General features: G+C 42.1%; 2 protein-coding genes across 4 annotated transcripts; both read left to right on the forward strand.

Moving 5' to 3' along the window:
* Positions 1-16,063: 16,063 nt before the first annotated feature.
* Positions 16,064-78,616, forward strand: Il13ra1 (interleukin 13 receptor subunit alpha 1). Its single transcript, XM_036174575.1, has 11 exons — positions 16,064-16,387; positions 29,555-29,694; positions 33,192-33,330; positions 36,155-36,275; positions 44,529-44,713; positions 47,354-47,505; positions 54,010-54,057; positions 54,327-54,459; positions 59,002-59,098; positions 62,370-62,454; positions 76,190-78,616. The coding sequence occupies exons 1-11, from the start codon at positions 16,309-16,311 to the stop codon at positions 76,280-76,282; spliced, it is 1,272 nt and encodes a 423-aa protein (XP_036030468.1). The 5' UTR covers positions 16,064-16,308; the 3' UTR covers positions 76,283-78,616.
* Positions 78,617-99,807: 21,191 nt separating this feature from the next.
* Zcchc12 (zinc finger CCHC-type containing 12) lies at positions 99,808-103,003 on the forward strand. 3 transcript variants are annotated; one of them, XM_036174489.1, is made up of 5 exons: positions 99,808-99,891; positions 99,975-100,046; positions 100,394-100,451; positions 100,659-100,793; positions 101,176-103,003. In XM_036174489.1, exon 5 carries the CDS (start codon positions 101,284-101,286, stop codon positions 102,490-102,492), a length of 1,209 nt encoding a protein of 402 aa, XP_036030382.1. In that variant the 5' UTR covers positions 99,808-99,891; positions 99,975-100,046; positions 100,394-100,451; positions 100,659-100,793; positions 101,176-101,283; the 3' UTR covers positions 102,493-103,003. The 3 variants fall into 3 exon arrangements, with proteins under 3 accessions (XP_036030382.1, XP_036030383.1, XP_036030381.1); XM_036174490.1 differs by having other exon boundaries at positions 99,824-100,046; positions 100,391-100,451; XM_036174488.1 differs by having other exon boundaries at positions 99,824-100,046.
* The last annotated feature ends 41,176 nt before the right edge of the window (positions 103,004-144,179 follow it).

Genomic DNA, 144,179 nt, shown 5'->3' on the forward strand with positions numbered 1-144,179 from the left:
AGACTACAAGGAATTAAGGTGTCAGAAATGAAGAGTTAACTTCAAACCTTGGAGTAATTTGTAAGTGGCTTAGGGTTCAGTGATGGGCGATTCAAGTTCAATACAAAAGTTGGTTATCTTCCAGTGGCTATTCTCGTATCTGCCACAGTAGTGGATTACCTCATTGTTGGCTAGACACAAGACTGCCCAGAGTAACAAGTACCATGACTAATTTCCTACAAAAGGGCTATAAAAGCAAATGCCAAGTGAAAGCTACCTGGGCTCTTCCTTAGGAGACAGCTGCCAGGTGGGCATGGTGGTTCGTTCTTGCAATCCCCACACTCAGGTGGCCGAATCAGGAGCATTACCATGAGTTGGAGACCAGTAGCTGGACCTGGAAGATGAAACCTAGAGCTCCAGCAGATGTCTTAGATCATGAGGTTGCCTGACAAATAGAGGCTCCAAGCAACAGAAAAATAAAATGGAAGAAGAAACTTAGGTGACTGAGATCACTGGAGGCTCAAAGACTTTATACCAGCCCCAGGCTGCTTTTGTCTGGACTGTTGTGGAAAGATGGGTTTTCTTCTTGGTGAAGCCACTATTATTTTGGAGTGTTGTTGCTCCTCAGATGAACTTATGCTAACCAATACAACACACACTGAGAGAAGAGCTATGGCTTTGGAACCAAGAATGCTATAGAATGGCCTGCATTAAAAAAAAAAGAAAAAGAAAAAGAAAGAAAACATACATTTTATTATTGTTTGTTTATTTATATATATATATATATATATATATATATATATATATATATATATATATATATATTTTGTGTGTGTGTGTGTGTGTGTATGAGTGTGCACTCTGGAGTGTGTACATGTGGAGCTCACAGGACAACTTGTAGGACTCATTTTTTTCTTTCCAACATGGGGATCCTAAGGCTCAAACTTAGATTACCAAGCTTGGCAGCAAGCCCCTCTACCCACTGAGCAAAATGTCCCTGCTCAATTCCTTCATATATGGCCCTTTACATTGTACAATTACTTTTTTAAAAGAAAATTCCATTTAGCCTGGCATGGTGGTGCATCCCTGTAATCCTAGGGGAGGTGGAGGCAGGAGGAAGGTCATCTTCAACTAGAATAGTGAGTATGATGTCAACTTGGACTATATGAGACCCTGTCTCAAAAAATAAAGTAGAGGAAGGAGGAAGAGGAGTAGAAAAACAAAGAAAATGTCCATACTTTTTTCTTTTTCATTTTTTGACACAGGGTTTCTCTATGTAGCCTTGGCTGTCCTGAAACTCTATATAAACCAGGCTGGCCTCAGAATCAGAGATCCTCCTGTCTACTTCCCAAGTGCTGTGATTAAAGGGAAGCATCACCACGCCCATCTGAAAAATGTCATTTTCAATACTTTAAGAAATATTCCATAAACCAATAATACTGCAAAGCTCCTGAATGACACCTTAGCATATGTGCTACAGTCAAAAGACTCACTTTGTTATCTTTAAAATGTATGATTAAGGTTTTACAATGGACTGGAAATCAATATTTGTCAAAGACATTGCCCACCATTTTCTGAAAAGAACAGTAGCTAATACTTTTATTGGTTGTTTGCTAGGTGTTGGGCCCTGTTCTGAAAACTTCCCATGTTTGAACACATTTGATCCAATAACATCTGAAGTAAGGGCCATAGTCATCATAAACCATCCCCATTTCCTTGTACTTCTCCTCCTCCTTCTCCTCCTCTTCCTTCTCCTGCTCCCCCTCTTCCTTCTCCTCCTTCCCCTCCTCTTTCTTTTCCTCCTCCTTCTCTTCTTCCTCCTCCTTCTCTTCCTTCTCCTTCTCCTCCTCCCTCTCCTCTTCCTCCTCCTCCTCATTTTTCATCTTTCTGAGACAAATTTCCTCTGTGTAACAGTCAGTCCTGGCTGTCTTGGAACTTGCTCCGTAGAGCAGACTCACAGAGATCCCCCTGCCTCTGCCACCCAAGTGCTGGATTAAAGGCGTGTGCCACCACCGCTAGGCTACCATCCCCATTTTCAGAAGGAGGAAGCAAAAGCACTGAGAATTCAAGGAACTTGAACGTAGCCACACTAATAGCAAGTGTTGGAGCAGGGATTCCCACCAGACATTCTGGCTACAGAGTCCTTGCTCTTAACTATGATGAAATCTTGTTTTCAGTATCAGTAATTTCACCAAAACAGTACAAAGGTTGTTGCTATGCAGTAAGTGGGATTGTAAGCATGAGTTCATACCTGAAAGCAGATAGGCACTATTTGTAGTAGGTCATTAATATAATTTTAGTAGAGCTATCTGTCTATAGCTTTTCAGTACTACTAATCTTCCACACAGAAGCATGAAAAGGTTACTTTCTGAGACCAATCAGGAAAGACAGTCCTCAAGGGAGTCTTGTCTATTGCTTTCATTTTCATTAACCTTTTTGTCAATAGCAGCTTTGAGGAGGGTGGGATAGGGGTGAAGGTTGAAGCTGGATTTTATGTAGCCCAGGTTGACTTCAAGTTGACTAGATAGCAGAGACTGGCTTTGAACTCCTGCTCTTCCTGCCTCCATCTCCTGGGTGCTGGTATTATAGGAATTAGGCCATCATGCCCAGTGAGAGCAAATTTATTTTAATATAATTTACTCATTCATAGTGAATTCAGAGCTGTAGATATAGCTTAGTGGTAGAGCACTTGATAAGCATGCCTGATGCACGGGATTCTATCCTCAGAACCGACCCTATGAAATATGGCTGCAACAAATTCAAGCAATTTTAGTATGCTCTTGAGCTCACTGGTAGTCACTTCCCACCACCCTCACACAGCTTGAAGTCACTATTAAATTACTTTCTGTTTATTAGCTTTTCTAAATATCTGTGTAATAGAATAATATAGCATTCAGTCTTTTTAGAATAACTTTTTTCACTTAACATGATGTTTTCATGGTAGGACACTAGAAACAAGTGATTACTTAACCCTTTTTATGGTATTGGGAGATGGAACTTGTAGCCTTGGGCATGTCAGGTAAGTAAGTAACTTGTAAGCTAAAACCAAGCAATCATTAATATTTTTAACGCAACTAATTTACTAATGTATCACAAGAATTCAGACATATTGGGCTATAGAGATGGCTCAGCAGTTAAAAGCTCTGGCTGCTCTTCCAGAGCAGCTGTGTTCAATTCCCAGCACCCACATGGCAGCTCACAACCATCTAAAACTCTACTTTCAGGGAATGTGATACACTCTTCTGCCCTTCATGGGCATCAGACAAGCAAGTGGTACTCAAACATACATGTAAGGCAAACACCTATACATATAAAACATTTTTTAAAATTAATTCTAACATATTTATCTTTTAAAGATATGTTTAATTTAAAAAATTTTTTTGATTGTTTGAGATTGAGTCTCACTATATAGTTCTGGCTAGCCTGGAACTCACTAGTAGACCAGGCTAGCCTAAAACCACAGAGATTCACCTGTCTCTACCTCTTCCATAGTACTGAGATTGTAAACCTGTGCCACTAAGCCCAGATTTTTTTTTTTACATGTATTAGGGACAGAACTCAGCATTGTATTGACAGAACTATCACCCCTGTTCCTAAATACATTTTGTTATACTTTTTCTTTGAGACAGGGTCTCATGTAGCCCAGGCTGGCCTCCCACTGTATACAGCTGAGGACTGTGTTGAACTTCCACTTCTACCTCCACCTTCCAAGTGCTGAGATTAGAACGTACCACAGCCAGTGCTGAGGGAATCGGCACCAGGGCCTCCTCATACTTGCTAGGCAAGGCACAGCCTGAGCTCTTTCTACCAACTGAACTACATCTCCAACCCCTGTATCTGTATGGGAATGAAAATGAATAACATAAAATTTACCAGACTGACATTGTTTTATTATATTGAGAAAAGGCTTCAGAATCCCTCCATGTTGTAGCATGGGCTGTGATGCTGTCCCACTGTATGTATAAACCATGTTTTTTTTTCATCCATTTATCCACTGCTGAGCATTTGGATTGTTCCTACAATTGAGCTATTGTGAACAGTGTTGCTGAGAACATGGGTGCAAATACCTTTTTGATTGCCTGCTTTTCCTTCCTTCAGGTAATACTGGGAGTATACTTGCTAGATAACTGGATAGTAGCACATCTAGTTTATTTCCAGTGGCAGGGATTGAACTCAACACTTTATACATGTTAAACAGGTGTGCTACAATTAAATTACATCTCTAGCGTTGCAGTTCATATTTTGAGTAAACTCCATACTGTTTCCCGTAGCATTTAGACCATTTATACCCCTGCCAGTAGTGAGTGATAGAATCTCATACTTCCTTATTTTTGCCAATATTTGTTTATTTTTTGGGGGGTCATTTGGGGGAGACCTCGAAAGGCAATGTCTCACTATGTAGTGCTCAGTGTCCTAGAACTTGCTAAGTAGAAAAGGCTGGCTAACTTATTGAGATCATCCCGGCTCTGCCTTCTAAGTCCTGGAATTACATGTGTGTACTATCAAGTCCAGTTAACAATTATGTCTAGTTTGTTGTTGAGACAGAGCCTCAGGCAGCCCAGGTTTGCCTTCAATTCACTGTTTAAATAATAGGCATGCTAACAGTTGAGAAGTAGTATCTTATTATAGTTTTTATTTTCACTGCCCTAAGGTTTATTCCTTATGGTCTGTTTGCTTTTTGTTTGTTTGTTTTTTTCAGACAGGGTTTCTTTATATAACAACTCTGGCTATCCTGGAACTTGTTTTGTTGATCAGGCTGGCCTCGAACTCACAGAACTCACTGCCTGCCTCTGCCTCCCGAGTGCTGTGATTAAAGGCATGCGCCACCACCACCTGGCTTGTCTGCCTTTTATTTTAAATAATCTATCAATACCTTACAAGAATGAAAGACTCTTTATGAAACAAATAATCCCCACATATCTACAAGTTTCTAAAGTCGAGTGCACTTGTCACAGGCTAGGTTAAACAGAAGTCAACTCCCTGGTAAGTTGTTAAGGAGTGACCAGAGGATGAAGTCCTATGAGAGGGAAGAACAGAACACACATGTGTATGTTCGTGAGCGTACGTGTGCATGTGTGTACGTGTTGTGGCATGCATGAGAGTCTGTGAGTACACAGCCCTGGGTGCTGCAAATATGCAAGAGTCCAGAGGAGGACATTCAGCGTCTTCCTCTATCATTTGTCTCCCTATTTCCTTGAGACAGGGTCGCTCATCTGCCTATTTCCATCTGCCAGCACTGGAGTTACAGGGACAAGCAGACATGTCCAGCTTTATTGTGTTCATGCTAGAGATTTGAACTCAGGTCCTCGTGCTTACACAGCAAGTGCTCTTACCCACGGAGCCATCTCCCCAGCCCTCAGCATTTTTTTAGGCATGTAAAGAGTCCTAGGACTGGAACACTGGAGAACCACTCGTAGACCATACTAGAAGAGGTAAAACTCGGAGTCGCTTCAATCAAATACTTATCTAGATATTGAGACCAAAAGACCCACTCTCTCAAGTCTCATCTCCTCTCTTCACATTCTTCCTTTCTGCTTCTCCCTTTTCTCCATTTATTTCTCCAGGATCTGTATGTCTCATGGTCTATCTTTGTATATTTTCTATGGATTGTTCCTGGAATTGCCATAATTGTGCAGGTAATATGATGAAGATAGATAGGAGAGTTTAGATTCAGTTTGGTTTCTAGAACTTCGAAACCTAGAAAGGAATTGTGTTATCCACTGTGCTGACAATCACCCACATAGTTCATTTGTCTATACTATTAGGTGAAATTGCACTTTATAATCAGAAAGTTTCAAAAATATCAACAGCAGCTATTTAAAATTTATCCTGAAGAATAAAATAATTGCCATCAAAAGGTTGGATTGTCCAATCTGAGTGAGACCCACTGGAAATATGGAAGTTCGGCACCTCTGTTTATTTCAGTCTGATTGTGGAAACCACCAGAGGCCAGAAAAGCACCCAAAACTCCACCTCCGCGCCACTGTTCCTGCTGTGGCACAGTAGGCCTTAGAAGACTGTCATGCTACAAGGGACACAGAAAAAGCTGAAGTGACCAGAGTAAGGAATCTCCACAACAACCAAATGTCAAATGAGATGGGACCCTTTTTCAGTTTGGAAACTTTTTGCTTTTCATCAAAGAAAATAAGATGTTTTCTCTAATCGACATGAATACACATACATATGCGCGTGCGTGCACACACACACACACACACACACACACAAGCATGCACGCACACATACACACACATTCATATTTATGCAGCTTGCTAAGTTTAGTTGTAGCATTGTTACACAGTGATGATGAAATTTTCCTCTGACCACAATGTGTTTGAGTACAAATGGTTCCTCTTTCCAGGCCCAGGTCTGAGCATAAATAAATTGGTAGTGCGGTGACACCCACCCACTCTCCCACAGCAGGACTCCTTAGGAATGGAGAGTAAGGATGGAGCTGTCCTCCAGTAAGTAGGGAACATACTAGGGAATTAAACTCATCCTTGTGGGGAAGCTCTATTGCCTTTATAGTTCTTCACAGAGACCGATGATCCCTGCTAAGCTAGCTTTACCATGGCCAACTGAGAGCAGCCTCTACAGTTGGATGTGTGCTGGCCAGTATCTTTGCCACTGTGTGGCATGAAAATCAGTGGACCAGGGCCTGCCTACTCCTGTGCAGGACCACAGGGACCCTCTTCCCCAGATGGCTTCACCACTGCAGCCTGAACACATAGCTGGCCTGGGGATAGAGGATAAGGAGAAACAGGAAACTGGGCAGTAGCAAAGGAGAAATGAGAGAAAAATGGCCAAGAACAAATAAGAAAGGAGAACAGCAGATGAGGAACCACAGCGATGAGGGAACTGTAAAGTAACATATGAAAGAGTGCTACCAATTCTAACAGGAGTTTCCATTTTGAGTATGTTTCATGGACGAGGTACTGGCTAAACATTCATTTGAGGGTTTTTTTCCCCCAAACCTAGACTGTAATAGTACTGAAAAGAGATATATTCCGCACACGCTAGCCAAAAGAAAGCTATGAAGGCCTACTCAGAACCGACTTTAAGGCAAAATGCAGTACTTAACTAAATGATGAAGTATGGTTCACTAAAAGGCAATAGCAATTTTAAAGATTTGCATGTATCTGATGAAATAGCCTCAAAGTACACATTTAAGAGAAAAAACAGTAACTACAATATCACAGTAGGATATTTTAATACTTGCCACCTCATAATTAGTAAGTCCAGCAGATAAAAAAATAAAAAAATAAAAATCACAAGTAACCAGATGTAGTGGCAAACATCTATAATACTAGCACTCAGGGGATGCCAAGGCAGGAGGACTTTTGAGCTACATGATAAATTTGAAGTAACCTTGAGCTACAGACATTAAGACTCTGACATAACAAAACAAAAACAGAGGCAGACGGGTCACTGTGAGTTCGAAGCCAGCTTGGTCTATATGTCCTGAGTTCCAGGACAGCCAGGGCTATGTAGAGAGTCCCTGTCTCAGAAAACAAACAAACAAACAAATAAACAAACAAAAAACCACAAACAAACAAAATCAGCAAGTACGCTGTTTTGTCCTGTACAATCTAGGAATTTGATTTAATGGCTACGTAGAGAACAATGGATTCAAAGAGCGGAGAATAGACATTTTCCTCCAACACTCACGGATCATTTATAGTAATAAGTTACACATTGTGCCCTGAAGCAAATTTCATCTACTTCAGAAGGACTGGTACCATCCTGGATGCTACAGCTGCAGAGGAGTGGAATAACCGAGCCTTGCTTCTGAGCGAGAACCGGCAAGTCCTTTTAGCTAAGCGGGTGCCGCCACAGCACTGCACAAAGGGTGCTATTGTGGAAGTCACTTTATTCTATTACCCAGGATCCAAACAGGCACTGCACTGAAGGGGTGTGAGAGAGATGGGGGTAAGGACGGGGCTGCACTGGAAGATGTTGTTTTCCAGATGAAAGGTGAAGCCTCAGCTCCACGTTTGCATAGGGATCTATCCAAAAAGCAGACATGCAAAGTGACCCCTAGGGATACAGTTAAGATGATATACAAATCCGAGCCCTGTCTCCTCGGGAAGAGTTACCAGTGTACAAAGAGCCTCCAACTCAGAGAATCTTTGTGGACTGAGGTCCGAAAGTGGACTTCCATTTGGTTAAACGTAAATATTATTATCCTTCCCTTTCAAAGCAAACAATGGGCAGCTTTCAAGGTGCAGGGGCTGACTCAAATGTGCAAATGGGGTATTTGACTATTTAAACACAGAACCCTGAGGCTGGAATAATAATGTGGTAATAACGCAATGCTAAAGGGACCAATGAGGATACACTCACTACACTAACTTGGCTGTTAAAATTTGCTCTTCAACTAGGTATGGTAGTTCAGGACTGGAACTTCCCACCACTTGGGAAGCTGAGGCAGGAGGATTGTCTGGAGTTCAAGTCTAACCCTGGGCCCTAAACAAAAAGCTTCACTGACAAAAGAAAATAAAAAGCTTTATCTACAGTGGTAGGATTGGGCCAGGAAAGGGGGAAGGGCCTGGAGAGGGTTGTAGATAAAGAGTGAAGAGAGGACACTGAACAGACTACTGGGGGTCCTGGCGGGGGTGCTGGACTCATGCCAGTGATGCTCCTACCACCAGCCAAATGAGGTTCTCTATATGCTGGCACTTCGAGCTCCTTCTTCTTTCAGTGACTGGAGGGTTGGAAAGCAGAATACAGCCAGCTGTAGGGAAGAAGGATTCACAGCCCCAGGGAGCCGACAATGTTCTGTTTTCTTGTAGGCTGAGGAATTCCTTGCCCAGGGGCATACTCTTGTACAAAATAGCACTGCTTGGTTCACTGGAGGTCATTGTGTTGACTTCGACTTTAGTCCTGCATCCCCTGGGCTGTGGCCGGAGGGAAGGGCACAACTTGCTGGGAACCCACCCTTGTGCCTGGTTACCAATACCTCAATTATCCCCAGACTTTCAGACCTCTAGACAAGAATTAACAATCTTAGTAACTCATCTTAGAAAGCTAGCTTTTCCAAACACCACTTTATTACATCACCACTTTGTTTGGAAAGCCTTGCTTATCAGATCAAGCCACACAAGCTGACTTCCTCTTCTCCTCTCCTCTCCTCCCCTCCCCTCCCCTCCCCTCCCTTTCCCTCCTCTCCTCTCCTCTCCTCTCCTCTCCCCCCCTACATCTCTTTTCCATTCTTGAAGGTCTAGTTCAGTTCTGAATGAAAAAAGAAATAAAAAAAGAAGGACATGGGCAATGGTGCGCATGCCTTTAATCCCAGCACTCTCGGCCAGCTTGGTCTACAGAATGAGTCCCAGGACAGCAGGATAGCTGAGGCTACACAGAGAAACCCTGTCTAGGAAACCAAACAAAGGAAAAAAAGAAAGGACACGATTGCTCCTAGGTGGTGGAGAAGGTTCATTGGAGATAAAAGAGACAGCATAGCCAGAGGCACAGACATCTGGTAGAGTCCATAGTGAACATGACCCTGAGCCTGGCCACGTGAGGAGAGGAGAAAGAGGAGAGAAGCTGCTTACCAAGAGGGGTGGCCTGGGCCAAGAGACTGGCATAGCCAAAATGGCTGAGTTCTATAGGGGCCAGAGGAGCTGAGGAGAGGGAAGCCCAGCCCAATAACTTGGCTGGAGAGTTCAGGGTAGGGCATGGGGTATGTCAGCCAGAAGGCCCCTGTGACAGGTAGGGACTGAGGGATGCTGGGAGAACCTGGCAGCCTGCACTGAATCTGCTTTGATATGTTAATGGCACCTCAGCCATTTGTCCCAGGCTTGGGACCTAACAAACTCCTGATTTATGAGGTCTTCAAAGCAAACCTGACAACATTTGTCTGCCCCAACTTTTTCTGAACTTTACCTACAGACAAACGACTTTCGCCACTTGATTATTATTAATTATCTTTAATAATATTTCATCTTATTATTCTGAATTCCCTCCAATTGTCTTGTGTAACTTTCCAAAGCTTAGACTAGGAGTACAGAAACTGTTACCTTTCATTAGTCGGTTAGGATCCTGCCCAGCACCTAAAAGTGTGTGATTTATTCATAAATTAAAATATGATCTCAGTTTAGAGGCTTAGGAGCCTCCGGGCTTCAGGACACTGACCCAGCAGCACCTGCTATGGCAAGCCTCCAATAGCTGAAAGGTTCCTGTTGGGCCTCATTCACAAACAGCAACCCCTTCGGTGAACTCCACCACACCTGTAGAAGAAAAACACTTGCTAAGGAGCGAGGCCTTTCAATTCAATTCAACATGAGTAATGAGGGCATGGCATGTGCTACTAACCACATTACAGTCATCTGCGTATTTTCGGTGGTGCCAGGGGATGTCTTCTGTAAGCAACCTCAGATAAACTCAGAGGCTAAGTAAGAGCAGGCCACTTGCTCTATATGCATGGCTTGAGGACAAGTCCTCTGATGGTTGTCCCTTGTCAGTCACCCTTCTCCTAGGCTATCTGCAGTCACTTGGATAGGCTGGAATCTTGTGGCAGAACTCATTCTCCCTTCCTCTCCCCTCCACAGCCCTCTATTTACTATGGCAGCAGACCTTACTGAGTGCTATGAGTACACTCCCAAAAGAGGCAGGAAAGAACTTTGCTTTGCGGAGCAAAGTAGTTACCAAAAATGTGACATCTGACAGAAGGGGGAAAGGTTCTGAGCAACGAGAACATATTTGTGTGGAGAACATGCTGGAGACAACACATGGGAGTCCGGCAAGTGATGGAAGCTGGCCTGGCCAGGTAGCAACAGTGAGTGAACCTCTGTACAGACAGACTGCAGCACATGCAAGACGCAACCTCTGCTCGCCGTCCTGAGTCCTGCTACACAGGCTGTAGGTCGAATAAAATGACAGCGCTTTTGGTTTCTTTAAAGAAGCTGTAGTGCTGGGGGCTGCAATCCACTTGGGAGAGTGCTTGCCTAACATGAAAGAAACTCTTCCTTCACTAGGTGTGGTGGTGCACACCTTCAATCCCAGCGCTCGGGAGGCAGAGGCAGGCAGATCTCTGTGAGTTCGAGGCCAGCCTGGTCTACAAAGCGAGTTCCAGGATAGCCAGGGCTGTTACACAAAGAAACCTCATCTTAAAATGAGACGGAGGAGGAGGCAGAATAAATAAATGGGATATGATTACCAGCTATCCCAGTACTCAGGAAGTGGCAGCAGAAGGATTAGGAGTTCAAGGCTATCCTTGTCTCCATAGCCTTTTTTCCCTGGCTTGAGATTTTTTTGGGGGGGGGGAATTTTTTTTTTTTTTTTTTTTTTTACTTTTTTGGTTTTTCTAGACAGGATTTCTCTGTGTAGTCCTAAGTGCCAGGATTACAAGTGTGTGCTGCCATGGCCAGTTTACATAGCCATTTTGAAGACAACCTGGGATACATGAGCCAGTTTATTTTTTTAAAGGGGAAGTGGGAGGCTGTGGATCTAGAGTCTTTTTTATGTGCATGTGTATATTAGAGAGTATGTTTATGTGGAGGGACATGTGTGTGCATGTGTGTATTAGAGGGTGTGTTTATGTGGAGGGACATTTGTGTGCATGTGGAGGCCAAAGGTCAGGAAGAGCAGGGCTGGTGATGAAAGTCTGGGGAATCCACTTATCCCAATGAGGCAAATCTGTAGGCCAAGAGCTTGGAGGCTGGTATGACACTATGAGAAAAGCTTATATGGAAGAGTAAACTGGGCGGATTTGTGCACTGAAACACACTGTTGGTTTTCAGGGCCAGCTGATAAGGACAGGAACTAGGACCCCGTGTATCTGGGCAGGGTCAGATCTGAGAAATATTTTTCTAATGTAGTAAATGCCTGCATGGCTAGACAGTATGATGGAGGTGCTGGCTGGGTGTGATGTACAAAAGGAGCCTGTCAAGACCAGGTGATTTTAGCATTCACCTCTGATACAGGCAAGCACAGGATAATGGGCCAGTGAAAGCCAAGTATAAAAGCCAAGGGAGAGTATCCTAGTTTGGAATTTATCAATTTTGGCTCAAGTGTGTCATTCTGAACAGCTAAATCTTAGTTGTGGGCCTGTCCTGTGCATTGGACAATGATCAGCAATAGCCCTGGCCTTATCTACTATATGTCACTTATGTTCTCTCCCTAAGCATCCCTGACAGGCATGACAACCAGAAATATCCTGAAAAAATGTCGCCTGGGAGGCTGAATGGCCCTGGTTAGAAGCCATTGCTCTAGAGTCATTAGAGAAAAATTCCTTGAGACTTCCCCTCTTTCCTTGCCCTTCATACTGGATCTGTTTGGCTCTTCCTTAATAAAAGCTGGAGGACACATTGTGGAACGTTTTTCTAAGAGATCAGCAGTTTTCACTAAGCCCATAATATACTCTGCTGTGTGTGTCCTTTTTTTGAATTTGTGAGGTTCCTTCTCACAGGCTAGAGAGGGAAGCCTGATTTAGGGAAAGGAGGCACATCATGCTTTCCTCTGAAGCATCTTGTCTCTGCTCCTTTCCAGCTCCTGGAAGGAGGAAAGCCTCGGTGAGAAAGTGAAAATGAAAATAGCTAGCTGAAGCTAGGCATGGAGGCTATGCCTGTCTGTCATTCCAGAACCCTGGAGGTTGAGGCAGAAGAAACGCTGATGGTTTGAGGCCAGCCTACATAGTAACTAGTGACTTCCAGAACAGTCTGGAAGTCTGGGCTACAATGAGAGACTCTTTCTAGAAAAATCATCCTCTCTTTTACAGAAAAATAAGACAGCAGAAGCTAACTGAACTGGAGGTGGGCCACACTGATAATCCCAGTATTAGGGATAGGGAGGCTGAGCTGGGAGAAGAGCATCGTGGAGGCTAGTTTGGGCACCATAGTAAGACCATGTCCAAAAGCAGGAGCACGGAGGAGGAAGAATAGAAAGAAAGGAACAACGAGCCTCAACCCCCATCCAGAGTGGATGAGGTTCATAGGTCAGCTCAGAACTCCAGCTACGGTCTGGTTCAAAGTGCAAAAGAGGTAGATGGTAGTCTCAGGCCCAAGTCACATGGGCTGGAAGGGTCAAAACGAAACTTGGTGTTGCCTCATCATGATTTGGATTATTCTAAGCCAAACTGAGACTTTCTTGTATACTGCAGTTCCTGGAAAGCTTTCCATTCGTCTCTCTTCTTCTTGTACGCCAGAGAAGTGGCCTCATTCAAACTAATGTGCCTTTTGAATAAAGGCACAGAACCTATAAATAATAAGAGTTTGATTTTGAAGAAATAGCATCCCTAAACCCTCTCTTGATCCACCCCTCGTATTGAAAAGGAAATGTTGATGGATGTTCAGAGTCAGAAGGAAAGGAACTGGCTTCATAGACTCACTCATGGACAGTAAGCCAGGGTCAGCTGGCTGAGAGGAACCCTGTCCCCTCCCCTCGCCTTTTCTCTCACAGTGTTCAAACTCTCGAAGCCATTTCTGGACGTTAATGATAAGTCGTTGCTTTAACTTTTTGTAATCATTTCTTGCCATTACTGTGCAAGTTTAAAGCACTCATTCAATCTAGGCCAGGCAGCGCCCATGATGGCATGCAGCCAGTCCCTAGAGCCTCTTTTTCCAACTGGAGACTCCTTAAAAGGCAGATGGCATAATCATTTTGGAAATGTTATTATAAACTTATTGTATAATGTTTATAGCACATGTCAACATGTGTGTATGTTTGAGGTGATGAGGGAATGGGAGCCTTGAGCTGCAGAGTGCCAACTTACTTACAGAGGGATTTTAAAAGGGCAGTACTAGCTACCAGTTCCATGGGCTTTGATGGTATTGTTTTCATAACCATTATTTTGTTTCATAATCCATGTATACTTATGGCTTTATAGTGAACCTTCACCAGTAAGAATCAGTGTCTCAAGACTCACTACAAGCAATCTCCCCTCTTAGAAAGCTTTCTTGCCCCTTCCCTATCATAAGGCATGCTCCTTTGCATCCCATAGTTCCATGTTCATGTTTCTGGTGATTGCACCCAGAAACTGTTTGCAGCTCTTTGTTGGCAAGTTCTACCTTTTCTTTTAAATTTCTTTGCTTGGTGCTTAGGGCAGAACTCAGTCTTGTGCGTGCTAAGCACAGAAGTACCCACAGGGCCAGACACCTTCAGCCAAGGTCTGCCTTTAATGATTCTCTTCCACAGTTCTTGGACTTCACAAATATTTACCCAACTCAAGAGCCGTCATTCCAGAGTGGAGTCGGTTTAGCTAGACCAAACATACTGATGGCCTCTGGGTGAGGTTGAGGCTAGGTATACTATAACTGGGTATAGGTTATTGACAACTTTTTAGAGCTACTTTTGGGTGTCTATATTGACTGAATCTAACCAAAATATCTTTATCACGAAAAGAGGGACAAAAATAGGGGGATTTTCCCCAGCCATATTCTAATGCTTAACACTTGTGAGTATATTGCCTTCCATAGTAAAAATGACTTCGGATATGATTAAATCAAGGCTTAAACAATAGATGGGTACGTGTGCATATGGATTGAGGTCAGAGATCAATTATAGTTATCTTTTCCAATTGCTCGCCACCTTATTTTTTGAGACAGTGTATCTCACTGGACCTGGAGTTTGCCAATTTAGCTAAACTGGCAGATTAGCAAATCAGAAAATCCAAGGAATATTCCTGTCTCTACTTCCCCAGGGCTGGGATTATATGTTCACTCTTCCATACTTGGCTTTTTCTGTGGCTGCTGGGGCTCTGAACTCAGGTCCTCGAGCTTGTGTGGCAAGCACTTTATCAACTGAGCCATCTCCCTCATCCCCAAATAAAGCCCTTTGAAATGTGTGGATTATTACTGTGGACTATTGCTCTAATCACAAGGGTCTTTATAAGAAGAAAATGGAGCTAGGTTGGCCAGAGTGAGAGAAAGGGATGTATTTTGACAATGTAAACAGAGGGTTGAGTGTTATAGAGACAAACCAAGCAACGTCACAGTGTCTCACAGCTGCAAAAGCCAAGGAACCAGTGTATGTTCTAGAATCTCCAAAAGGAAAGTAGCTCTGCCCACACTTAGGTTTAGCTCAGTGAGACTTCTGAGTTCTAGAAACGTACTAGAACCAAACCTTTAAGTTACCAAATTTGTGGTGATTTTCACAACAACACTACAAAACTTTAAAAGCTCATTCATTTCTCTCCTTTACCAATCTCAGGAACCCTCATTAGTACCCAGTATTACTATCCAATGTATAGCCTTTTAACAGTTCTAGATCTTCTCAATGAATATTCTTTACGTTTTCCATTGTGTTTATTTGTGTAGATGTCTGTGCACATGCCATGGTGCTCATGTGGAGGTCAGAGGTCAACTTGCAGGAATCACTTTTCCTTTTCCTCCATGTGGGTTTCGGGTATTGAACTCAGGTTGTCAGGCTTGGGAGCAATCACCTTTAGTCACTGAGCTTTTCAATGATTCTCTCTTTCCCTCTTCTCTTTCCACTTCCTCTCTCTTTCATGCTCACTGTGTCCATCATTTAAGACATGGGCTTACACTGCAGCCAGGCCTGGTGTGGAATTGGTGGCAGTACTTCTACTTCAGTGCCAGAATTGTTAAGTACTTGTTCAGTCTAGGCCACTGTGCTCAGGCGTGAAACACCATATCTGTCTACAATATCTATCTTGAAAACTAAATCTATAGTAGTTGATTGTTTTAACAATACGGGTACATAGGATGGTGGCACTGTCCATTGTTTGGGGGAATGCCACTTTAAAAATCCCATTCAATGTATTACCAGCTTTTAAATACGTCATCATTGTCCTCTTCCACAAAACAGAGTGCCACTAAAGTCCTCTATTTGGACTAGCAAGTCCACCCAGAGAAATAAATAAGGTATTACTAATGTAGGAGTCAGAGCTTAGGAAACAAGGGCTCAGAGACCTACGGCTGGAAGCCAGGTTTCCAGACTCCCAGGCCAAGGTTCTTTCCTACGTGACCCTGCCCTAGTGCCTAGCAGGGCGCAGCCTTTGGCACCTGGGACAACCATGCATCCTAATCGAAGTGGGAGTGGAGAAAGGCCAGTGGCTGGAGCCTTGCCACAAGGCTCCAGAGGAAGTCGCCTTGGGTCCTAGTCAGGAGTCCCTTCGGGGCTGTGACAGGTGGTGGCGCGGATCGAGGCCAGGTGTCACTCGGTGGGAGCCCGGGAGCCGCGTGCCCCGCCCCGTCCACCGCCCGCGCCCTGGCGCCCCCGCGCGCTCGAATTACCTGCGGCCGTGGGCGGGGCCGCCCTTCCCGTCTGCGCCGGCTCTGGCCTCCAGCGCGCCTCGGCCGGGAAGTGGGAGCGAGAAGCGAGGAGGCGGAGACTGCGGCGGCTCCAGCCCGGCCGCGCTCCGAGCGGAGGGGCTGCATGGCGCGGCCGGCGCGGCTGTGTGGGCTGTGGGCGCTGCTGCTGTGTGCCGCCGCGAGCCCAGGAGCCGCGGCTACAGGTGAGTGTGGCCCCAGGTTGGTGGCAGCCACCCGGGGGACGTGGCTGGCAGGGACGTGGACCGGAGGGCAGGGTGCCTTGGGGTTGCGGGGGGGGGGGGGGGAGATTGTCGTGGCCAGGGTGTGTGCCAAGGTAGTTGCCACTTCGACGCCCTGTGATCGGCCGTCAGTCTTCGCCTCCGGTGCTGGGTCTCCCGGTTCCTTCTGGATTTGGGGGACTTGGGAGCTGGGTGGGGGTTTCCCAGGCGCGGTGGCTGGGGCGTCCGACTAGCCATCTCACTTCCCTTGCGTACTAGGGAAGAGCCAAGGAGGCTGGCATCTGGAGGAAGGGGACTGAAGGGAACCTAATTTTACCGAAATGACCCAAACAAGCTTTGCCTGTGAAGGGATGAGGGACCCAGGGGTGGCGACCAAGTCCTGGTGAGCTGGGAACTTCCCAGGGCTCCTTGCCCAGAGCCTCACAGATGCTTAGTTTGAAAGTGTGGCTTTGGCGATGGAAGTTCAAGGGAGCCTCTAAAGATAGATCTTAGTCCTAGTAGCAAAAGGACAAAAGGGTCAAGACCTCCTCTGGCGTTAAGAAATCCATTGAGAAGACCTGACCAGCATCTGATGCCTTCCACCTTTAATAAACCGTATATTGTGTCAGGGGGGAAATCTTAAATTTATGGAAAAGTTGTATACATTGTTTGGGAAGTTGCTCCATTGCCTTTGTGCTTATGAGCAACTTTTAACTAATGAAATTTGCAGAGCTGCTGTGAAAATCAAAGGTGAATGATTTCCTCATGGACTGGGCCTGGCAAGCATGGAGATCTGGGACTTTTAAAATAGGTTTTATTATTGCATCCACACACACAAAAACCAATTTGCTTAACGAATGTTTACCAAGTGTACTGTGCTTTGAAGCGAAAGCTGAAATGTTGTTAATTAGGAAACTCTCATGCTCTGTCAACAAAATATATGTAGTGTCTGTGACAGGCAGTGTTTCTAGGGGCTGAGGATGTCACAGCGCCATGAAGCTAGTTACATCATTGATAGAGGGTGTGTGTTTCGATGTGTTAAGTAAAATATGGTATGTCAGATACCACTAAAGTACTCCGGAGAGAAACAAGACAGGGTAGGGAGTTGTAAATGGCACAGAGTAGAAAGACTTTCCTCAAAGATTGGCATTTGAGTGAGCCCTGAGGTCCACTTACGTTTGTCTGTCAGTAATTGCCCTTTTTTCCTGGGATCCTGGAGAGGGTAGCTGAGGCTTCATGCAAGCTAGGTAAGTGCTCTAGGGCTGAGTCTCACCTCCAGCCTTTGATAATTATTCAAGTGTTTGCCTGCTTTGTTTCATGTTGAGCCATGCTCTGAAGGTTGACTTAGAATCTTAAGAGTGTACAGAATAATCTTTGTCTGTGAAGTATCTCTATTTCAGCCAAGGACAGCAGGTTTCTGTAGATATATAGGAAAACTGAAGTCCACAGACTTACCTAAGGTCACCTATCTCATTAGTGTCCTGATTTTCACGGTGTCATCCCAACACACTCCCTCCTACAGGTCCCTTCCCACACACACCTGAAACAACAGCTGGCCCTCTAGACAAGACTGTCAACCCTCGATGTATGGACTTATTTTTGTCATAATAGTTTGTTGGTACCTTAGACTACAGAAACTTTTCTCCTTTTAGAAATATCGAGAGAATTGCATTTGTGGTGTAGAAAGCATTTGCTATCTCTAGTTACTCGGAGGTTGAAGTTTTTAATGACTGACATTGGCTGTGAGACTCAAGGTTAGTCATTATCCCCTCCATCCATGACAGTGTTCGAATGGATGAAATGAAGAGATTGCGCTGTATATGTTTTAAACCACTGTTCTAATTGTAATTTCTGTGTGTGGGTGTTGAGAACTCCATACATCTTAAGTGCCTCTCTCATTTTGATCCTGCTGAATATTTAAAAACCGATTAGGTAACTAGTTTAGTTCAGTCTGTTTAGGGCAGCAGCTGAATCGTGGCTTTGCTTCATAACAGCTAGCATTTCCATGTCTACTGTCTGCCCAGCAGTTTTCTAAGTGCTTTACTTCTTTTTATTTAAAGTTGTATTTTGACAAGTCTCTGTCCCATGAAGCTAGTTTATACTGTTGGCAGAGCTGTGTGTTTCTTTGTGTTAAGTAAAATATAGTATGTCCAGTGCTACTAAAATACTATGGAGGGAAACATGGCAGGGTAGGAGGTTACAAATTTCGTTACTAGTTTAGTTCAGTCTGTTTAGCTCCACAGCCCACATTATGGCATGGTTTTAGTAACAGCTAGTCTTGAACTCCTGGCATGCAGAAGAGCTAGATAGGTACCTCCCAGGGTACCAGTATAGGACTAGTTGGGATCCATGAAAGTATATACACACTAGTCATTACAGAGAGAATAGTATACTAGAGACTGACTTGTAGTTTGACACATAATTGAAGTTTTGCTCTGTAGCCCAGGCTAGCCTTGAATGGACTCCCTGAAATTCTCCTCTTTCAGCCTCCTCCATGCTCAGACTATAGGTGTGTGCTACCATCCCCAATTTTAAGTGTTTCATTTCTGTTTCATTTAACCTGTACAAGCAGCCTAAACTTCAAGTGTTATCATGGGGGGGGGAGCACTTTTGTGTACAAGGAAGCTGAGGCACACTAAGGCTGAGATTCTTACCTAAACAAAGTCGAGGAGCTAGGCAACCTAGCAACCTGATTCCACAGGCTATGTCCTTAACCACTCACTACTCAGTACCTCTTTCAAAAGAAGTAAGAGGGAGTCTTGGCATGCAGAAGAGCTGCTTAGGTACCTCCCAGGGTACCAGAATAGGGACTAGTTGGGATCCATGGAAGTATATGTAGACTAATCAATCATATATTGAAGACTGGCTTCATAATGGCTGGAATGTGTAGTCCAAACAATAGGCATTCAGAAGAGAGGAAACGAAGTCTGGCAGTTTCACAGAGTAGGAAAAACTTGAGGTAGAGCTTCAGAAAGGGTAGACTTTGAATGGAGAAACTGTGTAGTGGAGATTAAGCAGGAGCAGCGATGAGGAAGCGGCCAGTCAAGGGCCTAGCTTGGTCAGAAGAGATACTGGTAAAGTCAATCTGCAAAACATCTATATTTGCTCTTAAACATCTCGATCAGGGCACAGTCTGAAGAAAAGCAAGCAAGGAGACTTGTCTGGGTAGAGGGAGCCATTGGAGTGTGAAGCTTAGTGGAATAGAAGGTGGCAGATGCCAGTCTCTATTAGAAACATGCACAGTATATATACACCTCCTATGTAGGATCACGACTTACTGGTGTCTTCCCACCTTGTAGTGTTTATGAGAGCATATTAGTGTGATTGGGGATGATTACGAAAGATGTAGCAAAAATTAAAAAAAAAAAGGCAGGAGTTGATGTGAAGAAAAAAGACAGATGACTCACGTATGACTCTTAGGATTTCCTTCACTTTTCCCGAAATCTGCATGCCTCTGCCAACTCTTGAGATTGAACAAGAGAAAGCAAATGCAATCAGTTAAACGAAGCACCTTACTGTAAAATGATTACTGATGACATTACCTCCTAATTCACACAGAATGTGGGGATAGGCGATAAACAGATGCACTTGGGGGTTAGCTAAAAGACCTACTTGGCTCTTGACCTCTCTACACTGCCCCTGTCTAAAGGTAGTGATCGTCTCCCAGTAAATGGTTGAAAGTCGATGTCAAAGGAAGGCAGAAGCAGTATGTGTTACGCCTCAGAGCCTATAGAAAACTAATGCAATTGTTTATTTTGTCTCTTAAGGAAGCAGCTAGTTCTGTAATACTTGTTCTGGGCAGAAACTGTTGTAGCACTTTACCTATTTTTTTTTTTTTTGAGACAAAGTCTGATTACATAGCCCCTATTGCCCTGGTATTTGTTACTTAGCCCAGCTTGGCTCCAAGCTCTTGGCAGCCTTCCTTCCCCCAAGCCTCTTGAGTGCTGGGATTGCAGGTGTGACACATTACCTATCTTAACTTGTTTAATCCTTACAGTCACCCTTTGCAATAGGTTACAATTAGGTTATGATTTTCAACCTTATGTTATGGGTGAGCAAGCTGAGGAGGAAGAGGGAGGTTAAGTAACTTGCCACACAGTAGTTGCAGAGCTGGGATGAGCTAGGCTCTTGAGCTGATGTCCTTAATCACTCCACTGCAGTGAAATCACCCAGAGCCCTAGAAGCTGTTCAAGTATAGTCACCGCTTTTGTGTGTATATGCCTTAGAATATTTATTACAAAATTCACATGGGTCATTATGTGCTTGCTATCTGGAGATTACATTTTAGCTTTTAGAGAGCTATGCACTGAACCCGAGGCCTCAGGAACTGTAGGAATCCTGAAAACAGCCTTCGTGTTAGATTGTGTGCTAATGTAGGTTCTCTGAGCATGCTTCAGCATGGTGTTTAGTCTGTTAGGTAATGAAATGCATTTTTCCCTTTTATAAGAATCATGCTTTCAGAGCAATGTCTTCTTTCAAAGCTAGGGCTTGTACCCAGGGCCTTGCATATATAAAGTAAATCTTCTATTACCGTATTGCCAACCTATTTAAAAAAATTTTGAGACAGCATTTTGCTAAGTTTCCCAGGCTAGCCTGAAATTTGCCATGTAACCCAGCCTGCTGTCTCAGTTTCCCAAGGAGATAAGATTGTGCTACCATGCCCAAATTGAAGTTATTATTATTATTATTATTATTATGATGATGATGATGATGAAGAAAAGGCGTTTATTTGGGTAGCAAAACGCCTGGTACGTGCTGCACCCCTAGCTCCAGTTTCTGAGTTTCTCAGATGTTTTTTTTCTGCATTAATTGGGATAATGTCATATTTCTTTCCCCTTTCATTGTGTTAATGTGGTCTATTACATTGATTAATTTTCCTATGTTGAGTCATCCTTCCAGGAATAAATCCCACTGGTCATGGTGTACAATCCTTTTGGTATGTTACTGAAGTCACTGTGTCAGCATTTTATTGAGGATTACTTGTCTGTTAGGATTTAGAAACAGGTACTGCAGGCCTCGTAGAAAATGGAAATGTATAGTATTGGCTTTTTAGATACTTGGTACAATTTGCCCATAAAGCCATCAAGTTTCGATTTTTTTTTCGTCAGGAGATAAATTTGATTACTGATTTAATATCCTTATTGCTTACAGATCTATTCAAATTATATGTGTGTTTGTGATTTCTTTTCAGTAAGTTTTGTGTTTCCAGGAATTTGTGCGTTTCATCTAAAGCATCAGATTTCTTAGTGTTGAGTTGTTCATACTTCTTTCTTATAATCCTGTTTTGTGTCTTAGAATCAGTAGTAATATACTCGTTTTCATTTCTGATGTTAGTAACTGTGTCTTTTCTTTACCTACATAAAGATTTGGGGAATTTTCACTTATTCTTTGCTTGAGTTGGTTTTCGGACAGAGTCTTAATGTAGCTCAGGCTGGTTTTCAAATGTGTTATGTAACGTAGCTGAGGAACTTGAACTGAGGAACCCTGAACTCCTGATCTAACCGCTTCTACTTCCCAGGTGCTGGGATTACATGTGTGCACCAGGCCTGGTGTCCTCCTTCTCTTTTCCCTTCCCACTCCTTTACTTGGTCCTTACTCAGAGGGAGTTGGTCCTCGGGTACTGTCCATTTCTTTTTGTGGGTCTCTTACTTGCCTGTAGCTTGCCAAGTAGGCTAGGTTGGCTGACCAGTGGGCCCCGGGGATCTGCTTGTCTCCACTTACTCAGGGCCAGGATTGCAATCATGTTTGCCTTGCCGTCTGAGCCACTGCCCCAGCCCCTTGTTATTTCTTAAATTTCTCTTTTTTCCCTTTTCTGTCCTCCTTTATCCCATCCCCCAATGTAGCTACTAGTCCAGTGATGGTGTCCCCCAGGTTCCTGAGGGTCTGTTTATTCTTCTTTAGTCTTAACAACAACAACAACAACAACTAAGCCCTGTTAGTGTTGCCTACAGCAACATGAGCAACCTACCAGGAGCCATACTGCTAAAGAAAAATGGCTCTCCCTCCGCTAGCAGCCACCAATGGCCAAGGGGTGGAGCCCCTCTACTACCCTTGTTGGAAATATTGACTGGCTTGATATTGTGCAGGTAACTTCTGTGTGCAGCCCCAGGGACAGACCTGACTGGGGCTTTGAGGGAGTGAAGAAAAGACAGACAGACACACGGACAGACAGCTAGGAATCAGTGGTCTGGGCTCTCTAATGGAGAAGCCACAGTACTCCAGAAGCTGTTTATTATATTGAATTGAATTGAATAGGAATTGAATTGAAGGTGGAGTTGCTGCACACATCTGAAGAAGTAGGCAGAGTTATTACATGCAGATGAAACGAGGAGGTGGGGTTATTATATATAGATAACCAAGGAAGCAGGGTTTATAGTATGCAACTGGATCAAGGAGACTGGTTTAGCTGATCTCAGTAGGAGCAGTCTTCAGGCTGTAAATATCTGGCAGGAGAAAGCTATGGTGAACATTTTCTGTATACACTGTCAACATCTACACATGGACCACAAGGGAAGGCTTTGCCATCTCTCTCTGGGTCTGAGGCTAGGGTCCTTGATGTGACTGTGCCCATGTCAACAACATACATTCACTCAGGCTGTCACATACGCAGGGCTTTCTCTGCTCCCTACAGACAACTGTAGGTGCAGTGAGTCCCTGAGTTTAATGCCTGTGCTGTGTAGAAGTGTTTCACAGCTTTTCTCTCCATCCTCCATCTTTTACATTCTTTCCATCCCTTGCCCCTTGGTCTCTGAAACTTGAGAGCCTTGATATAGATGTCTTATTTAGGGCTGAACACTTATCACTCATTCTCAGCACTTTGACAAATGATGAGTCTTCTGTGTTGACTGTGGACTGCTGCAAAAGGAAGCATCTATGAAAAAATATTGAGAGTAGGACTACTCTACAGGTATAAATATAAATATTTAGAAAGCAGTTCTACAATATGTCTAGCAAAACAACAGGAGTAGGTTATTCTGAGGGTATATGACTTCCTAGCTATGGGCTTTTGACCAATTTCACAGTATTAAGTGTGAATTCCCTCCTGTGGAGCAGGCCTCAAATCCCATGAGAGAAGAGTTGGTTACTCCAATAATGGTCACACTATTATTATTACACCAGTGGGAACATCTTACCTGACAGGTTGGTACTACAGCGTGCAGAGTCTAGTGCTATCGTCACAGAGGAAGTATCCAGATCAGTTCCATCTCCTTTTCTCTGTGTGCTGCAACCAAAATACATTGTGTCTTACCATCTGTCTCCAGTGGGAAATGAAAAGCAATGGTGGTATCCTGGGTTATTTGGTGGTTGGGGGTTCCGAGGCTTCCTTGATCAATAACTCATAGGGAGGTATCACACAAATGGCACTGAGCTTTCATTTAATAATCCATGTCTTCTGAGAGGAGCCTTGTCCAGAGTACCTCTGTTCAGACTGCTTTTATAATGTTATTCTTGTATTTATTGATTGTGAGAGGGGACAAGCATGCTGTCCAGCAGATGTGGGAGGTCAAAGGACAACTTGCAAGAGTTGGTTCTCTCCATCTACCATGTGGGTTCTGGGGTTGAACTTAGGTTGTCAGGCTTGACAGCAAGTAGCTTAACTTGCTGAGCCCTTATGCCAGCCCTCCTCCTTTAAAAAGTTCATATATATATATATATATATATATATATATATATATATATGTATGTATGTATGTATGTATAATATAGTATACATATGCTTATGAAATAGTGAGTTTCAGGAGTGTTTTTTCATACATCCCAAGTTCTTTTAGTTCTCCCGTCTCCCCTCCATCTCTGCTTAAGCCTTTAATGCCCGCTGTTCCCTGCCCAACTTGCTTTCCCACCACATACGTATGTTCTACTCTGCCCTCCCACCTCAGGGACTCTTCCCTATACTGTATCATAGGTCCTTTATGGATTCCTGGTCTCTGCAGATGCTCCAAATCAAACACACAAACCTACAAGTTCTATGCTGAAAAATCCCCATTTCTTTAGCCTTATCTTTCTGTTATTCAGACTCAGTAATTTTCATTGTGTTATATTCGAGTTGGCTGATTATTTCATTTGCTGATCCAATCTATTTTTAAATACCTCATTTCAGTTGTTTACTTGTGTTTTATCTTTTGGTGTTTGGCCATGAGCTCTGGCTGTCCTAGTCTCCACTCTGTGACCCAGGCTTCCTCAAATTCCTGGAGATTTCCTGCCTCTGCCCTTTGCACCCCAGGATTTCAGGTGAGAACCACCGTGCCTGGCTCAGTTATTTTATTTGGCATCTCCAGAATTTGGTTTTAGTTTCTTCTTAGGGTGTTGCTGTTTCTGTTTTGTTTATCTCTCTTTAGTTCTTTAAGCATCTTTAAGACATTTGTCTAGCACACTTCCCCTTTTCAGGGACAGTTTATCCTGATTGTTTTTCCTTTGACTGGCTCAGACTTGAGAGCGCACTTGCCTAGCATACACAAGGCTCTGGGTTTCATCCTCAGCACTGCCAAAACAGAAAAAAAAAAGAATACCCATACTTTACTATTTCTTTCTATGAATTGTGATTGGCTTTTATCAAAACTATATTATTTGAATAAAGTAATGTAGTAATCACAGAAAGCAAATTATTTCCTAGCTCCAGGGTTTTTTCTGTCCCCCACCTTTTTATTAGTGCTTTGAGAATTTCATACAATGAGTTTTGATCATCCCCCCAACTCCTTCAAGATCCACATCCCCTTCCCTAACTATCTAACTTTGTGTCTGTTTTTCACCCATCAAGGCCAATTTCTGCTGCTCATATATTCATGGAGTGTGATCAACATACTAGGGCAACACTCTTAAAGACAACCGACTTGTCCCTGTGCCCAAAACTAGCATCAGTCACCAATAGCTCCTCAGCTAGGGCTGGGACTTTATGTCCACCTGCACTCTCTGTCCTTTGATTTGGTCTAGTTTGAGCTTGCTTGGGCTTGTGCATGTTGTCCCAACCACTGCGACTTCATATGTGCAGCCACCCTCTTATGTCCTGAAGACACTCTTTCCTCATATTCGCACAGGGATTTCTGTTTTGATCATCTCTCTGTGTTTGTTTTTATTATTGAGACTGTCTCTGAGGTTTTCTTAGGTCTTTTTGGAAGCTTTCTCTTTAATCTTCCTCATGTATGCAGCTATTTTTAAATGTCTTGACTTAATGTCTAGCTTCCACAAAGGAAAAAAAAAAGGAAAATGAGGAAGAAAATAAAGTACCAATGTAAATTTCCTGAAAGCCACTCTGCTAGAAGAGGAAGGAGTTCCAACAACTTGGCCATGGCTCTTGTGTCTTTGCCTCTTTCGTTTGAAGTAGCGACTAGTGATCAGAATATAGGTCTCAGATATTTGGAAGGCAGGGTTCTCTTTGCCTACTCTTGACAAGCTTTCTGTCAACTGTCCCAGGAACACATTCACATTTGTCTGCCCAGGGTCAACTTTCAGTAACCATTGCTGTGTGAAAGGTTAACACTGACCAAAACTTGATTGAAACTACCTGCAGTTTTCCTGGTCCATTCCTTTATCTGGAAATTGCAAAACTTTCAGCTACATCTAGGGTTTCTAAATAGTCATACCAAACACATTCTTTTTCTTTTCCTTTCCCTTTTCCTTCCTTCCCTCCCTTCTTTCATCCCTTTTTCCTTCTTCCCTTCTTTCTTTCTGAAAAAGATTCATTCTGTAATCCAGGCTGGCCTTGAATTTGTGATAATTCCCATACCTCAGCCCCCCTAAGTGCTGATATGATGTGCATGAGCCACATGCCTAGTTAGGCTGTCTTCATATTGCCTGGAATCTGCCATTCAGCATGCTGTCAACATGATGGTGTGTGGGGGGTGGCGGCGGGGGGAGCATATGCTTTAGACAGGATCTAGCTGTTAGCCCAGACTGGCCTGGAATTCACAATGTAGCCCAGAGTGGCCTGAAAATCAGGGCAGTTTTCTTTCCTTAGCTGTCTGAGTGCTGGGATTATAGTTTACCAGATTCAGTTCAGTTTTTGTCTAGGTGGGATGTTTCCTGTTCTGTAGCCCCTCCACCACCACCAGCATCCACATATAGTTTTTAAAGTAGAGGGGATAGAAAAATCTCAACAGTTATGAAGCAGCCACAAGGGACAAACCAAAACAAAAAGGGAAGGCATCTGATAGTCCTAAGTAGCTTACAGTGCAAACCAGTTAGATTGGGCTAAATAGCATTTCCAAACAGATGAGAAAAGTGAATCTCATTTGGTGAGGTTAGAACTAGGGAAGACTTTTGATTGACTTCAAGTATAAATAAGAAGCTAAGGTAGAAGGGTTGATGTGAGTTTTAGGTCAGCCTGGGCTACATAGTGAGTTCCAGGCACCTGAGTTTGAGCAAGACACTATCTCAAAGAACAAACAGAAAGAGCAGCAAAAATGGTGGGGGTTAAACATCTTAATTATCTTAAATATTAGAATCCAACAGAAGTAACAATAAATAAATAATGGTTTTCTTGTTTTTATTATCAGGGCTTTAATTTTTATGGGGGAGGTAACTGGATAGTTAGAGTGTCAGGAATTGATAAGCTACGGATTTATGTTCTGCTAAAATTTGTTTCTGGAAACTGCAGAATAAGGGAGATAATCCTAAACTAGATTGTGGCCTCTAAAATCCTAATTGATGGAACTTACCATGCAGCTTGCACTGACCTCAAACTCAACAGTGATCCCCCTGCCTCAGTTTTCTGAGTGCTGGAATTACAGCTATGATCTACCAAAGCCAGCTACTAGCTCAGTTTAAGACATTGGGCTAGGAATTCCCTGCTTCTAAAGGCCTTTGCATGCTCAGGGCTGAACCCTTCCCAAATTGGGCCCTGGGAAAAGCTTATCAGTAGTTGTGTCAGGAGGGGGAGGCAATATTAAGATTCAAGGACTTTTATAGGCTGCTGCCCAGTTAGTGGCTATGTATGTATTAAATGACTGTTAGGAAAACCTCAATTACATAGTGCCCGTGGGGCCGGTGTTTGGGACTGATGGAGTTTTGTAATAGTATGATAAGACACTATAGCTATAGTACTTAAACCATCATTTTAACAACATCAGTTATTATTTACAGCGCTGAATTAGAATCTAGAGCTTGGCAAATTATAGGCAAGTGTACTGAGCTATATACCCTTAGCTCCGAAACAGTTATTTTTTTGCTTTAGTTTGTTATTTTTGTTGTGGTTGGCCTTGGTCTTGTTTTTGACATGGAAGTCTCCATATGCAGTGCAGGCTAATGCCAATTCAAGATCCTTCTGCCTCCACCTCCCCAGTGCTAGGATTGCAGGTAGGTCTACCATGTCTGGCTGGGTTTTTAAAATGGCTTTAATAAACTTGGTTTTGCAATGTTTGCAGAAGCATTGTAAAGAAGAGCTGAGAATTCCTCTACACTCCCACCCAGCTTCCCATGTGGGACTTTGGTAATCCTGGGCTTAGAAATTCTTGGGCAAGTTTGAGACACTGTTTCAGTTTCTGTATGTTCCCTTGCCTCTCCAGCTCCAGCTGCTTAGTGTCAGTTCCCAGGGGGGATCAGGGTGCTAAATCTCTCTCAGTACTTCTTTGGAAAAGCTATAACAACAACAAACAAACAAAAACCCACCAAGGACTAAAACATGTTGCTGAGCACAACTGAAGAACACAGTTGAAACTGAAGTTTGCAAGTACACAAAAGAGCTGAGTAAACTGTCTAGATTGAGTGTGGGGAACCCCAATATCCTGGAGGAAGAATCTTGGGAATACTAGTATTTAAGAGTCTATCATGGTGATGCCTGCCTTTAATCTCAGCACTGGGAGCAGAGAGGCGGGTGGATCTCTGTGAGTTAAGTCTGGCCTGGTCCATATAGCCATAGCAAGTTCCACGCCAGTCAAGGGTACAGAGTGAGATTCTATCTCAAAAATAAAATAAAATAAAATAAAGTCCATAGGCTTCTTATTCATGGGCTTCATATTTGCTGGTCAATTGCCTATAGATTAACAAAAAGATGAAGAATAGAAAAATCTAAAAATATTACATCTGTGCTGAACATGTTATAGTTTAGTTTTTCTTGTCATTATTTTTCTGAACAATGCAGTATAACATTGATCTATGTACCATTAAAGTATATGGAAGGATGTACATGGACTATATGCAATCCTACAAGGAGCCTTTGCAAATTTTGTTACTCACACGGAGCTCTGAAATAGACCTCCCATGGATACTAAGGAAAGAATATATTATATTTATTATATTTAATTAAGTATGTGGCCTGGGAACTGGGAATGTAGCTCACTGACAGAGACACTTCCTGTGCTCAAGGCCCTATGTTCTATCCCTAGAAAGAAAGAAAAGATATGGGCCATGGTGGTGCATACCTGTAACTATAGCAATGAGAGGTGGAGGGAGAAGATGGACAGTGCAAAGCCAGCTATATAGTAAGTTTGGGGCCAATCTGAACAGAAACAGTCTCAGAAAAGAACGTGACTTTAATGCCACATTATCCAGGTTATAGTCAGTGACTGACTTCCTTGTGCATCAGATACTTTTGCTGTTATTATTTTTTTAATTTCAAAATGTAGGTGTATGTGTTTGCTTGCACCTCCAAGGGTGTGTTCTCTTCTTCTACCTCGGAGACCCTGGAGATTGAACCTGAGGTTACCAGGCTTGAGTGAGATACCTTGACAGCCTGTTTTTCCCTTTTCCTTTCCATTCCTTTCCTTTCTTCTTTCTTTCCTTCATTTCCTTCTTTCTTTTTCTTTTTCTTTTATTTATTTTTTTTTGAGACAGCCTCAGTCTGTAGCTCATTTTAGCCTTGAACTTACTATGTAGCCCAGGCTAGCCTTAAACTCAAATCTAGGCTAGCCTTAAACTCAGTGCAGTCCTCTTGCCTCAGGCTCCCAATTGATAGGGTTGCAGATGTGAGCTACCACACCCAACTAGTCACTGCATCATTAAAATGAAACCAACAGTAGTCCCTATTTCCGAAGTGTCTGTGAAGATTTTCCGTAATATGTGTAAAGTGTAACCATGTCTGTCTCAGCAAATGTTGGATGTTGTTATTTCAGCCTGCTATTGGCCTTGGCCTCTCGGATGTGGGAGAATGGTTTAAATGAACCGTTAAAGATTCTGGCTGTCATTGATAAATGTTTACCTTATGTTTGATTTGAACAGAATCTCAGCCACCTGTGACAAATTTGAGTGTCTATGTTGAAAACCTCTGCACAATCATATGGACGTGGAGTCCTCCTGAGGGAGCCAACCCCAATTGTAGTCTCAGATATCTTAGTCATTTTGATGACAAACAAGATAAGGTAAGTTTGCTAGAACATGTGCCATTGCTGAGGTAAAGTGAACAAATACTATAAATCAAAGCAAAGCGTAAGTCAAGTTCTCATCTTCAAAGTGGGGATTTTATTTGAAGTTCTTCTTAAATTTCCACTGGGGAGAATTATAGAAACAGCTATTGACAAAATCAAACATTTGAAAATATTTGTTAATTAGTGATGATTGAATATAATTGGTTGTTCTGATAGAAAACACTAGATATCTTTGTGTATTTGGTGCCCAGTAAGTAAGCAGGTCCATTATTGCTGAGTTTGTTCTTATGTTCTTGTACGTAGCTCGATCTTCTTGTATTTATATGACCCTCCATTTCAGAGCATTTTCACATTTAGCATCTCATCACTCATGTATACAGATAGATATGCAAGAACTTTTGGTTTAAAAGTAAATGCCATGGGGAAATAGAAAGATGAAATGTTAGTGGTAGGTAGGTTTACATTTCCTGGTTCCTGAGGAAGATAACAGAGCAGAAATGTAAACCTTGTCTGTGAGAAGTAGTCAGTCAGCTGACAACTTAAATAATTTTTGATGGCAGGATTGGATAATTATGTTCTTTTTTTTTTTTTTTTTGGTTTTTCGAGACAGGGTTTCTCTGTGTAGCTTTGCGCCTTTCCTGGATCTTGCTCTGTAGACCAGGCTGCCTTGAACTCACAGAGATCCACCTGCCTCTGCCTCCTGAGTGCTGGGATTAAAGGCATGCGCCTCCACCGCCTAATAATTAGGTTCTTTATGATACCGCTATTCAATTGTTTTGTGAGTCTGTATCTTCTTTCATTGTGTATGATGAGAGAGGTGTTTGGGGTTGAACTTGTCCAGTATTTTGAGGAGGTGATACTGTCTAGACCTCCTGGAGTTTACCACTGTGAGGCTTCAAATGAATAGCAAGAGCAATGTTCCTCTTCCTGTCCTTTGGATGCAACCACAGTATCATCAATATGGCTGTACATAGCACCTAGCCCCTAGGCCTATTAAAGAGGGGGGAGCTTAGGCAGAAGCCCAGTGCTTCCAACTTCCTACATGACACCAAGTCTGTAGGTTGTTTGCAGCCTTCACAGAGAGGCTTATCAAGATATGAGAGATCTGCAGAGAGGTTTGTTTTTTAAAGCAAACGATTGATATCACTCTACCATTGTTTTATCCATGTCCATTAACTCTCCAGTCTGGCAAGTAGAAGGCAGATCTGGCAATACATTTTAGGTTATCTTTCATCACCAAGAGATAGGGAAGTCCCGCTGGGTGAATAAATCAAAGGCCCTTCAGTCCAGGCATGCACAGAGGCATAAGCTGAGGCTGGCTCCCTTTCCTGCTGGGAAAGAACTCTTTAGTCAGGAAAGGTGTGATGGAGCCAAGTGAGCAGAGCCAAGTGAGTGTTCATTGTCAGGGAGATGGGCTTGGATAAATTTTACACAAAGGCCAGATTCCCAGAGGGTGGGAGGAATTTAGTTTACTTGTCTGATACAGGAAGGCATGTTTCACTTGATGATCATTAGTATTTAGGCTTCCTATTTTATTCATATCAATTTAATATTACATACCTCAAAATTGGAGATTTTCTTTTTGAGGCAGGACCTTTTGTATCTCAGGCTGGTTTCTGTCTCATTATGTAATAGAGGCTAGCCTTGAGCTCCTGGTTCCTCTGCCTGTACGTCCCAAGTGCTGGAATCACAGGCAAGCACCATCATAGAAAGAAACTGTAAAACAATTACCTTTAAATATTTGTTTTATTATTCATATGCCTAGAAGATTCAAGTCCATGTTTGGAATTATTTTTTAAATTTAAAAATGCTAGCATAATAAAACTTTTTAGCCTTCTAGCTGGAACATGATCCTAATTTATGATGTCTAAAAAAAAAAAGTTATTTTAAATAAAAAGCATCATTGAACCCAGGTACCACACTTTTGAGATAAGTACTGTACCACTGAGCTACACTCCTAGCCCTAATTTATGATGTTTGTCAATACATTTTTCCCTTGGTGTCCTCAGAGAATGACTGCATCTCTCAGATGAGAATTAGGAAGAATCCTTGGGTCAGCAAGGCTCATTTAGCAACTTGTATTTGGTAAAGTAATGAAGTTGGTGAGACTTACATTGGAAGCCTTCCTGCCATCATTATCACACTCTCGAGGGCTGGTCTTGAGCTTCACAGGCTTGGTCTGAGAACTCTCTTCCTCAGTGTACAATCATAAAACGATGCAGCATTCCAGGAAGACTTCTGTCAGCACTGTACTTCTCATCCCGGTAGGCAGAGCCTATATGGAGAGCCAAATGATAAGTAGATTTCTTGGCAAGGAATCAAGAATTCCTTGTGAAAATTTCCTTGGCTAGGAATAGCGGGAGGTCCCACTGAGGATAACCATCATTTTGCTGGATTCTCCATGTCCAAGTTGTTAAGTCACCACCTCCTTTCTCTGAGCCAGGATTTTACTTGAAGAGATCTATTTTTTTATGCCCTACTCCCCCACTTTTCCAGAGTCCTGTCTTAATTGTCCTTAAGAACTATTCTGTCTCTATATGCATATCTTTCTTCTGATACATTCATCATTGATTTGTTGGTGACTTCCTGAGAGTATCCTCATGTCTTTGTTTCAGAGGTGACTAGAGTTTCCCCCATGCAAAATGTCACACACACTAGCTGCTTGGGGTGGTAGATTAAGGGACGTGACCATTTCTCCCCTCTTCATGGCCACCAGGAAATTATGAAAGGAAATACTATGGGAAACTTGAGTCAGAAACTGTTACAAAACAGGAAGTGCTGTCTTTGGAATTCTGATTAAAATCAGCTTCATTCTTACTCCTCTCACTTTTGGAAATGTTAATTTCCTAGAGAGCCCTTTAATAACATTGTTCTAAGTCATAATAAGAAGATTTGTGATTTAGTCTTAGATTTCTACAGTATCTGGGGCCTCTGTGGTTCCACAAAGGTTTTTTATCCTGTGTTCAATCTTTATTGCAACACTGGAAACTTGCTCAGACATCACAAAAGAGTGTTTAATGTAAAGTGTCCTTTTGGCCCTCAATCCCCAGAGATCACCACAATGACTGGAAATGTAAACCTTGATCTTGATGGAATTTTGTTCATTACTTCCTTTCAGTTTGCTTGTAGAGAGTTGATGCTGGCTAGCATGGTAGACTTCAAAGTAAAATTTATGATAGCTGTACTTTTAAATGTGGGGATTTCTTTATCTAGAGTTGTTCAGTGGCAGGTGGTACTACCAGTGCCTGATGCAGGCTTAGTATTTATTGTAGGAGAAGGGTGGGCTAACCTGGTCATTATCATTCCTGGCCTCTATCTGTTATGCCTACAGGCATGGCGGAAGAGCAGAATAACTTTCACAGTCACTCACCCACACCATTTAAGAACTTATTATTGTTCTTATACACTTGGATCTGCTAAGACTTTGTTATTTAAGAGTCATTTTGTATGTTTGCTGTAGAAGTTACTTTTTAAAAACTTTCTCATCTCAGAAAATTGCTCCTGAAACTCATCGTTCTAAGGAAGTACCACTAAATGAAAAGATCTGTCTGCAAGTGGCATCCCAATGCAGTGCCAACGAGAGTGAGAAGCCTAGTGCTTTGACAACAAAGTGCATCTCACCCCCTGCAGGTAACAGATAAAAATGTTCTCCCTTTAGATTTCCCAGTGTACCCCATTGATCATTGTGCTCACATTCATTGTTGATGGGTTCCTTTCATTCTCAAAGTTTTGCTTAATCAAGTAAGTGTCAGGCCCTGTATTAGATGCTGATAAATTTGAGGGCGTTGCTGCTTTGAGTAGCTCAGTTTTAATAATAATCATGTCTACATAGTTAGAATGCTTTCTTTTATAATTTGACAAATGAACACACACACACACACACACACACACACACACACACACACTCATACACTCTCTTCCTCCCTAAAATGTGCTTTACAAATTTATCTAAAGTGAGTAAGGCATTCATTGTTATCTTGATGTGTTCCACAATGTAGAAGAGGATAGAGTGACTTCCTGTAGGTCTTCAGGCTCAGCGCTTTAAGGGAGCCTATAGGACTGTCTCTTTCATGGCATATGGAAATGAGTTTGCTATGCAGAATATATGTGGGGGAAGTACTAAAGGGGAATAAGGATGCTGGCTTAGCTTTCTCCATGACTAGTCAAAGGCAAAGCTCTTGGTGGCGAGGATCATTGTCCCCTAGTTGCACTTCACCCACAGTCCTTCTGCCTCTTATATTATGTACAGGGAGGAGCCTACATTAATTAAAAGAAAGGCTACCAGACACCAGCTACCGATGTTTAAATCCTAGCTCTGCCCATTACTATTTGTATGACCTTGGTTAGATTACTGCCCCCATCTATATTCCTCGCCTATAGGATGGGAGCACCTACCTCCTACAGTCATTGAGAGGATTACAATAAATACTTTGCACATTTTGCCTTTTCATATTATCCTGGTCCTTTGTTAGGCAGGACCAGGACTCATCTCTAGCTTCCAAACCTTAGCAGTGCATGGCTGGTTGTTTAAGCCACTCTCTGATTTGCGTTAATCAAAAAGACATATGAGGCACTGCTTTTAAAGGTCTAAAATTTAGGACTTCCAGGTAACTGAGATCATGATTTAAATGGGTTTGGCAATGCTGGGCAGTGGTGGTGTACTCACAGCACTTGAGAGGCAGAGGCAGGTGGATCTCTGAGTTCGAGGGCAGCCTGGGCTACAGAGTGAGTCCCAGGACAGCCAGGGCTACACAGAGAAACCCTGTCTCAAAAAACAAACAAAAAAAATCCAACTTAGCCTACTATATTTGTATTTTTAGGAGTTTAATAATTTGAAAAGCAATTATATTGTGACATAAAATGGTTCATGGTGGCTCAATAAAGTATTCCTTCAAGGAGCATGAGGGTTAAAGGCTGACAGTTTAAGCCTAGGCACTGAATTAATGTAGAGACATGGTAAGTAAAACCTCTTTATCAAGGGAGATGTCACATCAGGATGATTTCAGGCCAGGTGTGGTGGCATGTGCCGATAGTCACATTACTTGGGAGGCTGAGACAGGAAGAATTGTTTAGACCCAGGAGATTGAACCAGTTTCGTAAAACCAGCCAGAATAACAAAGAGTAACACACCAAAGAATACCAAAAGATAAAGACAGCCATCTTGGTGATACACACCTCTAATCCCAGTACTCAGGGGGATGAGGCAGGAAGATTACAAGAGCCAATTTGTGCTCCATGACAAGTTCCAGGTCATTCTAGGCTACTTAGAAAACTGTATGAGAAAAGAGGGGAGTTAGGAAGAGAACACCTAAAACCACAGCATACAGCAAGCAACTATTAAAGCTTAGGTGTAGCTGGAGTTTTCCTTCCTGGTCCACAGTCAGGACAAATCTCTCTCACCCGCCAGGCCCATAGTTGCTCAGACCCAACCAAGAAAGCACACAGAGACTTATATTGCTTACAAACTGTATGGCTGTTGCAGGCTGCTTGTTATCTACTTTTTCTATCTTAAATTAACCCATTTCTGTTAGTCTATACTTTGCCACATGGCTTGTGGCTTACCAGTGTCTTTACATGTTGCTTCTCATGGTGGCGGCTGGCGGTGTCTCCTCTCAGCCTTCCTGTTCCCAGCCTTCTCCTCTTCCTTATCCCACCTACCTTATCCTTCTTGCCTGGCTACTGGCCAATCAGCACTTTATTTATACAGAGTGATATCCACAGCACTTAGGTTATGCTTACGTTGCCCTAGAACTTCCTCTGATGTCAGTACTGATGAGAAGAAAGGTAGATTAATTGTGTCTTTATAAAAGGCTTGCCTCTTCCAGAGGACCCTAGTTAGGTTCTGAGCATCCATGCCAGGTTGCTCACAGCCACCTCTAACTCCAGCTCTAGGGTACTGGATGCTTCTGCCTTCTGCAGGTACCTGCTCTCACATGCACATTACCCATATGCAGACACACAATACCAGCTGTTTGGCCCTGAAATCATACACACAAGCAACCAAAACAGACTCGGCTGATTGCATTTATATATTTATGCATACATATGCCAGCTTAACAATAATAATCAAAGAAAAAGAGGCCATCAATTTGAGGGCAACAAGGGGAAGGTGGGGGTGTTGGAGGAAGGCAATGGAAGGGGCGAGTGATATAATAATATTTTAATTAAAAACAAATGTTAAAAATGATAAAATATAGGGGCTGTTTGTATTTTTATATTCATTTAGTTATTCTATAGTCACGGCATATGGTTGAAATATTATTTGACTTAACCAATTTCTATAGTTAGAAGAAGAATAAGGTTCCTTTAGAGATACAAAAGATATTTTCTTTGTATAAAGTGATGAGAAAAAGCTGCAAACGAATCATATTTGTATTTTTCCTGTCCTGAGTGACTTCTGAATAAAATGGGTGTGAGGCTTTCCCTGACAAAGACTCTTGCCTGGATGTTCTAGGTGATCCTGAGTCTGCCGCTACTGAGCTCCAGTGCATTTGGCACAACCTAAGCTATATGAAGTGTTCCTGGCTCCCTGGAAAGAATGCAAGCCCTGACACAAACTATACTCTTTACTACTGGTGAGTATGTATCACAGGTACAGCAGGTTATCTGGAACACTGATTCTGCTTGTGCTGGGAGCCTTGGAGTTAATCTTATATAAAAAAAGTAGCCTGTTTTTTTACATGTGATGGTAGGGATAAAACTCAGGGCCTGGTGCATGCCTTTAAATCCAGCATTCGGGAGGCAGAGGCAGGCAGATCTCTGTGAGTTTGAGGTCAGCCTGGGCTACAATGCTATTTTAGGACAGCCAGGGCTACACAGAAAAACCCTCTCTCAAAAACAACCAACCAACCAACCAAACAAAATGAAACAAACTAATCAACAAAACAAAAGACTACCAGGGCCTTGCAAATGTCATGGCTTACTGGTCCTATTATTTTCTATAAGGGCAGTAGTGTAACACAAATCTTAAAAGGTCTTATTAATAAAAACAAACCTGAAGCCAGGTATTGGGGTGAATGCTGAAGGATCAGAGAAGCAGAGCAAACCACAGCTACCTCACCTTGACAACTCCTTATCAGATCCTGTTTCCTCAGACTGAAAGTCCTCACCTGAATGGATCTCAGCTGAACCTGCTGCTCAAAAGCCTAAAAGCTTAACCAGGCTCTAGTTCCTGGTTATCATGTGTTATATACCTTTATACCTTTCTCCTTCCTGCCATTACTTCCTGGGATTAAAGGTGTGTGTCACCATGCCTAACTGTTTCCAGTGTGGCCTTGAACTCACAGAGATTGAGATGGTTCTCTGCTCCCAGAATGCTAGGATTAAAGGTTTGTGTGCCACCATTTTCTGGCCTCTATGTCTATCTAGGGGCTGTTCTATTATCTGACCTCAGATAAGTTTATTAGGGTGCAAAGTATATCGGGGGACACAATATCACCACACAGTAGATTGGTAATTCATAATGAAACCCATTACTTGGTATGGTAACTTAAAAACTAATCTGAAAAAAAGGAAAGGGCAATTAATTAAGATAGCCCAGCAGATAAAAGGCTCTTGCTGCCAAGCCTGGGGACCTGAATTTGATCTCTAGAACCCACATGGTGAGTCCTGTAAGTTGTTCTCTGACCTCCTCACATGCTCCCTGACGTGTGTACCTCCCACTAACTAAATAAATACATATAAATAAATGTAATAAGAAATACCTTTAAAAAATATAAAAAGGAAAAAAAATTTCACTCTTAAAAAACAAGAAACAAAAAACAAACCACCAAAAGCAGCACAAGAAGAATAGACAGTTGAGTAGAAAATACATCTACTTAAAACGACGTCCTGTTTTAAAATGCCCATCCACACAGTATTGTAACATGTATTCCCATTCACTCCTTTTCTCTCAGTAGTCAACTCTAAAGCAATATCAAAACCGGAAAATTAGTGTTGGCACAGTCTACAGTCTTGTCACGTGACAGCAGTTTCATATGGACGTGTGTGTTCTATGCAAGTTTATCACACAGTTCCACCACTACAAAGTCTGGTTGCGTTTTCACAGACTCACCCATCTCCTGCATCCTTTTTGTTCCCCTCTCTCCCAAGCCTCTAACCTCTGGCAACCACTTGCTAATCTGTCCTCCATCTATATAATTTTGTTATTTCAAGAATGTCACTAGAATGAAATTCTACAGCAAATATCATATAAAATGGACTTTTAAAAAAGCAGCACAGTTCTCCTGAGAGCCATGTAGTATATATACGCACATACATACATATTACATACATACACATATTACATTCCTTTCTTTGTTTTTGAAACAATTTCTCATGCTGTAGCTTAGGCTGGCTCACTGTGTATCCCAGGCTGGCCTCAAACTGTGGCAATACTTTTGTGTCCTCATGCCTGGCTGAAATTGGGGGATATTTTAAAGCAGGTTTATTTACTCTTTATTTTTTTAAATTTAATTTTACATATCAGCCACAGATTCCCCTGTTCTCCCCCCTCCCACCTCCCAAACTCTCCCCAGCCCACCCCCTATTCCCATCTCCTCCAGGGCAAGGACTCCCCTGGGGATTCAGCTCAACCTGGTAGATTCAGTCCAGGCAGGTCCAGTCCCCTCCTTCCAGGCTGAGCAAAGTGTCCTTGCAGAGGCCTCAGGTTCCAAAAAGCCAGCTCATGTACTAAGGACAGGTCCCGGTCCCACTGCCTGAGTGCCTCCCGAACAGTTCAAGCTAATCAACTGTCTCACTTATCCAGAGGGCCTGATCCAGTTGGGGGCTCCTCAGCTATTGGTTCATAGTTCGTGTGTTTCCACTAGTTTGGCTATTTGTCCCTGTGCTTTTTCCAATCATGGTCTCAACAATTCTCAATCATATAATCCCTCCTCTTTGCAAACTAGTGGAAACACATGAACTATGAACCAAAAGCTGAGGAGCCCCCAACTGGATCAGGCCCTCTGGATAAGTGAGACAGATGATGCCCTGGAATATCAGATCGTGGCCGTGGCTCAGTGGTAGAGCATTTGTCCAACATGCATGACACCTTCAGAAAAGGAAACAAAATCATCTTTGAGTGACCATTTTGCCTGACTGTATCATGGCTAATATTTAATTAATGTACTATATTAAAACACTCATGGTAGTCGTGCTAATTACTATGTCTCTCTCCTCAAATATTTTTTTAAGATTTATTTATTTATTATGTATACAGTATGCCTAAAACAAGAGTGCAAAACCCCCAGATGGTGTTTTCATTTAATTTTATTTTTAAATTATATATGAATATTCATAATGGGCTACCATGTGATATTTCTGTGTGTGTGTGCGTGTGTGTGTGTGCGTGCGTGCGTGCGTGTGTGTGTGTGTGTGTGTGTGTGTGTGTGTGTGCTGCTCTACAAACCAGGTTCAGCATGTCAGCCTCCTCAAATCCCATGAATTGTTGTGTGAAATCCCCATAAATGTCCTGGAGAGTTGCTCTTACTCTCCTCCCCTTTGAGTGGCAGGGTCAGCCCGATAAGATTGAGACACACCACAGGTAAAGGCAGATACTACTAAGCTCATGTGCTCCATTCTGTAGGTTTGTTTTCCCCAAACCCCTATCTCCATGTAAAAGTTCTCATTGGAGGTTTTGCAATTTCACTTGCTCATTCTTGGTACCTATTGAAATCCTCTGTTTGTAAGACGCGTGTGGCTCTCAAAAGTCCATATTCTTCAACATGACAGACAAAGCCCCTTATCACCCTGTCTAGTCTGTCTCATCTCCCTCCTTGGACCACTGCCCCTCTTACAGCCTACATTGAATCTCTTTCCATTCTTTACACCCCCTCTGCAATACACAGAATAGTGGTATTCAAACAGGGATATTTACAGAGAATAATGGGAACATTCTACCTTTTCTCACAGTCTACACCTTCCCCTTTGACCCAATGCCTCCTGTTTGTCCTCCGCTCAGCTAAGAGGCAATTTCCTCTTCAGAAAGTCTTCCTTGACCTCTCAAGTCTGGAGACATATCCCCAATAGTACTTTTGCATGTCATAGTGCTCTGCACAGTGTATCGTCATTTCCTGTTTACTTAGTGGTAGTTCCTTTCTCCAGGCTGCAGTCTCCTTTGAGAGCAGGGGCTGTGTTGTGTTTTTCCCAGTACTTGACACATGGGGTAGGTGTTCCATAAATCACTTGTGAAATTCTTGGTACAGTCCAAAACTAGAGAGCATTCAGGGATAGGGTGAGGACTTAGACGTATAAGCACTGCAGGATCTCTATAGTTCGGGAGTGAAAAAGAAGGACTGAATACATCTGGTTCCCCAAGAGGTGCTAGGAGGAAAACAAACCAAATTAAGCTTCTAGGAGTCTCCTGACTCTGTACTGCAGTGAAAGCCATAGAGAGCTGTAATACAGGCTTTAAAGCTACCTTAGGAATTGGTAGCTCCCTGTGTTTCTTATGCTATTAACCCCAGAGTTATCAGATTGGAACCACAGGGAAATCCTTTAGAAATGTATCTATAGGAGGGGATTAGAAAGAGGGTTGGGAGGGTCTTAAACTTACCTTATTTCATGACAGATTGTAAAGGAAAGCAATCTAGCTTTTACAGTTGGGGTAAACTAGTTCTTGGAGATCTAGTAAGAGAAAATAGGGTGGTGCCCATGCCCTGGAAAGACTCAATGCAAACCATACAGTGTCCCTGTGGTGGTTTGAAAGAAAATGCCCCCTATAGGTAGTGGCACTATGAGGAGGTGTGGATTTGTTGGAATGGGTGTGGCCTTGTTGGAGGAAGTATGTCACTGTGGGAATGGGCTTTGAGGTCTCCTTTTCTCAAGCCACACCCAGTGTGACACAGTTGCTTCTGCTGCCTGTGGATCAAGATGTAGGACTGTCAGCTCCTTCTTCAGCACTGTGTCAGTCATGCCACCGTGTCCTGCCATGATGATAATGGACTAAACCTCCGAACTGTAAGCCAGCCCCAATGAAATGTTTTCCTTTAAGAGTTGCCGTGCTGTCTCTTTACAGCAATAGAAACCCTAAGACAGTCTCCTTGGGATTAATTTGGAAAAGCAGTCTTCTTCTTTTGGATGATGCAGGCTGTTGTCAAGGTTGATAGCAGATAGTGTTTCTGTTGGTATTCAGCCCCCATGTTGATACCTTTTGGCAGGGCACAATCTATAACTGGACATGGCTCAAGAAGTGATCTGGAAAGTGGTAGTTTACTGATACCCTAGTGGTCAGGTATCAAAGATACTACTTCTGGTCAATGTATTTCTGGAGCTGGTAATTTGACCGAGGCTCTTTCCATAGTATATGTAATGTGTACTTAGGCTGCTCAATACAGGAGATGCTAGTTATGTGTGACTGTGTCTTAGTTACTTTTCTTCCGCTGTCCTAAGACTCCATGACCAAGACAATTGATAAAAATAAAGTGTTTAATTTGGGGCTAACAGTTCCAAAGGGTTAGAGTCCATGGCTATCATGGTATCATGGTGGAACAGCAGCCAGACAAGCATGGCACTAGAATAGTAGATGAGAGCTCACATCTTGATCCTCAACTCCAAGAAAGAAAGAAAGCCAACTGGGAATGGCATGGGTTTTCAAAACCTCAAAATCTGCCCCCAGTGACACACCTCCTTCAACAGGGCCACACCTCCTAACCCTTCCCAAACTGTTCCACCAAATGGGGACCAAGCATTCAAATATATGAGCCTATGGGGGACATTCTCATTTAAACCACCACAGGCTGTTTATAATTTAATTAATGAAATTAAAACCTCAGTGACTCAATCTTACTAGCCAACTCCAGTGGTCACAAGTGACTGCTGCATTGGATGATGCATTTCTGTTGTACACTGTTGCCCCATGTCTTCTGCTCTCTCCATCCAACAACTTCTTCATTCTAGTGTCAGACTATGTGTGTGTTCAAATCCTTACTTACAAGGATCCTTTCTTATCTCTGAGCCTTGGTTTTATCATCTGTAAAGTGGGGATAGTGATAATAACTATTTCCAAAGATTGAGGGCTATTATATGAAAAGTGCTTGCAGTAGTGACTGATGGTCAGCATGACAGTTTGTGAGTGCTGTATATGCTAGTGTTTGTTAGTTATTTGCATTCTCTTGCAGGTACAGTCAGATCTCAGTGGTGCTCTTCTTCCACTACATGGAATTGGCATCAAGCCCATGCCTCCCCCCAGATTGATACTTTTCAATCAAAACCGCAAAGTCAAGGGAGTCTAGACATGTTATTGATTAGCAAGCATGAACAATGGCTTACTACCCATGTAGATCACACATTGCACAAATTGCAAGACTGTTTCCCCTAACCCCCTAACTCCTCTAGTGGGGAGTTGTTTTTTGAGTTCAAAATCATTGTTTGCAAACCCAGAGCAGTGACTTGTGTTCCAACAGGGTAGTTTGGTATTGGAAAGAGCCTGACCTGAACAGCTCCAGTCTAGCCAGCTTGATCAATTTTAGGGATTTCCCCCTGCATTAATCACTTTCAGAGTCCACAAGTATCTATGAACTGATGAGGGAACAAAATGAAAGATGAACCTAAAAGACTATACATCACAGGAGTTCCTTTCATTATATTTTAAAAGTCATATTTATCACTAGCTTTTGTAATGCAAGAAAAAAATGTCATTAGTAGCTTTCGTTTCTGTTTTGGTTGGAAAACATTCCAAGACTGTCTAATCCCCAAACTACTCATGACCACACTTATTTTTTAAAAGACTTCTTTTATAATCCATAGAGACTTCTAACAAAGAGGAAGGATTTTGTGCTTCTAGGTGATCATAGTGGCATATGCTTATAATCCCAGAACTTTCGTAGTGGAGGCTGGAGGACCCTAGGAGTGCAAGTTTGTCTTTGACTACAGAGTGAATTTGAGGCCAGCCTGGCCTTCAAGACCTTGTGTCTCAACAAGAACAGCAACATGAAGAGATTAATTGTCTCTTGAAAGACATGTTCTGTATCACAACACTTCTTTGTAGTGTTTGTAGAAGGAAATGTATTACATTTTCATTATAAAAAAAAAACCACGCTGATTTGCAGTAGGATTTGTGTTTCTGTCAGTTCTGATTGCTGAGCTCTGGAAAAGCTACAGATAATTTTGAGGTTACAGGTCAGGGTTTGAGACTCTCTGTTCTTTGTTCATTTTTAAAAAATGATCTTCCTTTTCTACAGAATCTTTGCACAACTCCGACTGTGGCAGATGATGTAAAACTTGACCCTGTCTTGTACCAGTTCCTAAAAAAACAGAGTTCTCTGATAGCTGATGAGAGAGAGAGAGAGAGAGAGAGAGAGAGAGAGAGAAAGAGGAGAGAGAGAGAGAGAGAGAGAGAGAGAGAGAGAGAGAGGAGAGAGAGAGGAGAGAGAGAGAGAGAGAGAGAGAGAGAGAGAGAGAGAGAGAGAGAGAGAGAGAATGTAATAAATACACCCTATCCATTGTCTGGGTGCTCATGGTCACTTGGGAAGATATGTGGAGAGATGAAATGTTATTTAGGATGCCAACACTTATGAAAACCTAATGGTAGAGTGGACACTTAGAAAGCCCTTGTGTGCTCCATTGCTGATCTGGCAGTAATGGGAGGGCATTAATAATGAAGGTCATAGAGGCCAAATATGAAGTCTGAAACAGTGAGATCATAAATTAGGGGGTGGCCAGTGGGAATATCAGAGATGAGACTCCAAGAAAATTGGCAAACAGAATTTGGTGGTAGGATATAGAGAAAAAGGAAAAAAAAACCATCATTTCAAAGTATCTAAGGAACATAGAGAAAATGAGCTCAGAGTGGAAGAAATGGAAAGTTTGGTGGAGGAGAGGGTACAGTGACTCTGAGGCAACAGGGAAGAATAAAACACTCAAATGGAATGGTTAAAGTCTGGCATGATCAGGGTGGTGATGCATGCCTTTAATCCCAGCACTCAGGAGACCGAGGCAGCTGGGTCTCTGTGATTTCCAGGCAAGCATGGTGAATTCCAGGCCACCCAGACCTACACAGCAAGACCCCGTGTGAAACAAACAAACAAACAAACAACATGTAATCTTAGAAGAATTCCGAGGTGAATGGTCAGATTTAGGAATTCCCCAGAATGAGTTGATAAGGAAATTGGAAGTAGAGAAGGGGAAGGGCTGAATTTTGGTATACTGCTTACCTTGTAAGAGTGAGGATCTGCATTTGCATCCTTAGCACCAACATTTAAAAATAAAGCTAGGTGTAGTGGTGTATGCTTTTAATCCTAGTACTGAGGTAGAGAAGATGGAAGGACCTCTGGAGCTTGCTAGTTAGTAAATGTAACCAAAACTCTTGGTTCAGTGAGAGACCCTGTCTCAAAATACAAAGTGGAGAGCAATGGAGGAATCCACCCAACATTGCCCTTTCACCTCCACATGCATTTGTGTGCACACATGGGTACATTTATACACACATAAAACAGAAGTACAGAAGAATGTTATTATGACTCCCCACCCCTGGGAGCAGGGAAGAAGGAGGGGAACCATCTAAGAAAGCAAGGAAGGAAGACGCAGAGTGGAGCAGAGGGGAACCATTGGGGTTCAGTATATATGCATTTTCAGAAGGGGTAAAACTTCTCATTCTGGCTTCAGAACTTCTTCCCTATACAGAAGAGGAAGGTCAGTGAATACCAATGTCTGTCATCAGAGGACAATCTTTTCTTTTAGAATATGAAATGAGCCACATTAGAAAATAGGTGTTTAAAAAACTATCATGCCTTATTGCATATATTGCTTTTCATGGACATTTCTTTTAGCCATTTAAAAAAAATGACTGCCCTTGTCTCTTGACCCTGTGTTCAGTATAACACAGAGCATTTTTTCATTTTATCTTGTAGGTACAAGAGCCTGGGGAAAATTCTTCAGTGTGAAAACATCTATAGAGAAGGTCAATGCATTGGCTGTTCCTTTAAACTGACTAAAGTAGATTCCAATTTTGAACAGCACAGCATTCAAATAATGGTCAAGGATAATGCTGGGAAAATTAGGCCATCCTTCAAAATAGTGTCTTTAACTTCCTATGGTAAGTTTTCAAAGCCCTCTTGGACAACATGGATAAAAGGTTGTCCCATATTTTGAATAGTTAAAACAAATAATTGAAGATGATAATTTTCAGTCTGAAGATCTTCCTGAAACAAGAGACTGCATTTATATAAGCTCTTTGTGATAGATGCTTCCAAGAAGCAAATTGGAAATGGTGAGTACCACATGCTTTCTTCTTGTTGACTTAGAAACAAGCAGAGACTTAGGGCAGTCAATTGTACAGCAAAGATTGGAACCTGGGATGCCTGACTCAAAGATCTTGTTTCACTTTGATCCTCTGGAGGAGATGTTCATCTGATCATAAAGTCCCTGAATAATCTTTTGGCTAGAAAAACTCCTCAGGAATATTACTAGAATACTTCTCGTAATGCTAGGGATTGAGTTCAGGACTTTGTAAATGCTAAGCAATGCTCTACCACTGAAACAATACACTCACCACCATATTCAAAATATTTAACTTCATATTGCATATGTATTGATCAGTCATAATGTCTAGGCCAGCCATATCTGACTGTATTGCCTAACAGGCCAGTAGTAGTTTGCCTCTCTGTTACTTTCATAAAACAGTGGTCAAAACCAACTTGGGAGGGAGTGTCATAGACCACTATTGAAGGAAGCTGAGGCATGAGCTCAAGGCAGGAAACTGGAGGAAGGACTGAAGCAGAGACCATGGATGAAGGCTGATTACTGGCTTGCTCCCTTTGGCTTGCTCATCCTACTCAGAGGTGGGACTGCTCACAGTGAGCTAGGTCCCGCCACATCAATCAGCAGTCAACCAAGTGCCCTACAGATGTGTCTGCAGGGCTATCTCATAGAGACAGTCCCTCTTCTCAGGTGACTCCAGCTTGTTTCAACTTGACAAAATTAACCAGCACAAGGCTTGAACAACACATATTTGCTTGAGGACCTAGTACCTCCTTTTGTCAAGGCAAATAGACCCTTTTTGAGTGTTTCCTTATTTGTAAAATGGAATATATCGTTCCCTTAAGAGCCAAAAGACATGAGGCATCTTAAGGCATTTTGCAAATCTCCAAAGTAAAATAATGCCAATATATTGGTTTGCTTGGTAACTTACAAGGGAGCTCAGATTCTGGCTAAATGAGAAGTGGATGATTAATAGAAAAAAATAGGCATCGTTTGACAAAGGCTTATCTAAATCTTTAAGCAGAACACCAGTTACCACTCCTTCAGATAGTCTTGGAAGTCAACTGTAGCAGGGGACAAAAGGCAGCCTAGTTAGTAGGCCAAGAGAGTGAGGTCAGGCTAGGTTATCACATGGGGGTGGCTGAAGTAAAGCTGTTCTTCCTCTTGTTTGGCAGACTATCTTAGGAAGGGTTTTAAGGTTTTACTGTTCTTTCTGGAATTAATGGTAACATAAAAATTCTTCTTGACAAGAAGTTGGCCTCTATGTTTTCTGTTAATTACCCATTATTTTCTGTTCCTTATTTTTTTTGTTTTTGTTTTTGTTTTTGTTTTTTGAGACAGGGTTTCTCTGTGTAGCTTTGTGCCTTTTCCTGGAACTCACTTGGTTGTCCAGGCTGGCCTCAAACTCACAGAGATCCGCCTGGCTCTGCCTCCCGAGTGCTGCGATTACAGGCGTGTGCCACCACCGCCCCTCTGTTCCTTATTCTTAACTATAGTTCACACCTTCAAAAGTAATCTGACCTGGCTAATGCTTTCAAAATACTTTATTCTTAATTGGGATTGTAATCATACAATGCTCAGTTTACCATCATCATCTTACATTCACAGTAGTGTTAAGTATATTATTATTGCTATACAGGAGATCTCTACAAGAGATCCTTTTTCTTTTTCTTTTTTTTTTTTTCATTTTGATGAGGTTTATTTGTGACACAGCCCTGGCTATCCTGGAACTCACTCTGTAGACCAGGCTGGCCTCGAACAGAGATCCACCTGCCTCTGCCGCCCAAGTGCTGGGATTAAAGGCGTGCGCCACCACCGCCCAGCGTCTGTAAGTTTTCCATCATGCAAAGGTGCCATTGTACTATTAAACATTAATTCTGCCTCCCCACAGCTCTTGGCAGCACTCTTCTGCGTTTTGCCTCTTTCACTATAGCTCCTTGAGCATTTCACATGAACACAGTTGTAGCACTTGGCTTTTCTCGATTGGCTTGTTTTGCTTAACAAAATGTTCTCAAAGTGCAGCCATGGTACAGCCTACAATGGAGAGCAGAGTATTTTTAAGTTGTGGTCGTGGATTGGCATCAGTGAGGGAGAGCTAGAGAAGCCTCTTGTATTAGTATTTTCTTACCCACATCTGCACCCAAGAACTCCTTTTCTTTATTCTCTGTCCTGATTCTACTTTGACTGTTTGCTGACTAGACTCAGATCAGAGTTCATGTCATTTACCAGATAACCCCAAAGGCTCTCCTTAAATCCATTTTACTGGGCAGTTTTAAATACACTTCCTCTGCTAATTGTGGCTAATCAGAAATTCTCAAACTCTATATCAGATCATGTGAAGCCATTAAAAGCTATCAGCCCTATTTTGATTTCACTTTGTGAACCTTCATTATCCAGTTTACATATATAATCATATCTTATATACATATAATTTAATAAACTTGTAGAAACTAATTTTCTCTCTTCTATCTTTCAGTGAAACCTGGTCCTCCACATATTAAACATCTTTTCTTAAAAAATGATGCCTTATTCGTGCAGTGGAAGAATCCACAGAATTTTAGTAGCAGATGCTTGTCTTCTGAAGTAGAAGTCAATAGCAGTCAGACTGAACTCCAGTCTCCTTTTTCCGTAAGTTTTCTTAGATTATATCACTCAAATAATAATGAAATGTAGCTCTTAACATTTGTCTTCTTCACGGAGATTGCTGATTGGAAAATGTATGTGTATTAGTAAACTAATTTCTCAGTGTGAGTATTATGGGGAAAAAAAAGAAAGAAAGAAGAAGTAGAATGACTAGATGGGCCTGAGGAAGGGAAGTCACATAAAATAATGACATTTGATATGAGAGCAGAATGCTTAGCAGGAGCTAGATATATGAGAAATTGGGGTAAGAAAGGACAGCAAATTAAAAAAAAAAACTGAGTCAATAAAGAGCTTGACATGTGGTTGAAAACAGAGTGGGCAGGTGTGGCCAAAACATGATAGGAAAGATGTCTAAGTAATAGGTGGAGATACAAATCATGCAGGTGTGTAGATGCCTTGGAAAAGACATTCTGTGTTCTTGAAGTTTGGGGCATCAATGTAGTTAATTGGAATGGTCAGTGTTTGTTGGATTACACACATGTCTGTTGTCCAAAAACCAATGTAAGACATACAAATTAGAAGTCTCTGTGGGGCCTTCACCAGAATATGGTGTAAGCCTAGGGCATCAGTCCCATTATTTGATTTAAAGTTTTATAGATTCTTGGGAGATTTTGTTTCTTTGCCTATTAAACTGTAATCGGAGGGGGACGCTGGTGTGATAGCTCAATGGTGTGCTGCTAAGCCTAATGAATGACCTGTGTTCAGTCTTTGGGATCCACCTGGGCAGAAAGAGAAAACCAACTCCTGCAAAGTTTTCCTCTGACCTTCACTGTATTCCACAGCAGTCATACACCTACATGCACATGTGTGCACATACAAGGGCACACACTACATATATTATCTAAAAAACCCCTTTTGGGTCCAGATTTAAAATCAGACTACTCTAGGTGTGTATTTCCATAAGGTGGCGCCTCAAGACCACGGAGAGTGTACCATTTACTCTCTTGTTTGCTACCTGCCTTGGTCCTTTGTACATTTGCGTTTTAGAAGTTCTATATTAAACTGTGCTAGTGGCTTTTAAAAAAGCCTGGTATCTTGTACATGGGTACAATTTCTGGGTCCAGTTCTTTTAGCTCATTATGAAGCTCTCCAAATGCTTTCTTTCTTCTTTTCATTTTTTTTCTTTTGTTTTTTTGAGACAGGGTTTCTCTGTATAGCTTTTCGCCTTTTCATGGTACTCACTTGGTAGTCCAGGCTGGCCTCGAACTCACAGAGATCCACCTGGCTCTGCCTCCCGTGTTCTGGGATTAAAGGCATGCACCACCACCACTGCCCGGCTGCTGATGGCTTTTTAAATTAAGTCAGTGTTGGTATTCTCTAATGCCACAGGGAGTGCCCAGCTCCACAGCAGAACAGACCACTTTGGGGTGTTTGCAGATGAAACTGTGTAGTGATATGAAGTGATTGGTAGTGTTAGAAAGCGTGGTGTCCCCATATGAAAAGCAATGGTTTCTGTATGGGGGAGAAGAGGGTGTTTAGGCTGACAACAAAGTGAGTATTTTGATCACTCCAGCCTTTACCTCCCTGGATGCTTCTGTGTGAAATCCTGAGACATGTCCTGCTTCTCTGAACTCAGCCTCTCAGTTATGTCTTGCTGTTTAAAACCTGATCATCCTTATGCCTCTTGTCTCCACTGAAAGTATGCAGCAGGCATCAGGTAGTGTCGACTTTGTTCTGTTCTTGATACTAACAGCAGCTTATACGCACCAAATGGTGACTACTTAGTAGGTATATTAGTGAGTACTTTCTCTTAATTCTCTCATTTAGAAATCACACTAAGCACAGGCACCTATGTCCTATTATTTGAGCCTTTTTTTGGTTTTTTTTGAGACAAGAGTTTCTTTGTGTAGCTTTGGAGTCTGTCCTGGAACTCACTCTATAGACAAGGCTGGTCTCGAACTCACAGAGATCCACCTGGCTCTGCCTCCCAGGTGCTGGAATTAAAGGTGTGTGCCACCACCACCCAGCCTTGAGCCCTATTTTACACTGGGAAAGTTTAGTTACACCTAAGCCATATTTCTAGTAAAGGATAAAGTCACGATTTAAGCAAGAGGGGCTAGAGAGATGGTCCAGTGGTTAAGAGCATTGGCTGCTTTTCTGGAAGGCTTGGGTTTGATTCTCAGCACCCACATAGTGGCTCAAGACTGGCTGTAACTCCAGTTCCAGGAATTTGATGCCATCTTCTGGCTTCTGCAGGCACCATGTAGCATACATGCAATCAAAATGCTCATGTGTAAAATAAAAACTGAAAAAGATGGAACCAAAAGTCTTAACCACAAAGTGTGTGTTTTTAGCCACTGGAGATCACCTTAGTACTTCTTGTAATAGTACCAACTACCATTTATCAGCTGTCTAGAATATGCTACAAAGATACTCATCTAAGGGCTTCTGATGTAGTAGCTCATAATAACCCATGAAATTAGTACTGTCAGAACACACTTTTTTGATAAACTAAGGTTGAAGAAAGATTAAGTAACTTTCACACAGCTTCTAAGTCAATATGACCTCAGAGGTCAGTTTCTGTGTCTTCAACTTGGACTAAGATTACTTGATACAATGCTATGTACAAGTCATCATTAAATAAGGACTAAGTCTATAGCTCAGTGGAAGAACCCTTGCCTAGCATGCTTGGGGCCCTAGGTTCAATCCCTAGTCCTTAAAAAAACCACACTAATCAAAGTCTTGTTGAATATATATACATACACAAAACTTCTGAACTAAGGAAAACATGTACACCATGGACATTATATACATAGACTGGACTATAGTCTATTTGGAATTACTCTGTTTATGTGCTTGAGTTTAATGCTTTTCTTTAAGCAGATGTTCACCAGCTGCTTCCTCCCTAAAAAGTCATCAGCTCCTTGTGTGCTAATTTTGAGCTTTGCTGATTAGCCCCTTCTTTTTCTTGAGGAGTTATTTGTTGGATTTGCAGGCTGGGGGAATGGGTAAACTGGATCATGAACTCCTACCATCATGTGGGGGTGAGTGGGTTATAGTCAGAGGTAGCTTAGAACAGAATCCTGAAATAAGGTAGGAATTGTTTTCCATGCCCACCCCTTCCCTAGAAACAGCCTACTGGGTGCTCTGTGCCCTTGTTGTCCCCCCTCTCAGAGGTAAGAGCAGCTGCTGACCCATACATGAGGATTTACAGTGGAACAAGAGTCCAGACTTAATCTACACAGTGATTTGCTGGCTTTGGCATTTGTATGTTTGGGAAATGGTCCAGGAAAGAAGTGACATCAGTCTACAGCTTGATCTCTCAAGTGGCACTTGACACTTGTGATTTCCCAGAAGGCCAGTGGTTCCAGAAATAGGACACTGAGGCCACCTGCTTTTTCTCTGCCTGTGTATGAACTTCTGAAACGATAGTCTTTCCTCATTCTGGTGGCCTTCTAGCTCTTCAGAAATGCTGCTATGGACTATTTAGTGAATGGTATTGAGTACCAAATTAATAGTGGTATGTTGTGATCTTTGCTCCATGTTTAAAAGTTTCTTTGACAGGGGCTGGAGAGATGGCTCAGCGGTCAAGAGTACTGGCTGCTCTTCCAGAGGGCCAGGGTTCAATTCCCACCACTCACATGACGGCTCACAGCTGTCTGTAACTCCTGTTCCAGGAGATCCAATATCCTCACATAGGCACACATGTAGGCAAAACACCAGTGCACACAAAATAGTTTTTAAAATGTTTCTTTGAATTTTAACTATTAAGACTAAGCAACAGATTTTTATGCTTGATTTTTTGACTATTTTTGAAAACATTCAAATTTATTTCTTAGGCTCTCAACAAGGGAGACTAGTTTCTCTTAAAAATTTGTAAAGGAGGGTAAAGAAAATGGCTCAGTGATTAAGCCCATCTATTGCTCTTGTAGAGGACCTGTGTTCAATTCCCAACCCCTACATGGTAGAGATCAGAACTGTCAAAAACTTCTAAAGAATCCAACACTCTCTTCTGACTTCTGCTTGCTCTGCCCATGGATGGTGCACATACATACACTCAGACAAATATATTAAATAAACAGCTTAAAAATTTGTAATGGAATATAATTCACTACAGAAAAAAGTACGTAAGTCATGATGGACATGCCAACTTTTTTCATCAGTTACTTTTATTTATTTGTTTTGTTTTTGTGTTTAGCAAACAGAGCCTCATATAGCTGGTCTCAAGCTTACTGTGTAGCTGAAGCTGGCCTTGAACTTCCAAGTGCATGTACTTCTCCAAACAGTTGCAGAAATGAATTTGACCTGGGTAGCCAACAACGTAGAGGCCCCCTCATTATCTCTTCTAGGTGCTATACTCCTAAGAGAAAACTATTATCAAGACTTCTAATCTTCCAGATTTGTTTTGTTTAAGCATTCTCAGGCATGCCAGCCACATCTCTAGTCCCAGCTCCTCAGAGGCCTGAGAGGGGAATACCTTGCCCAGGGGGTTGAGATCAACCTAGGCAATGGAGCAAGGTCTCTTTCTCTCTGTATGTCTCTTTTTCTCTCTCAACCAATAAGTTCTTTCTATAAATAGAATTATGGAGAACTTATTTGGACAGCATCTATGCTCACCATTATAACACCAATGCCGGAACATATTTTTGTAGGTTTGTCTTCTTTCTTTCAACATAAAGTTTACAAGATTTTCCCAATAGTTGTAGATGGTTAATTCTCATTATATTCATCCCTTTGTGTGACTGTATCACTTTCTACTAATGGATTTTCTCACTGACTTGACAATTTTCCAGTTTAAGCTATTACGAATAGAGTTTACAAACATTTGTATACCTGTCTCCTGGTGCACCAGAGCATAACTCTCTGTGGTCATGCCTCTGTTTATGTGGGGGTGGGGGCTGTCAAAAGGTTATGTATGATTGCCTCTAGTAGAAAAATGGCAGTTTTTCCAAACGTTTGTGCCAATCTACACATTTAACAGAAATTGAGAGTTGCAGGCACCTCATGACCCATCAACACTTGATACTGTCTGGGAGGTGTGTATGTCATTGTTTCTATTTCATTTGCAGTTCCCTGATGATCAATGAAGTTAAGAACTTTTTCATATTTATTGCTCGTGTGTATACCTTCTTGTGAATTGCCTCTTCGGGTCATTTTCCAATTCTCCTATTGAGCTGTCTTTCATTAATATGTAGAGGACAAATGTATTCACAGCCTTTGTTAGAGATTGCATATGTTTTCTTCTTCTCTGTGTTGTTAGAGTTTTCCTGCCTGACCCAGTCAGGACAAATCTCTCTTACCCGCCAGTCCCACAGTCGCTCAGACCCAACCAAGAAAGCACACAGAAACTTACATTGTTTACAAACTGTATGGCCATGGCAGGCTGCTTGTTATCTACTTCTTCTCTCTTAAATTAACCCATTTCTGTTAGTCTATACTTTGCCACATGGCTTGTGGCTTACCAGTGTCTTTACACGTTGCTTCTCATGGCGGCGGCTGGGGGTGTCTCCCCAGCCTTCTACTTCCCAGAATTCTCTTCTCTCTTGTCCCGCCTATACTTCCTGCCTGGCCACTGGCCAATCAGAACTTTATTTACACAGAGCGATATCCACAGCTCTTCTCTGCATGTCCTGCTTGTTTCCTTAATAGGTTGTGGTTTTCAGTTTTAACACTTTATAAAATGTTTATTTATGGGAGCTGCTTAACATCTTTCCCTCTTTCAAAGTTATAAAGATGGTTCATCTGGTGGCTTGCTATATTTATGTGTTTATATCTGTTCATTTTTTTCTGTTCATTTATGTGTGGTGTGGGCATGTGTTTGCATGTGTGTGGAGGTTCGAGGTTGACTTTGGGAATCATCCTTTATTGTGCTTCCACTTTACTTCTTGAATAGATACTCAATCAAACCTAGTACTCACTGATATAGCTAGTTTCCAGATTGCTAGGGACAATCCCTTTTCTCCATCTTTCTAGAGCTGGAATTATAGGTGGATGCCACATCCACCCAGCCAGTGTTTCCTGTGCTCTGCTGATCTGAACTCTAGTCCTTGTGCTCAAATGGTGAGCACTTAACCATTGAGCCTTCTACTCAGTCCTTTTGTTCATTTATTGACATCTGCAGCATACTTGAAATTGGTCTCGTGAATAGTGTGAGGTATAGGGAAAGAATTTTTTATTCCCAGGGATATGTAATATACACAACACTGCTTAATAAAAAGAGCAGCATTTCTCCACTGTACACATTTCTCTTTTATTTCTTTAAATTCTGTATGATTTTTAATTATGTGTGACTCTGTACGGGTATATGCATATGAATGAAGGTGCCAGAGGTGTTAGATTTCCTGGAACTGGAGTTATAGACTGTTGCGACCTCCCTAACATGGGTGTTGGGAACCAAACTTTGGCCCTCTGGAAGAGCAGCAAGTGCTCCTAGCTGCTGAGACATCTCTCCAGCCCACATGTCCTTTTCACAGGATGTAAGGAAAGCTTGTTAGAAGTGGCTAAAAGACATAAAACATTTTTAAATTTTCGAACTCATTTTTTTTCAAGGTTGAAGAAGACAAATGCCAGAATTCAGGATCTGAAAGAAACATGGAGGTCAGTAAATTCAGCTTTTGTTCTTTGGGCTTGGACACCAAGTAACTGGGGGTGGGGAAGGTCAGACACAGTATAAATTTGAAATGCTCAGCAAAATGTTTTGTTCTGTGGGATATTGCCAATGTTTTTCAGGAGTCAGAGTCATATAATCTGAATTGTAATCCAAGTCTTAATCACATACAGAATTTTGCCAATTATTATAATTCAACAGCAGAGCTAAAGGGAATAAACTGATAATACTTTTTGTGCATTTCTACTTTATATTGAAGGGTACAAGTTGTTTCATACTCCCTGGTGTTCTTCCTGATGCTGTCTACACAGTCAGAGTAAGAATCAAAACAAACAAGTTGTGCTTTGATGACAACCACCTGTGGAGCACCTGGAGCGAAGCACTGAGTGTAGGTAAGAGAGCACACTGCTGTTACAGTGTGAAACACTGACGGCTGGGAACAAAGTTGAAGCACAAGGAGATTGGGAAAGGGGCTGCCATTCTTCCTTGATGCCAGAGAGTATTTCAAAGGCACCCTTCCTTTCCATTTGATTGCTGTCAAATCACCCAGGGTTAATGGACAACCTACAGTTCTTTAGGAGACCACAATCCACAGGGTGTTATCCTCACCTCTGCCCCATCTCCATCTTTATCAGCAACCGGAACAAAACCACAGAAGGCAGGCACCATCAAATCTTCAGGTTGTACCATGCCAGAGAACTCTCCTGGATGCTAGTTGATAGACTCAGGAGTGTCTTGGTGGTATTTAATAAAGATAAGCCTTGTTAGTAGCTATGCTGAGCAGGCCATGCTCAAATAAAGGATGAGAAAGACCTGTTTGAATTGTGGAGTTGAATGTCAGAGAAAATGCATGTGCAGTCTTGGATAATAGTGCTGGTGTGGCTCACAGGTCATATAGATAGTGTTGCAGAGTGGGGCATCAGTGTCCATCCCCATTACAAGTATGAAGTAGGGCTGAGGACACAGCTCATTTGGTAAAGTGCTTGCCATGTAAGCATGAGGACCTGAGTTCAATCCCTAGCACCTACTTCCAAAAAGCTTAGGATGGTGGTACATACTTGTAATCCTAGTACTCAGGAGGTAGGGGCAGGAGGATTCCTGAGCTTCCTGGCCAGCTAATCTAGATGAATTGGTGGACTTCAGGTTTAGTGAGGGACTCTGTCTTTAAAAATAAGGTACAAAGCAATAAAGGAAGACACCTGACATTAACTCTGGTTCCTACTTACTTAAACATTTGCACTTGACATGCAAACACACACACACACACACACACACACACACACACACACACACACACACACACACAGAGAGAGAGAGAGAGAGAGAGAGAGAGAGAGAGAGAGAGAATGAATACGTGGGAACACCTTTCTCAGTCTGTGTGTGCAGCATCACATTGTAGGAGATACAATCACTGACTGGCATCTGTCATTGAAAGGGTAATGAGGATGTTGAAGAACCTCAAAATGGCCATGGAACTGTACATGAAGTAACTTTGAGAAGGCATAGCTGTTGAATTCTTTGTTTAATTCATTGCTAGGTAGAAGAGGAACTTTTCTTTTGGTGGCCACTAGGGGCAATATAGAACCAAAATGAGACTTTTTAAACAGCTGTTAAAAGAGTAAGAGGATTTTTTCTAGATCCATACATTTGCCTGCAAACCTAATGATGTCATTGTTTATCTCTGCTGAGTAGTACTCCATTGTGTATATGTACCATATTTTCTTTATCCATTCTTCAATTGAAGGGCATCTAGGTTGTTTCCAGGTTCTGGCTATTACAAACAAAGCTGATACGAACATAGCTGAGCAAATGCCCTTGTGGTATGATTGAGCATTCCTTGGGTATATGCCCAAGAGTGCTACAGCTGGTAACCCAGACTCAAAAGAACAAACATGGTATGTACTTACTCATAGGAGGATACTAGATGTAAAACAAAGATGACTAGACTGCTACACAACTCCAGGGAGGCTACCTAGAAAACGGGACCCTGGGAAAGACCCAAGGATCACCCAATGACAGAGAAATGGATGAGATCTACATGAACAACCTGGACGACAGTGGGACTAATGAAGGGCAAGATTTGAGGGAAAGAAAGCTTAGGGGAGCAGGAGATCCTAGCTGGATCAAGGACAGAAAGGGAGAATAAGGAATAACAGACCATGATAAATGAATACCACATGAGAACAGGAATAGGCAGAGTGCTCTAGAGGTCCCCAGAAATCCACAATGATATATCCTCTGTAGTCTGCTGGCAATGGTCGAGAGAAAGCCTGATCTGACCTAGTCTGGTGATCAGATGACTAAACACCCTAACAGTCGTCTTGGAACTCTCATCCAATAACTGATGGAAGTGGATGCAGAGATCCTCAGCCAGGCCCCAGGTGGAGCTCCAGGTGTCCAACTGTCAAAAAAGAGGAGGGTCTACAAGAGTGTGAATTGTTGAATCCAAGATTGCAAAAAGCACAGGGACAAATATCCAAATGAATGGAAGCACATGAATTATGAACCAAAGGCTATGGAGCCCCCAACTGGATCAGGCCCTCTGGATAAGTGAGACAATTGAATAGCTTGATCTGTTTGGGAGGCACCCAGTCTGTGGGGCCAGGACCTGTCCTTAGTGCATGAGCTGACTGTTTGGAACCTTGGGCTTACACAGGGACACTTTGCTCAGTCTGGAAGGAGGTGACAGGACCTGCCTGTACTGAATCCACCAGGTTTAAATGAATCCCCAGGGGTGTCTTGGTCCTGGAGGACATGGGAATGGAGGGGAGGGGCTGGGGGGGAGGTGGGGGTGGGGGCAGGAGGGGGGAGGACAGGGGAACCCATGGCTGATGTATAAAATTAAAACACATAATAATAAAGAAAAAAAAAGAAAAAAAAAGAGTAAGAGGAATGGGTTTTTGAAGAATGTCATTCTGTATTCATTGAGAGACAGAAAAAGCTGTGTGTCAGATATGGTTGTATTAGTTATCTGTTGTTGCAGAACAAAGTACAACACTATCTAAGAATGGTGGCTAATATCTGTAATTTCAGAACTCAAGGTGTCTAGGCAGGGAGATTGGCATGAGTTTGAGGCCAGCCATGGCTGCATGGTGAATCATAAATCAGCCTGGGCTACAGTGTGAGACTCTGTCTCAAGAAGAAATAAAATAAAAAAACCCAGAAAAACAAAACAAATTGACAGCAAACTTTTTATATATATTGTATATTTTATTTTATAATTTAATTTAATTTTACATATCAGCCATGGGTTCCCCTGTCCTCCCCCCTCCCTCCAACACCAAACTTTAATAGCTTACAATAGCAGAGACCTACCACATGCCAGTTTCTCTAGGTCAGGAGACCAGTGTAGTTTAGCTAGAGGCTTCACACGGTTGCATTAGGACTGATTGCAAGTGGGACTGTAATCGCATCCAAAGGCTTGTCAGAGACTGGAGAGTATCCCAGTATCCTGCTTCAGTATCCCACTTCTAGGCATACTGAAGGGGAAGAAAAGAAGAAGAGGTAGCACAAAGAGACGCTAAGGGGAAAGTCGTGTGAAAATGGAGGAGGATGCTGGAGTCAAGTAGCCATAACCAAGAAACTCCAAAGACTGTGGGAGCTAGCTACCAGAGGCTGGGGGAAGCGGAAAGTGGGAGATAGAATAGATCAGCGGTAAGCATGTCAGAGCACACAGAAGGAGCATGGCCTTGCCAGTATCTTGATTTTGAGCTTTTTACCTCCAGAAGAAAGTTCAGGTTTTTTTCCAAGCATCTAGCTTTCTATAATCTGCCGCAGTGGGAAACTAATAGAAATACATACATACATATATATATATATTAGTTCCCTGTCCCCTTAGGCCTCTCTGCAGGGCTTCCTTCTGACATAGAAATCAGCTTTCCCGGGTGAACATTCCTAGCAAGAAAGGGTATGTAAGAGAGCAGCTTTGTGAAAATCATGGTCCACCATCACTTATCCTGGAAATAATTGACTGGCACTGGTGCTGTTCTGTTATTTAGATGCGAGTCAATTAGTACAGCCCACGTTAAGAAGAAGGATTATACAAACATATAAGAGTATGATCACTGGGAGGCAGAAATCATTTGGGGTCATTTTAGAACTTCCCTAAAGCAAAGACTTTAGGTCCTGATGACACTTTCTAGATCCCCATGCCCTTGTGGGAAAGATGAACCTAGAAATAGATAAGTAGCCTTCCATGTGTTAGGTGTAGAAAAACAGAGTTTGGAATTGGACAGGTCTGTATTTGAAGCCTGCCTGAGCCTTATCTCCTGCACAGATCTGAGATAATATTGTCTAGCAGATAGAATAGCTCAGCGGTAAGTATGTCAGAGCACCTGATATGGTACCAGACATAGAGGGGAGGCACTCTTTAAGAACCATAATGGTGGTAGTTGATAGAATTTATTTAAGGATTCAGTAGTGGGCAGTAAGAAAGTATGATAATAAGTCTTTAAGTAAACAGTAAGAAAGGACAGTCAAGCTGGGCAGTGGTGGTGCATGCCTTTTCCTAGCACTTGGGAGGCAGAGGCAGACAGATCTTTGTGAGTTCAAGGTTGGCCTGATCTACAGAACGAGTTCCAGGACAGAGCTGTTACACAGAGAAACCCTGTCTTGAAAAAAAAATGAAAGAAAGGACAGTCATTGTTAATAGAGTTAATAGATATGGAATTTTTTTTTATTTAATGCTGTCTAAAACAAGTTAGGATGCCCTGGTTGCAAACAATCCTTAAGGTCTTTACTCATCTAGAAAGCTCAGGCATCAGAGCAGGATAACTGTTCAAACTATTATAAGATAATTGAAGAATTTGAGGAAAATGGATTGAGGCATAGGAAAGAAATATCTGCTCTCACTAGCAAATAGAATTGTCGCCTGCTTCATTACGAAAAAAGAGCTTGTAGATCTCATGTCTTCATGCTTGCTTTCTATTGCGTAGGTAAGGAGCCGAACTCCACATTCTACATAACCATGCTACTCATCATTCCAGTCATTGTTGCAGGGGCAATCACTGTCCTTCTTCTTTACCTGAAAAGGTAAGTCACCTGCCCAGGCAGGTTTGACAGTTCCTGCTAGCCTGGGTGCTGTGCTTATTACTACTCTTTATGCTGATGGATTATTTGCCTCATATTTTTTGCACAACTGCAATCATGCATAACTTTTGCAGAAATGACAGGCAAATCATTGTGCCCAATTTGTGGTAAAGGAAACATCAAGTGAATTTCCCACAGCACTGCTCCAGCAGGCTTGAGGCAGGGGGAAGGGCTTGGACTTGCCTCTACTGGATGTGCCTCCCCATGGGAGGCCTTGCCTTCTTGTGGGGAGGAGTGGGGGGTGGGTTGGGAGGGGGAGGCTGGGGGCATGGGAGGAGGGAGGAGGGGGATCTTCGATTGGTGTGTAAAATGAATGGAAAATTTTTTTTAATTTAAAAAAAAGGAAAAAAAAACCATTGCTAAATAGTCCCTGTGCTATGTACATTGACTCTTTTCAGTACCTGATTTATCCACAGGTAGTTAACAACTCTTGGAATGAGCTTTTAGAAATAGGGAATTAAAGAGGCTAACAAGATATCTCACTGGGTAAAGGCACTTACTGAATAAGCTTGGTGATGTAAGCTTGACCCTTGGAACCCATGTAAATGTTTGAGGAAAGAACCATTTCTACAACATTGTCCTCTGACCTTTATATGTGCACAGTGGCATGTTCACCCACATGTGTGTTCCCTCCAGACCTCATGCACAATTAAAAATAAAAAGAAGTTGGGTCCAGGAGTGGAGCTCAGCAGTAGGACATGCAGTTAGCATGTTTGAGACTCTGGTTGAATTTCCAGCACCAACAAAGAAAATGAAAATAAGAAATGAAATCTATTGCTAATAAAACAACTTATCAAGTGTTAATGGAAAGCAGGCTGCTACTTGATGCCACAGGAAAGAAAACTCTGCCAGATTATCCCTAACATATGCTCTTCATTCCGTAAGAGTGCTTTTATTGCTGAGCACAGTGGTGCACACCTATAATCCCAACACTTGGGAGGTGGGGGAATGGAGAAGCAGGGGTTTAAGTAATCTTAGCTATACACTGAACTCAAGGCCACCATCAGCTCTGTGAGACCATGTGTCAAAAAAGAGAAAGGATGTTTTATTCTCTTCCCAGTATAGAGGAGATTGCTGCTCTTATAGTAGATACTCAAGATTGGAATGAAAGTATTGATCTGGGCCTAGAACCAAAGCGTTAGCATTATTTTAACATTGTATGTTCGATATCCATTTATATGCTAGCTACTATTCGAAGTGCCAGGCTTATGGCAGTGAATAGAACACAGGCCATATCTATATTTTTATAGTGGATAGTACGCATACATAGTAGGAAATCAGGTTGGCAGGAGGTAGAGGTAGGCAGTGATAGGAGACTCATTTCAATAAGGTGACCAGTGATGTCCTCGCCAAGAAGATGATCATTTAACGAGAGACTCATAAAATAAGGGCATGAGCCATTCAAATATTTGTCCAGACCAAGGAAAAAACAAGACTCAGGGTCTGAAATGAACTTGTCATATGTGGCTGGAAGAGACGGGGTGAGGGAGAGTGGTCAGAGATGAGGCTGGAGAAGCTTTCAGATAGGACCAGGTAGGTATGGTAAGAGACCTTGGAATACCCTAAGCAGAGGATTTGTGTGGTCTGTTGTACTGTTATGTATAGGATCATGTGACTATTAAAGACTTTGTTTGGGCAAGAATAGAATTAGGTATATTAGATAGAGGACATTAATGTCTGGAAGGAAGCATGAAAGAACAGTCTATATTTTTTTTGGTTGTTTGTTTTTTTTGTTTTGTTTTGAGACAGGTTTTTACTATGTTGCCTTGGCTGGCCTGGAATTCTTTTTGTAGATCAGGCTGGCCTTGAACTCACAGAGATCCATTTGTCTCTGTCTCCGGAGTGCTGGGGTTAAAGACATTCAACACTACACATATTGAAAGCAATCTGTACTAGAGATTTAGGCATGGAAGAAGAAGTGGTTAGATCAGTGTGGGATTTATTTTGAAAGCCCAAATTAACAAGAATTGCTAATGGCTAATAACTTATGGAGGTATGAGGGAAACTGAACATTCCAGAGTTTGGCCTTGAAGTGTCAATGACTTTTCTCAAGATGGAAAAAAGCTATGACAAGAGCTACCTTGAAGAGAAAGGGGAGGATTTCAGTTTTTAAGCCATTGTTAGAGATGCCTAGTAAGTATCCAAGTAGATGTGAACAGTGGACAACAGTATACATGGACCTGGACTTTAAGGAAGAGCTCTAAGGTAGAGATGACATTTGGGGAGTCATGTCATGGAATAGGGTTAAACTGACTAAATCAAGCACTTAGATGGAGATTCAGGAGGACTTAGGGCAAAACCATGGGGTACACTGGAAGACACAACCTGAAAGGTGAGGCAGGCCCACAAGAGAGAGAGGAGAGGAGGGGCCTGAGGATGTGGCTAGGATTGAAAAAATGGGAGCAGTAAAAAATGATCAGATTTTGGCTGTGTGAAGTGGTACATGCCTGTAATCCTAGCACTTGGGAGGTAGAGACAAAAGAATCAGAAGTTCAAGGCCAGCCTGAGCTGTGTGTCAAGTATGTGGACAGCTTGAGCAACATGAGGTGCTGTTTAAATGCAAAAACCGACCAGCCAAGCAAACAAAAAATAACAAAAAAAGACAAGAGATTTTTTTTTTCCACAGTGCTGAGCATTGAACCTAAGCTCTGGCACGTGCTGTAAGCAAGCACTATAACCACTAAGCTATATCCCCAACCCACTTCTTATTAAGACAGGCTCTAAGTTACTTAGGCTGGCCTTCAACTTACCCTATAGCTCAGGCAAGCTTTGAACTTAACGGCCCTCCTGCCTCAAGCTCCTGAGTAGCTGACATTACAGGTCTGTGCCATTAGACTAATATGTATATTCTCAAAATTCTAAAAAGAAAACTTATCTGCTGCAATTATGCCCCATTATTTTATTTTAATTTTGAGACAGGACCTCACAATGTAGCCATGGCTGGTCTGGGAATCTCTATGTAGACCAGGCTGGCCTTGAACTCACAATGATCCACCCATTAAGTTGGTTCCTTATTTCCTCTCTGCAGATTTGGTGCTCTTAAGACACTGATTTCCCATAGCCATTTAAACATGTTTTTCACAATTCCCTCATTACTAAAAGTGACTTGTGTACTGTGACTTTTGCATGCCTGTTTTTAATATAGCTGTCTTTTATGTGAGAGACTTCTGTGCACTGGGAGGTCTGATCCCCAAAAAAATCTCTTTTCTTAAAGGCTCAAGATCATTATATTTCCTCCAATTCCTGATCCTGGCAAGATTTTTAAAGAAATGTTTGGAGACCAGAATGATGATACCCTGGTAAGCACTGCCTCCTTGGGGGATTGTAATAGGGTATGAAATTTGGAAAACATATGGCACACATAACATGAAATTGATTATTCCAACCATTTTAAGTATATAGTTCAGTACCCTCCAATACAATTTCTGTGTTTTACAACCACCATCAGCATCTACTTCTAGACCTTGCTCACTATCCTTGGTGGAAACTGTAACTCACCAAATGCTAACTTCTTGTTCTCTTATCCTTTCCCCTAGGCAACTACTATTCTTTCTATGTTCTGCTCGGTGTTTCTGTGTATTCTAGGTTATCTCGTATATATGCATATGAAATCATGCAATATTTGTCTCACTGAGTTTGGTTTGTTTTATTTAGCATCATGTTTTCAAGGTTTAGCATTTTGTATCATGTATCAGAATTCTTCATATTGCTTTTTTGTATGTATGCATGCATGTGTTGGGGGAGTTATACATGTTGAGGCCAGAGGAGTATTTTGGGGCTAGTGTGCTTACTCTATCAATCTCTGCCTTATTCCTTTGCAAAAGGGATCACCACTGAACCTGAAGTGAGGCTGTTTGGCAACAGATGATCCCCTTGTCCGTGCCCTCCACAGCACTGGGGTTTCACGCATCAGCAGCCATGCCCATCTTTTTAAAGATTTATTTATTTATTTATTATTATTATGTATACAGTATGTATGACTGCAGGCCAGAAGAGGGCACCAGATCTCATGGTTGTGAGCCACCATGTGGTTGCTGGGAATTGAACTCAGGACCTCTGGAAGAGCAGTCAGTGCTCTTAACCTCTGAGCCATCTCTCCAGCCTGCCTATATTTTAAAATGGATGTTTATTATATTTCAAACTTAGATCCTCATGTTTACTCAGCAAATGGCCAAACTTGGATATTTTAGACTATACTTGATCTAAATGATGAAAGAGTTGATTTAAAATATTGGCTATCTGGCCAAGCATATAAGCCAAGAAATTTTCAGAACACCCTGTCTGTCTCAGGTTACTGACTAAGTTGTCTTTTTGAGGAATAAGATATTTTATCTACACACACAGGAGGAAGAGCCTTTGGGAAACTAACTTAATGGACAGGCCTTCAACTTTTACACACTTTTCAAATGTTGATGAGGTAAATACAGATAGGATTAACAGTTAAGATGCACTTTATTCATTGGAAAGCTGGACCCTAAGCACATAGAAACAGAACAGACCCATACCAACTGTTGGTTGCCTGCAGACTTTCATGCTACACCCTGTGGGTGGAGACTTAAGACATGGGTACACAAGAATTTGAGGTTTCTTTGATAAATGCATTTACTCTAATGAGATAATGAAGAACATGTATGAAATAAATAAATATTAATAGCACTGTAGATAGCTTAAATTAGTAATAATGGACATAGGGCAGTTCATTTAGAGAAACACTGTAGTGTGCTAGATAATAGCCTGGATTCTGGAGTCGCAATGTCTGGATTCAGCTATCCACTGTGTCATTTACTGTCTTTTTGACCTTAGGTCACTTGCTTAGCCTTTCTGTAACTTGGTTTTCCCATTTATAAAGTGGTAGTAGGAGTAGCACCTGTCTCATGTGGATTAAATCCAATATAGAGCACAATAACAATAAAAACTAGTTAGCATGCCTCACACTTTAGACATGCTTAATGCATGTTAGCAATGAGTAGTGCTTTTGACAATAATATGAATTTATTGTTGATTCTCATAATAACAGATTACTCATACTGGCAATGATGCTATTTGGCTAGGGACAGGAAGCAGGGAGGCTGACAGGCTATCAGAGAAAGATTCTTGTGGAGCACTTTAATTTTTAAAAGGAGATCACTTTTGTAGAGAGTGGTAATGCCCAGGCCAGGGTACCACTGGGGAGGTAGGTCCAGCAGTCTACAAGAGAGATTGTATAGCATAGGTTAATGTGGCAACTAGTGGTCCTTTAACTCTAGTTGAATCATAGTCAACTAGAATTCTCGAAAGAAGTACAGGTTCCTGGGCTCTGTCTCCAGAAATTCTGGCAACAAGTTGGGAGTGAATCCTACAAATCTTCATATTTAAAAAGAGGCAGTAGGTGATTCCTGTCCTGGTAAAACAACCTGTATGCCATATTGTTCTTCATTTCAACAACTACTCTAATAGATGCTGGAAGCAGTAATTGAGCATCTACTGTGCATCAGGGAGGGCAGTGAGTGCTTGGCCTATGTTACCTTATTGAATCCTCAGAACCACCCTATAGTGTAGGTGTTTGTGATGGTTTGTGCTGTTGACTTGCTGGAATCTAGGATCACCTGAGAGATAGGCCTTTGGACATGCCTGTGGGGTTATTATCGTGATTATATTAATTGATTCGAGAAGGCTCATTTTAACTGTGGATGAGACTATTTCCTGGGCAGTGGATCCTGGACTGTATAAGGTAGAGAAAGCAAGCTGAGCATCAGCATGCATTCATCTGTTTCTGTTTGCAGATGTGAGGTGGTCAGCTGTTTCAAGCTCCTATTACCTTGAATTCTCTGCTATGATGGACTGGACCTTGAGCTGTGAGCTAGAATAACTCTTTCTCCATTAAGTTGCTTTTGTCTGGAGAATTTTATCACAGCAATGAGATTTTTCCAGATGAGGAACTAGAGGCTCAGTGAGGTCTAGAAACTTGGCCATAGTCACACAGCTGGCAGGAAGTGAGATTCTAGAGGTCCCTTGCTTTTTTCCCCCTGTGCTTCATTACTTCCTGTATGATAGAATGCTTGTCCTCAAGTACCTCATTGCCTTCTACAAGTTGGTTTGACAGGAGAGGGGTGTTATGAGAAAAAGACTTGGGATCGTATTATGAATAGTATGCAGTGAGAAGGTATCAGGACTGAGGAACATCATCCTCATTCTAGGAGGATGGATTAGAAAAAGGAAGTACATGCATGGCATCAAGCTGGAAGTAGGCCTGCTTTGCAGCAATATGTTTTGGTTTGCCCTGTGTGACTTACTTAAAATCCTTCCATTTGGAATAGTAGCAGAACATGCACTCTTCTATTCATCCCCACTCTGCCATTTCCAGTCCCACTGTGCTGTCACACATTGGCCTCATGGAAAGACATTTGGGTTTGCTCCTCTTCTCAGAAGGATGGAGACTAGCTAAAATGCCACAATGCAAATGCCCAGTGTCTATGGGCAAATACCAAATGCACAGTACATGCCAACCAAAGCATCAATGAGTCATGTGGTAGTTCGAATGAAAATGGTCTCCATAGGCTCATATGTTTGAATACTCAGTCCCCAGATTGTGAAACTGTTTGAGAAGGATTATGAGGTGTGGCCTTGTAGTGGAGGTTGTATTTGGGTTTTCCAAGCCTACACCAGGCTCAGTTAACTCTGCCTCATGCTTGTGATATGAGCTCTTAGCTACTGCTCCAGTGCCAGGCCTGCCTACCTGTCTGCTAATGGTCAGTGACTCTAACCCTCTGGAACTGTAAGCCTTCTCTAAATTCTTTCTTCTGTAAGTTGCCTTGGTCACGGTGTCTCTCTGCAGCAATAGAAAAGCCACTAAGACAAGGTGTAAACTGCTAGCCTAACGCATTTCTAAAAAGAAACAATATCTGGTTCTTAACAAGTTGGTAAGAAAGTGGCACTTGTCATGTAGTGCTGGTGGCCCTACATACAGGTTGAGTGTCCCTTGTCTAAAGTGCTTGAGGAAAAAAAAGTATTTTTTCAGACTTTGGAATATTACATAGACTTTGCTGTTTGATATGAAAATCAGAAATCCAAAGTTCAGAACCTTTTTTGACAGGGTCTCACTATGTAGCCTGACTAGCCTGGAACTCTCAAGGTAGACCAGGCTAGCCTTGAACTCATGGAGATCCATCTGCCCTACCTCCTTAGTGTTAGGATTAAAGGCATATAATAACACACCCAGACAAAATCCAGAAACTTTAAATCATCATATCACTGTGTAAACAGTTTCAGGTTTTGGCACATTTCAAAACTTGGGTTTTTGGATCAGAGGTGTTTAACCTGTGTGTCCTTTCTTGACAACAACAATATAATAAGCATCTTTGCTCATATAAATTAAGCTCTTGGAAATACATATTTAGGGAATAACCAAACAATAGCACAAGAATGACCCATGCATCATTTTGTTCTAATATGAAAACCTAGAAACCAGTGAGTTGCCAACAATTAAGAATTGATTTTATTTTCTAGAACAAAATTATACTATAAGGAAAACAGTAAGAGAATTAGTAGATAAATTGAGTTGAATTAACATATAAATAATGACTTATTAAAATTTAACAGATAAATGAGAAGCAAAATTAATGAAATAATAGAATTTCCAATGAGCAGATGAAATATTTGATTCTCATGTATGGCTGCCCAAGTGTCAGAAAAGTTTGATAAAGCATCTAAAGTGAACTGGGAGTGTATCCTATCTAAGGATAGTAAAAAGTTAACAGCTTTCAGGCAGAAGAACAGTTTACTTATAAATTAAGATGGCTGCAGTCAGGCTTTCTATCTACAGACAGATATGGAATAACATCTTGATTTTTTTTAAAAGTTAAGTTTCAAAGAATAGTATCTCAAAAGAAAAGAAGAAAGAAAACCCCACTTATCAGAGCACAAAATAAATTATAAATATCTAGTAAATCACAATCCTAGTTTTTACAGAACTATATTAGATACACATAGAACAATGAGTGGGAGGAACTGGGTCAGAGGGATTATGGGTAGCTGATATTCTCTGTCTATCTCCCTGAAATTTTCAAATTGCCTATAATAAGCATGCATTATTTTACAATGAAAGAAACCATGCACAAGCCATTAATGAGGAGGAAGACTATTGTAGTCATCCAAGTTTGGGAGATAATGGAGACTTGGACTTCTGTGGTGGCAGAGGAGACTGATAATAGGACACATTATTAAAGGAATGCACTCTGACTTGGTGATTCTGTGTGGGTGATGAAAGGTAGGGAGAATAGAAAATAATTGTAAGTTTTCAGTTCTGGGTGATAAAGTGAATGATAGCAACACTGACGGCAAAAATCAGATCAATTATCTTTTTCAGAGACAAGAAAATTGCCGGGGATTTTTCAATTTGCTGCCTAGAGGATAATATGTTGTTTTTGTCCCGATGAGTCAGATAATTCTGTAATTTCGTGGGCTAGATACATTGACAAGATGGACCACTGAAAGCGTGTACATTTTCGCCCATGATGGCTGCAGATCATTAAACAAAATCAGGTTTTTCAAACTAAAAGTATAATAAAATAATGTCACACATGGGCAACGGTCAGGGAACAATTTTCTGTCTGCTTTTAAGCAAATAAGTAATCTGCTTTTCTAAAAAAAATATTATGTGTATGTTGGGGGAGGATGTACATGTGGCAGTTGGACAACTTTGGGAAGTTAGTTCTCTCCTTTTAGTATTATGTGGGTTCCAGGGGTTGAACTCAGGTCTCTGGACTTGAATAGCAAGGGCCAGCACCCCCTGAGCCCATCTCATAGGCCCCGTAGTCTGCTTTCTTTACACAGAAGTAGTCTTCACAAAGTGATGTACATGCAATAGAGACACAGCTAATATCATTTACTCACCGAATAAACATGATCTTAGAAGCTGTCTGATGTTTATATGCCTAATTCTTGCCTTTAATTACAAATTCCCAAAATCCTAGATTCTCTTCTAACACCCTGACTTTAGAAATGGAGACTTTGGGGGCCACCAAGAAGTCTCCAAAGGTAGAGGAGTGACTAGAAAACCTGGATGAGACCCAAGTAGCCCAAAGATGTCAACCCTAATCTGAAGAAAGAAGCCATATGATTTTTAAACAGTCATTACTTCCACACCAATGCCATCGATAATGCTGCTTTAAAAGCATATTTAGATGTGGCCACAAATAAATCTTCTGTGTAGTTTTCCTTAAGGTTTCTAGTGTTTTCATGTTGTTTTGTTCGTCACCGTAGTAACAGTTTGGCCCACACTGCTTCTTCCTGTTGCTTTGCTAATAGCCTTTTCCATGTGACTAATTGGGCTGCGGGCCTTTCAGGGGTGGAGGAGGGACTGCGGAGAGCATTGTTTCTCTTTTGAATCTGTGTTGCTTGTATTTATTAAAAAGAAAAATCACACTGTTCTTCCCACACTTCTCGGCAGGCAACTGTGCCGTGCCATTTTTCCATGCCTAATCACAAGGTAGCTTTTAAACTTCCAAATATTTTTTTTTTTTACTTTAGTATATATCTTTTAAAAAAATCAAAGGATGCTTTCCTCTATAGCCAAGACACCATCATGGTGCTTTAACGATTAGGAATTCCTAATATGATCTAAGGCTCAGGCCCTGCTTGGATTTTTCCAGTTGTCTCATTTTTTTAGAGATAGATAGCATCCAATTATCCCAGCTTTAGTGAGGCTAAGAATGACCACTGTATTTAAGACAATAACAGCATACTCCCTCAGGTTACCTACATCCCCCGCTCCGCCCCTGCATCCTCGACCTGTGCCATTGGAGATACTTTGTTGGGTATTGTGCAGCAGCACCCTGCCAAACCTTCAGCTAATGCTTTTTACACCAGCAGATATTGTTGCCTTACTCAGCCTTTAGGTGTTGTTAAAGGGCAGTTTTCGCATTTTGTCCTTTCAGGTACATGCATAAATCTGCACCCTTCTGTAAAGCATTGCTTTTTGGTTGTCAGCTAGTCTCTTTGGCTGTTCTGAAACTCAGTTCCTGCTAAAAGGGTAGAATGCATGCTTATTTTTTCCTTTAGTGGTTTATAAAATGAGGAGTTGGGTTAATAGCCACCACAAATGGTTTCAAATTAGCCCCTTTCATGCCACATTCAACAATGCTCTTAGATGTGGGGATCTCCAATTTTACTGTTCAGTCTTTTGCTTTTTACTATTGCTCTGAAGAAGATTGGGGCGTGAAATAGGTTAATTTGTGTCCAAGAGACCAGTGTTTTTGTATGGTGCTTAGATGCTTAGAAACTTACTTCACTTCACTAGACACTGTGGGAAATACTCTAATCAAACTTGAAAATAATGTTAAATTGAGATTTGAGGTTCCATAATGCTCCTGAATTTATTGCTTAACAATAAAAAACCCGTGATGTTTTTCCTCTTTGACCACTATTCTATTGTTGATGGCCTGTTTCTTGTATTTTAAATGGCAGATTAAGGATTGAATTGTGGTCTGATAATTTTATGGGTTTTAAAATTGGGCTGGCATAAAATTCATAAAATTGAATACTAGATGAAAGCCTTTGTGTTCATTCTTTCTCCTTTATGTGGGCATATTACCTGCTGTGCTAAGAGAAAGACCATGGTGATAAAGGGTTAAAAAAGAGAATATATAATGTATTCTATGTTACAGTCAGCCATGTATTCTGTATTGCAGTTCGCCCTACAGCCTCCCACACTCCTTCCCACCTCAATCAACTCCTCTCCCTCCTTTCCCCATCATTCCTGTATCATGAGTTTTGGGTTTGTTTTGTGACCTCTTTAGATTAACCAGGGCCATCTGTGTTACCACTGGATTGGGACCATACATTGGAGCATGATAGGGTCACCAGTGAGTGTCCATTTAAAAACCAATGACTCTCCCCTCTCCATGAATCTATCAGTAGGAAATAGTAAGCAGTGGGGGGGAGAGATGGGGATAAGAACTCCTGAGTCCTTCCTTCATATATACATGTGTGAAATTGTCAAAGAATAAAATTAGTCAATAAAACATCTTTAGAGTATTAGGGCTAGAGAGATGCTCATAGATTAAGAGCACTTGTTGCTCTTGCAGAGGACCTGGATTTGGGTCCCAGCACCCACATGGCATAACCTTATAACTCTCTGAAACTCCAGGTCCAGGGGATCCAATGTCCTCTTCTGGCCTCTACAGACACCAGACACATATATGGTGCACGCAACATATATGCAAGCAAAATAGACATATAAAATAAAATGATTCTAAAATTTTTTAAAAGAGCTATCTAAGTTTTTTGGAATAAAAAAGTCAATTGAAAAGATTGTTCCTACAGATTGTTTGTGATCCAGTATCACTTTATTGAAACATTTTTTTAATGTTTTGGGGTGTGTGTGTGTGTGTGTGTGTGTGTGTGTGTGTGTGTGTGTGTGTGTGTGTATGTGTGAGGATCTCTTCTCAGCCCAGGCTCTCAACTCCCTATACAGCCCAGGGTAGCCTAAAATTCCTAGCAATCATCCTGCCTCAGTCCCCTGAGCATTGAGATTAGAATTATGAGCCATCACTAGTTGCTTTTCTTCTTATCCAACACAGCATTGTGTATGTATATATTAGGAAGCTTCTACAGTAGGAGGTTATGACCCTTTCTAAACGTCTGCAGTATTAATTTCCCTCCAAGTACTCCTTCCTTTAGCCTGTTTTCCCATCCCCTACCCATGGTAACCCTTCCTGTTCCATTATTAATTTTAACCCCTTTATACTAGTGCATTCTGTCTCTTTTCCCTTTAAGTTCATTTCCCCTGGGAGGTAATTTCCTGACCTTTATGGGTATTCCAAATAACACACATATGTGAAGATGCAGAGCTAACATCCATAGATGAGAGAAAACATGATGTGTGTTTTTCTGGGTCTGGACTACCAATGCTCAAGGATTATTGCGGAGGAGGGGGCAGAAAGATTGCACAAGCTGAAGATGGGTGACCAAAAGGAAACTGTCTTCCAGACACAGCAGGGCAGCTGCACACACGAACTCACGGTGCTTGTGACAGCGTGTGTAAGAAATTCTTTAAAAACAAAACAAAACCCCCAAAGCAACACCACACACACACACACACACACACACACACACACACACACACACACACACACGTCCTGCTTTGACTGTCTTAAATGTGTTCATACCTTATCTTCTGGTATAAAATATTGTTAAAGAATCTTACAGTATAATATTATTTCTATATTAAAATATTTGAGTTTCCCTCCCTGGATTTTCAAAATATTTTCCCCACAAAATCCAATAATCCTACCAGAACCATTCCTGATATTGGTCACTCTGGGTTGACTTTTCTCAGGTACAGGTTGAACACCACTAAACTAAAAATCTAAAATCCAGAATGCTGAAAAATCTGAACTAATTTGAGGGCCAATATGATGCCACAAATGGAAAATTCTGCTTTCTGGAACTGTGTTTTGTATTATGACTGTTTAGTGTACGTGAAACATGAAAGAATTCGCAATATATCCCAATTTTGAAAGCCCTTTCCAGACTCCAAGCACTTTGACTCTCAGGCATTTTGTATGAGGGTCTCTAACCTCTTCCACTCTTATTCTCTTTGTCTTCTATGCCTGTCACACCCTCCTTGATAATTGTATACATCCCCCATCTCACCTTCCATTGCTCTGAAAACATTATCTCATGATTGGTTGTGTTTACTCACCCATGTTCCCTCTAGCTGAGTCTTCATTTCTGAAATGAAATTATTATTTTCCTTTATTTCTAATTTCTTATTGAGTTTTCTCATCTAATTTCTGAATCCCCTCCTGTTCTGAATTTCTATGCATTGTTCCACAGGATTTATAATTTCTTATTCTGTGTAAATTTTCTTCACAAAATTTTGAAATATTAAGGTATAGTTTTCATGGGCATATTTTTGGCAACTTTTAATTCTGTGAGGATATTATTCTGTTGTCCATTTTTATGTGAAATTAGTTTCCTAAACTTTAAGAAAGAGGCTTCACTTGGGTCTGTTTTACTAATTTCATGACTATACAGCCCCTCTTCTATTGCTTTGAGAAATTGTGGAAATTATAATGAGTGACTTCGGAAAGTCTTGCCTCCTTTTATTTCTCTGCAGTGGGGAGAGTCATTCTCACTGTGCAGCCCTGGCTCCCTTGAGCCTCCACCTTTTCTTCGACCTCTGCTTCCCACGTGCTGGGATTCCAGGCATGTGCCCCTATACCTGGATTTTCCTTCTTTTTATAGCTTCTTCCTCCATCACTTCTTCCCTCCCTTCCATCTCTATATTCAGCTTCATTTTCTTGCTTTTTAGCCATTTCTTTGCCCTGCCCTGCCAATCAGCTAGAGTGTATCCCATAGTCTCTTTCCAGAGTGCAACTTCATCCTGCAAGGGAGCTGTGGAGACTCAGTTTTAAGAGCGTGTGTCCAGACCGTGGACTTGTGAGTTAGCAGACTCTTTCCATTCTCAGAATATGTTCCAAAATTAGCTCACTGATGTTTGAGTTCCCGCTGACTTCTCAGATCTCTTGGAGACCATGTTGAGTATTTCTGTATATTCTTCCACAACTGTTTATCATTTTGGTCTCATAACTATTTCTTGTTTGTCCCCATCAACCCCTATTTGGGTTCATGAGGAATCCTTTTTCATCTAGGTTAGCTGTAAAGTGGGTTAGTGAATTCTCTATCTATCTATATCTATATCTATCTATCTATCTATCTATCTATCTATCTATCTATATCTATATCTATATCTATATCTATATGTTTATGCTTTCCTATTTGCCCTGCTTGTCTTTCCTACTATTTTTTTAAATGATTGCATTTGGAGAGATACAAATACTACACCATGCTGCCACAAACCACCTTCCTGCCATCATAGCTCTGCAAACTACAAAGTATGAGCCAAATCCTGCCAACTGCCACTTGTTTTTCTATAGCTTTTGATCTAAAAATAGACTTTGGAGATCTTTCTCTCTCTCTCTCTCTCTCTCTCTCTCTCTCTCTCTCTCTCTCTCTCTCTCGTCTGTCTCTGTCTCTCAGTGCTGGGGATGGAACCTTGCACAAGCTTGATAAGTGCTATGCTACTGAACTGCTCCTCCAGTAGCTTTTAGTTTGCAAATTTTCAGATTTGAAGTGACAAATTATTATTCAGGGAGGTTGTATGGCTTGAATGAACAGTGCATCCATGCATGAAATTGATTTTAGAGGTTAAAGAAAATGAAATAGCTCTGTTATGCCAATTTATGAGAATTTATAACATATGTTCCTAAATGAAATAGCCGTATTACCTTAGCAAAGCATGAGAATTCAAACAATTATATTCACAAGAATTATATATTAAAACTAGGGTATATAAAACTAGATTTGCCACTAGTAGAGTTGAAATACTTGTTTGGACACACTTTTTTCAATATGTTGTTAAGTAATGTTTTAAAAATCAATGGGTGTTTTGATAGGTGAGGAAATTTTATACAACCAATTTTGTATGTTTTGTTGGTGCATTGGCTTAAGCCATTTATTTTGTGAAATTCTTGTTCCTTGCCCTTTAATCTGCTACAATATTTCTCTTTTCCTTGGTGGTTTTCAAGGTTCTTTATATATCTGGCTTTGTTTTTGCATCATTGAGGTTGGAACCCAGGGCCTGATTCATGCAAGGCAAGCACTCTACCAACTCATCAATTTCTCTAGCCTCATATATTAAATATTAATCCTTTGGCTTGCCAGCCATTGTTGCCTTTTTATTATATTTATGGTGATTAATTATATACAAATGGTTTTCCCTTTTTCTCTGCAGTAAAACCACCTTTCAAACAATCATCTTTTATATGCAGGAAGCCTATATCCTGGGAAACTTATATAGCTGTTCCCCTGTGTATTTAGTTGACTTCGTTTTTTACATTTAGGGTTTTAATCCATCAAGGCTTTATTAGTGTAGTCTATGAGAGAGGGGTTAACTTTGTTTTTCAAATGCTTAGCCAGTTGGCATAGTGCCATTTATTGAGTAAACCGTTGTTTTAAGGTTATCTAATTTTTCAGATTGTTTTTCTTAGAAGTCTGCACATTTCACATTTTTTAAAATATAGAATTTTTGCAAGTACTACTTACAAATAACAAAATAGATTCTTTTTAGGTGTTCACTTAGAAGAATTTTAGCAAATGGATGCAATTTGGTAGTCACCACTCCAGTAGAAATATAGAATATTTCTGTCATTTCCTGATGTACCCCTTTGGAGTTAGCTCCATCCCTTACTCTAGACCAATGGTTCTCAACCTGTGGAGCTTGACCCCTTTGGGAGTCTAACAACCCTTTCACAGGGGTCACAGATATCCTGCATGTTAGGCATTTACATTACAATTCATAACAATAGCAGAATTACAGTTATGAAGTATCAATGGAAATAATTTCTGGTTGGGTGTCATCACAACATGAGGAGCTACATTAAGGGTTGCAGCATTAGGAAGGTTGAGAACCACTGCTGAAGACTCTTGTAACCACTGATCTGTTTTCTGTCTCCAGAATTTTTCCTTTTCCATAGTATCATAAAAATGGAATTCTAGGAAACATAGATGTCTGAGTATGGCGTCTCTCACTTACTGATGCATTAGGGAAATACTCATATTGTTGCATGTGTCAACAGTTTACTTCTGTCTCTTGCTAAGAATTACTGCATGGTTTATTTAAACATTCACTTATGTGAGGACATCAGGGCTATATCTAGTTGCGCTGTTATGAGTTAAAGCACTGTAAATGTTCATGTAGAAGTCTTTGTATGGGCATGTTTTCATTTCTTCTGGGTAAGTACAAAGGAGCAGGACTTTGGGGTCATTTGCCAAGTGTATGTTCAGATTTACACAAAACACAAGGCTCTTTCACATAGTGACTACTGTTTTGCATTCCCACCAACAATATGTGAAAGATCCAAATTCTATACATCCACACCAGCACTTGCACTTGGCAATATTTTTAACTGTAGCAACTCTGTTAGATATGTTAAGGTTAAATATTTTATTTAGAAAAAAATGACTATTTTAAGCAGGATCTCCCAGCTTTTAGCTCTATACACTAATGCCAAATGGTCCAAATTTCCTCAGTGCCACAGGCTGCCACACCTGAACAGGCTGTTCTTGTTTCTGTTTCTCTGACTTCCATTTCTTCCCATAAGCTTAATAAACTATAGAATGCCAAAGGAGAAAGGGAGCCTACCCATCCTCCTGTGCAGGGAGTGGTGCGGTTTTATTTCTGCAAAGAATTGTTCTTGTTTTATAAGTCATTTCACTCTCTGTAACAATTTAAACCTTGCAGCATAAAAACAGCCATAGACAATACAGAAACAAAGGGTATATTTCAATAAAACTTCACTTCTTCAAACAGGCAGTTAGCTAGATTGGCCCGTGCCTCATAGTTTGCCCACCTCTAGTTTTCTCTAACAGCTTTATTTTACAGATGAGAGAACTGGGTTTAGATTTCATGTTTTCCCCAGGACGACAAATAAAGAAAATCATAGGACCAGACTGTTGGCTTTTTACCATGAAAGACATGCTTGATCCCATTCAGGAGAAGCTATATTATATATAATGAGTCCATTATACATAATGTCTAGCAAACAAGGTCTATCTGGCAAATGATGTTAAATGAAGGTGTGAGTATAGAGCCTTTCACAGGTTTTTGAGACTAAGACATTCTGGACCTCCATTGTCTTGTTCACTAGATGTTAATTGGCTTTTGTGAGCCTGTGGTGTTTCTGCAGTGATCAAGTTTGAGTGGTAAGAAAATAAAATCCCAAGTGAAACAGAAAAGTAGGCTACTCTTTTGTTCATCTTCAAACGACTGTTTCTAGTCTTGAAAATACCTACATTTTTATCTCTTCAGACAGCCATTAACCATTTTGTAACAATCCTATGCTTTTCCTGTCTTTAATGTTAGTTCTTGATTGTTTGACTTCGCTAATTGTCCAACTAGATGAGTATTCTTAGATTAAAAAACCCAAACCAGGAAAACATTGCACTTAATGGTTGAGAAGAGTCACCAGGTGTCTGTGTCCTTCCTTGCAGCACTGGAAGAAATATGACATCCATGAGAAGCAATCCAAAGAAGAAACGGATTCTGTAGTGCTGATAGAAAACCTGAAGAAAGTGTCTCAGTGATGGGGATAATTGATTTCTTTTTTCTTTCAATGTGACCCTGTGCAGATGCATTGCATTCTCCATTTGTTATCCGAGGACTTGTTAAATAGAAACGGAAACTACTAGACCCTTGAAAAACAGTCAGCTCTTGAGAGCCATAGGTTTTGATGCCAGTCTTGCACTGACAAATCCAAATAGATGGAGCTCTTCAAGAAGAAAACGGAGTCCTTCTTGTCCTTGTTGAATCTTAAAAGCAGACATCCTTTGCCAAGTCTCCAAACTAGAGGACAAAGAAAAGGGGCAATGACCATGGATTCATCTTATTAAGAGTTGTGACAGCTTCCTAAGGAATCTCTGCTTGCTCTGTATTCTTTGTGTGGAATAACATCAAGAAATTTTACTTGTGAGGAACCTCATTTGGGGTGTGTACACTAATGCTGAACTTGATTCCCAGAGAACAGTTAGCAAACAAACCTGATACAATCTGCTGCCTATTGTTTGGGAACTGCTGAGTAATGTTTGTGGCTATTAAAATGCACTATCATTATCCACTTCAATAGCGTTTTCCTCTGCTTTGAAATTCCCAGAAATCATCTTGGCAATGGTGATGACATGTACAAAAAAAGCAGGGGCAACTTCTCCACCAAGGCTGTCTTATGTCATTGCAGGGTTTTTTAGGATAGTGGAGGCAGAATGACCTAGTATTAGAGTTGGAATCAAGAAATCTAAAAGATGTTTGCTCCCCTTAATTTCTGCTACTCAAATCAAGTATTGACTATGTATCTAACTTGTACTACACCTTCAAGTATGAGGGATGGGACCCCACTCCTGGGTTTACATAAATTTGGGACTCCATATTTCTTAGTACTTTCTTTATCTCCAGACTTTTGAACTTCCTGTCTCCTGTTCTTATTCCCTGCTATGCCTACTCCCCCATCCTCTTTCATGTAGCCTTTTGACTTGCAGTGGAACTCAGGATACAGGGAATAATTTGCATCTCAGGTAAAAGATGAGTATTCTAAACAACAATGACTAATTCATACAGATTTTGCCACTTCCCTGTGAGCCTGCAATTATTTGAGGTTTTTGAGCAATTGGTGTTTCTTTGTGTGTTCTCTAATAGAGATAATGTCTTTTCTTCGCTTAGAAATTAGGCTCTATTTGCTCAAGGGGAAAAAAAAAAGATTTGTGTCTGTTTTTCTTTGTTTGCAAAATAGGACTTAGGGTGGCTATTTTCCATGCTGTAAATGGTTCTGTCCATTCTGTGTTTTATTGAGAGGGAGCCAAGTGGGACTCCAACTATGTACTCAATTTTTGCATATGTTAGGTTTCCATTTTGTCCCATTTCCACAATATATGCATATGTATATTCCCCCCTATTCTGACTACTTCCTGCAAATTTAAAACATTGAGAGGTACCCTACTTCTCTTTCTCATACCTACAGATCACTGAAGAACTGTATATAACAAATTTTTCAGGCATTTACCAGTTCATATTAATAAAATGATGCTACTTGCATCTCTTGTTTTTAAGCAGGTTGGGAACCTTGCTTCTGTGGTCGTAGTGGTAGTGGAGGAGCACTGTGCCCTGTCATTTCAGGACATGGGGGTCCATGGTGTGATTGATGCACAGGTGTCTCCTCCTGGTGCTTTCATTTGGTTGTCAGATTGCAGCTGGGCTCCGGGCATCCTAGGTGTTCAGTTTCCTCTACTAGTCACTTGAAAGAATACTTGGCTTTTTGTAGAAGAGGGAAATCACTCCTACCCAGGTTTTCACAAATCTGGGAAGGAAAGCACCTAAATGCATTGCACAGGGCCACTTTTACTGCTGGCCTATTTGATGGTGATGAAGAGGATGCCTTGAAATGCCTGGAGACCACCATTATGAGAGTTACGCAGCATGGGAACAAGAACATCATATTTTACTTCCATTCTCCTCTTTCAGCAGTGCAAGAGCAGAGGGGAAAGAGGATAGTACATTATAGGAATTCCTTTGTTTTAATGGACAAAAGTAATCTCCAGGACTTAGGAACTCTTAAAGACATCAGTACATTGCTTATCGGAAACTTGTAGGTTCGTATATTATTTTGACTAAGGTATATGGATTGCTTTCACCTACACATATAAGTAAACCCAGTGTGAGGAGGACCATCCCTTTTCTTTCATTCAGATAACCTTTTTTCTGAATCTGGGTGTTGAAGGGATACATGAAATAATGTTAATGTTTTTAATAATGTCTGCTACTAGGAGTCTTTCTGTTTAACTTCTTATAAGAAAGTAAAATAAATATTGTCTTTTTGTATGTCACCTAAATGCTTTCTTTTGATCTTATTTTTGGGAAAGTATTGTGGGGAGTGGGTGGTAGAGAAAATTACAGTTGAAATAATAAACATTATAAAGATAATTCCAAGGCAGCTACTTTGTCTTAACAAACATATATTACAGTTTCCCTGTTGTTTGGTTGTGTCAGCTTTCTGAAGAGGACATATATATACAATCAGTTTCCTGTTAGGGCAGCCATTCCAGGAATCATCTAAAGAGACTGAAGGATATGACAAATTGTTATTGCAAAAATTAATGGTGGTCCAGCAAGATGCCTCACCAGGTAAAGATGCTTGATGCCAAACCTGATGACCTGAGTTTGAGCCCCAAGACCCACATGGTAGAAGGAGGAACCGACTCCCTTGAGTTATTCTCTTATCTCCATACATACACTGCACCACACATACAGCTACATACATGCACTCGTACACAAATAAAAAGCTACCTAAAATGAATGGAAACAGATATGATCTTTTGTAGTATCAAGCAGGAAATAGAACACAGGGCACTTACTGTCATCATAGACATGATGTGCACATGATACACACAGCTATCATTGCCTTTGTCATGGGAGACCCCTAGTTATATTATTAATATTAGCTTACATGTGAGACTAAGAAAACTATTTTTGTCAATAGCTGTCCTCGTAAGATCTATCTAGCTACTTATAGCTTCATAGTTTCTTTTTCCAACTTTTATTTTTGTGTGTTGTATGTGTATGTACATGTTCATGTATGTCTGTATGCTTAGGGCGTGGGTGCACTTGTGTGCATGTGTATATGGAGGTTCTACTCCTTAGTTGTTGAGAAAAGATCTCTCATTGAATCTGGAGCTCCCCAATTGGGCAAGACCAACTAGGCAATGAGCTGCAGAGATCCTTCTGTCTCTGCCTCCTCATTGCTGGGGTTAGAGGTGTGTGACACCACTCTTCTAGCTTTTTAACATGAGGGCTGGTGATGTGAAGTTGAGATTGTAAATCTAGATGAGATCTGTGGAAAACATAACTTCCTGTAGCCACAAACATGGTCACCTCATCTCAAGGAGACAGAAGCCAGAATGATCTATGCATGTCTGCTTTTCAGGTTGTTTGCTGTTTCATCATTACCATGGACTGCTCTTTGAAAAGTGCAACATCATGTTTACATGAATTGTGTTACTAGGCTTTGGTTTCATTTTGCTTTGTTTTTATTTTTTGGATATTTTTTTTATAAGATGGGGTCTTGTTATGTAACCCAGTGTGGCTTGAACTTGCTACATAGCCCAGCCTTGTATATAGCTCACAATCCTCCTGCCTCAGCCTCCCAAGTGCTGAGACTACTGACATGCAGCATGTCAGACTCTTTACTGAAGTATTAGCACTTTGAGAAGAAAATAAGGAAATTTATTTGGCCTGGAGAGACAGCTCAGCATGTAAAATAAAGCTGCTTGCAGACCTGAAGACCTGAGTTCTGTTTCCAGAGCCCAATCAAAGGTGGAAGGAGAAAACTGGCTCCATAAAATTGTTCTGTGACTGCCACACACATTCTGTAGTATGCATATCTATATACATATCACACACATGCACACACACCAACAATAATAAAATTAATAAACCCTTTTATTTCAGAAATGTTTTTCTTCCACACTTATGATTAGATAAAACAATCTTCACACACACACATACACACACACACACACACACACACACACACACACACACGTACATACACATATGTACATATCAACTAAAATCTTTGAATGCTTTAGTTTCATTAAGGGAGAAATTTAATTGATGTTGACATGCTAGATATATTTTTAACATCAACCCTTAAGATGATTTTTTCCTAAAGTTTCTCTGGCCTCTAATCATCTTTCCCAGTGGTTGCATCTTCAGCAACAGGAAACTATCTCACTGCTAGTTTTCAACATTTGTTAGGTATACTAGTAAATGAAAAGGGAAAATCAATAGTTTCTACTTTGTATTAAGTTACTAATACATGTGCTATTTCCCTGATTACCTATACCATGAGATTGGCTGCATTCCATGAATTTTACAAATGTAGACATTGGAGATACTGGCTGATTGAGTTCTGTAAAACCATACAGCTATGTAGTCATGAGGAAGAAGTGGAAAACAGGTCCACCTGACTTTTAATGTTTGTCCCTAAGAAACAGCTACTAAAAGAAGAGATACTTTCTTTCACATTATTGCTAAATTGCTTATTAACAGTAAGACTTTGAGAATTCAAATCACTCCATTGTAAAGTGATCATTTGCAACATCTTGAGATTCATTGTGCAATCATTTATCAGTGTGCCAGGTAGGGTGTGTTAAATAAAAGGAATTTGGAAGTGAATAATGTTTGGCTCTGTAGTCCAAAGTTGATTAGTCAAGGGGAGGCTACTTTTTATAAGATAAAATAAGATGAATTAATTTTTTTGGAGTTCCAAAGGATGCTGGGCAAGTACCTCGCCCTGTCTGGATCTGCTTCTTCTCTGAGGGGCTGGTGTTTTCATCTGTAAAATTAAGAGGTTGGATTACATTTACTATATTAATTCTGACACACAATAGGGAATAATATAATTTTGGCCTTATAAATCAAGAAAACATGTTTATCATCATTTACTCTTGTTTGCTATACGCAGTAAATGCCAAAAGCAACCAGAGGAGCAGGTCCTTTAATGGAATGTGAAGAACTAAGGAATTGATACCTTGGAGGAGCTCTGTTGTTCATCCAACTCAGGATTTTTCACTGGGGCCCAGCCAAGGTTGTGACTAACAAATATTTCTTAAAGCTTTCAGATGATTTTAGAGCATATTTCTTTGAAGCACAAAAATGGACTATATAATACACATTGCTTGCATAATGACTTGATTTGACATATTATCTAAAATAGTCTATTTGAATTCAGAAATAGAAAATTTGGTAGTGGAGCTTAAGTTTTTAATTTGTTTGGACAATGCTGGGGATTGAACCCATGGCTTCACACATGCTAGGCAAGTAAGTGTTCGACCACTAGGCTACATCTCTAGCTAGCTTAATTTTTTTTTAATTTGAACAAAATAATTCATGCATGCACAAATCCTATAAACTCAAGGAATATTATAGAGCTTGCTATGGTCTATATTGTTAGTATTCCTCAAAGGTACATGTGGCTTGGTCACCATCATAGTATCATCAGGATGTGATGGAAACCTTTTAGGAGCTAGGGCCTAGCTGGAAGCCTTTGGGTTATTGAGGGCTACTTCATGGCATTTCAAAGGGAGCAATAAGGAAGACCACAGTCCCTTCCTCCTTTTCTCATCTATACGCTTCTACCATGATGTGCCACCATAAGCCTGAAGTAATAGGGTCAGCTGTTCATGAACTGAACTTTCTATGAGCCCAAATAAGCTTTTCTCTTTATAAGTTACCTTAGGCATTTGTTATAATAACAGAAATCTGACTAACTCAAGACCTAACACAAGGCTCATGATGTAGAAACAGCCATTCCTCTGCCCTACCCCTTTACTCCTGATTTCCACTTTCCATACCCCATCCCTGGAACCCATGACTGTGTAACTGTACATGAAAGACATTTATGGATGTGATTAAGGCCACAGGCTTTAGAATAGAGAGGATTTTCCTGGGATAAATTATTGAGTTCAGCCTAGTGATATAAATGCTTACTTAGTGTACATGAGTTCTGGGTTCAATCCTCAGTGCTAGAAAAAAATGGGGGTCCAATCTTGAGCTCTCAAAAGTGAGAATTTGCCGGGTGGTGGTGGCACATGCCTTTAATCCCAGCACGCGGGAGGCAGAGGCAGGCGAATCTCTATGAGTTCAAGGCCAGCCTGAGCTACCAAGTAAGTTCCAGAAAAGGCGCAAAGCTACACAGAGAAACCCTGTCTTGAAAAACAAAAACAAAAACAAAACAAAACAAAACAAAACAAAAGTGAGAATTCGCCTTCCTGGAAGCAGAAGACCCAAAGTACTGTTGCCAGCATGAGGATGGAAGGGTCCATGTAGAAAGGGTGGGATGGAACTGATTACTGCCAATAACTTGAACAAACCAGGAAGCAGCTTCTCCCCAAGAGTCCACACAGAGGAACGAAGCCTGGCAGATACCATGCTTTGGGTCTCATAGGACTCTGGACAGAGAATTCAGCCACACAATGTTGAATTTCTGACCAACGGAAGTGTGAGCTCATAAATTTTTGTTGGTTTAAATAGCTTTAAAAACATTTTTAGTTCCTTCTTTTGGTATATGGTATAATTACTGTGGAATAACACAGTAATTAATGCTACTTCATATTTTTTTAGAGATTTATTATAAACTTGTTATGTAAGATAAGGAATTTGCATTTTTTCTTGAATGCTACAGATTGAACTCACGGCTAAATGTTAGTACTCTTTCTCTCTCTCTGTTTCTCTGTCTGTCTGTCTGTCTCTCTTTCTGTCTTCCTCTGTTTCTCACACACATGCACACACACACACATTTCCACAAGTATAAAATTTTTAATGACAATATTGATGACTTACACTATATAATGTAAGTACTACTCACAGTAACAATGCATGTAAAGTGCAATTCATTATATTTCTATTTTGTTCTTCCCAAATCACCTCTTTTTTTTAATTTATTTTTCTCTGTACCATTAATTTTCTGACAAAACCATAAAATTCTACATAGTATGGTCAAACAGATTAAGTAATTCCTGAGTTCCATTTATTTTTCTTGGAGAATGCTCTCTTGGAGTTTGCTCACTTCTGATTCATTCTGGAATGGTTATTTTCTAGGCTTGCCACCAAGCTGTCACCTTGGGAATTCCTCTCCTGCATTAGCATTCATTCTGTAGACCCCAGTTTCTTTTGATTTAACCTCTAGCCTTGCCAGACCACACCCTTTGTTAATTTCCTTAGAAAGATGTCATCATCAGAGGTGATTTTTATTTGATTATTTTTCTAACAGTGTGCTCTTCTAGAGGTGATTTTAATAAAACCTTTCTGTGTCTGAATATATCCTTACATATGATTAAGTTTCTGCTAGGCAAATAAGTCTTCATTGGAAACAATCTCCTCTCAGGATGTGGAAAGCATTCTTCAAATTGCACATATTCTTCCACTGTGTTCTTGCTTCTAAAATAGAATCAGCCCTCCACGATTTCCAACTTCCGGCATGTAATTGTTTTTCTCTTCAAGACTGTCTTTTGGTCCATAGTGTCTTATAATCTAATAATATGCCTCAGTGCAAATCTTTCATCTAGTAAGATGGGATTTTCTGAGCATCATTCAGTGTAAGAACTAGCTCTTCATTTGTTGCACATCGTGTTATTTCTCACCTGTATCCCCTCTTCTATTGTCTGTTTCTAGAACTCCAATTAGTTAGCTATTGAATGTACTGGACTGATTTCCCTGATTTCCTACCTTCCACATTTTCTATTTATTTTTGGCTTTTGATTTTAGTTTCTGAGAAATCACCTTAATGTGGTTTGAGCCTCAATCTTTATTTGTATAATTTTGTTTGTTTGTTTTTTGAGACAGGGTTTCTCTGCATAGCTTTGGGGCCTATCCTGGATCTCGCTGTGTAGACCAGGCTGGCCTCAAACTCAGAGATCCGCCTGGCTCTGACTCCTGAGTGCTGGGATTAAAGGTGTGTGCCACCGCCGCCTAGCCCTTATTGGTACAATTTGACAAAAGGTTCTACATCCTAGGGTTGTTGTTGGGTTCAAAATGACACGTAGAGAGTGAGTGCTTAGTATGGTGAACTGCCATCAGCAGTGCTTAGGAGCCAGTTCCTGGTCTCTTGATACATGAACACGACAATCCGGCATCATACTATAGTATTGTCTTCCTTTATGGTACTGAATTTGTAATGACAGTTTTCAATTGCATTGCTTTTAGAAAACTTGAATAGCATAAATCAAATTACCATTATTAGCTCTGTTTCTAAAAACTCTTGAAATCATTTTTTTTAAATTCTTTTCTTTCTTCCCAACCTTCCCTCACCCTTGAGATATAGATATGAACTGGAAAATAGATGTAGGTGCTCTTCGATATAAAAAAAAAATGAGTCGTTTGGAGTGCAAATGCATCAATTTTTCAGGATGAGACAACAGTGTAAACCTTTAATATGTGAAAGTTGCCATATACTCTGTGATAGAGCCAGTACCTGGGGTGCCAAAGAGGCTAAAAAGCAGCTCACAAGCCTCAAGACTCAGAGGAGACCTCAGTTTAGTATAAACGTGGTCCTGCCTGTGTTTAGGGGCCCTTTGAGACCAGAATTGAAATCGGAGAAAAACAAGGTGCAAAATTTAGTCTTGCTACTTCATTCATTCATTCGAATGACATGGGCACCAACTAATCAGATTGGATTCCAGTTCCAATTCCTTGGTATGCATATCTCAGTGTTGGATGCAGCAGCTGTTTATTGGGGTGTGGATATAGCCCAATGATCAAGCTCTTACCTAGTGTGTATACATTCCTGGATTCAATCCCCAGCACCACTCAGAAGCAGATATTTATTGCCTATTGTGTACCAAATCTTTGCTAGGCACTGCATGATGCTGGGCATTATTTCATTTCCTCTGAGATTTCCTCACCTGTGATAAGCAGAGTGGAAAACAGGAGCCCCTACAGGTCCAATAGTCACAATAAACCAAATGGCTTTTGATTATTTTTAGGAAAGTAATGGAAGCAGCTAATGGAAAAATTGCAGATGACCTAAGACTCATAGATTTCAAAATGTGGAGGGAAAAAAAAGACCAATTTCACATGTTATTGTTTGACATAAGAACTAATAGAAGGGTGAATTCTACATGATTTAACCCATCACACTGCCAGAGACACTAGAGACAGGGCAAAGATTGCTCCAATCAAAAGTTGAGTTTGGGACTGGAGTGTTGGCTCAGTTGGTAAAATGCTTGCCATGAAATCATGAGGACCTGAGTTTGATTCCAGAATTCACAAGCATAAGAGTTTGATCTCAAGAATCCACATAAAAAGGCTGGGCATGTTGGTGGTGCACATTTGTAATCTCAGTGCTGGGGAAGCAGAGACAAGTGGATCTCTGGGGCTCACTGGCCGTCCAGCCTAGCTTGCTTGGAGTGTTCTAGACTAGTGAGAAACTCTGTCTCAATTACAAGGTAGGCAACTGCCAAAGAATTGACAGTCAAGGTTGTTCTTTGAACCCCACATGCACGTGCAACTCCCATGTTTTCCGTCACACATGAGCATACACACAGATAAGGTGGAATAAGGGACACACTCAAGCTGCACGTCAGTGATGCCCCCACCAGTGTCCATGTACACATACACAGACACATACTACTTTCTTTTAGCATCCTTTCTCCAGCTGCTGCCACCCCAAAGCCTCTTGTTGATTGGCTAACAGTAGATCCATAACTCTTGCTAGATTTTATAATCTATGCTTTCCCTAATTGCCTCATTTCCTGTTCTTTCATTATCTGCCTCCTCATAATGTGTAAGCTCAGTTCATTCTTGTATCAAAAAAGACAAAAGAAAATTGTGGGTTACCATTCTTGGATAAGATTCATCTTGTAAGCAGCTTCCCCTGCTACCACTTCCATGGGGGATGTTTAAGCATCTTTTCTTTGGGAAAATGGAAATATATATATGTAGAGATTTTATTACAATACCTGACCATGTACTTAGTACCCAGTGTCAATAACTATCAATATGTTTTATCTTGCATCATATTTACCTTCATCTATTGTCTATTCCCTCACAGAATGAGATAGTTTGAGACAAATCCCAGTCATCATATACTGTCATCTGCAAATACTTCAATGCATATCTCTATAAAGTAACATTGTTATTAAAGAAAAACACATAAACTTGTAGCAGTTTATCCCACCTGTAACCTCATATACTTGGCAGGCTGAAGGGAGAGGATCACTTGAGCCCAGGAGTTTGGAACCAGCCTGAGCAACATAGACTTTTTGTAAATGCGGAAGTGAGTAACCAAATAAAAATATGTATGTATACCTTCAGTATCATTATAACACTTCTTAAAAATAACAAAAATTCTTACCATTGACAAATATTATGTTAGTGTTCACATTTTTCCAATTGTCTCATGAATGTTTTTCCTACAATTTTCTTAAATCAAGGTCATGCTGGCTTAAAAATACTAATACTTTATGATTTGCAAAGGCAAGAATTTGAGGGAAGTAATTATTTGGCTTTGAAAATCATACTATGTCAGCATCTAGTAATGAATATGACCCTCTCAGCACAAAGTCACTCCCTTTTATCCTTCCAAATGGTTTAATTTCAGGAATTCTTCACCAACACAATAAGACAGCTGTGGAAGTGGGAAAGAAGTGAAAAACCTAAGTATGGCTTTGAAATTTTGAATTTTCTACATACTAAAGACACAGTCTTAAACAAACAAACAGACCTGGGCTGTGGGTATATCTCTGGAGCATGTGTTTAGTGTGTGTGAGACCCCGGGTTCTACCCCCAGCATCAAAACTAAAACCAAGACAAAATGACTCATCCACACAAATCTCCGCCCATACACACAAATGCCAACAAATGGAAGCAGAGAACACATCTGTTTTTTATCATCACCCCCCATAGGGTAAGGATCAACCTAAGTATGTTGGACATGTGATAGTGAAGGATAGCACTTTGGCATGAATTAATTAAGACTAAAGAGTTGCAGCCTTTTAACAAATATTTTGAAATGCATAAAAAAACTTGAAACAAAGTAGAAAAAGAGATTTATGAAGTGGACTATTAGGTTGTCAAGAATGACATATAGTTATGAGAGCACATCTTAAATATGCTGGATTTACACTTGATAATGAAGTTTGCAGTAAGTCGCTGCCCTGAATGCAGCTGAGAAGTACTAATTAAAACTTCATGACTATCACCAGCAAGGTATGCAGATATACCAATGAGAAAACACACAGTCAAGTTGAATGTTGGAGTCTGGAGTCACATCCCTGCTGCTAGAGTCTGCTCTATTCCATTTGCTTTTTATGCATTCATTCAAGAAGCCCTTAAATGAGTATGGACTGTATACAAAATGTTCTGGTAGAGTCTAAGTTATAGGGCATATGTTTTGTACTATAGTTGTTTCAAGTCCAAAGTACGATGACATCTATTTTAAATAATAGACTAGTTCTGCCAGAATACTTTTTTTGAGAAGGGTTTTGAGAGTGTGCTCAGACTCAGTAGGAATCCAGCTAAAATGTATGAATGATGTGTTTTTCTGTGGATACAGGAAAGAATACACACACACACACACACACACACACACACACACACACACACATATATGAAAAACTACAAGAGATAACATGAATTAAAACTATGAAAAGAGGAGGGTGGAAATAAGTGTGGTGTACAAGTAACAAGTAATACAAAGAATTATGTGGCTGTTGGGACCAGAAAAAAGACTTAGAAAGTGGTCTTTGGGGAGGAGCTAGTTAAAAATGCACCATAATGCACTAGAATCATTTGAACAGATATATGAAAGGAGGTCATTGCTGTTTTCAAAAGGAAGAGTTTGTGCAAAGGCCTGGGCTCTGTTGGCAGTATAGACTTAAAGGGAAGATGGTGAAGATATACAGATAAAGTAGGACATTCGAAAAGAGGTGATGAGGATCTGCCTTGTGCCTGGCATAGTAGAGGAGGAGATAGTTTAGAAATGGTGTCTTTGACTTCTAGTGATGTGATAGAACACTCTGACCAAAAGAAACTTGGGGAGTAAAGGGTTCATTTTAGCTTACATATCCCCTTTACAGTCCATCATGAAAGGAAGTCAGGGAAGGAACCTGATGCAGGAACTGATACAGAGGCCATATGGAGGTGTGCTGCTTACTGGCTTGCTCCTCATTCTCACCATGCTTTTTCATAGAACCCAGGGCCATCAGCCCAGGGATGGCACCACCCACAATAGAATGGGTCCTCCTACACCAATCAGTAATTAAGATGTACCATAGGCTTGCCCACAGGCCAATCTCGTGGGGCCGTTTTCTCAACTGAGGTTCCCTCTTCCAAAATGTCAACTTGTGTCAAGTAGACATTAAAACTAGCCAGCACAGATGGTTTCTTCAGGACTTAATGCACAGAAAGTATGTGCTCAAAATAATAGAACAGGATCTGGAGGCACACACTTGGGATCACAGCTCTCTGGAGGATGAGTCAGGAGGGCTGCATGTTAGAAGCCAATCTGGGCTACATATCGAGACTCTATCTCAAAAAATGTAGCTATAAAAATCACAGACTTGAGTTGGGGAGTGGATGAGAACTCTGAATTTGATTTTGGATTTTGGACATGTGGGTTGTGGAGTCCTAGAGAGAACCATCAGGCCATGATTCCCAACTCCGTTCAGACACTCAGAGATGGCTGTGAGAGGAGAAGCTTCAGAAGTAAGGGGCAACTAGCTCATGTTTTCTCTGGCATGTGGAATCTAGATTTTAGGGTGAATGTGTGGAGTGTGGAATAGAACAAGAGAGGCGAGGAAGAGGAGGACAAGAGGGAGTGATAGAATTGTGTGATGTGAAGGCAGAAAGGGGGGACTATTTGAGGTGAGGAGGAGAAATAGCAATGGGCAGAGGTAAGTATGAGAACAAATTATAAGTATTTTATATGAATTAATATATACATATAATGTACTCTATTACTTTGTATGAAGATAAAAGTGTGTGTATGTGTGTGTGTGGGGGGGGGTTGAGTAAAGGTACTTGCTGACAAACTGGACAACCTTGAGTTCAATCTCCAGGATCCACTTGTTGGAAGGAGAGAACAATTCCCGAAAGTTGTCCTCTGACATCGGCAGGCACACCATGGCACCTGCTTACCCCTTCCCAGGATAAATAAATAAACATTGAAAAGAAAAAGAGGGTCATGGGAGGTATTCCCCAGAGAAAGATTAAGGAAGCCACTAGAGAATTCACTTTGCATGTCTTCTAGCTCAGGGCCAGGAAACCCCAAACCCAAGCTTGCTGTACAGTCTGGGGTGGGAAGTGGGACAGTGAGGCACTTAGCAGGCACTTGCTGCTCAAGAGTGACACACTACTGCCACCTGGGGGCTGTGCCTATAAACTGTAATGGCAGCTTTATGAAAAACCATTTGGAAAGGACATAATTTGAGCTGACATGACCCCTCTTCTCACGAGCCTTTTATAATAGTCTTACTTTTGGCTCTTCAAGTACTAGAATGATTTTGTTTCTCAATTTTGTTTCCTTTCACTAACATCTTGCTGTGAAGTGGAAGTGGGTCTTTATTCATTCATTCATTTACTCATATTCATTCATTTATTCATTCAACAAACATTCATTTAGTAGCTCTAGTGTGCTGAGTACCAGGGATACATAACTGAACAAAACCAGATGAATCCCTCTAACAAACTGTATTTCAGTGTAATTGTAAAGGTGTGTGTAGCGGGGAGGGATTGAACTAAGGGCCTTGTACCTGATAGGCAAATGCTCTACCACTGAGCATGTCTCCAACCTGCAATCATTTAGTGCAGAAACTGCCATTAGAGAAAGTTAGGTGATGCAGTGAGAGCCAGTAATGGTTTTGGAGGAGAGCAGAAAGGTTTCTGAGATGTAATTCTAAACTGAAATTGGTGGGAATTGGGCAGAAGCCAACGATTCTGAAAAAATACAAAGACACAAATTGAGGAAAAGGATGACCCAGCTTTCTGAGTCTTCTGCCTTCTGAGATACAAGGCATTGGGAGATTAACTACCTGCACATGAGGAGTTCCTCAGAGGATCTTCACTTCACTTCTGAATTGTCCTATAAACTAAAAGGAAAAGTGTATCTCTAAAATAAAGATAACAAAAAATAAATAAAATAAAAATAACAATTACAACAACAGCAGCAGTCAGGAAATTAGGAGACCTAGAAATAAGAGACTGCCCATCTCCTAAAAATACATCCTCTACAAATGAGACTGTCTGTTTAGAAAGAAATAAATGCAAACAGACAAAGAAATGAAGATAATGTACTCAAAACACCGTGCTTTATTTATTATTTTAAAGAATCAAAAACAGTTTTTCCTTTTTTTTTCCAGAAAGAAACCTCACCATATGGCTTAGGCTGGCCTCACATTCGTGATTCTCCCTGTCTGAGCTTCCCAAGTGCTGGGATTACAAGCTTGCACAACCATATTTGTTTTCAAGTGGACCAATTGATTGTTGTCCTACACATTCATTTGAACAGTGTGAACACGCTGCCTTAATTATTCTAACACAAAAGGCTGGATAAAAATCAAGATACCAAAATGTGCCTTTCAGATTCCTCACTAGTAAAACAGATGAGAAGATTAGACACAGGCTAGGGATGTAGCTCAGTGCTAGAGTGTTTCTCTAGTATGCAAAGGACTCCATCCCTAGTACCAGAAGAAAAAAATAGCTACATCTTTAGGGAGTATTTTCGAATTACCACTTGAAAAGCACTTCAATTAGACTCTAGTGTACAGGAAGCACATAATATGTGCCGCTCTCTCTTCATGCCTGCTTATAGGAGCTAGGGAAATTGGTGTCAGGTTGTTTCAAGAGTGCCATGGAAAGGGGTTACATCAGATGTTCAAGGGTCCACCCTGGCATTAGAAATAGTTAGCAAAATGAGGAATAAAAGAATCATGCTCCACAGCTCACTTAAAAATCACCTGGTTTGTAGAGTACACACACAGAAAGAAACTGTCTTTGTAGCCCATACATATAGGAGATCTCCCCATCTCTCTAAGGCTTTGCTATCTAGCCCAGGCTGACCTCAAATTCCTGATTCTTTTACCCAAGCCTCCTCAGAGCTGAGATTTAGGTGTGTGCCATCGTACACAAGAAATCATCCAGTACCTGCCTCAGTAGAAAGGCATCCCCTATTTTTAAATAAAAGCTAATGTATGCAAGTAATAGACAGCTTTACTTTGACCGTATTCCTCATATGTTTGCCCATTAATCTTCCTCTGTCCTGGAGGAGCAAACAGAACACCCCCTGCCCATGGCAGTTGAAATTGCAGGAAGGACTGGAGATTGCAATATCTCATCACTGCTAAATTTCCTGGATATGATCATGGTGCTGGAGTCACCTACAAACACACCCCTTTACCTAGGAAGTATCCAGACCTGCTGAGGACCACAGTGGCATGATATATGAAACTTGCTGACAAGCCGCTCTGAATAAAACCTTGATATGCAAATGGGGAGATGGAGTGATAAATATGTCAGCTTGCTCAAAATTGCTCAAGGTCTGGACAGACACAGAGAGATTCCTCGTTCTAATCTTGAAGCTCATCAGTAATTTTGAAATTAATTTTTCAGTCAAGAGTTATAAGGACTCCCGCTCCCCCATAGGCTGAGGATATTTTGTCACGTTTACTCTGTCCTGTTTCTCTCCATGACTCACTTATTCCTTTTGTTCCATTCCTTAACCAATATTGGCTGAGAGGGCTCCATGCCAGGCCCAGAACTGAGCACTGTGGAGACGGCCCAGAAGAAAGTCGATTCTGTCTACTCTTGTGTCACTTGGAAGTACTTGGGGACAATCCAATTATTCAAAAACAGTTCATTCTAATGAATGAGACAACCATGGAGGAAGAACGGGTGTGAGGGAAAGTGGCTTGGGAGTGCTTAGCCAACATTTCTGGACCTGGCAAATGGCCCCACAATCTACAGTTATAAGGCTACAAAGGGCAGTGAGCCAAAGAGATGAACACTCCTTTATGAAAAACCTGTCAGCAGAGAGGAAGGATGTGTAAATCTGCACAAGCACTTGACAAGTTGCTCTGTCTGCTCCCTTAAATGTCACAGAGTGTTGGAAAGAGATTGCCTGGATTTGAATGACAGCTGCTGTGTGTGTCCCAGAGAAATAATTGTGAAAGAAGAATGAATAAACTTGGTGCCTCAGGGGAGCCTGGGATCAATCATCAGACCTCCAGTCAATGCCTCAGACCCAGGGCTCCAGCTCCTGTCCGGCTGTAACACTTACCCTTCATCTGCTCTAGCTATGTGAGCTGACATAGTCATGGCAACCCCGTGCTGCATGATTTCAGTCCTGAGAACAAAAAACGCCAACAAGAATCAGGCCAGCTTCTATAGTAGGATTTGCCTTACAATTTAGATTAGAAAAGCTGAGGAGCTGAGTCACTAACACTCATCCCCTGCTCAAAACAGACATTCAATATGAAGATGGACTTGAAGGTCAAGTTAAGGATGAACTTGTGAATCCTAGTACCTAAAATGCAACAAGCCTTCAACATATTGCTTATTGTTCTTGTCATCATATACAAGTGGACTGGGTAAGGAAAACATGTAGCATGCATGAGGACATTGGATAATTTTTCTTCAGGGCATTATCATGGACAGCTACAGGTTCAAAATGGAAGGGTATAAGTACTGGAATTTTTTTTCCTATCTCAGAGGCACACTAAAATGTAGTACATGGGGGGCTGGAGAGATGGCTCAGAGGTTAAGAGCACTAGCTGTTCTTCCAAAGGTCCTGAGTTCAATTCCCAGCAACCACATGGTGGCTCATAACCATTTATAATGAGATCTGGTGCCCTCTTCTGGCCTGCAGGCATATGTGATGTATACATAGTAAATAAATAAATCTTAAAAAAATGTAGTACATGCTAAACTTATTCATTCATTGCCTCGTAGTTCTGATTATTATGGGACTTTTCATAGCTTTCATCTCTATGAACTTATTTGACCCTTATGATAATCCAATGAAATATCTGCTGTTGTTAATGTCTCTGCTTTGTAGATGAGGGAACTGGTGCATCCAGGTCTATGGGTAGAGCTTTTTTTTGGAGACATATGTTCTCATATGTGTGCTTTCCCATTTGAGAGTTTGTGTGTATGTGTATACATGTGTACATGGAGGCCAAAGATGGCATTGTGTGTCTTCTTCCATCACTTTCCACTGTACTCTGTTTTAGGCAGTATCTTGTTGATGCCAGATTTTTCTGGTTCTGCTAGTTCAGTTAGCCAGTTTTCCCCAGAGACCCCCACCTCTGTCACCTAAGTGCTGGGATTACAGGTTGCTGCCACCACTATCTGGCTTTCTGATGGTGCCTGAACCCCTCTTCCTCGCAGCACTATGAATAGGAATTTTTGAAGTGTCTGGCTCTGTGATTTCATAGTACATAAATACCTAACTCTATGGATCACTCTGTAGACTTCCATTTTATTAACCTTAGGCCTTCCAACCTCAAAACAGGAAATGTCCATTTCTTTATTTATACCTTTCATTTCTTTCAACTGTGTTTTATGGCTTGATTTTAAAAAATTACATTTATTTATTTGTTTTGTTGGGGTTGGGGAGCCCATATGGAGCACGGTGTGCATGTGGAGGTCAGAGGACAACTTGACGGAGTGTTTTCCCCTTCCATCATGTAGGTCACCAGACCTGTTATTTTTCATTCATTTGTATTTTATTACTTTCTCTTCCTCTTAAATAGGCATGGGTTTCCCTTTTCATTTTCTCTCTTTCCTTTTCTTCTTTTTGCATGCTGAAATGGAGGCTCAACACTTTACTTTTGGTAAAGATTTTCTCCATCTAAGCCCCAGCTCACCTGCTTTCCCCAAGTTTTGATTATTGTTCAGTTAAAAATATTTATAATTCTACTATTCTTTGACTCATCAGTTTGTTTTTTTTTTCTGAATGTGTGTCTTGGTTTCCAAGATTTTCCAGTTAACTTTCTGTTATAAATTTAATTTGAAATTTATTTACATGATGATCACAACTCAATTATTCAAAATTTATGAGCCTTACTTTTTGGCCTCACAAATGGTCAAGTTTTATAAATGTTCTGTATGTGTGTGCTATGCTAGTTAGTTACAGTGTTCTGTACATTAGTTGTTAGCTTAAGTTTTGAGTCATGCAGTTTAAAGTATCAGTATCCCTGCTTTTATTCATCTCCTCCATATTTCTTTCACCGTTCCTATTCCAACCAAAAAAGAAACTAGCCTGTGGCTGTAGTTCAGCAGTCACTTGCATGCTTAGCTTGTGCATGCCTTGAGTTCAATCACCAGCACTAAAATAAACAAACGAATGGCCTAAGGATTGGCAGAATTTGTTGTTAATTTTCTAAAAATGTTCCCTGTCTAGTTGTTTGGAAATTTACATCCTCTTGCTATTACGTTAATAGTAATATTCCATTAATTGTTACCTTATCAGACTGTAATGCCTGTAAGTACAAAGTCACTTCTGTTCCCCCCCCCCCCCCCCCCCCCCCCCGACAGGGTTTCTCTGTGTAGCTTTGTGCCTTTCCTGGAACTCACTTGGTAGCCCAGGCTGGCCTCGAACTCACCGAGATCCGCCTGCCTCTGCCTCCCGAATGCTGGGATTACAGGCGTGCGCCACCATCGCCTAGCTTTCCAAGTCACTTCTGATACAACACAAGGGTCTTAGAGAACTTGAATTCTCTTCATGCCCTTCCTGATGACCTGCTCGCTGTATAATAGTTTACTTTAACGAAAGCAGATTAGATGGGTGAGGGCCAAAGCTTGGTGCTTAAAGACTGCCTCCTGCTCTTCCAGGGGACCTGGCTTCTATTTCCAGCAAGCACAACTGCCTGCAACTCCAGATCTGGGGTCTCTGACACCTCCGGCTTTTGAGGACCCCTGTACTCGTGTGCATGTACCCACGCACAGATAGACACATACACACACTGTTTTTAGCATCTCCAAATGAATCAGAGTAGAGGTTTGACCCATGTTCTTAAGGTGTCACATTTACTTCTGTCAGTAGTTGCCCTACACTATCGCTTTCCTTGCTTTTCCTTCTTTTGTACATCTTGTTATCCCGAGGTCATTCCCTTCTGAGAACATCTGCAGAATTTCCAGTGTGATATACTGGTGAAAACTTCTCTCTTTTGATTTTCCAAAAACATATTGATTTTCTGAATATTAATTGTGACTGGCATTGCCCTAAGGACATCTGATTGCCAAGAGCAGGGTTGCCATGAGCATCCCTATGCTGGCTTTGACTTCAGAGGAGAAGTGTCCATCAGCATTCAGCTTCTTTGGTGGGCTCATGATGCCTGTCTCAGGAGAGTTGCTGAAATCCTTAAGAAGAGACAACAGATGGAGAAACCCTGCCTCAGAGAGCAAAGACAGCCAAAGGTAATTATTATTTCTAATGAACACTTCCTCTCCTAACTTTCAGGAAGGCTTTTGTTTGTTTGTTTTGTTTTAGTTTTAGTTTTTGAGACAGGGTTTCTTTGTGTAACAGCTCTGGCTGTCGTTAAAGTTGTTTTGTGGACCAGGCTGGCCTTGAACTCACAGAAATCTGCCTGTCTCTGCCCCCACTAGTGCTGGGATTAAAGGTGTGCACTACTACCACCCAGCAATGAAGGTTTAATTTCTACAGTTGGAAACTAAATATGGCCCTTTTGAAGTCCTCACAGCTCTTATAATTGGAAGCTCCTTACTCTAAGCCCCTTGTTTCAAACCTGGGGCCAGGGATAAGCTATACTTTTTCTGAAGTTTAAGCCATGGTGTTCTTCTGGGATCTAACCTGGGAATCTTTATATGATCAGCACTTTTTAAAGTCAATGTCTAATATCAAGCCTTTTCCTATTTTGATGCCACCAGGACCCACTGCAGATCACCAGGTCTGGTGATGAAGCTAATTCAAAGGCAGAAGATTCTGCTTACAGGCCAGAATCAGGTTTCATAGTAGTGGGATAGAGAAACAAAAGCCTGATAAAAACCACAAGCTGCTGCCGGCCTCACCTCAACTGTGCGAGGTGAACAACTTGTCTTAGTTACTGTTCTACTGCTGGGAAGAGATACCATGACTACGGCAACTCTTATAAAAGAAAGCATTTAATTGAGGTTTGCTTACAGTTTCAGAGGTTTAGACCACTATCACCATGGTGAGAAGCATGGAAATATGCAGGCAGGCATGGTGTTGGAAAAGTTGTTGAGAGCTACTGATCTGCAGGCAGAGAGGGGGGAGGGAGGGAGGGAGGGAGGGAGGGAGAGAGAGAGAGAGAGAGAGAGAGAGAGAGAGAGAGAGAGAGACTAGGCCTGATATGGGCTTTTGAAACCTCAAAGCCCACTTCAAGTGGCACACTTCCTTCAACAAGGCCACACCTCCTAATCCTTCTCAAGTGGTGCCACTCTCTGATGACTAAGTATTCAAATATATGAGTCTATGAGTGCCATTCTGTAGTTAGAGTTTTCCTGCCTGGCCCACAGTCAGGACAAATCTCTCTCACCCTCCAGGCCCACAGATGCTCAGACACAACCAAGTAAACACACAGAAACTTATATTGCTTACAAACTGTATGGCCGTGGCAGGCTTCTTGTTATCTAGTTCTTCTATCTTAAATTAACCCATTTCTGTTAGTCTATACTTTGCCATGTGAGTCGTGGCTTATACCATTACCTTACATCCTTCTTGCCATGGCGGCGGCTGGTGGTGTCTGTCCTCCCCAGCCTTCTACCTCCCAGAATTCTCTTCTCTGCTTGTTCCGCCTATACTTCCTGCCTGGCTACTAGCCAATCAGCATTTTATTTATACAGAGTGATATCCACAGCACCATTCTTATTCAAACCACCACAATGATCAATGCAACTTGTAAGAGAAAACATTTAATTGGGGGCTTGCTTAGTGTTTCAGAGGGTGCAACCATGACCAGCATGGAGGGGAGCAAGGCAGCAGGCAGACAGGCATGGCACTGGGGCAGTAGCTGAGGGCTTACATCTGATCCATAAGCAGTAGGCAGAGAAAGCAAGACTGAGCATTGAAACCTCAAAGCCTGCCCCTAGTGACAAACCTCCTCCAACAAGGCCACACCTCCTAATTCTTCCTAAAACTGTTCTAACAGGGACTAAGCATTCAAATATATGAGCCTATGGGGGACATTCTCTTTCAAACCGCCATACAACCATATGCCTCCAACAATGAGCTGCTCCTTCTCTGGGGTCAGTGAAGCCGAATACAGAAGAAAGATGGCCGGAGATGAACAACACAGCATCTGAATGGAAACATCTGAGTTCTATGACTGGCAAAGATCCAGCACTGGCATCGGGTAGTCTAGTCAAATTGTGGCCTGTTTCATTTTTAAGACAGACTCTCATACAGCTCAGGCTGTCGTTGAGCTGACTATGATGACAAAGATGATCTTGAACTTCTGATATTACTATACCTCTCAAGTGGGATTACAGGCATGTCTCATCATGCCTAGCCTAGACTGGGTTTTATTTCACATACATGAAGGCAGAAGATAATGCAGGAAGATATCATACAGGAATGTTTTATAAGCTCTAGTGGCCCAGACCAATTAAAAAGTTTATACCTTAGGAAAAATGCAGCCTGTATTAATATTTCTACAGCCCTTCATAGTCTCTGGCTCCTGGCCATTCTTTAGAGCTCTTCAGCCACCTCTTGGTTTCTGAGTATGACAAGGGCTCATAGTTCCAGGATTCTGGAGGCTTATAGCATCAGGAATCACTCTCCAGCTGCTTTAGCTGCAGCAGCAGTTTGGATGTCTGGGCCCAGAAGCCCATGTTTTATCACCTCTTGGTGTTAACAGCTCAGCCTGCTGTATCTGTGATAAAGACTACAAGTAGGCAATGAAAGACCATCTGGGGAAGCATTTATTAGGCTTGATGCTGCCAAATTGGGGAAAGTACACCAGAGAAACCCCAGGGGTTAAGCTGACAAAACTGAGAAAGAACCTGATAATATCGGTAGAAAAGGCACACAACACACTCATGCCTGAATTATAATTCCACTAACCACAGTCTTGCATATTCAAAGCTCTCAGTTCTACCAGTCATGGGCTTTCCATATGCAACAACCACAGGATTTGTTTAGGAACGCATTAAAAACTTCACGTTATACCAACCACAGGGAATTTCCCCAAGCTAAGCAACTGCAGGGTGAAGTATTCTTTCGAGGAGGAGGAACGGAGTCTTCCAAATCCCTGCCAGCTGCTCAGAGAAGTGATTAGAGAGCAAAGCCCCCAGAAGCAGGAGTAGTGACTTTCCCCCAAAGCACCTATGGTTGCAGGCTCCCTTGCAGCTGGAGTGGGGTTTCCTTGGAGGGACAGGACTGTTTAAAGTAGATGGACTGCCTTGAGTGTAGTCTGGCTGTTATCAAAGGGACCAATTGGCTGACAGCTGCCATGCCAAGGCAGACAGGTATAAGGGCTGTTATCCCAGGGAACTAATGGGCCACTCCCAGCAGTTTGCTTATCCACAGAAACAACAACAGGCAAACTTTGGAAGATGTTTATTAAAAAAATCAAAGAAGTTAACATTCTTTGTAGTAACTGGACATGGTGGCTCAAGTCTGTAATAGCAATAGCTGGGGGGCTGAGACAGGAAGATTGTCACTAGTGCCAGGTCAACCTGGGCTACATTGGAAGTTCCAGGTCAGCCTGGGATATAGTGTGAGACTCTGTCTCAAAACAATCATAACAACAAAGCAAGGAAATCAAATAAAAATAAAACAATAATTAACTCCTAACCATGTGCCCTTAGGGAGAGTTGGGCCCTTATGATTAATTGCACCTTAGAATCAACTACATCATTGGTTAAAATTAAAAAACACAAAATCATGCCCTAATCTCCTAAATAAACCAAACCCCCCCAGAAATGGGATCCAAGAATCTGCCTGCATTCCTAACAAGATTCCAAAAATGTTTTCTTTTCCATATATATTGAACCAAGGCTTCATGTACATCCCAGGCTGGTCTTGAACTCCCTATGTAGCTAAAGCTGGCCCTAAATTCCTGATCCTCCTAGCCACTCCTCCCAAGTGCAGTGATTATAGGCACAGACTACCACAGTAGCTTCAAAATAGCTCTTTTAACAGGGTGTAGCTCAGATTTGGAGTCGAATTTCTGACTCACTTGCGATACCTCCCTAGAGAGCTGGGCTACAGATGTTCATCACCCTGCCCAGTTCCCCAGTCAATTCTGAGGTAGCCAGCTAAGGAGCCTATCGACCCCCTTTTACTGTCTTGAACCTGATTTGATTTGGGTTCCACCTTGTCATACATACACATCTGGCCTCAAGGCACAGTACTGAGGCTAGGGAGAAAAGGAGAGGCAGAAAGGAAGAGTGGAGGGGGGGACAGAGTCACGAACTCAGGGGTACAATGCAAATTAGGTTTCTAAACCAGCCCGACAGCACTGGCTACCGCTGGTGAGGCCTGTTGCGTCTTTTTTCCTTCTTCCCTCCCTGCTTCCCCCTCCCTACTCGGACCCTTGAACTAGGAACCGCCCCCACACTCCACTGATTGGCTCCGCTAGCCGCTCGTCAAACTCTTTTGTGTGGGCAGGCAGCAGATAAAAGCGCTGCGGCAGCCCTGGGAACTGCGCTGCTGGGATCGGGTTACCTCTGGGTAGGTGCCTAGGTGAAGCAGTTCTTCCTGGTAGCTTCCAGTCGCCTAGCGGCTCAGGAAGCTCCAGCCCTTTTTTCCTGCAGGGCGACGGGACTGAAAGGCAGAATCTGTAGCTGAAGACGTCGCAACAGCTGCTGGCCACCAGCGGATCGCAGGTTAAAAAAAAAAAAGCGGGGTGGGGGGGGGGGGACGCGATTCCTTGGTGAGGAGAGGGGAAAAGGGGAGGGGGCGGGGAAGCCCGAGGGTACTAGGTGGCTCCGGTCTTGGAGAATCATCAATTGAGAAGCTGGGAGCGTTTGCATGGCCTGACTGCATTGGGATTCACCTGGAAGATGACACTTGGTAGGATTTGCCTGGCCAGGGAAGGGGTTGGGGGAAGAGGCCACCTGGAGGATGAGGGAGAAGGAATTCTGTTTGCCTGGAACCCCCCTATGTATCTCCTCTAATTTCATCAGACACTGTGGGGGTGGGTGTGTCCAATTCATGTTCCTTTTCTCAGTAGCGGCCCATCAAAGCGGAAATCTGAACTTGAATTCGGTGCAGCTGATTGTTAGAACTGGGTAGGCTGATGGTGTCTCGGGGTGCAATGCGTTTGGGGGGGTTGTCGTTTTGGATTGTGTTCAGAAGGTGCGAGAGGGAATTTTCTGCCTGGTGACAGCAGAAGAGGCGGGAGAAGAGGGGGGGGGGGAGGGGGAGGGAGTATCGGGATGACGATGACGATGGAGTCTGTTTCTGACCCTTCCCTTCCCTCCTCTATTGTGGCGCAGTCTTGAAATCCTGAGCACCAGGATCTGCGACCCACTGTGGACCGAGATCTACGTATTCTGGAGGCGAGCTTTCTCACAGGAGGACACAGGTTGCAGAGGCTGGAAATAAAGACTTACTCCAGTTTCCTAGCTAGTGTAAGAATCTAAGAAATCACGGGCTGGAGGGCGGGGGTGGTGGTCTGCGAGCTTTGAAAGGGGCAGTGTGGTTGACACCAGAGATCGTGAGATCTCTTTTTAACCCCTGCGAATTTTGTGACCACTGTGCTTTATTTTGAGAGTCCGACATCAGTTCCACACACCATTAAATGTAGAATGGAAGCAACAGTTGCCCTCCCTCTCACAGGATGACGTGACTGTAAAAAGCACCCTGTTAGTACAGAGACATGGGCTAGCTCCAGGAGGCTGCAATTGCTCTCCTTCCCAGTATTTTTAGGACAGTGGATGGATATTGAGGTACGATCATTACAACTGTAGCCTGTTCCCTTATTAATCCCCCCTCCCGTTTTATTTTTTGCAGCCCCTGCTGAGATTGGAGACTGCTGCGTGACTGAAGAGAAGCTATTTTTTTTTTTTCTAAAACGCCCTGAGAATCTTGTATTAAGATATCCTATTGCCGTTGTCAGGCATGGCTAGCATCCTTTCACGTATGGGTAACAGCCGGGGGCAGAATTCACCCTTGCCACCTTGGGCTCATTCCATGCTCAGGTCCCTGGGGAGGAGTCTCGGTCCTTTAATGGCCAACATGGCAGATAGAAACATGAGGCTGTTCTCTGGGAGGGCAGAGCCAGCCCAGGGGGAAGAAACCTTTGAAAACTGGCTGAGCCAGGTCACTGGGGTCCTGCCTGAGTGGCATATGCCTGAGGAGGAAAAGGTCAGGCGTCTAATGAGAACCCTTCGGGGCCCTGCCCGGGAGGTCATGCGTTTGCTCCATGCTGCCAATCCCACCCTAAATGTGGCAGATTTTTTGCGGGCAATGAAACTGGTCTTTGGGGAGCCTGAGAGCAGCGTGGCAGCCCATGGTAAATTTTTTAACACTGTGCAGACCCCTGGAGAGAAACCATCCCTGTATGTGATCCGCTTAGAGGTGCAGCTGCAGAATGCTATCCAGGCAGGGGTCTTTGCCGAGAGAGAGGCAAACAAGGCTCGCCTGCATCAGCTCCTTGTTGGAGCTGAGCTGAGTAGAGACCTTCGATTCCGGCTTAAGGGGCTTCTCAGGATGTATGGAAATGAGCCAGAGCACCTTCCCGATTTCCTGGAGTTGATCAGGATGATAAGGGAGGAGGAGGATTGGGATGATACCTTCAATCAGCGAAAGCGGCCTAGAAGATCTGAGTCAATGATGGAGAGGGTGTTCAGTCCTATGGCATTTCAGGGCTCCCCACCAATCATGGTCAGCAGTACTGACTGTAACGTGATAGAGATAGATGACTCACCGGATGACTCAGATGAGGATGTGATTTTGGTGGAGTCTGAGGACCCACCACTGCCATCCACAAGTGCCCCTCCCTTCCTAGGCAGGGCTATATCTGAGGACCAAGTGCTGGTCATTGAGTCCCCCAACATTTCTGAGATTCAGGCTCCTTCCACCAGCAGTGGTGCTGGGCGCAAGAACAATAGTTTTGGGGAGCTGCGTAGAACCAGGAAGCGAAAGCTTGCAGCCCACTGCGCCCATTGTGGTGAGGAGGGTCACTCCAAAGAAACCTGTGACAATGAGACCGATAAGTCTCAGGTTTTTGAGAATCTGATCATCACCCTACAGGAGCTGACTCATTCAGAGGAGGAGCGGGCAAGAGAGGCCTTTGGGGAACATTTTGGCTTCTATGAACTACAGTAAGATGCCATCCTCCAGGCTGGAATTAACCCTTAGCTGTACTCAGAGTCCAATGATGGAAAAGTTGGGGGGACAGACTTCTAATTGCATGAACGAATCCACAAAGTGGCTTTCTTTTGGGATGGAGAAAGGGTTGTGAACACCAGTACAGTAGAAAGAAATGGCCTGACCTATGGCCTTCTTCCCTTTCCCTGCTGCCTGAATCTACTTTCTGTGTGCACCTATCTTCTTGGTGGCTTTATTCTCTTTGTGAAAGTGCTATTGTCCATTGTTCAATCTTCAAGTAAGGAAGAAAAAAGTAGAAACTACCCAACCCTCTCTATCCTGTGTAACAATTATAAGCCCTTTGGTGACTATCCTTCTAAAATTTCTCTGTACCTATGTTCCTAGATAGATATCTGTATAGACAAACGTGATCAAATATTCGTGTTGCTCTATATGCTGTATTTTTTCACCAAAAATGTATGTTGTGGCCTTCTTTGTCAATAAATAGATAAGTATGTGTCAGCATCTACTTTAACGTCTTGTGGTATTATTTTAGGAAGCAAAGGAAAAGGAACAATATAGTGAGAAGGTATAACGGGGTGGAATTACACTCAGAAGTGTTTTGTTTTTAGTAAACATTGATTTGCAGAAGAGAAAAAAGCCAGGCCTGGTGGTCTAGTTCTGGGAGACTGAGGCAGGAGGATCTCGAGTTCAAAGTCTGCATGAGCAACAGAGTTAGCTCAGAGCCAGACTGGAAAGTTACTTAAAATTAAAAGAAAAGAATTATCTTAATGACAGAACAATTGTTTAGCATGCAGAAAGCTCCAGGCCCAATCCCCACTCCACCACACACACACACACACACACACACACACACACACACACACACACACACACACACCACTTGTTTAGCATGTATAAAGCTCAATGCTTAATCACCCCTCCCCCATACACAGGAAGAAAGAAAAATACAGAGCACTTGTTTAGCATACATAAAGCTCTAGGCTTAATCTCCACCACACACAGACACACAAAGAAAGATAAATAAATACAGAGCACTTGTTTAGCATGCATAAAGCTCTAGGCTTAATACCCATCACACACACACACACACACACACACACACACACACACACACACACCACACTACACACACATCCCCACACCATATACACACACACACTACACACACACCACACACACCACACACACACACACACCACACCATACACACACACCACACCATACACATGCACCACACTATACACACACACACACCACACACACCCCTACACACTACACCATACACACATACAAAGAAAGAAATATAGAAAGAAAGAAGCTGAATAAATCTTCTAAAGCAAAGGATCCCTTTGTTACAACTGATTGATTCCCTGCCCATAGAGCCAAATTATGGCCTATACTGACTGACAAATCTCCATGGCTTTCTTCTCTAATATTCCAGAGCAGTCTGCTAGAGGAGAAGGCCAGTGCTGAGGTAGGAGCCTAACATGGGAATTGCAGTGATTCAGTTCCTGCTCATGTTGGAAAGGGCATTTCTTCCTTTGGGTAGCACCTTTAAATTTCTGCTGGTGTTGCTGGGCATTCTGCTCTCTTCTGTGGGCTGATACTACCCTCTGCTGCCTCCATAATTAAGGAAAGAAGAGAGCATTTCCTCTTAGCTTAGCATCAGCAAGCTCTGCTCCTGACAGTGGCCCAATCCTCAGCCTGTAAACAATAAATAGCCATAGGAGCCCAAGGATCCCAAATCCCAAATCAATGTAAGATCACTTGCAATTCACTCCATTCATACAGAGGCAAAGGACAGCAATCTACTTGTCAGGGAAAGGTAGTGTGGAGAGAGTGAAATGGATTCATACATCTGAGTCCCTGAGAAAGTTTATCATGTAGGAAATAGAGGCCCCACAGAACTGAGAGAATAAGAGTATGCAGCAGTGGGAGCTGGTGTGTCAGGGGAGAAGCATGGTGCTTTATGGGTCAGGGATAGGGATGAGGGAACAAGGGCTACGAAGACTCACATGGAGATTGGCAGGGATAGAAATCCTGGTAGGAATAACAGACATAGGGTTTTATGAAGAAACCTGGCTTTTGCTGAACCAAGAGTGACCCAGATATGTCTCTGAGGCAGGTATTAGCAGTGTCATTTTGCTGGGATTTGATGGTCCATTTAGAAGTGGCAAGAGTCCCCAGGCTGAGACCTGGAGGAGGTGGCAGACACCAAGGGCTACCTACAAGAGGTTTTGTCCAGACCCTGACTTCAAGTGTTTCTTTTTTTTTTTTTTCCAGAATGGCCACCTCAGCTCTTCCTAGCTTCTCGCTCTTGCTCCATTCCATGACCTCATAATCTGGTCTTACAATCACCACCCCCCCTGTCTCTTGGAGCCACATTCCCCAGCATTCATTTGTGTTTTAAACCTCAGCTACTGAACACTCATGGCCAGAGGGAAACTGGAAGTGATCGCTGCTGCTTCTGACCCTTGAGTTTAGAATTCAGGTCTGAACAAAGCCTTCTCATCCTTCCAAAGCACCTGTGTATCTCTGGCAGCCACTGCACACTCTCCAGAGCCAGAGAGGTGACTTCTTGTGCTTCTAGGAGGAAACTGCTCTGGCTTCTCAGGCTCCTCTAGTTGGCACAAATTGTAACTTACTTTCCACCTGCCCCTCTGGACACTTGCCGTATTGGTTACTTCTTCTCAGTGATGTGACAAGATACTTGACCAAATAAACTTGTGGAAGGGTTTGTTTTCTCTCACAGTGCATTCCATCATGGTGGCGAACACACGGCAGAAGGCACGTGAGGCAGTTGGTCACACTGTGCCTTCAATCAGGAAGCAAAGAGAGATGATGGCTAATGCTTGGCTTTTTCCTTTTTGATTTGGGACTTCAGCCCACGGGATGGATGGTGCTGCCCACATGCAGGATGGGCCTTCCCTCTGCAGCTGAACTTTTCTGGAAACCCAATCAGAGACAGCCCTAGAGATGTTCCCATGGTGATTCTAAATCCAGTCAGGTTGACAATGAAGACTTAAGCATCACATTGTCCTTTGCCGAATACCTGTCCCCCGTGTCCAGCATAGTTGAAAAAAGTTCCACGTTCCAGATCAACTTTATTCAACTCCACTCTTCAAATACTCGTTGAATGATTGGTCCAAAGACATAGATTATGCTGACAGCATTGCTTTCTACCCCAGGCAGGGTAGAAACACAGAAAGGAAAAGAAACAAATTCTGGCTGTTCAAGACCCTCCTCACTGGAGCTAGAGCAGTGCTTAGAAAATCCATTCTGGGGACCTTTTGCCTTTCTCATGCCTCTCCCCACCCTGTGATATGCACATTCAAAATACTTAATTTTTTTTTAAATTTTGCTGACCTGAAATTCCCCCCCCCCCTCTTATGAGGCAGCATCCTTTCCTTTATGCAAGAAAAATCCATTTTTCTCCGATTGGATACCTGAGTATTCAGATCAGACCACTGAGACTGCTAAACAAAGGTGAATAGGGAGAGCATTTGTGCTACAATACCCTTCCTTTCGAGCTATGACCTTATTCTCTCTCTTCTGCCTCCACCCTCACTGGTCACGATGGGCTGAAAATGGCTTTTTGTCCTGTCAGAAGCACCAGGCCTCTAAGTGGCCTTTTATATTGTCTCCCCTTTTCTCATCTTTTCCCTCGGTTTCCATGACACCCTTCTTTCATGGAGCCCCCCTCTCTGGCCCTTTTGGTACTCTCTTCTCTGTTTCTTTTGTACCTTTTTTCTCTTTCTGGCCTTTGTATAATTATAATAAAAATTGAATAAATATCACCACTGAAAGTTTTAAGAGTTGTTTGCCATGGCAAAACAGTATCAAGCCCTTTAACAACATCAGTTCAGTTAAGCATCATACCAGTCTTATAAAATAGGCAAGCCCATGATCTCATTTCAGTAATGAAGAAACAGACTGAACATCTCAGAAACTCACCTGGAATTGTGAGGCTTGTAAGCTGGGCAACTTGGGGGTTGAATGACCCCTTCACAGGGGTCATTTAAGACCATTGGAGAACACAGATGTTTACATTACAATTCATAACAGTAGGAAAATTACAGTCATAAAGTAGTAATGAAAATAATTTTATGATTGGGGGTCACCCCAACATGAGGGACTCTACTAAGTGGTCACAGCATTAAGAAGGTTGAGAACCACTGCTCTAAGGTGACTGACTCCAAAGCCTCAACCTTTTCCCTGACTCATGGGTTCATAGCACCCTCGGCACATGTTGTGTGTTTTTACATACAAGGGCTGCTGTTAGTAGATATGCTTTGAATGTGAAATTAAGGCAGGGCTAACCCATTGTAGGCTCTTGAGAAATGACAACTGCTGGGTTAGAATGTGTTACTTAATCTGCTCTGGAAGGAAGGACAGAAGAAATGAACTGTTGTCCCTGAGATGCACCATGTGCTCACTTAGTGCTCATTTGAGGATGTCAAATAGTCAGGCTCCTTAAGTTCCACTGAACCTGGCCCCTGGCAGTCGTGATAAGACTATTATGTTCAGGAAGGCCTGAGGTTTGTTAAGGATGGCAGGAGGGTAAGAGAGGATTTACTGAATACTACAGTGGATTTCCTGGGCCAAACCAATGCCACCCCCACTACCCATGCATGGCAGGGGGTGTGGTTTGTGCATCCCGGGGGAGGGGGCGATTTCTCCTTTTCTTTCATGTTAAAGGCTTCCCATGTCTTTTTAGACTGCTCAAAACCATCAGAGCCATTGTCCTCAGTAATATGTGACAGGCATTTGGTGGGCGAGAGGTGGGGGGGAACTTTGGAGAAACACAGAACTTCCCCAGTGCATGGCAGGAAGGAGACGTGATTGATGTCTGAGAAGTCCTTACTATCCAATTAAGTATGTGTTTCCACAACCAGGGATCCCAGGGACAGGACAAAAGAGGGGTGAGGTGGAACAGAGAGTGTCTTAAGGGTCTTAAGGCTTCATCCTGAAAGGATATATGGATCATCTCCTGCAGCAGTTCATCTCAGATCTCCCACAACTGTGTCTTTAGATAGATACTCTGTTCGCAAGCTCTACTTTATAGTCAAGGACATCAAGGTACAGTGAATTCAGTCACTCTTTGAACATCACACAGCCAGTATGGGCTACAGCTAGAACTGAACTTCAGATCTGCCTATCCAGAGTCGAAACTCATTACAGGACATGGTTCAGGGATTAAGAGCACCCAGATTTGGTTCCCAGCACCTACACGGCAGCTCACAGTCATTTTTAACTCCAATTTTAGGATCTGATGGCCTCTTCTGACCCCCGATGTCTTCAGGTACATATAAGGTGAACAGACATACTTGCAGGCAAGACATCGATACACATTTTCAAAATGGTCATTGCTGATGTTTCTTCTAGAACAATGAGCGCAAATATAGAATCATCCCATTGGTCATATTTTTGTCACTGTGCTAATTGTTACTTACCAAGTCAGTCAGTAGCATGGTCCAAGTCTCATTTCTGTCATTAAACACTACAGAGAAAAATGGTCTGTTTAGGAAAGTCCCTTCTCAGAGTCTGAAAGAATATTCATCTCATATTCATCCTCAAATGTGATTTCTGGGAAAAGGTAATAAAAATAAAAACCCAAAGGGGAGAAGAAGGGCAAATAGTCTCTCTCCCATTCCACTGGTAAGACTGGGTGGGCACTGACACTCTGGCTGATAGATCAATTAAGGAGCGCAGCAATGATTAAAATAGGGACATCTCTGGATCCAGCAACGTAAGTCCTAAAATTGATGCAGATAAACTAATTGAAAAAAAAATTTATGAACAAAGATATCCACCCATACTTTTGTGTGTGTACATGTTTGTGTCTTGGGTGCGTATGTGTGCAAGTGTGTGTGGGCATGCGCTTGTGCGTGTGCATGTGCTGCACGTATATAAGTAAACAAAATATAACCTTAGACATTGTTCCTCAAGTAACTTCCACCTTGTTTTTGAGACAGGATCTCTTACTTGACTGGAGCTCATCAGTAGGTTACACTGGCTGTCCAGTGAGTCCTAGGGATCTGTCTGTCTTACCTCTTCAATACTAGAATTACAAGTATGATGCACTTCAGCTTTTATATGTGAGTTCTGGGGACCCAAACTCAGATGTTCATGCATGCATGACAAGTACTTTACCAACTGAACTATGTTCTCAGCTACCAGTCTTGTTTGTTCACTGGTAGCAATGAAAAACTGGAATTGACTTAAAATACCATGAGTATTTCTCTCAATGGGCAACGATCTGAATCCAAGAAAATATAATTAAAAAGTAGACTGCTTAGCAGCATCAATTCTTGAAACTAAATAAATGATATATAGGGTTGGAGATATAGCTCAGACAATAGAGTGCTTGGCTAACATGAATGCAGCCCTGGGTCCATTGATCTCAGCATCATATAAACTGGGAATACTGGCACACACCTGTAATCTCAACACTCATGAGGCAGCAGGATCAGAAACCCAGATCATTCTTAGCTACATAGTAAGTTTGAGGCCAACCTGGTCTATATAAGATATTGTGAGAAAAAAGTAAGGAGATGGAGAGATGTCTCAGTAATTAAGAGCAGTGCACACATCAGATATCTAGTTCCAAAGGACCTAATGTCCCCTTTTGTCCTCTTCAAGCACTTGCAGACATATGGTACACATTACATATAAGCAGGAACACACATATACATAAATATTTTTTAAAGTGATAAACAAATTTTTCGTCCTTTGCCAGAGTATTTTGTAAAACCTCTATTTATTAAATAAAATTATTTGCTAAATAAAATTAGTTGTTACATAAGCAGTAGTTTGAAAGGTCACAAAGCTAGAAAATATTATATAGTCAACATTTAAATAGTCAGAAAAGCATGCAGAATATAAAAATAAGCTGTAGGTAAATGGTGGATACTTTAACACATTTATTTTAAAATGTACTTCTAACTCTATGATTGTAGGTATGTGCATAATTTGCTTTGCTGAGAATGTACTCTCTATACAGTATGTTTTACATATGAAAAATTGTTTTTATTCTTTTTCTAAAAAGTGTAATCATTGCTAGAACAAAATGAAAAGCTAATTTGGCAAAAAGAGGCACAAGGTTAAAGCTTGAAGAAATATAGAAGCATGTCAACAGAAACTACAAGAAATAAGCTGTCATTTGAAGGCACACACACTGGTCATAAATTATATTTTTGTTTTCCTAGAAAAAGCAAGAGAACTGATGGAAACATGTCTGAAAATACAAGAATTAAGACATTTGGATGAAATCTGAATGACTTGGGAAAAGAAAATAGAGAAAAACTTTTGAAATGTACACAGATGGTTGCCATGAATAGAAAAAAACAGCTTAATTGGAAGCTATGGGTGTGACAGCCAGAGCAGAGAGGGTGACATTGCTATAGAATCTCCATGTGCCATCTCACAATGACAGTTCGGGGATCCCTTCCCCATTAGGCTTACCATTGTGTGCAGTAGCTAAGGGATTAAAACAAGTATGTTAAGAGCCCTGGAGCAGGTGAGCCACTAGGGAGTCTCGCTTTCCATATGTGGGTCATGGCATAGTTGCTATGATACTTAGCAACCGGGGGCTGCAAGAAAGAGATCTGAACTCAACTCATAGAGAAACACACATTGTCTCTGTGGCAGAGAAACTCAAGTAGGAAGGTCAAGAGGCCTGATAGGAGACAGGCTCAGAGTAGAGCACACACGTTTTCAGGAATGTCACTACTACCAAAAAGATCCAACAAAATGCTTTATTCTCCCCAGAAAGGACTCAGGTTCAAAATGGTTCGCTGTGCTTGCCTGGACTCTGTCAGGTTCAGCGGCTCACCTGGTTCTGCTAAGCTCAGGCTGGACTCAGGAAAGCTTCCCTGGGCTGGGCTGGGCTGACCAGGAATCAATTAGACTTTAGAATCAACTGGGCTTGGCTTGGCTGTGCTGGGACTTAGCTGAGTTTGGCTAGAATCGGTTGTACTAGGAGACTCAGTTAAGTTCGGTTATGCTCAGCGAAGCTCTGCTTGGTTCGTCTGGGTGGATCAGGGCTGAGACTTGGCTAGTCTCCAAAGGGACTCGGCTGGGTTTGGCTTTGCTCGGCTGGATTGAGTTGCCTAGGCTGCTTTCGACAGGGCTCTGATAGGTTCGGCTGAGCTCAGAAAGGCTCTGCTGTACTGGAATGGACTCGGCCATACGGGGCTAGATAGGGCAAGGATCGGTGTACTCAGCTCAGTCACCATCAGCTCGGCTGTGGTGGTGGCACCTGACCAGTGTATCACAGCGAGGATCATGGAGTAAGATTTGAAAGTATCTAGAGCTGTGATGAGAGAGAGTGGCCAGGCACTGTGCAGATGACTCAGGTGGCTTTTGTCTTCCACTGTAGGTCTTTGTAGCTCTGGGATGGCTGGAGGGTGACAGTGCGTTGGGGGCGGGAGGGGGGGGGAGGAAAAAGCAACAAAAGTCCCAGGAGTGACTGTGTGAGTTTCCAGGAAGGAGACACCTACCCTAGAGGCTGTAGCACCTTTGGCCCTTCCTGTAAGACAAAGTCTCTCTTTGCCTTCCCCCTAGGTCAGAGAGCAGCGCAGGCATCTTTCGGTGCTTCTGCATCGCCCTCAAAGTGCACGGCTTTCCTCTATTGAGGACTCGAAGGGAATAGATGTTAGGGTGTGGGCTTTGTCTCCTGGCAGATCTGGCAGTGCTGAAGTCTCAACTTTCCCAGGGACATGCCACAAAAGAATAAGATACTCGGTTCTGAAGAAAGCTTTAGGGTTTCCAAAATTAATTGCCTGAATATGGGCTTTGGACAGACGCAGACATGAACTGGCAGGGAGACCCTTCATCTCTCCTCCTTCCTTTCCTCCCTTCCCCTCTTACTTTTCCTTCTCCTCCTTCTCCCCATATCCCTTTCTCCTCCCCTTCCTCCCTGTTCCTTTCTTGACAGGGTCTCATACAGCCCAGGTTGTCCTGAAAACACTATGTAGTTGAGGATGACCTTGCTGCCTCCACCTCCCAATTGCTAAAGTTACTGGCATGTGTCACCATGCCTGGCTTATTTTCAGATTTTCTAAAATAAACATTGTGGTAGTTTGAAGGAAAATGGCCCCCAGATAGAGTGGCACTATTAGAAGTTATGGCCTTGTTGGAGTGTGTCACTGTGGGAGAAAACCTTGAGGTCTCATATATGCTCAAGCCATGCCCAGTCAGACAGACCACTTCCTGTTGCCTTCAGGACCAAGATGTGAGAACCCTTGCTGTGGGATGTTCTGTATGCTGTGAATATGTATTGCTCTGATTGGTAGATAAATAAAATTCTGATTGGCCAGTAGCCAGGCTGGAAGTATAGGTGGGATAAGCAGACAAGGAGAATTCTGGGAAGAGGAAGGCTGAATCAGGAGATGCCAGCCTGCTGTCCAGGGAGTAACATGTAATGGCACAGAGGTAAAGCCATGAAAACATGGCAACATATAGATTAACAGAAATGGGCTGAGTTTAAGTGTAAGAGCTAGTCAGTAGTAAGTTTGAGCTAATGGTCAAGCAGTTAGTTCATAATTAATATAAGCCTCTGTGTGTTCACTTGGGTCTGACTGGCTGCTGGACCAAGGGGTGGGGCCAGGAAAACTTCAGCTACAAACCCTCAGCTCTTTCTCCAGCACCATGTCTTGCATGCTGTCTTGCTTCCTGCCATGACCAACAATGAACATAAACCTCTGAACCTGTAAGCCAGCCCCAGTTCAATGTTTTCCTTTATAAGAGTATCTGTGGTCATGGTGTCTCTTCACAGCAACAGAAACTCTAACTATGACAAACCTATATTGGTTTTGTAGATGAGTAAGTAAGTAAATAAACAAGTAAGTAAATAAATAGTTATTTCCAATTAAAAGCAGCCTCTCCTCATAAACTTACACACCAATGACTTTTGTATTTCTTTAATTTAAAATATAATTACATCATTTCTCCCCTCACTCTTCCCTTTCCTACCCCTCCCAGGTTCTACCTCTTATCAGCTCCTTAATTCAGGTAATGAAGGGTCAAGGAGGTGTCAAGGAGCTATAGACTGTTTGCTCTGTTCCTGGTGGTACAGGTGGTATTGGTAGTGCTCGCGATGCTGCTAGTAGTGGTGGTACTGGTGCTGCTGGTGGTACTGGTGATGCCGGTGGTGGTGATGGTGGTTGTGGTAGTGCTGATGCTGCTGATACCAGTGGTGCTGCAGATGCTGGTGCTAGTGCTTGTGGTACCTACCAGTACTGATCGGGCTGGTGGTGGTGGTGCTGCTGCTGCTGCTAGTGATGGTGTTCCTGCTCCTGGTAGTGGTGGTGCTACTGGTGGCACTGGTGGTGCTGAGGCTTCAGATTCTGGCAGTGGTGGTAACTGGTCATGCTGCTGCTGGTGCTGCTGGTGGCCTTGCCGCTGCTGTTGATGGTGGTGCTTGATGGTGGTGGTCCTGCTGGTAGTGATGGTGGTGGCGATGCTGCTGTTGCTGGTTCTTGTGCTGCTGCAGGTGATGGTGATGATCCTGGTGCTGGTGCTGGTGCTGCTGTTGGTGGTACTGCTGGTGGTAATGGTGGTGATAGTGGTCCTGGTGCTGGTGATGGTAATACTGCTCTTGGTAGTGGTGGTGCTGATGGTGGCACTGGTGGTGCTGGTGCTTCTGGTCCTGTTGTTGGTAGTAGTGGTGGTGTTGCTGCTGCTGGTGGTGCTGGTGCTGGTGCTGGTGGAGGTGCTGCTGCTGGTGAGGGTGGTGGTCTTCTGGTGGTGATGGTGCTGCTGGTGGAGGTGCTGGTGGTGGTGATGATGATGGTGGTGGTATCTTGGTAAGCAGAACTTTAACTTTGGTGTGTTTTTGAGGGGGGCAGCAGTCACAGAAGAGGACCTCAGAGGCCATTGCCAACAGTGTCCATCTAAAGCAATGTTGAGCAAGAGGATCCTCTACTTGAGAGTGACCTGATCTCTTCTGGAGTTGTGCATCTCTGTGTTGCCTTGGTGACACATCGGGCTTCCAACTCCTGATGTAATTAATCACGTGAGCCATGTAACCCCTACTCTCATTCCTTCTTTTCTTCTGTGTTGTGAGTGTACTTGGTAGTATGGCAGTGGGCATGTAGGCATGTGGGTGTATATGCTTGTATGTGTGTTATCTTGTGTGTGAGTGCGGTATGTGTACTTGTTAGTGTGAGTGTAGGCATGGAGGTTATCAACATGCATAAGCATTTGTGCTTGCATGCATGCATGTGTGTATGTAGGACAGAGACCAGACTGTTTGATGTCTTCCTCAGTTTCTCTCTACCTTTCTTTTTGAGGTAAGGTCTCTCACTGAATCTGAAGCACGAGAGTTTTGTAGACTGGCTGGCCAGTGAGCTCTGGGGATGTACCTGTCTTTGCCTCCCTTGTGGGTATGTGGCACCATGCCTAGCCTTTTATGTTGGTTCTAAAGATCCAAGTCAGGTCCTAGCAGGTACTGACTGAGCCATCTTCCAAGCTTCTACTCTTCTCATTCTTTTTATATACTTTTTGTTTTCTAAAACTGTTTTTGATGCAGGGTTTCTCTGTGTAACAGCCCTGGCTGTCCTGGAACTCATTCTGTAGTCCAGGCTGGCCTCGAACTCAGAGAGGTCTGACTGCCTCTGCCTCCAGAATGCTGAGATTAAAGGTGTGTGCCACCACCGCTCAGCTGACTTTTCTCATTCTTTTCTAGGTTCAATAAACTACAGTATGAACCACACTGGCTTAGCATCAGTCTTTGTGAGTCATTGGGTTGGAACACAGCTACACTTACTAGCTGGCATATTATCTGTCACTGATTTTATAGGGTTCAATCACTATGATGCAGATCATATTAAACCTACAAAGCACAAAGTATCTACTATGTGACTTTAAAGAAAAGGTTTGCAGATCCTTGTTCTAGACTCCACAAAAAACTGTGTCAATGGGCACTCTCAAAGGGAGTGACTGCCCACCTTCGTTTCTCTGAGCAAATTGATGCTCTGATTCCTAAGCTTCGTTCTTTCCTGTTCTGTGTTCTCAGTGCAGTTTGCATTTATTGCCCTGCAAGGCTCAGGAGAAGGCTAGACTGTGGCAAATGTTAAAAACCCATCAAGGTGTATGCTACCTCATGGGCCTTATTAGCAACTAACTATCTGGTGCTCCTTTCATCTAGCCAAAATCTACTTATGCTTTTAAAGCATTAATTATTTATGTGGTGTGTGTGTGTGTGTGTGTGTGTGTGTGTGTGTGTGTGTGTGTCACAGGGCAGCTTGTGAGAGTTGGTTTTCTCCTTCTGCGACATGAGCTATGGGGATCAACCTCTGGTCTTCAGGTTTGGCAGCAAGTTTATTTACTTAGTGAGCCCGAGTGCTGCTTCTAATTTAGTGCAGAGACCACCTCCTTTCAGAAGCCTCATCAGACCCATTACCCTGATTTTTGCTTCTTGAATCATGCTTCCACTGTACCTTTCTAAGACCTCCATAATCATAAAGTACTGGTAAATTTCTGAATTACTGATTGGTTCTCTTTCCACTACAAAAGATAAAGGATATTGTCTTAGTCAGGGTTATTATTGCTGTGACAAAACACCATGACCAAAAAGCAAGTTGGGGAGAAAAGAGTTTATTAGACTTATGCTTCAGCATTGCTGTTCATCACTGAAGGAAGTCAGGACAGGAACTCAAACAGGGCAGGAACCTGGAGGCAGGAGCTGAGGCAGAGGCCAAGGAAGGTGCTGTTTCCTGCCTTGCTTCCCCTGGCTTGCTCAGCCTGCTTTCTTATAGAAAGAACCCAGGACCAGCAGTCCAGGCATGACCCCACTCACCATGGGCTGGGCCCTCCACTATTGATCACTAATTGAGAAAATGCCTACAGCTGGATCTCATAGAGACATTTCTTCAGCTGAGGTGCCTTCCTCTCTGATGACTCTAGTTGTGTCAAGTTGACACACAAAACCAACCAGTACATATATAGTCACTAGTACCATGGTAGCTTACTAGGTGCATAGCCTCGACCATGCCACCTCTGTTATCTCACATAGAAAATGGGGATGATAACAACAGTAACTACATAATAGAGTTTTTGTGAGGATTACAGACTCCTTTAGCTATTGTGTAAATACTTGGTAAACAAGGAAATGAACCACATATGGGAAGCTGTTTAGGTTGTACTGGGACTTAAGTCTGCACTGGTACTACCTAAGGTAATATGGGACTGTTTTGTTGCCTACATTTGAGCCAGCAATACTTTATCATATTCTCTACTCAGAGTGGAGTATCACTTATTATTATTATTATTTTTTCTCCCTTTCCTCCCCATCCTTCCTCCTCCCTCCCCTTTTCTCCCCCTTCCCCAGGGTCTGTGCTCTACCACTGAAATGCACCCACAGGCCATCCTACATTTATTTAATCAACACTTATTAAGGGCCTGTTGTGTGCCTGCATGCTGGATGTCTTGGATATAACAGAGTAGACACAATCTCTCTGTCCTTCTGGAGTTTTCATGTTTGTGATAAAAGGGCTCAATATAACACAGTATGTTGCACACTCTGATAAATGATAAAGAGCCAAATTAGAGTAGTTGAGGAGTATTGATCACACACAGCTTCTTTAAAGAGGTGGCATTTTGGGATGCTGCTAGAAGAATGGGTCAGCCATTCAAGGAGCTTGGAGAAGGATATTTTTGACAGAACGATGGAGTGTAGAAGCCTTGGAGTCAGGAAGGATTTGGCATGCTCAACAGATGAAGGAAGACAAGGCAAGCTCAAAGACTAGAGTGTCTGGATTTGTTCTAGATGTATTGGGGATCCAGTTACAAGTTTTAAGCAGGAGGGTGATAGGGGTGTCACTGTGGACTTTTTTGGTATTGTTTAGTTATTTTGAGCCAGGGTCTCACTATGTAGCCATGCCTGGTCTAGAACTGGCTGTATATAAACCAGATTGCTCCCAAACTTGTTGTGATCCTGTTGTCTCTGCTCCTGGGTATTGGTTTATGTGCCTGTGCCACTATGTCTGGCTACACTATTTATAAAATAGTTAGAAATGTACAGCTATGACTGTAGTACTCTGAAGGCCAAGGTCTGAGTACTGTGAGCTCAAGGCCAGCCTGAATGCATAGTAAGTGATAGATAGACCAAGGGCCACAAAAGATGTCCATGTCCTGATCTCCCAGAACAAATAAATATGTTACCTTTCAAGACTTAAAGGACTTTTTAGATGTTATTAGGGATCACATGTAAGATCTTATTAAGGAGATGGGAAGATTCTGGATTGTTCTGGTGGGCATAATATAAGGAAGGCAGAAGAGGCCAGGGTCAGAGAAAGGAATGTGATGATGGAAGTGAGTGTGAAAACTTGAAACAAATTTGGAGGTGCTATGCTGCAGCCTAGAAGGTACACGAAGGCTATAAGTTGGGGAGTATACTTAGCCCCTCAAGAATGGAAAAGGCAAGAAGCGACATTCCCCACTGCAGCCCCCAGAAGGCATGCTAACATCTTGGTGTTAGTACTGTGAAGTCCATTTAGATCTGACCCTCTGGGCTCTAATCATCTATGCTCTTTTGAGTCACTAACCTTGTGGCAATTTGTTACAGAAGCTCAATGTGGAAAGATTAACCAAAACGCGATTAGCAACATGAAGGGCAAATGAGAAGAATGGAAAGGTGAGGAGCAGGGTCAAAGTGGAATAGAAGGGATAGAAAACCATTAAAATTATTTATTTGTATTAATTTTGTGTGTGTATATATTAACATGATCATGGAGACTAGGTGCATGTGTATGTACATATATTAGCACGATCATGGAGGCTTGGTGCATTACTTTTATTAATTCTAAGTGTGTGTGTGTGTGTGTGTGTGTGTGTGTGTGTGTGCGCGTGCGCGCGCGTGTGCGTGCATACATGTGTGTATGTGTGTGCATGTATGCATTAACAGGGGCTAGGTGCATCAGATCCCCTGGAGTAAGAGCTACAGCAGTTGTGAGCTGCCTGATTTGGTTAGTGGGAACCACACTATGGTTCTGGAAGAACAATATGTGCTCTTAACTGCTAAGCTAGCTCTCTAGCACCCACCAGTGACAGTTAAGAATTTTTTTTTATGATTTTAAATTGTGTGTGTGTGTGTGTGTGTGTGTGTGTGTGTGTGTGTGTGTGTGTGTGCAGGTGCTCTTGGAGGGCAAAGGTACTGGATTCTTTGGAGCTGGAGTTACAGGCAGTTGTGAGTTGCCTGACAAGGGTGTCAGGAATCAAACTCGGGTCCTCTGCAAGAGCAGTACATACTCTTAACCACTGAGCCATCTCTCCAGTTCCCCAATGACAGCTTTTGTGAGTATATATTTTGAATAAACATTTTTGTGTATTGATCTGACTTTTAGAGACATATTGTTACGGTTTGAATCTGATATGTTCTCTACAGACTTATGTTTTGAATGCTTGCTCTCCCAGTTTGTGGTAGTGTTTTGAAGGCTGTAGTAATTAGGGTTTCTGTTGCTAGATGTTATCACCACAACACCATAACCAAAAGCAAGTCGGGGAGGAAAGGGTTTGTTTGACTCACACTTGAGCATTGCTGTTCATCACTGAAGGAAGTCAGGACAGGAACTTAAACAGGGCAGGATCCCGGAGGCAGGAGCTGATGCAGAGGCCATGGGAGGGTGCTGCTTACTGGCTTGCTTCCTCTGGCTTGCTCAGCCGGTTTTCTTATAGAACCCAAGACCAGCAGTCCAGGGATGGCCCCACCCACAGTGGGCTTGGCCCTCTCCTACCCATCACTAATTAAGAAATGCCCTACAGTCGTGCTTACAGCCGGATCTCATGGAGGCTCCCCTCTTCTCAGATGACTTCAGCTGGGGTCAAGATGGCATAAAGCTAGCCAGCACCAAAGCTATACAGCCTTTAGGAAAAGGTCCCAGCTGGTGGTAGTAGGTCAGGAGAGGCAGGTCTTTGAAGGTTCCACCCAGCCCTTGTTCCACTCTCTAGTTCCAGCCATTGTCTGTGTCATTGCCTACCATATTGAAGGGACCTCTGCCACTCAATCTGATTGCCACAGGATGAGTTCCCACCACCTTAGATCTATGCAACCACAAGCCAAAAGAATTCTTCTTCCCTTAAGTAGCTTCCTCCGGGTATCACATGTTATCAGAAGGATAACAAAATGGAAGAATATGCATGTTTCACCGGCACAGATTAATATGGACAAAAAGATCTCAAATGAAATACAGATAGGCACAAAGAAACTTTCTATATTTATTTATGTATTACTGCATTTCTGGTTACAGCCCCCTGAAAGGGTAGAAGGAGATAATATGGGTGCTATGGGCTGAGTTGTGTTCCTTTGAAAATTCGTATCCTGAAGTCCTAATCACCAGTGTAACTACAGTTGAAGGTATAACCTTCAAGGAGTTAATTAAGATTAAATGAGCCCATAAGTGTTGAGCCTTATAAGAACAGGAAGAAATATTAGGAGTGAATGTGTACAGAAAAGGTCATCTCCTGCTGGGTGGTGGTGGCACACGCCCTTAATCCCAGCACTTGGGAGGCAGAGGCAGGACATCATGAGTTCAAAGCCAGCCTGGTCTACAAAGCAATTTTCAGGACATTCAGGACTACACAGAGAAACCTTGTCTCAAAAAGTGGGGGGAGCAGCTCATATCCAGGAGACAGAGACCAACGTTGCTGACAATTTGCTCATTGTTTTTCAGCCTCCAGAACTATGAGTAATAAATTTCTGTTGTGTGAGCCACCATTGGTGACATTACTACTACTACTACTACTACTACTACTACTACTACTACTACTACTACTACTACTACTACTACTACTACTACTATTTCATTTTCTCTTACTTTGTGTGTATGGGTCTTTTGCCTGCTTGTCTATCTGTACACCACAAGCATGCTGTAACCCATAGAGACCAGAAGAGGGCGCTAGATGCCCTGGGACTGAAGTTACAGATGGTTGTGAACTGCCATGTCATTCTAGGAACTGAACCTGGGTCCTTTGAAAGAGCGATCAATGCTCCTAACTGCTGAGCATCTCTTCAGTCCTGTAGCATTATTTTACATTGGCACTCCTTAACCTCTGAGCCATCTCTCCAGCCCCTACTTTGGCACTCCTAATGAACCAAAATTCTGAGTTACTTTGGAAAGTAGTACCTGGACTGTATTTTAAGATAGTGGTTCTCAAACTTCAGTGTATACCAGAGTCATCTAGAGAGGCTGCTAGAATTCAGATGCCAACCTGTAATCCTAGAATTTCTAATTTACTAGGTCTGGGCAGAGACCTAAGAATTTGTATTTCTAACAAGTTCCCAAGTGATGCTGATGCTGCTGGGCCCACACCTTAGAATTAAAGATAAATTACCTGCTTTGCTTAGTACTGTTTTCCAAAGTATGGGTACATAGTTCCTGTGTATATTCCTATGTGGAGCAAAGAAGTAATATATTGTGAATGATAAAAGTTAGATTTTACTCTGTTGGTTAAAAGAAATAGCAACTTTAGAATATGCCTGTGGTTATCAGTGGTACCAGTATGAATGCACTTTTTTTTACATGTGCACATCCCATTTCTTCTCTAATACAATGATTACAAAATTTTATGAAAAAGTATGAGAAACTGAATACTTATATAGTCTCTGGGCATCTCCCCCATCAACTACTTATTATTTGTAAGCAGTAGTGAAAGAAAATGGAGGAGTGGATCTTGGGGAGGGGTGGGCACTGAGAAAAGTGGAGAGAGAGGGAAATGCAGTTGGAATGTAATGTATGAGAGAAGAATAAAAGCTAACGAAAATCATCTGCAACCACGTATCTAGCTACACGGATTGTACAGGTTGACATCTAAGCTCAGATCAGTTTTGACAGTGAAAGAACGCATTACTGATAGTTATCACTGGAAAATGGGCATAAGCTGAATGATCTTGGGCAAATAAGACATCATGGTTGTTCCTGCCTTAGTTCACATTCAGAAACAGCACTGCCAGAAACCTACTGTAATTAGTTATTACTCTGCAGTGGCTTAAGACCATATATCACTTCTCACCAAGCTATGGATGACCTAGACTATGGCCCATAGGTTGTAGTAGTTGAGATGGATCTGCCAGTCCCTGCCTGACTGGTGAAAGTAGATGCTGCTGTTGGTGAAACAAACTGGCGTTATGTGCCTTTTGATGATAGCCTAAAAGGATACAGTTCATGTATCTCTAGTCCTTTTGCTGAGCACACAGCCTGAAGTTAAGTCAAGCTATCAGACAAATCTGAAATTCACTGTTGGTGGGGCAATTGAAGAAGGTTATATATTACCTCTAGATCATATTATAATATTGTTAGAATGTTAATTTCTTTCTCTTTATCATTTCAGACAGGGTCTCATGTAGCCTAGTCAGCCTGGCCTTGAGCTCACTACATAGCTGAGGATGACCTGCAACATCTGATCCTCCTGCCTCTACCACCCAACTGTTGAGATTATGGGCATGCACCAGTTCATCCATCTTGAATGTTAGTTTCTTATTTATTAAAACTGTGTGTGTTGACAGAGAAATGGATGAGATCTACATGAACAACCTGGATGACAGTGGGAGTAGTGAAGGGCAAGGTTCAAGGGAAAGAAAGCTTAGGGGAGCAGGAGATCCCAGCTGGATCAAGAACAGAAAGGGAGAACAAGGAATAACAGACCATGATAAATGAAGACCACATGAGAACAGGAATAGGCAGAGTGCTGGAGAGGTCCCCAGAAATCCACAATGATACATCCTCTGTAGACTACTGGCAATGGTCGAGAGAAAGCCTGATCTGACCTAGTCTGGTGATCAGATGGCCAAACACCCAAAAGGTCGTGCTGGATCTCTCATCCAATAACTGATGGAAGTGGATGCAGAGATCCTCAGCCAGGCCCCAGGTGGAGCTCCAGGAGTCCAATTGTCGAGAAAGAGGAGGGACTGTAAGAGTGTGAATTGTTGAGACCAAGATCGGAAAAGCACAGGAACAAATAGCCAAATGAATGGAAGCACATGAATTATGAACCAAAGGCTGTGGAGCCCCCAGCTGGATCAGGCCCTCTGGATAAGTGAGACCATTGAATAGTTTGAACTGTTTGGGAGGCACCCAGGCTGTGGGACACAGACCTGTCCTTAGTACATGAGCTGGCTGTTTGGAACCTTGGGCTTACACAGGGACACTTTGCTCAGCCTGGAAGGAGGGGACTGGACCTGCCTGTACTGAATCCACCAGGTTGAATTGAATCCCCAGTGGAGTCTTGGCCCTGGAGGAGATGGGAATGGAGGGGAGGGGCTGGAGGGAAGGTGGGGATGGGGGCGGGAGGGGGGAGGACAGGGAAACCCATGGCTGATGTATAAAATTAAAACACAAATATAATAAATAAAAAGGAGAAAAAACAACTGTGTGTTTTAAATTGCTTTTGAGATTATAAGTATATCATCCACCCTATCATTCCCCCTTTTCCTTTCCTCACTCCAAACCTTCCCATATATTCCCCTTCCTCTTTTTTCAAAGTCACAGGCTCTTTTTTATTATTTGTTGTTATAGATGTATATGTATGTAGCTCCTGAGTTGGAACTGACCCAAAAGCCTCTTCCCTGAGGACTAACTTTCATGGTTAGTCCAGAAGGCACCACACAAGCTTCCAAAGGAAGGAAGCAACCAGCAGTCCTACTGGGCCATAGCACCTATGAACCACAGCAATGATCAACATGGCATGATAACCCAAATGATGCATTAGTGGTTCGTGTACCTTGGTAGTAACCAACAGCTTTCTCATTGGTTTTGTGGGATGCTAACATTCAGAGAATCCATGGATGGTGCTGAGATTCTTTGTGCTGATTTTACAATGTCTTTTCAACTGGTTGAAATGAACTGTTTCAAAGTGAAAACTTGAAAAAAAACCCTCATGGCTTATTTACTTTTTACACAAACAACCCTGGGTGGTTTGTTTGGTTTATGCAGGAGGGCTGAAAGTGGGTCCCCGGAATGAGTGGGGAGACCAATAAGAAGGCTTAGGCACTGCACCAGGGAACTGAGGAAGGTGGTTTGCCCAAGAGAAACAATGATAGTAGAGATGGAGAGGAGTGGATGGATTCAAGAGGTGTTTTTTCTTCTTTTTTCTTTTTTTTAACCTCTCTAGACAGGAGAGAACGGAAGAAAAAGCCTTATTTGAAAAGATTGTTCTCTGGATAGTCCCTTTTCATAAAATGTCGGACAGAATAGATCTCATATGCCCTGACTGGTGTTTTCATTGTGGGTTCATAATCCTCTGTCTATTAATGTAACTTCGACTGTTTATTTGGGTATTTTAAATTTTCTTTATCCCCCCCCCCCCATAGTTTTTACACATATTCCTCTGATATAAGAGAAAACAAGGTAAGAGTCTTTCATTTCCTCCTGTGTTTGCCTCTGCCAGGGACCTTTCTCTAGATAATCCCTCTGTGTTCTTTTCACCCACATTGTGTAGCCACTCAAATCGTGACCTTTATAAAGCCCCGCTGGTCTCTTGGGATTCCACATGCTATGCCCTTTCCCATATTTAAGTCTCCCCATAGAATACTCTTTTGTTAAAAATTTCCTTGTTTCAAGACTCAGCTGGAGAATCGTTCTGCTTCAAATTTACCCAGTCTAAAGTAATTCTTCCCTTTCCTGGGCAATTTAGAGCTCCTTATTCCTCTTATCTGGCTCATGTTCACACTTTCAATCATGCTCATTGCTTTGTACTTGTTTGTAAAATTGACTAGATTTTAATTTCTTTGACTTTGAGTTACTAACTTTAAATCAGTTATTTTTCACTTTACTGTGCCAAAGAAGTTTAACTGTAATAGAAGTTGATAGATCTGGCCATGTGTTCCAAGTTCCTATGAAGTGTTGTAGTTGCTTCTGTGAAGACTTTGGAGTTGCTTCCACCAGAGGGCGCTCTAGGACTTGACTCGGTCCAGCACTAACTTTTTTTTTTTTTTTTTTTTTAGTTTTTTGAGACAGGATTTCTCTGTGTAGCTTTGCGCCTTTCCTGGAACTCACTTGGTAGTCGCTGCCCTGCTTTTTGTTGTTGTTGTTGTTGTTGTTGTTTTGAGACAGGGTTTCTCTGTGTAGCTTTGGTGCCTTTCCAGGAATTCACCTGTAGACCAGGCTGTCCTTGAACTCACAGAGATCCACCTGGTTCTGCCTCCCGAGTGCTGGGATTAAAGGCGTGCGCCACCACCGCCCGGCTCCAGCACTAACTCTTAGACCTGGCTGTTAAAGCATGTTTTGGTGTGATTGTGGCTCTATGTCAAGATTCTCCTTCCCAAATCTACTTCTTTTCATCTGCAAATATATTTTAGTGCGTACTTTATGTCTTGTGCTGTAGTAGATGCTTCGTGGAACAAGTTAATAATAAGGTAAATGAACAAAGCATAAATTCTACTAGACATAGATTAACAGGACAAAGAAAATGCCAGGTGAGGGCTTGCAGGCCATTGTAACAACTTGAACTTTTATGCAGGGTGAGATGTTTCCTGAAGGGCATATTGCTATCTCAGCCTTTTTTTCCCTTTATCTTTGTTTTTTGATCATAAGCTGGACAGGTCTATCATCCCACCACAAGCTGAGGACAAAAGGTCCATGTGATCATGAACTGAAACCTCTGGAACCAGGCACTCAATATTTTCTTCTTTTTGTGTTTCTTGAACATTTTATTTATTTATCTATTTATTTATTATTTTTACGTATATGGGTGTTTTGCCTGCATGTACATGCATGTGCATGTAGGCCAGATGCATGCAGTGCCAGTGGAGGCCAGAAGAGGGCATCAGATTCCCTGGGCATGGTGTTATAGACCTTTGTCAGCTGCCACTTGAACCTGGGTCCTCAGCAACCCAGGTTGCTGAGTCTTTTCTTACTTGAAAAGGAACTGACAAGTCTTGTCACTGTGAAAATGGATGAACACAAGTACTGCATTTGAATGCTGTCGAGGGCAGGTTTCTTAACCTCCCCAGGCCTTGATTCTCCACCTGTCTCCTCCCAAGTTCACTAATAACAGCACTTGCTGTGGGTGTGTATTGAAAATGTGTCATGATAAGTAATACATGTGAAACACTTAAAACCATGCCTAGCACACAGTAAATAAACTTGTTATGTGTCTCTCTTCTCTTTTGGTAATGAAACCATATTTTTATGTTATAACTACCAATTAAAGGCTTGGTACTGAGTTCTTACTAGATGCTTAATCAGTCACATAGGAAGAGTAACCAGATTTCCTAACCAAACCAGTTTAAGTCTGCACTGCACTTGTGATTTATATATATATATATATATATAAATTCCTGTGTACCACTTGGTGTGGTGGTTAAGAGTGAAAGTTCTAGGGTGGGGAAATGGCTCAGTGGGTAAGAACACTTGATGTGTAAGCATGGAGACTTGAGTTCCATTTCCCAGCACCCATGGGAAAGTTGTGCATAGTTACCTAGGACAGTAACCCTAGCATTGGAGGGTAGAGACAGGCAGATCCTAGTACCTTGTTGGCCAGCCAGCCAAGATGAAATGGCAAGCTTCTGGTTCAGTGAGAGACCATGTTGCATAAAATAAGGTGGAAAGCCAGAGTGGAAGACTATCTGATACCCTTCTCTGGCTCCTGCTTGCACATTCATGGGCATGCGCACTACCCACATCTCATATACACATTCTCCCACAACACACACAGGGATGAAGGTTCTAGACCCTCCTAGCCTAGATGCCACAGAGATTGGGGATGATATCTAACCTCTCAGTGCCTCAACTTTGTCACTTGGCAAAGGAGGAAAGATACAGGAAGTTAAACATGGAATTACTGCCTACTCAAGTTTTAGCTATAAACACTGATCTTGTTGGTGGTTAAATGGTTTAACGCACACCCTTGGTATTCCAGGGACTGATAGAGACTGTGGACATGTAAGAAAGAATGAAGTCTGGTCTCTGCTCTCAGAAAACCCATAAACTGGTAATGAAGACAAAGGTGAACATGAATAGACAGAACCTGGCAGAGGAAAGGACTCAGTTTGTGGGCAGGAGCAGTGAGAGGAAGAGGAAAAGAGGAAGAAAGGTTTTCCAGGAAATGCAATGCATGAACTGGGTATTTGTGTATAGCTGGAGATTTCTCCAGTCCCACTGGGGCCTGCAGCCATTCAGACCCAAGTAAACACACAGAAACTTACATTACTTATAAACTGTATGGCTGTGGCAGGCTTCTTGTTATCTAGTTTTTATATTTTAAATTAACCCATTTCTATTAAGTGTCAGCTGGCAGCGTCTCCTGACTCAGCCTTTCCTTCCCAGAATTCTCCTCACTGTTCATCCCACCTATACTATACTTTCTGCCTGGCTACTGGCCAATCAGCATTTTATTTATCAATCAATCAGAGCAACACATTCACAGCATACAGAAAGACATCCTCAGCATTTGTGCACTGGAAGTCCTAGGATAATGATAGATAGTAAACATAAAAATCCCCCTTGTGGTTCATCAGAAATGAGTTTTCAACCAAATTTCTCCCTTCAGATTTCTTTATCAAGACCAGTTAACTGCAGCCCCTGTCCTGTATTTTGAAAGCCAGAGTAGTTCCAGGCTAACATTTCACACCCAGGCTCTCACAAGTGTAGTAAACATGACTTTGAATATTTTTCCTTAGGAAATTCCACCTTCCTTTTGTGGTTAAGTCAGAGGGGCGTCAAAGACAGGAGACTACATTTCTCACATCTTTGCCCTGTTCTCTCCCTCCCTCCAAATACACATTTTCTGAAAAGCCTGGTATTTCCATTCTTCCTATTCATCAGATAAGAAGTAGAGAGTGACATTTTTTTTTCTAGAAATGTCCAGGGCTAGGGCTAGGGATTTAGTTCAGTAATAGAATGCTTGCTCAGCATGTACAAGGTCCTGGATTCAAACTCTAGTAACACACACACACACCACCACCACCACCACCACCACCAACAACAACAACAACAACAACAACCAAGGCTGGGCCTTTTTCCTAGCTCACAGCTTAAGCAGGGGTTTCCCAGAGATGGGAGGACTCATTGTGTATTTAAATTATTGAGATCAGGGACAGGGTATGGGGAAGTGGAAACCTTTCTCCCTCTGTCTCTCAGAAAACCAGAGAAGCCACTGAAGCTTGTCTGGTTCCCCCAAGTAGTTAAAAAGAACAATAGAATCAAGAGTTCCTGGTGTTCTCTGGAGCTGATTTTGGCAGATGATAAGCAGCTTGTAAAAGGGCTTATTATTTGAGTAGAGCTTTGGCTGCCTGACTTTTAAGGTTGATTATTTATTTTTCATGTTGTATAACAGGAGCATTGGGCAATGCTCAGAAGAGGCCAGGCCTTCTGGGTCAGCGACGTAAGGGCTCCTGACTCCTGTCCCCTCCCAGCAGAACTGGCTTCCATCCACAGAGTAAGGGAACCAGGCTGTGGCTCTCAGCTAGCCTCTGTCCACTAGACAGGCTTTCTCACTGCTTTCCTTAAATGTTGAAAACACCAGCATTTCCCTCCAGTCCCTAGCCCAAGAAAAACATTTTTCTGTGTGTATAAGTTTGCAGACCTTTACTGGTAGTATGACCTGCTTTGGAAAGATATTTTAAAAATACAGAGCTTGGTCATTTGCAATACGCAGCTATTATGGGGCCTCTGCATGTCAGGGAGCAGAGTGAAAGATAGGCAAGAAGTCTTCTGTCTACAGAGGGGACAAAGCCAAAGTTGTCACTGGCCTTTTTGTTTGGAGCTGGACGGCATTGTGTCTCCATTCTAAGGCTTGATTCCGTAGCTTACTGAGACGTCCAGAGCTAACTTTAGACATTGCAGTGGAAGGAAGTTCTTTTTCCCCCTATGCTAAACTTTAAAAATGGGTTGGGCCTCGACCCACAAGCTATTGAATGTTTTCAATAGTGGGAAACTTGGAAACTTTCTCTCTCTCTCTCTCTCTCTCTCTCTCTCTCTCTCTCTCTCTCCTTTTTTCCTTTTGTCTGCTTTTTTTTTTTTTTTACAAGAACCTGTGTTTTGGAAGCAGTCCTGCATACAGAGGTTAAAAATCATCATTTCTATCAGGGATATCACAGACATGGGAAAGAACAGTAGGAGGTGACGGGCCCAGGAGATTTGGGAGCTACTCAAACGAATTTTGGACATTGTCTGATAGGAAGGTGTGTATCTTTGAGAGAAGTGGCCTTCACCTTGGAGTAGTAACTCCAATTTCAGTACTCCAAATTCAGTAATTTCCATTTCAGGAAGAACCTTCCATCCTCCCTCAGAGACAGTGTTTTATTGAAGACAGTCTCAGTAGAATTTACTTATTTAAAAGAAACAGTATTTTGAGCATATGACCAGCTTTATTTCTTGCACTGAAGTTTCTCACATTCTAGATTGAAGGCTATTTTGGCTCCTACATTAGCCAAGAGAGGTTAGACTCAGATACGGAAATGAACAACACAGGTTTGTGTGTTCTGTACATAAATTTTGATGCAAACCAGATGTCCTCCTTCCATCACACATCACTCTGTCTGGAACACGTGACCTCCAAGAACACCACCGTAAAGAAAGAGACAGCTGAAAGTGCGCATGCTTCATTGACAGGAACTAGTTGCTTCGGGCTAACTGCGAGGGATGTGAGCTCTGAAGAGGTAGAGCTGGTAGATTTGCTGGCTATTGGTAGTTTGCTGCATTCTCTGGGTACCGACTTACCATTGATTTCGAGCCCGCTTACAGGGAGTGAACGAGTGAGGCTGACTTCCTCGTTCCGGAAAGAGACAGGACTGTGCACAGCAAGCCACCTCTTCAGTCCTACAGCCAGCACGTGCTTCACTTGAGGAGAGAGGACAGAAGCGGCATCACCCACCTGTTTGTCATAGTCCGTTTCCTTTCCCCTTCATTACTCGCCATCACACTGCCGCAATCATCATACTAATAACAGAACTGCCCAGGTCACACACTTTGGTCATACGAATGCCAAGTGCCAAGGTCTGACTCCAGCAACGGGAGCCTTTGATAAGAAGGGGGTTCTTCCCAAGGTCACTATGACAAAGTTGGCACAGGCCATGCGCCATATCTCTAAGGGGCCCCAATGCCTCAGGCTTGTTTCACTGACAATTAATTAGTTTGTCTCACTGACAATTAGTCTGTCGTCTCTTTGACTGAGTTGGGTGAACAGAATTCCTCCTTGGCCTTAAGTACACAGAGAGAGGGCAAGGTAATTAGTTCTCCTAGGAGAAGAATACCCAGTGGAGAGTTTTCCGAATTTCTTATGAGTAGTAAAGATCATGTCCTAGAAGAAATGTAAGAGGTTAAAAAATGTTACCATGTACATATGTACAAACATACATAGTAGTATGTACACATGTACACACATTGGTATGCATATATGTACATACATGTACATACACACATATATATGAACACACATTACTATGTACATATGCACACACACATACACATACACACTAGTATGTATATACATACACACACACCTGCACACATGCAGACAATCCTGGAGTACTTGTTGGCTTTGGTGGCAACAATTTTCTGTTCTTTTTGTTTCCACTCACAGAGATGAATTAAATAATTTTTTTTCTGATGCTTTTAGTGCCTTCCGTAGAGATGGGATGGCTGGTGCCAGCTTAGATCAAACCTCAAAGAACTGATCTGCTGGAATTGCATATGTACTTTTCTCAAGGGCAGGCTCTTAAACCAGGTGCACGTAAGTTGTTTGCTCTACGGATAATGGATCGGCTGCTTAGCTGGGTAGCTTAGGGCGGGGGCAGAGGAACAGAATTGTAAGGAGGTGGAGATAAGAACTGTGTCTGAAAAAGGGCCCCACTGATTAGTTTACATTTCCCTTTTCTGAGCCTCTGTACTATGTTCTATGTGGTGCTTGATATTGCAAGTCTATATGAGACAAGTTCAATTAGTCAGTTCCTGAATATGAATCATATCCTCTTAGAGAATCAATGCCAATCTTATTTTACACACACACACACACACACACACACACACACACACACACATACACACATACAGATTTAAAAGTTTACTAAAAATCAAAGACACACACACAAAAAAAGGAAAAATTGAAGATTTGGTGATGAAGAAAGTAAGGACATTTAGCAAGGGGATTGACAATCCCAAGCAGTGCTATGAAAGAGGAGACGACACACATGAACATGGGAAATGGAGGAATTGAAATGTGGCCACTGGGAAAGAAGGGAAAACACATAAATAGCAACAGTCAAGTGGTATTTTCCCAACTTGATAAAGAAATCTTAAGAAGGATTCAATCTGGAAAAACTGAGAAACAATTAGAAGCACATTATATATGATATGATATATACATGAAAGAAATTTAAATTGTAAACTGCAACCAAAGTGAATAATGCATCTGATCCTAAAAATTCTTTTAACCAGGGGCTGGGAATATAGCTCAGTCAGTAAAGAGCTTGCCACACAAATATGAGGATCCAAGTTCAAATCCCAGAGGCTACAGTAAAAAGCCAGGTGTGGTAGTGTGCATGTATAAACCCAGCACTAGGGAGGCAGAGATGGATCCCTGGGGCTCAATAACCATCCAGCTCACCCAACAGGGAGCCAATGAAAAACAAGGTGAATGGTGCTGTGGCTGGAATTACATCTAAGGTTGAGCTCTAGCTTCTCATGCATACACTCACACACACACACACACACACACACACACACACACACACTATATATATATATATATATATATATATATATATATATACATATATATACCTATATATATATACTTTATTAAGCATATTAAGGTCTCACAGCCACTTATACAATAATCACTCAGAGGCTTAATATTAATTACAAACTGTATGGCCTATGGTGTGCCTCTTGCTAGTTAGCTCTTATAGTTTAACTCTATCCATAACTATTAAACTATGTATCATCACATGTTCCCTAGCTATTCCTGCATCCCATTACATGTTGCTCCTAGGATGGCAATATGGCATCTCTCCCACTCCACCTTTCTCTTTCCTGTCTCCTTGGATTTCCCACCTGCCTCTAAGTTGCCTTGCCATAGACCAAAGCAGCTTATTCATTAACTAACCAATGGGAACAACATATATTCACAGCGTACAGAAAGGCATCCCCTAGCAAATGAGATTTCAAACATGTGGACAAATCAAGGTTCAGAAATGCTGAATAAGTTTTTCATCACCAGCCTTGGATGACCTGTGAATTCTGCATTATGACCTCCTTCCTGTCTAAGAAAAATGATATGAGACAGGCTGATAACAACTGCAGAACTCTGGTAGAGGTCTCTCAAGAGTAAGGATTCTAGTAGCTAAACAACTTCCTGTTAGATCCTATGATAGCTAGGTTTGAGGCCTGGTCCAGCTCTCCCAGTGGAGTCCTGCAGGGGATGTGGACCTGGTGGCTGTTTAGCTGATAAGATGGTACAGACGATAGAAATATAGTTTTCAAGTGTTGTGCCTTAATGCAGTGATTGATGTCTGTGGAAAGGAGGAAAATAGTTTTTTGTATAGATGATCAGATGAGTCAAGCAGCTAGGAAAGTACTCCCAACTTGTAAAAGTATGGCACATGCAACGCATACCACATTGACATGCCATATTGCACATGTTGCCTTGCCCCTTAGGATCCCTCCCTCAAGGATTTTAAGGATGACCTCTTACCAGTTGAAATAGAGTTGTTGAAAATTCACCCAATTTAGCTTACTTCTGATTAGTTGGGTTTTTTTTTTGTTGTTGTTTTTTCATGTCATTGGGTTTCCCTCAGGGTCTGCCTAAACTGAAGCTGCCTTTCTAATTCCTTCAGTATGTATAGTTCCCCTGGGAGCAACCTAGAGAAGTTCCTCTGTCAGCGCTTAAGCGTTTTCTCAAAAGAGAGTCTGGCCTGGCCTCAGGTTTCTTCTTAATTTTCCTTTCCAGCTTTCTGTCACTCAGAGATCTGAGCCAGGGAGCCGGGTGGAAAGGGCTGGAGGCACAGCCTGATGTCAGGCAGACATTCAGTAGCGAAGAAAGCACTTAGCCCTAGGCCAGGCTGCTGGCACACCCTTGCTCTGAAAATTTGATCCCAACTTGGAAAGAAAAGACTTGCAACCCCCCCCCCCCCTTGCACAAATATTACTGAAACTTCAAACTTTCTTCTCCGGACCTTTTCTTAATGACGTATTTGTAACAGCTCCACATAAATTTACAATCTACTTTCTTAGCACTGTGGATTAGAAGCAACAGGAAGAGATACTGCAGGCTGGGGTGGAGGAGGGGGGCGGGATAGAGGGAATAGGGGTTGTTCTCAGACCAACTAATGGGGGATGTTTCCATTGAAAGCCTGTTAACACGGGAAGAAATAAGAAAATAGCATAATATAACATAAAAGAGGGTGTAATTGTGGTTCCCTGGAGCTCTCTGGACAAGAGTTCAAAAGGGCAAAGAAACGTGGGAGACAAGTACCATAGAAGTCCCTGCTCTGTAATCTCAGCACTTGAGAGATAGAAGCAGGGGAATTGTGAGTTTGAGGACAGCCTTGGTGCATTGTAAGATCCTGACTCAAAAAAACTAAAGCAAATGAATCAAATTAGACACAAAAGAAACACGAGAGGCAAGCAATATAAAGATGCACACTTTGTATATTATTAAAATATTGCTAAAATGTTCATACTTTTACCATTTGGCTGGGATTGTGTCTCATTGTTAGAGTGCTCCCCTAGCATTCATGGAGACGAGGGTTTGACTACCAATGTGCCCCCCAAAAATAGTGTTCAGAAAGTCCTCACTTAGTCCGAACCCAAGCATTTCTAAGTCTACTATAGCTTATCTGTGCTTGAAGTTTTAGAGTTTACAGTAAGGAGAATATGGTGCTTTTTATTGTAAGAATGTGAAGCCTGCGGTTGGTGCGAGTGATTCAGATATTGCATCAGTATGATCTGCATGCAAGATTCATTCACTTTCTGATTTGCCATCCATAGAGGGGCTGCATTTTGGATTTTGTCATGGACCCCATCAACCACTCATAGGCTTTTCCTCATCCCTACTCCACTGGCCCCAGGAGCCACCTCCTGTGGAAGCCTGAGCTGTGGAGAGGGGCAGGTCAGGCTTGGAGGTCCCTAACAGGAAGTGAGTTCAGTTCTCACACATGTCCCTGCCAGGTTGTCGCTGTGTTTACTGATGAACTAGTCTACCCATTTGTCCATGCTTCTGGGTCAGAAACCTAGGCAAGGCACACACACTGCTGCTCAAAGTGGACTCTTGTATCCTGTTCTATTCACACGGCCATGAGCTCTGTTGCCAGCTTCTGTGAACTGGTTGGCCCTGGGTGCGAGACAAATGCTGCTTAGGCCAGAACTTTCTGCTGCTGTCACATGCATTTGCAATTACCTTATTTCACTTGCTGGCCGATTAACAGTCTAGCCACGTTACTACTGCCAGCAAGGCCTGCTTTCTTCACTGTGTTCACTGGCCTCCTACCTCTACCTCGTGACAAAGGGTATGACTGACTTGGCTCAAGGCAAAGAAGCGTTGATGCTGCAGAGCCCATAAAGCAGCCAGAAACATGTCTCACTCAGCCCATGCCGTTATTATTCCTTTTCTCAGCCTTCTGCTATGCTTCCCTTTTCTAGCCCTGACAACTCACCGCTGAGAGATGGTTTCTGATTAGGCAATCCACTGTATCCAACATTGTTTCAGGATGATTCTTAAAGATGTCGAACTACTCTGTACAGTGCAAGACTGGTGATCAAGAGACCTGGCTTCTGCCCCTGGATCAGCTGAACAGTGCTGTGTGATCTTGGATGAATCTCTTAGTCATCTGCCCGTGGGATGGTACAGTAGTGAGTGAACTTTGAGGTCTAAGCATTAAACCTTCCATTTCTGCTCATCTCTTTTTAGAATGTACTCTTCTTTTTTCTCTGTCTGTATCTCTTTTCACCTGAACCTCTCTGTTCCAGAAATAGTCACTTACCTATTTTGTTTGTAAGCTGCTCTGGGAATATGGTAAGATTTGGAATCATAAGAGAGATCTGTGAGTTTTTATTTGGGAGTTGACATATGGAATTCAGGCTTAATAAAGTTACTGGAGTCCCATCTGGATTTTATACACCAGGTCACAGGGAGAACGTCCAACTTAACCATCAGGAGTGCAGTGAGATCGATGACCAGACATTTCCATTTACTCTCTTGCAAGTGTCCTGGCTGGGAGCAGGGAACATGCTGCCCCTCCATTAGCACTGTCCAGGCAAAGCAGGCGAGAGACAGAAAAGGATGTGCCAGTGAACTTGGACAGAGCTCCTGGGCAGTAGCAGCCCAGTAAACATCCACTGTGCAGCAAAAGGAGTCAGCCATTGTGGAGCGGGGAGACCCAGAGGGCAGTGTTCTACGAAGAAGCCCTGCCTATGCCTGCAGTTCAGCCTATTCCGACTTGTTGCTCTTGTTGCCAAGCCTTATTTCTCCTCCGATTCAGAATCTTCCCTCTCTAGCTAGCTCCACCTCTTCTGCTAAGTTCAGCAAGCAAGCAAACCACCGCCATCTCTTCTTCCTCCTCCTCCTCTTCTTTTTTCTGGAGGACCACTTAGTGAGCCAGTTCTCTTTTAGGTATACAAAAAGGAATGCTTATTCAGTGTCTGTCCTCTGGCTGGCTGTACTGGACTGTCTCTGCTACTCCATTTTGTGCCTTTCTTTCCTTCAGCTACAAGTGAAGTTCCTAGGAGGGAGCAACTGTTTTCTGCACCCTCTAATCACTACAAGTTGAGTGATTCACTAAGACTCACAATACTTAAGAACACGCTTTGCTTACACTAAGGTCTCTAACAGCACAGGATCCAAAACAAAGGCAGCAGGAAAATGTATGTGCTGGATAGGGACAAGACTCTTATCCAGGGCCACATAAGAGCAACTAAGTTACTAGGACATTTGCTCAGAAAGTCTGGTCTCATGCCAGTTTCTGAGCCTTTTCCAGAATGAACCTCAGGACCCCAAGCTGAAAGCCAGGTACTTATGAATCTTGTTAAACTACCCCCAGGAAGTCCTGATAAGCTAGTATAGAATGCTTTGTTGCTCTAAATCAAACATCAAGATGGCAACAGTTAATGGCATGAAGGTTGTTCAGTGGCCTGGAGCACTCATTATCCTGTAGCTCCAGTTCATGAAGGACTAGTCAATCAGGCTTTGTGCCTTAACCCTTTCGACAAAATTCTCAAAACACTTCCCACTTCCCAGAGTCCTTAACATGGGATAACACAAGACCTTGGCCTGTGCTCCGATGCTCAAGATTTGGTTCGATCCATATTTTGATTAAATGTGATCCTCTCACACTCTCCCCACCTCCACCATCTTTCATCTGCTGTCCTTGCCTCCTTAAGTGTTCTGTTTGTCTTCCCCACTCGTCATCTGGAAGGATCCTTCACAGCGTGTATGGATTATGTCACTTCTGGCTGTTCCTCACTTTTAATGGCTTCTGAGCATACTTTCAATAAAATGGAAACATTTCACTCTCCTGTTTACTTTGTCCCTCCAGACATAGTGAATAGCTTCTTTTCCTCCTTGTATGGCATGTCTTCTTCCAGTAACTCCTGAAGTGCTTTCATTCTTTCCCCACTCTTAAGCTTGATTTCCTCTGATGAGTCCTTGTAGAGACCTTTTTTGATTGCCTCATCTAAGATTATCCCTGCCCCTGTCTTCACCCCTATAAGTAGGAAGCCGTAGTTACTTACTTATACTCTTGTTGCTGTTCTGACTAGAGTATAAGCTCATAAAGACCATGGTCTATCTTGTTCACAGCAATACCCCAGTTCCTTAGCACTATGCCACATTTAGAGTAGCCATTCAATAAATATTTGCTACCAAACGCTACCAGATAATTAATCATTCATTTGATGACTTAGAAATAGTGGACTGGACTCTGCCCCTACAGGTTTATTTACAGTCTCTGCTGAAGAAGTTGAGAAAGACCAAAATCCATCCGTCCGTCCGTCCATCCATCCATCCATCCATCCATCCATCCATCCATCCATCCATCAATGCAGACCAGAAAATATTTTTGGCTTTCCACTATCCAACACAGGACATGTCAACATGCTAGACAGCAGCAACCACCAGGAACCAGAAGGGTCACCTAGAGCAGTTAGAATTTAGATAGCCAGAGGTGGTAGGAGGGAGACTGGTAGAAGGGACATCATAGCAACTTGGAAATTCCAATTGGAAGGCAAGAATTATGGAGAGTTGATGTCTTCTCCAGAGGAATGACAGAACCCAGGCACTACCCACAGAATGTTTGTGTCTTTTCTGGCCTTTTGGGAGCCTGCAGGTTTAAGGGGGGGTTTGCTATTTTTTTCTTTTTGTTTCTTTTCTTTTCTTTGTGTCAAGTTGACACAAATTGGAGTCATCTGAGGAGAGGGAGCTTCAGCTGAGGAATTATCTCCATCAGATTTACCTATGGACAAGTCTGTGGGAGCATTTTCTTAATTAGTGATTGATATGGGAGGGACCAGCCCACCATAGGTGGCGCCACCCCTGGGGAGGTGGTCCTGGGGTATATAACAAACCAAACTAAGCAAGCTAGCAAGCAGATTTCTTCCATGGTCTCTACTCCAGGTTCCTTACCTGAGTCCCTGCACTGACTTCATGGATAATGGACTATGTGCTATAAGCTGAAATAAACCTTTTCCTCGTCCAAGTTCTTTTTTGTCATGGTATTTATCCCAGCAACAATAGAAAGCAAACTACAACAGGGCTCTATAGATCTTGGGGTGTCTAATACTGTTCCTCAATTATTTTCTACTTAAAAAACTAGTCAGAGTGGATTCTATGGTTTGCAACCAAAAACTTTGACCTATCCAATAGGCAGAAAACAAAAAGGGTTGACATTCAAATTCAGACTTGTACATTTGTTTGACTCTGGACATGGCATTATATTTGAGTGGCAAGTATTATACTGAGCTTGGAGACATGGTTTCATCATTATCTTTGGTGAATTGTTTTGTTGCTATACTCTTGCAACAAAATTTTTCTATGTACCTTAGCTGGCCTTGATTTTGCTGTGTAGTCTAATCTAGCATTGGACTCACAGTGTTCTTCCTTTATCCTCCCAAGTGCTGGGATTTCAGGCAAGTGCCAATAGGCCTGACTGGAGACATTCTTTAAGAATGGAATGCACACATAGAACAAGCCAAAGCAACATTACAAGTTTTAGGTGGAATAATTTCGTCAAATATATGGAAAATGTTGTGTGAATGTATGATTTTATGGATCTATAAAGGTCCATGTTTATTTGTTTGTTTGTTTGTTTTTTGAGACAGGGTTTCTTTGTGTAGTTTTGGTGCCTGTCCTGGATCTCACTCTGTAGACCAGGCTGGCCTTGAACTCACAGAGATCCTCCTGGATCTGCCTCCCAAGTGCTGGGATTAAAGGTGTACACCACTACCACCTGGCAAAGGTCCATATTTAAAAATGAGCACTTGAAAAAAATGGGCTACAGAGCTAAAGAGAATTCTCAAAAGAAAAATTTCAAATGGCTGAAAGACATTTAAGGAAATGCTCAACATCCTTAGTCATCAAAGAAATGCAAATCAAAATGACTCTGAGATACCATCTTATACCTGTCAGAATGGCTATGATCAAAAACACTGATGACAGTTTATGTTGGAGAGGATGCAGAGCAAAGGGAACACTCCTCCACTGTTGGTGGGAATGCAAACTTGTACAACCACTGTGGAAATCAGTAGTGCAATTTATCAGAAAATTAGGAAATCAATATACCTTAGGACCCAGCCATACCACTCTTGGGCATATAACCAAGGAATGCTCAATCATACCACAAAGTCACATGCTCAACTATGTTCATAGCAGCATTATTCATAATAGCCAGAACCTGGAAACAACCTAGATGTCCCTCAACTAAAGAATGGATTAAGAAAATGTGGTACATATACACAATGGAGTACTACTCACCAGTAAAAAACAATGACATCATGAAATTTGCAGCCAAATGGATGGAACTAGAAAAGATCATCCTGAGTGAGCTAACCCAGACTCAGAAGGACAAACATGGTATGTACTCACTCATAAGTGGATACTAGATATAAAGCAAAGGACAATCAGACCACAACCCACAGATCCAGGGAATCTACCTAGCAGGGGGCACCCTAGGATGACTGTGACTTACTATAAGTTTTGGTTTTGACAATCACTGTATAAGCTTTAGTGAAACATTTCACTATTAGGATAAGAATTTGTACCATATCATGCTGATGAAAGGATATGTTGACTATACTTTCAGCAGGCAAGGCTAAAATCTTTTTAGAGTATGGATTAGCCTATAGAAAAATATCTGCTGTAAATCAAACAATGAAGGGGAAGATGAATAGGAATCTCACTTACACAACTTAAATAAAACATAGCTCTCTGAACAGATGAAGACAGATTTCTTCTGTATCTCAGAATCTAATCAATATTTATATCTATAATTCAGCTATTATTTGGCTTAAAAGGGCTTATTTGTAAATGTTATCATTTTTAGTATTTTTTACAGAGAAAATATTTTCCAGTTTCAAATAACTGGGGACTTTTTTATAACCTGTTTTTATATTCAAGCTATTGGTGTATTATTTCTCCTGTAGTTGTACATAAAATGTTTTTTACATTAAAAAAGGACAAATACTATAGAATTGTATTACATGAAATATATAGAATATACAAATTCATAGAGCCAGAAAGATTAGACGTTATCTCAAGCTAGAGAAGAAAGGAATATAGAGCAATGATTTCCTAAGTACAGAGTTTCTGTTTTGTGTGATGGAAAGCCCCACAAATGGAGAGTAGTATCAGAACATATCATGAATGTAATTCATCAATACAATCAATGTAATTAATGAATGTCATAAATACAGTTATTGAATGAATACTGTAAATGTAATCAATGAATACCACAAATGTAATTAACATCATGAGTGTAATTAATATCTTGAATGTGATTCATGCCACTGAAATGTGAACTTAAAAATGGTTACAATTGGGCTTGGGGATTTAGCTCAGTGGCAGAGCGCTTGCCTAGCAAGGCCCTGGGTTCGATTCTCAGCTCAAAAAAAAAGTTAAAAAAATGGTTATAATTGCAAATATTATGTTCATTTAAAAAAATAAGGTGGAATGTAATCACCATACATTATATGTGTGTGTGAAATTGAAGACAGCAATGTTCTAAAACAGGAAGTGGTGATTGTAGCTGGAGTTTTTCTCAGTCCTTTTTGGCCCAAGGTCAGGACATATCTTTCTCACCCGCCAGACCCACAGCTGCTCAGACCCAACCAAGTAAACACACAGAAACTTATATTGTTTACAAACTGTATGGCCGTGGCAGGCTTCTTGTTATCTACTTCTTCTATCTTAAATTAACCCATTTCTGTTAGTCTATACTTTGCCACGTGGCTCATGGCTTACCAGCACCTTACATCTTTCTTGTCAAGGCAGTGTCTGGCAGTGTCTCTCTTCCCCAGCCTTCACTCTCCAGAATTCTCTTTTCTGCTTGTCCCGCCTATACTTCCTGCCTGGCTACTGGCCAATCAGTGTTTTATTTTAACCAATCAGAGCAACACATTTGACATACTTGAACATCCCACAGCAGGTGATGGTGTCACAGGCCTGTGAGGATGCTGGACTAAAGTCTATCAAATTGTGCAAACAGGCAAATTGTACACTACGTGAATCATTTGTCAATAAAGATTTTATAAAATGTAAAATAAATAAACAATCCCCTGAGCATTTGAAGGCATTTCCTTCTTTGATTTTTTTGTGCTATTGAAATGTAAAGAAAGAGACATCAACCTTGTGAAAAGTCGAAATTATAGTGATTCAGATTCTAAGGAATGATAAAATCATAAAGAAAAAGTTAGCACAGTGGGTGACTTTAGGGTTGGGATGGGATGTATATCAGGTATCTGGGGTAATTAACCAGTTCTTTTTCTTTATCTCAGCTTTATGAATCAACATGCAAAGCAATGACCTTCATCATAGTGTTTTCCCACATTCTTCTTCATCCTTTCCCTCTTTCCTCCCTTGTCCCTCTTTCCTTCCTTCCTTCCTTCCTTCCGCTTTCCCCTTCTTCCCCACAGTGGTCCCTTTTTGGATTTCATGTCACAGATATTCTGTTACTCTCTACTGCTCTCCCCGCCTTGATGTCTCCTTTTCTGTTGGGTATGGTAGTGTACACCTTTTTAAAAAAATAAATATTATTATTTTATAATTAATTTAATTTTACATATCAGCCACGGATTCCCCCATCCTCCATTCTCCCACCCCCAGCCTCCCCCCCAATCCACCCCCATCCCCACCTCCTCCAAGGCAAGGTCTCCCCTGGGGAGTCAGCCCAGCCTGGTAGATTCAGTTGATGCAGGTCCAGTCCAGTCCCCTCCTTCCTGCACCAAGGCTGAGCAAAGTGTCCCAGCATAGGCACTAGGTTCCAAAAAGCCAGCTCATGCACCAAGGACAAGTCCTGGCTCCACTGCGTGGGGGCCTCCTAAACAGTTCAAGCTAATCAACTGTCTCACTTATCCAGAGGGCCTAGTCCAGTTCCATGGGGGCTCCTCAGCTATTGGTTCATAGTTCATGTGTTTCCACTAGTTTGGCTATTTGTCCCTGTGCTTTTTCCAATTTTGGTCTCGATATCTCTTGCTCATATAATCCCTTCTGTCTCTCTCGTCCGTTGAACTCCTGGAGCTCCACCTGGGGTTTAGATGTGTGTGTGTGTGTGTGTGTATGTGTGTGTGTGTGTGTGTGTGTGTGTGTATACCTTTAATCCCAACACTCAGGAGGCAAAGGCAAGCAAGTATCTGTGAGTTCAATGCCAGCCAGGACCACATAGTGAATTTGAGGTCAGCCAGGACTACATACAGAGACATTGTCTAAAAAGCAAAACAAAACAAAAACAAAAAACAAACAAAAAACCCAATCCTCTCTCCCCACAAAATTCAAAACCAAAACACCAACAACAGCACTTCTTCCTTTCTCATGGTCCCCCTTCCCCCCTTATAATTTCATCACTTCACACATTATTTCTTGACTGATGTGGAAACTAGAAAGTTATTTATTTATTATTAATATTTTATATTTTACATACTAACCACAGTTTCCCCTCCCTCTTCTCCTCCTCTTCCCTCCCTCCACGTCCTCTCTATTTCCTCCTCCATCCACTCCTCAGAACAAGTAAGGCCTCTGTGGGAGTCAACAATGCGTGGCTTATCAAGTTGAGGCAGGACCAAGCTCCTTCCCCCCTGCATCAAAGCTGAGCAAGGCATCTCACCACAGGGAATAGGTTTCAAAAGCCAGCTCATGCACCAGGGACAGATCCTGGTCCCACTGCTAGGGGCCTCACAAACAGACCAAGCTACACAATTGTCACCCACATGCAGAGGGTCTAGGTGGGTCCATGCAGGCTTCCTAGCTGTCTGAGAGCTCCCACAAGAGCTCGAGTCAGCTGTCTCTGCAGATTTCCCAGTCATGATATTGACCCCCCCTCTTTGTTTATATAATCCCTCTTCCCTCTCTTCAACAGGACTCCCAGAGCTCAGACCAATGTTTAGCTGTGGATCTCTGCATCTGATTCCATCAGTTACTGGATGAAGACTCTCTGATGACAATTAGGGTAGTCACCAATCTGATCATAGTAGCTGGCCAGTTCAGGCACCCTCTCCACCATTGCTAGGAGACTAATCTGGGGTCATTCTTGTGGGTTCCTGGGATTTTCCCCTGGTACCGGTTTCTCCCTAAACCCATAATGGCTCCTCTGTCAAGATATCTCTTTCCTTGCTCTCCCACTCTGTCTCTCCCCCAACTCAGCCATCCTGTTCCCTCATGTTCTCATCCCTCATCCCTTCCTCACTACCGTCCCCTCCCCAGTTTACCCAGGAGATCTCATCTATTTCCCCTTCCCAGGGCGGTCTGTGTGTCCTCCTTGTTACCTAGTTTCTCTAGGGCTGTGGGTTGCAGTCTGGTTATCCTTTGCTTTACATCTGCTATCTGTAACAGGAATCTTAAAAGGTCTTATTAATGTTTATCTTCCTCTGCAAACAGGATCAAGACACCATTTTTGTCCTTCAACTTGCCAGACATTTTTACTCCATTATGATTTTATTACAATTTTATTTGTGTGGGCAGGTGTGGGGGTACTTGTATCCATGCCTCAGTGGGCACGTGGAGATCAGAGGAAATTCTTTTCTCCACCACGTGAGTCTAGGGGATCGAACTCAGGCCATCAGGTCAGGCAACTGCCTTTCCCACTGGAGCTGTGTCATCAGATCCTTTACTAAACATTTTCAAAAGTATTATTATTCACTTCTTGCGAAAGTCTGGAGGAATTGGTATTTAATGCCCTACAAGCAGAAACTTAAGGGAGTACAAGCTTTTTGTATGTGTGTATGCCTGTCTGTATATATGTGGGTGCTCGTATGTGTAAGGGTGCACATGTATGCACATGCGTATTGAGGCTTGAGATCAACCTTAGATGCCATTTCTTAGGAGCCATCTACCGTGTGTGTGTGTGTGTGTGTGTGTGTGTGTGTATTTTAGAGACTGAACTCACGTCCCTGTGTTTGCACTCTACTGAGATATCTCCGTACTCCTAAGTACAAGCTTTTTAGAAAGCCATTTTGGTTTTAATAAGCAGTCCTGGTTTGAACACTGGGCCTTCTGTATGCTAGATAAACACTGCCACTGAGCTACATCCTTAGCCCCTGGAGAGCTATTTTGTAATACAGAAAATTAGCCTAAGATGTTCATATTATTTTACCCAACAAACTCAGCTATAGGACATTTATGGTAAGGCAATAATCAGTGGTATACAAGAAGATCTATGTATAAGGCTGTTCTAAGCAGGATTTTTGTAACAGTGAAATCTTAGAAACAGTGCAAGTGTTTAATACCAGGAAAGGAGTAGAAGATAACATGTTATGCAGCCATCAAAGTGGATATTTTGAGTATACGCACATCGGGATAGTTACATGTTATTGTAACTATGTTCTGGTGACTCAAAATCTTTCTACAAATTTTTATTCTCTCGTGTGTGTGTGTGTGTGTGTGTGTGTGTGTGTGTGTGTGTGTGTGTGTGTGTGTGTGTGTGTGTGTGTGTGTTTATGTATATGGTATATGCACACATGTATGCGCAGGCACCCTTGCGAAATGTAGAGCCCAGAAAAGGATGTCTGCTGTTCTGCTCTATCACTATCCACCTTATTCCCTTGAGACACTAGACCTGGAGCTGCATGGACAGTCAGAAAGCCCCAATGGTCCTCCTGTCTTCAGGCCCCTCCCCAGCACTGGGGTTACAGACATGTGGCAGCAATCCCTGGCTGTTTATGTGAGTGCTTAGGATTTGAACTCAAGTCCTGTTGTCAGGGGAGCAAGTGCTCTTACCTACTGAGACATCTCCCCAGCTCTCATTCTTGAATAATACCTTAAGGTAAATACTATGTTTAGTTTTAATTGATTTAAGTTAAAATATGTTTTTATTCTTTGAGGGTTTTGTACAATGTGATTTGGTTATATTCACTTCTCCCTTCTCCAACTCCTCCAAATCCATCCCCTTCCCTTCCCATCCAACTCTGTATCCTGTTTTCCCCATCAAGGCCAATTTTGGCTGCCTAAATATTCTTGCATATGCGGCCTTCTATCAGAACATGGTTGATTTATCAGGGCCTACTTCTTAGAGAAAACTGATTCTTCCTCTCCTGACACCTAAAAATTGCCCACACAGTCAAGGTTGGGACTTTGTGCCCATCTCCCATCTCCACATTAGGATTTGGTCTGGTTTGGGCTTACATAGGTCCTGTGAATGCTGGCACTCTGCTGTACATTTGTAGTTGCCTTGCTGTGTCCTGAAAATGCTTTTTCTTGGTAGACACCCATTGCCTCTGGCACTTACATTCTTTTTGAGTTCTTTTCCTCACAGATCCCTGAGCCTTGGGAGGAGGGGATGCAGTTGTAAGTTCCCTTTAGGACTGGACATTCTGCAGTCTCTTATTCTCTGCAGCTTGGCTAGTTGTGAGTCTCAGCTGCTTTTTGTCTTCATGGAAGAAAACAGAAAGCTCAGAAAGGCTGACTTGACTGGTATCACACTGTCAATAAGCCACAGTGCCTGGCCTCACTTGAGATCTTTAGGTGACAGGGTTATAGCGATTTATTGTCTACTGTATATGTTTCTTTGTGCTCTTGATTTTATACAATAGCCACTTACTTTATAATCAGAAAATAAAACCAGTAGCTCCTCTCAGATATTTCTGCCACAGCAAGATATGCTGACTTGTGGGAAAATGTGTAGGGATGAGAACAGGGTCAAAGGACTTGAAACAAGAAAAATGAAATAGTTTCCTTGGGCTTGGCCGTCCCTACACCGAGAGTAGTTCATTTTTGTCCTAAGAGCACTGGCCCACCTAACTGTGAACTTGAGAAGTGGCTGCCTTGTTTTTGATCTTCACTCCTCAGAAATGAAAGGCTCACAGAGGCAGGGAACAGTATGTGGACTAGTGGCAAAGGGCAGGAATCAGCTACTCTTTGAATTTCCTACTAAAATTGCCTGCTTCCATTTCTGTATCCCACACTGGCTGCCACATAGCCACTTTGTGGATCCGAAGTTCTGATTTATGGCCTCTCTGCCATCTCTGCCTGGACCCTAGGGGTCAGGTAGCCTTCTTTTTGCTTTGGGTGGGTAGCCACCCCAACTAATCCAGGAAGGCTCCTGATCC

The sequence above is a fragment of the Onychomys torridus genome, chromosome X (genome assembly GCF_903995425.1).
Source record: "Onychomys torridus chromosome X, mOncTor1.1, whole genome shotgun sequence".
Taxonomy (NCBI): Eukaryota; Metazoa; Chordata; class Mammalia; order Rodentia; family Cricetidae; genus Onychomys; species Onychomys torridus.

Bases quoted from the DNA above. Each gene is read 5' to 3' on its own strand.
- Il13ra1 (XM_036174575.1), top strand. From the start codon at position 16,309: ATGGCGCGGCCGGCGCGGCTGTGTGGGCTGTGGGCGCTGCTGCTGTGT. The intron at 36,276-44,528 runs GTGAGTATGTAT...TTTATCTTGTAG, and splicing joins AACTATACTCTTTACTACTG to GTACAAGAGCCTGGGGAAAA. The intron at 54,058-54,326 runs GTCAGTAAATTC...TTTATATTGAAG, and splicing joins GATCTGAAAGAAACATGGAG to GGTACAAGTTGTTTCATACT.
- Zcchc12 (XM_036174489.1), top strand. From the start codon at position 101,284: ATGGCTAGCATCCTTTCACGTATGGGTAACAGCCGGGGGCAGAATTCA.